We start from the raw sequence: 139,937 nt of genomic DNA on the forward strand, positions 1-139,937 counted from the left end.
CCTAGGAGATGCTGGCTGAGTCTGTTCTCAGATGTGGTCCAGAGCCACAGCCCTGGCAGAGATACCGAGAGGTTAAAATATACCCCAAAAGGATGGAAGAGCTGTTAGGACGTGGCACACATCTGTGGTACAGCCACGTTTGGAATTCTGCTTGCACCATCTTCTAAGGGGCAGAAAATGTGCAACAAGGCAAGTGAGGGGCTGGTGCCCCTTCCAGAGGCGGCTAGGCTAAGGAATTTGGGGGGGTTGAGTTTATTTACTTATTTATTATATTAGGTTTTTAGTCCGCCCTTGCAACCAGGCGGGCTCAGGGCGGAGTACAACATTTCAAATTACATAAATACAGTTAAAAACAGATAAAACAGTATACAAATAACATTAAAACAACTTTATACAATACAGCCTTTCTTCAGATGGCGATGATAAAATACTGCTTTTCAAGCCCTGGCTCATATGTGGGGTGGTGGACAGATCTTTAGTGTGGCCAGTGGGGGCCCAGCCTAGCCTCCACCACATGCCTGGCGGAACATCTCTGCCTTACAGGCCCGGCCCATCGTTTAGGAAAAACGATGACTAAATGGGGGCATGAGGTTTATATAACCATGAACAAGGCAAAGAAAGGGAAACATTTTCTCTCTGTCATAATAGTAGACTTTAACTGTCACCCAGTAATTGGTGTGTGTGTGGGGGGGGGGGGAGTTCATCACATGGCACTGAACTTCATTTTGAGAATTCAGTTCCACAAGATACGGCCCAGCCACTAGCTCACAGGGCTTTTCAAAAGAGTTAGACGAATTCATGGAAGAATGTGGCCTTGATAGATAAGCAGAACCTGCTTGTTCAGAAGCAGTGTACCTTGTAATTACCAGGGTTTTTGGGGGGCGGGGGGACAACGGATGGCTCACCCCTCCTCACCAGCCTTATGAGCGTCCTGGAAGCACCTGACTGGCTGTAGAAGAAAGGGCAAGGTGGAGCTTTCTCTGATCCGACAAAGAAATCCATCGGTTGCATTTATCTGGCTCCTTTATTTTCTACTGGAATCTGTTCTGAGCATCAAGACTTGAACCTAGATCATTCTTAAGGTGCAGCAGCCTCTGAACATGTGCAGAGTGCCATCCTGACTGCCGGTGAGCATTGAACCACTGCCAGCCCCTAAATGACAGTCCGGGTGGGCTTGTTTGGAAATTCTTGGAGATTTGAAAGGAGGGACTTGGAGAAGGCAGGGTTTGGGGAGGGACCACAAGTGGAGCATAATACCATGCAGCCCTTCGTCCAAAGCTACCGCTTCAGCTAGGGGCACTGATCTCTGTCGTCTGGAGATGGGTTGTAATTCCAGGAGATCTCCAGACCCCACCTGGAGGCTGGCAACCCTAACAGGGAGGGCTGATCCATAGGCCTGCTTTCACCTATAGGGAGTTGCCAGGCTGGTCTGGCAGGCTTGTGCGGGAAAGAAGCACTGTGCTCATTCTCTGGCAGGCAAGGCGCATACATGCGCCTCGCCCCCGAGCATCTCCTATCATCAGCCATCTCCCTGGTTCCCACATTCAGTGGGTCCCCCGGCTCTCCTGTGATAACTTTGCAGAATGGGACTAGGCCAAGGGGCAAGAGCCTGCGTTGTCCTGGAGTGGGGAAGAGAGACATGTGAACATGAGGTCACCCGTCATGTGGGAGGGCTCTGGCTGTTCCCAGCGGCAGGTTATGTAACTGGGAGCTGTCCTGCCTCTTCCAGGAACTACCTGCCTGGCTTCATCCCCACCACCGCCCCTGCCTGCGTCAGCCAGGGTTACTCCTTGATAGATTTTCCTTTTCCAAGAGTCTCTTCAGTCAGCCACAGAATAATTTTTATCCTCCGGCCTGCTTCTTACACACACCAGCTGTAAAAGCAAAGTTGCATCTGAATGGTTAACCGGGCCAAGAGGGAGAGTGCTGCCTGGCGGAACGCTCCCCTTGCAGCTCTGAGAAGTATTCCCCCTGCATCTTAAAAATCAGCCTGGCAAGCGGAGAAGTGAGTTTTCTCCATGCGAAGGAATTCGTTTTGTCGCACAGGGAGCATTCCATCACAGGGGCCTCCCCCTGCAGTCCAAGCGCAGGTGCAGGTTCGCCTCACCGGCTGTTCCCGTGGCTCTGCAGTTCAGCGGGAACCATTCACTGTTCTGAATCTGGTACCTCTTATGCTGAAAAGGAAGTGCAGCTAGAGACGCATGCTGAGAAGCGAGGGCAGGAGCGGGGGCTAAACCTCTTGGAAGGTGACAGTCTCAGACCAAAAAACGTCTCCATAATCTGAGCAGCGTGGTGGGTGAGACTGGCTGTGGTTCTTCAGTGACGAAGGACCATCGATCTCACATGCTCAGACGCATTCTTGTCCTAAAGGGGCCAGTAGCACCTTTAAGACTAATGAACTTTATTGTAGCATAAGCTTTCCAGAACCACAGCTCTCTTCGTCAGATGCCACTTTATTGTAGCATAAGCTTTCCAGAACCACAGCTCTCTTTGTCAGATGCCACTTTATTGTAGCATAAGCTTTTGAGAACCACAGCTCTCTTCGTCAGATGCAACTTTATTGTAGCATAAGCTTTCGGGAACCACAGCTCTCTTCGTCAGATGCAACTTTATTGTAGCATAAGCTTTCGAGAACCACAGCACTTTTTGTCAGATGCAACCTGACGGTTGCATCTGACGAAGAGAGCTGTGGTTCTCAAAAGCTTCTGCTACAATAAAGTTGGTTAGTCTTAAAGGTGCTACTGGATTCTTTAGTATCTTGCGACTACAGACTAACACGGCTAACTGGATCTTTGTCCTAAAGGGGCTCTTCGTCAGCCTTGCCTCACTTTCAGCCTTGGCCATTTCCCTAAACGTACCACAGTTTGGGCCCCTGAAGGTAACTGTCTCTTGCCAAGACCAGAGTCATAGAAAACAAGCCAGGGAACTTCAGAAATATGTTTTTCTTTTATAACGTGTGAAAAAGTGCAGTAGTGCAAAAGTGCAACAATCCAATTATAATAACTTTACAATATAATTTTACAATACAAGAATACACAAACACACAGTACAGTCATTACAAAAAGTCTTCTATAGTCCGTAGAAATTATCCTCTGCGTTAAAGTGCAAAGTGCCTATTACAATAAGAAGCCGGAGGTGGAGAGTGGCAATGGGCTTGTATATCCTTTCACAGTCCAAAAATAAAATTAATTCCAAAAACGCCGACGGGAGTATGCTGGCAGATTTCAATTAACCCGTTTCGTGAGTAAACAACTCACTTCATCTTGGGCATGAACATTTCGGACCGGACTCAAGTGTGGTGCAAGCTCCGTCTACCCTCTCCGGCAGCAAATGAATCAGGTGGTGCTAACGGACTCCAAAGATGAGGAGTCATAGACCAGAGTCATAGCAAGAGGCGCCTGCCTCCCTTTCACGCCCTGCCACGAAGGGGCAGCCACAGGGCGATGAGCCCCCACGTTGTGCCCCCTCAGACTCCCCAAGATCCAGTGTTGGGGCTGCTTTTCATTCCCAAGCGCCACGGGGGAGGAGGAGGTGTGCTGTGGGCTGCCTAAAACTTTGCTGCTGTCGTTATCCCTGCGGCTTCTCTGAGCCCAGCCAGAGCCGCCGCTTCCGAACCCACCCCAGTGCACTGGGCAATTGCAGCAGTCCCAGCAAAACAGCAGAGAGGCCCAGAAAGGCATCCAGGGGGGTGGGAGATTTGGTTCCCCCCACCCTGGGCTTGAGGACTCGCTGGCCTGGCTGCTTGGAGGAGGGCCACAAGGCAGAGTGTGCTGCTGCCCCAGGGACGGAGAATTAACGTTCAACTCCAGGGTTAAAAATTACACTGCTGTGCTGGGGCCAGCCCCATGAGTGAGCTCATGGGCTCCGCCGAGGGTTTTACAGGTCCAGGAGAAAGAGTGAGGTCATTGCACCTCCAGTCTCAGGTGAGCCACGCAGTTGTCAGGTTGGCTCCTTTGAGCTGCAGCGGTGGGAGGGAGAGGAGGCGGCTGGATCCCTGAGCAGGCAGGTGACGTCTTTCTTCCAGTGCTGTCAGCAGAGCCAGGCATTTCATCTCTTTTCACCAGCTGCAGGCTTTTGCAGAGTTCTTCTCTTTCTCTCTCCATCAACTGATGAATAGTTTGCTAGCACTCTAAAGTGTATGTGCCGAGAGGCGTGAGAGATGCAGAAGTGAAGAGAAAGTCATGAATGACAAGAGCCTGGAGGACGCAGAACGGGTTGGTGGGGGCTGGACTCATGAACTGCCTTGGGGGGCTGTGATCTACTTTTCTGTGCTTCTGTTGATGCGCATTTAAGGACACCCTCTAGACTACTGGCCATTTTGCTGAAATTAAATAGTAGGGAGGAGGCACCTGATCATTTTGAGCTTTAACCCTTCGTAATAGATAAGGTAACTGATTTTTTATAGATCCAGAGGAATTAGCTCTGTTAGTCTGCAGTAGCAAAATAGTGAAGAGTCCAGTAACACCTTTAAGACTAACCAACTTTAAGCATAAGCTTTTGAGAGCTACAGCTCTCTACATCAGATGCATCTGACAAAGAGAGCTGTGGTTCTCTAAAGCTTACGTTACAATAAAGTTGGTTAGTCTTAAAGGTGCTACTGGACTCTTTGCTATTTTGATTTTTTTATGGAATCCAATTTTAAGCACTCCAAATGCAGGAAGTAGCTTATACTTTTACCAGGAGGTGTAAAGAAGACAGAGGTTGTTCATGTGCTATGTGAAATGAAAGCACTACTTAACTAAAGATTCTAGTGATCCCATAAATCACCCAGGAGTCTGCCCCTGCCTGTTGCCTCTCTGCATGACTCTGGCTCAGTTCTTTCCAACCAGGCTTTGCTGGGAGCCAACAGTTCTTCCTTGTCTCTGCATTAGGTGGGATTGTTTTGTTCCATTACCTCCACTGCAAAGACACACAACAGAACCCCCCTGTAGAAAAGGATGCCTGTTGTATCTCTGTACGAGCACCAGCTGTGGGCTTGCTGGCAGTCAGGAAGCAAAGCCAGAACTGTGACTGACACAGAAGTGTAGAGGGTGGGCTTCTCCAAGGGCCAATCATTCCTTCTTGAATGCACACACGAAACGTCCCCTCTTCTACTGAGACTGACCCCCCCCTCCCCCTGGGAATTTAATTTAGCCCAAATGAAACCTTGGCTATCAGATGACAATCCCACGAGATGCACAAACATGTCTTCGTGTTTTCACGGGATCTTGGAGTTTACAGAACCAATGGCAAAAATGTGCCAGAGGTGGGCTAGCCCCAGTGGAGAACAACGTGGAGGGACGGCCACCTCCGAGACTGTAATCTCAGCGCTGTCTAGTGAAGCCAGCCAAGGAGGCCTCACCGGGTTGACAGGGGAAGACGGTCTTGGCCAATGACAACGAACTCTCCCGCTTCCTGCTACCCCCCCCCCCGCTAGCTTGGGAGTGACATGAGAGATCCAAGGCAAAATGGCAAGGATAAGAGCTCCAAATCTTGCCCTCCCGAGTTTGGAGCTGAAAGTCTTGGATGGTTCATTTCAAAAAGGAGAGGGTGCTCCAGGCCGCCTAAAACTCACGGGAAGTCCGACATCTCCTGCCGGCATGGAGGTGACTGAGTTTGGTTACTGGGGAAAGGAGCGCTCTGCACATGCTCACAGCACTCTACACAGGCTCATGAATGCCCCCTTTGCACGTGTGGCAGGATGAGGGCTGGCTGAGACCTACAGGCAGCCCAGAGGGTTAGATGGAAGAACAAGATATTTTAGGAGGCATCCCCCATGAGGCAGCCTGGGAGCAGAGATTTGTTCTCCAGTGCTGCATGGCACAGCCAGTTCGTGTGGCACCAGGGCTTAGACTCCGGGACTGACTCACAGAGGGCTGGAAACTTGGGTTGAAAACAAAACGAAAACAAGACAAAGTTTTCAAGGATCCACATTTGGAACCGATCGATTGTGTGTGGCTGCAAAAAACATCATTTCAGCCAATAGTAGGCAGCCATAGCACATTTCTGGTGCAAGAGGACAGCCGAGGGGGAAGAAGAGATGCAAGCCCCAGATGCGGCCATCCGTTTGAGTCACGGCCGGGGGAGGTCGACAGGAAAGGACACTCCTGTCTGCCGCACGACACAATGGCTGCCTTATTGCAACAACAGTCGGTTTGGGCACGCCACACCTGGGTCTGTCTGTCCACATGGCCTGTTCCTAGTTGCCAGGCTGCTAGAAGCTTGTGGCCAGCATGCGCTCATTCGCTCTGACGGGTTTGTCTAGAGCGAGGAAAATCCCTGGAGCAGAGTCAGTATTGACGATGCAGAAAGCTGCTTAGCCAGCAACCAGCTGGCCTTCGAGTGCAGAATCACAGACCACACAATGGACAGCCCTGATGGGTCCAGACAGGTTTGCCCTACGAGGCATTTCATTGCAGGAATGTCCCAGCCCACAAACGCCTGTGAACCTACTGATACCATAAGCATCATCACTTGGCCCAGATCTCAGCGCTCCCCTCCTCCATTTTTATTCCTACAACCCTGTAAGGTAGACAAAATTGGGAGAAAGAAACTGTCCCAAGGGATCGAGCCGGGAACGGAAATTTGCTCTTCCAGTCCTAGTCCAACCATCACAGTACACCAGCTCTCTCAGATCTCAGCTTCTGTTTTTGTTTGTAGTCAAACTTTGCGGATCCCTGTTGGGCTGGAAGGAGCCCTCGGGGCCATTTAATCTGAAGAATGGCTCACCAGCAACCTTGTCAGAAACCAGGCAGAGAGGAGGCCACTGCAGAGGAGTGTGGGAAATTAAATAGCTCTAGGTGGCTTGGCCAAGTGAGTCAAGCTGCAAGCAAAACTCACACCACAAATCTCCCCACAAATAACACCCCCTCCACCCCACTCAGTCACTAGTCAAACTGACCTCAGGGAGAACCAGAAGATAAGATGTTTCAAATGAATGGTATTTTTAAGTTCTTAGGAATGAGGCAGGCTGAAGCAGGCCTGACACTCCCCCCCGTGCATGTCCAGAGAGAGCTGGAGGTTGTGCGCACCGGTCTGGACCTCAGACCCTCATGGCAGCAGCCAGAGGGGCGCACATGGCCCAATGCTCAACGCCCACACAAGGGACCGGAAACATGCTCCCTTGCTTGCATAGACAACATTCGGTTCCCTGAAGGCGGGCTCCATCAGTGAAGACAGGCAAACCCCCACGTCTCTCGCTTGTTGCTGCCAAGATCTGTTTCCCTTCTGAGGCTCCCTGTGACCCCTCATGCCCCCCAATGGGCCAGAAGCTGGTGAGTCACTGCCCAAGCCAGACAGAGGCCTTCTTGGGCACTTGCCATCCCCCAAGCTCCCTGCTGAGCAAAGCAGAGACTCTGCAAAATGCCCCCTTCTCCTTCCCATTGTAGATTATCTCCTTGGCAGTTCAGCACCCAGGATTTTTTGTTTCAAGTCCAGATTAAATACCCAGAGCCATTCCCACTAAAGCTAGCTGGATCCAGTCAATACACACTGGTCAACTTGACCAGTCCCAAACGACCTGTAATCCAGCTATCATCGCAACAGAGTCATTGGCAATGTGACTCTCCTTCTAACTCAAGCCAGAAATCCTTGCAAAAGCTCTTTGGCCAGTCAGGATAAGCACTGCAAGAGGTCAGCTGCAGCAAACGAGGTACAAAGCTCTGAGTGCCTCAAGAGAAAGCAGGCTTTCGAGAGACATTAGTTTGGGGATCCAGGCAGTTATGCTACCTGCCAGGACAGGAAAAATGAGCTAGCATCTCCCCCTCAGATTGGTGAAGCCGGCTGAAAGGAAGCTGTGCAGACAGCAGCTACAGCCTGTTTAGGGCAGACCTGGGCCGTTTCCACACTACTCACCTTCATCCAGAACGGGGCGCAGAAGATAGCGTCTTCTCGCACGAGTTTTGCGCGACGTCACGCAAAATTCACGCAAGAAGATGCTATCTTCCACGGTTTTTTTGCGATGTCGCGCCCCATTCCCGATGAAGGTGAGTAGTGTGGAAATGGCCCAGGTCTGCACGGGAAGGACGTTGTTAGTCTTTGATTTCTACCGCTTGCCTGCTGAGACTGGGACAACAATGGGGGGTGGGTGGGTTTTGGCACACACCTAAGACGCTGGCTGGTGGGCAGCATTTCTCTTGGCACTCTGGGCAGAGCAGGGTTTTGTCCTGACTCTTCTTTTCTCTTTCAGGGACATGTGAAATAACTAGAAGAGGAGTCCCTTGGCGCATGTGCAGAGTGCCTTTCTAGCTGGCCAACACGTATCCACAAGTAGCCTTTAGACACCTGGGGACACAAGGAAGGGAATCTGGGCAGGTTGGTACACTGACCCTTCCGAGGGAAAGAACAGAATGGTCATTCTGCAAACTCCCCTCACTCCATCCCTCCGCCTCCCCAGACCAACACACAAGCTGTAACGCCTCTGCAGATTTTCTCAGGAGTAATTCCTGCTGTGCTTAATTGGGCTTGGAAGGGGCAAACTGCTCCCCACTCCCCCATGCTGAACCCTGGCCTCTTGGTGCTGGGGGCACCCTCGTGTCCGGATGAGCAGGTAGAAGGCTCGGAGCCATTCCCCAGAAACAAAGCCTGGAGAACAGAGCTGGTTTCTGGGAAAGCGACGGGGAGGTGTGTGGGGATGGAGGGAAGCGAAAGGAGGCAGCCTGGCCAGCTCCTGGTGAGTTTTGCCAGATAGTTTTGGCCTTCCAGCCAAAGAGGGTGTTGTTATTTCCCGGATCTGATCTTTTGCCAGGAATCAGTGCCGGGGAAGGGAAAGGCACTGCTGAAGGAGCAGGCGGTTTCTGCAGCTTCTGGGGAAATCCCCTGGCAGGGAAGGCTGTGCTGAGAGAGAGGCAGGGCCTGGCGGTGGAAATACCCCTGGGAAGGAGGCAGGACCGGCGGAAGGAGGTGCCTCATCTGGCGTCAGGGGAGCGGGGATCTTTGGAAGGGGATTGCCTCCTCTGGTTGGCCGCAATGAGTTGCTTAGGGCAGAAACGCAGAGGGGAAGGTCCCTTCCCGCCGGATCCCCAGTCCAGCTGTTGATCAGTTCTGCGGTTCAGCAGTAGAAAGTTGCCAGGCTGGTCCTCAAGGATGAGATAGAAGAGGCTGGATGGGAATTTGTCCGGGATGCTTTAGGCTCATCCTGCATTGGGCAGAGGGTTGGACTAGAAGGTCTGTATGGCCCCTTCCAACTCTGTGATATGCTAAGATGCATCAAGCAGGGAAAGGGAAAGATCGGGCACTGGGGGGGTGGGGGAGGTGGACTGGCACCCCGGTGGAGGAGTTTCTGCTGATTAATCGGTTTGCTTGCAATTGGCCATCTGCTTAAATTTAAAATACATCTGCATATCACCCGCCAAGCCTCCGTAGAGGTGCCCTCTGAGATGTTCCCCTAGAGGAGGAAATGCTTGCCGAGTAAGAGGGGAAGGCTGTTCCTTGATTAAAGGATTATTTAGCAGCTTCATCACCTGCTTTGAGTTGATTCACTGAATGCAAATAAATCCACATGTTATTAAGACATCAGCTGGGGCACCTTTAGTTACATAGTTAAGAAAGTACAATATGTTCCTGTTGATGACACACTAAGTTACCAGCCTTGGGAAAGGAAGAAGAAGCGGCTTTCAAAATGTTCTTTTCCAGCGCTGAATTTTAAAGCGGAATTGAAATTGCCTTGGGCAATAAAAACCTTTAGAATTCACTCACAGATAAAATCGGCCCTGCACCAATTAGTGCTTTTGTCAGACTTGTAGCCTTGCTTCTTGGAATTCTTTCAGTTGGTCTAGAAGAATGCCACATTCTGAGCTTCACAGAACACTTCATCACAAGGTTCTATGAAGCTCTAAGGTTTGCACACTTCTAGACCTTTTAACCAAGTTTTATAATTACATATGTCACTTCGGCTTTGCAAAGAATTCTGTAAACCTTAATTGCATGCTCCTGTGCACGGGCCCTATGAGGTAGGGCACTGCTTTTCTTCCCCATTTAAAGACTGGGAACTGCTCATTAAATCTGAATTTGGCCACTACTTGGTAAACATTTTGTCAGGCGGCAGCTGTTTTTCTGCTAAGTCTAAGACCCTTAGATCTGATAACATTGATAGCTGAGGAAATAAAAATTGGGTTTGAAGAATACAAAAGTAAATGCAAGTTTGCAAGTGAAGCCCGGAGAATTAGCTTGAAGACATTCTTCTGATCCAGTTCAGCTTCAAGAACTTCACAGCTAAGAAAACCCCCCAGCAAATCATGCTGTATTTTCAGGGTCACCAAACAGCCTGTATTGATACTCTTGAAGCTTACAGCATTTCCCAGCACTGTGATTTAGCAAGAGGCATGCGACTTTTCAAGCCTTAGCCAGTTGCTGTTTCATCTCAAGGACTCAGGAGGAAACTGAGCACAAAGATAAAGTTGGAAATCGCATCTGGTTATTTCTTTGCACTTTCTGTGTTTTGCAGATCGTTTTTTGGTAAGCCTTTTACTAGTCCAGCACAAGAGCTCTCTTCACTATGCAACAGGCACCTTGGGGTGGCATTCTTGGGGACATTGCTTCTCTTGGTTCCCGGGTGAGACCCGACAGGAGGCTTGCAACCCCAAATGGCCGTGAGTGCGCTTGCGGAACTGAGAGGAATGAACCTGCTGTGTGCCCCTGGCGGCAGGTTGTTGTTCTAAAGATAGGACTGGGTGTTTGCTAAGGGCTTACACATTTACAGAACCCCCAGCCTGCGACACAACCCGCTGTAAAATTGTGAGTAAGAGTTACGGTATCCGAAAGGCTCATGACCACCTGGGTTATTCACTGTCTGGTCTTGCCTGGTTGCCAGCAGTAACTCACCCCCCCTCCCCTCTGCCTTCGGCCAATTTATTGGTGGCTGGAGGACTGGTGAGGACTGGGAAGGGGGGAAGCGCAGGAGGAAGGTTTAATTGGACTGCATCGTGACAAATGTCCCAGTATGCACCTCAAGGCCTCAATCAGGCCAAGATGGGCGACTTCTTCAAAGAAATACACAACCTCGAGGTTTGCTTGGCAGTGCCTGGAGGATTCTGGGAAGGGAAAGCTCGAAGCACCAGGTTAAATCCCAGGGTCAAGGGTGCGTGCTGAGCAGCCCCCGAAGGATTCTGGGAATGGAATGGGCCGGCTGACGGGATGGGAAATGGGCTTTTTCGGTTCCTCTGCTCACCCCGGCCAACTTCTCATTTCTGGTGGTTGAAATATCAGCGCCACACATCCAGCGAGCAGGCAGGGGCCGAGCACGAGGAGGGAATCTCCCATCAAAGGATTGTTGACTTCCTCTCGCAACCAGTGAGGAAATTGCTCATACACACAGGAAATTGCGTTTGCACCAGCATGTGCGCACCAGCGTCCTGTGATAGGCACGCAAGCATCAGCATCCAAGGAAGGCTTCTCCGTTCTCAAGAGATGCAAAACAAAACAAACACACTCAATCTCTAAGGGGGCTGAGGAGGCACTCCGGCTAAGAGGGGGAGCTGTGGAAATCTTTGGTTCAAGTCTCACCGAGACCACAGGTATACCAGGAGGCCATAGGGCACACTGGCCTGCGCACAGGGGGGCCCATTACCCCACACGAGCTTGGATATGGGTCTCCAAATTGGGGCACAGCTCTTTTTATTTTTTAGCTGATTTCCTGTGTCATGGTTTCTGAGGCTGTTCAAGAAGCTAAGCCGTAATACATAACAGACTGCCTTTGAGCACGTGCTGAGCATGGCTGCAGACTGTAACAGCATGCTAGCGGAGAGCAGTGTCTAACTCATCCTGCTCTGCTTCCCACAGTCACCAGCAGATGACTCCAGGAAGCAGGGCAGAACGGTGGACCCCTGCACCTTGTGCTCAAAGGTACACTGTTTCCAAACATGGAGGTTCCATTTTATGGCTCTTGTCATGGATATCCACTGTGAATTTAACCCTTTTTGAGAATATGAGAAACCAGAACATGGAACCACTGGGTTGACCTGAGGTGGGGTACCTGCCCCGCTCTCTTTTTAGTAAAGTCAGCTGCAGAGATGAACTGTGGGGATTCAGCCCACAATGCAGTTGTGATGGTGGCCCGCGAAATAATGCTCAAGAAGGTGCAGGGACATTTGCCGAAGGCCACGTGCCAGGGAGACGGCTCTGAAGCAGAGACTCGAACGGGGTCCTCAGCTGTCTTCTCTTCTCACCCATCTTTGCATCATCATCATCATCATCATCATCATCATCATCATCATCATCGGAATCTGCTCCCCCGCCCCCACCTCCTGCCTCCGCCACGCTGGGAAAATACTACAAGCTGTTTATTGTGCAGACAAGCATCTGGTCTGGGCCTCTTTGAGACGAGACTGACTCATCCCGTCCTATTTTGCTGGTGCAAGTTGGTGGCGGGCTGCTTGGGGAACGGTGACAGGGGCTCTTCTGGCGACATGTTTTGATGGAAACAAAACTGAGCAGTAGGAGGCAAAGGGGAGGGAGCCCTTTCGCTGGTGATGAAGGCGCTTTTGCAAACATGCTCTCATTCCCAGGAGAGTCCAGTAGCACCTTTAAGACTAACCCACTTTATTGTAGCATAAGCTGACGATGCATCTGATGAAGAGAGCTGTGGTTCTCAAAAGCTTATGCTACTATAAAGTGGGTTAGTCTTAAAGGTGCTACTGGACTCTTTACTATTTTGTGACTATAGACTAACACGGCCGACTCCTCTGGATCTATTCCCAGGAGAAAAAGAGAGCGAGAGACCAAGACAGTCCCAGTAAGAAACTGAAGATACTTGCTGCTGCTCCCAACTCACCACTCACCTGAAGGAGAGTTGCTCTCTCTTTTTGGATCATGACCCACAGTTTGAAAATGACTGCTGTGAAGCCATTAAAGCAAGGAGGCATCATCGAGATTCACCCCTGTAAAGTCACAAAGAAGGCGGGAGTGGAATTCTCGGGCTGCAATGAGATAGGACGATCGCTAAATGGAACCTCCATGTTCAGAGGCAGTATACCTTTGAATATCAGTCGCTGGAAGACTCTCACCTTCATACCCTCCTTGGAAACGTCCTAGCGGCATCTGTACTGGTGGACTTTTGACACCCCTCCCCCCCCAAACAGCAGGATCTTTCTTTGGTTCTTTTATACATGGCCTTTTGTCCTTGATGACCCACCCCACTGAAATCTGAGTTTAATATCTTGTTTGAGCCAATCAGATCAGCAACATCCTCAGTAAATTCTGAGCATAGTTTGCAAAGTCTCATTGCAAGATCTGAGGTGCAAGCTCTCTAGCAGCTAAAATTGAGCAACATGATCTAGAAGCTCAGTCTTTGCTCCTTTTACGAAGGCGCTGGCTGCCACAGTGTGGCTCGGGCATGTCAACAGAAGCTAACGTGCGCCCCCACTTTCAGTCTATGCACCTTCCCTAACCAACCGCATTTACTCACACCTGTCTCATGTATCCTTCGCCTCTCCAGACCTGCCCTCCCCTTCCTTGTCGTCACTCCTCCACTAATGATCTATATATAAACTGCAGCCTCCTAGGGGCAGAGACCCGCCTGGTCCATTTATTCTGAAAAGCCCGCTACACCCATCCTGCAGTACAGAAAACAAGGGGCTGCCAGGTCACAGAGAGGCCTGAGCCTCTCTCCGTTCAGACGCTGCTCATGTGTCGTCCCACCCCCTGAAAGAAGTGCCAGGAATGGGCCAAGCAGCATCCTTGGTGCCAGGTCCAAATTTTTCACTCTCCTTTGCAGGCTGCTCCTCTCCTGGATCTCTTCTTTTCCTCACTAGTTCTACCACGCATTGTTCTGGCAACATAACTTTGGAAGCAGCCCCAAGAGCCTGTTGTTGAGAGGTGGGGTGGAAAGAAAGCAGCCAAATAAATAGAGCTGGGGGCACACAGGCCTGCTTGCGCTGGAGTTTTTAAAATGTTGGGAAGTCACGTTCTTGATGAGACAGCCCGTGTGTATGTGTGTGTGTGCTTAGCGGGATGTGTTGACTCATCCTGACTGGTATCAAGAAACAAACAGAGCCCAGCGAACCTGGTGAACGTGCTCCGAGAGGGGCAGGGGTGACTCGGCAGAAGAGGCCCCGACCCACACAGAAGAGGCCTGCAAAAAGGGGTGGGTGAGTCGGAAAGGAAGCTGTTGCTTGCACCTTTTGTCCAGTATTGACATTTTTGCTTTCGGGTTGTTTTCCTGTTTTTAAAGCAAGTTGCTAATTTCCAAAGTAAGTCTTGCAGAGGGGCTCCTGGTGCCTTCCTGGAAGTCGAGCCCAGAGGGCTGCACGTAGTTCTGGCTCCTCCCTCACTCAGGAGGGAAAGGCCCTGTGCACAGGCCAGGGGGCTGCCCCTTTTCTTGAGACAGCTTTGCCGGTTTTCAAACTGAGCCCTGTAAAAGAAAATGGGGCCTGGGGCTCTGCCCTGAGGAGTTTGGGCATGTGGTCCCTCTTGGGGGGCAAATTAGATTTCTCGGGAAGGGGCAGGAGATGCTCCCCCGCTAGAAACTTGTGTTTGAAGCTCAGCCCTCGAGCCCCACTTCCCCCAACCGCCCCTGTGCAAAGTGTGCTTTGGAGGCACAAAGCAGGTGGCCACAGCATAACCACGCTTCTCCATTTTATTCCTCTCAACAACAGCCCTGTGAGGTAGGTTAGGCTAAGAGAAAGTAGGCCACCCAGCAAGCTTCTGTGGCAGAGTGGGGATTTGAACCTGGGTCGCCCAGAGGGAAACTACACAGTACAAGAGAACCCGAGTTTATTCTAGAGTTTGTATCATGTGGTTTTCCCCACCCCCTCACAGAATCTGTGGCCTTCCAGGGCTTCCCCGTATGCAGAAGGATCATCTCGCATCTTGCAGCCCCCACGAATCTCAGACACCCGTGCCTCCCACTGGTAGGTGACCTCTTTTTTTCCTGCCAGGTCTCTTGGGCTAGGCACAGGACAAGAAGGCACGGCACCTGTCCGGATGTGCCCATCCCTGCCGGAACACTCTGCACCCCTCAAGTCCAAGGACCACTGGCCCCCTACCTCACATATTCCTCCCCTGCCAAGCTGATATCCAAGCTTGAAGCCCATATTACTAATATTTAGGGTTAGACCGGATCCAGCACTTCTGCTAGAAACGCAACTTAATCCACAAAAGCAAGAGGCGTGCCCAAAAAAACCCAATCTGGTATAACCAACACAACACACATGGGGATAAATATACTTATCACAATTTAACGCTTATCATAAAATATTTTTATATTCAAAGTGCAGTGAAGGATTATATCAATGAATAACTATATACAACAATTCAAAAGTCCATCATGGACGGTGAACATAAGATACAGTATGATACTTTCATAAGACCAGACCTCCAGAAGGTCATTTGGTGCTGGACGTAGTCTCTTAAATAATTGTTCGTAAATTCATTCCTTTCTATGTAGTCCAAACATCCAAGGCTCCAACTTGGCCGTCAGTTCGTAAGATGAAATAAACATATAGGTAAGTAGATAAAGGTGATACAGCTTTAATCTCTTGTGTTTGTTCTTTTTGCAGGTGGATGAAGACAGGTGGAACTGGGGGCCCACGGGACCCCCAATTTGGCCCTACAAGCGTCCAGCAATATCAATAAGCTTGTTTCATCCTGTCAGAACTTCCTCAGGGGCCGCAAAAGACTCCACCACAATCTTTCTAAAAATAATTATATCATAGAAATTGTCATTTCTCATCTTTTAACCTCCCCCATTCTTAATATACAAGGCTTGTGATTTAAAAACATACACTCACCAGCCTATGACGGCAAACAAACTCTTATGTGCAAAGTATTCACAGCACTGCAAGGTCGGTCTAGGTAATACTACATTGCACTTTGAATAGAAAAATATTTTATGATAAGTGTTAAATTGTGATAAGTATATTTATCCCCATATTTGTTGTGTTGGTTATGCCAGAAACGCAACTTAAGGCAACTGCAAAAAACGCTTTCTACAACCTCGACCCGGCTGACCTGGCCACCTGGATCCATGCTGTGGTAACACCAAGACTTGACTATTGTAATGCACTATACGTAGGTCTCCCGTCTAAGTCAACTAGGAGACTTCAGAGGGTGCAGAACGCTGTAGCTCGGTTGTTACTGGGAGCTAGGAGGAGCATGAATATTATTCTGCAGGTCCCCCTTTGGCTACCTATCAGCTACTGGGCTCAGTTCAAGGTATTGGCTGTCACATACAAAGCTCTTCACGGCCTTGGTCCAGCATACCTATAGGACCGCCTCCCTCCCTATGCTCCTCCACGGCAGCTTCACTCATCTGAACAGGGCCTTCTGCAGGTGCCAGGCTGCACACATGAGCTAAATCAACAGCCGCCCGTGCACGAGCATTCTCTGGGGTCACGCCCATCTTATTAAATGGCTTACTTGAAGAAGTCAGGAAAGTTCCCATTCTCCTGGATTTCCGAAAATGCTGCAAAACCGAATTATTCAAGGGGTTTTTTTTACTCAGATAGGAAGCTGTACTGCAGGGAGCTGGGCCATTTCCACACGGCTTACCTTTGCTTGTAACGACCCGTAAGATCGCGCAAAAACCACGGAAGATCACGTTTTCTCACGCGAGATTTGCGCGACATCGCACAAATCTCGTGCGAGAAAACGTGATCTTCCGTGTTTTTTGTGCGATCTTACGGGTCGTTACGAGCAAAGGTAAGCCGAGTGGAAACGGCCCTGGTCTCAAAGAGATACTTCACTAAAGAAAGGGGGACCGTAGACTTCATTACTATGTACTATCTGCTACCTCATGTAAGTCTTGCTGTAAGTATGACCCTACTGGGTAGTTCTATGTTGTTTAATATGTCAGTCTTAGAATTGCTGATGCTCTGTGTCAGCATTTCTTCAATTCTGTTTTGGATTTCTGCCAATTATATGTCTTTGCAAATTCGCATTTATATCCCCTATTGCATTGCGGAAATGTCCTTGAGATTGACTGTACTACTCTCACACCGTGGAAGTCGCCTTGAGTCTCAGTGAGAAAGGCAGACTATAAATGACATACACAAACCAACAAATAAATAAAATATTATGCCTGCAGGGTTCCCAGTGTTTCCCATTCACTGGATTCCTTACAACAATCCTGCAGGGTAGGCAAGTATTAAAACCCCCCATACTGCAGATGGGGATCTGAAGGCACAAGAGAGTGGCAGAGGGAAGATTTGAACCCGGGGCTGCCTGACTCAGCACAGGCTGTATGCTGCAATCTCTCTGAAAGAGGGCTGTCCCTGACTCCCCTTAGCCCCTCCCCTCCCACCATTGGCTGAACTGCTTCGAGGTCATGCAGTGACCTGGATAGCCCAGGAGAGCCTGATCTCGCCAGATTCCCAGAAGCTAAGCAGGGTCAGACTTGGTTAGCAATTGGATGGGAGGCCTCCAAGGAAGACCAGGGTTGCAAAGGCAGGCAATGGCAAACCACCGCTGTTAATCTCTTGCCATGAAAACCCCACCAGGGGCGGCCATAAGTCAGCCATGACTTGAGGGCAGGCGTTCGCTTCAGTGCTCAGGCCAGCCTCCTAAGGCGGAAGGTGTCAGTGCTGGAGTGTTGCCAAGCTGGGCAATTCCTGCAAGGGGAACAGAACGTTTGGGTTCCAAGCGCTAAGGAGAGAACGGGCTGTGTGCTATTGGCAGGGAAAGGGGATCAGCCATTAAGCCAGGGCCCAGAGGGCTGAAGAAGATCCCGTGGGATGGCTTCCGCTAATCGTTTGGCTGCTGCAACTTCTGCGGGTTGCAGGCAAAGCACGTTGCTTCTTGTCAAGAGCCCTTTGCTTGAATCCCCACCCTTCCAGAGGAAGGTGCTCTAAACCCACTCCAAATATGTGGCTGTCTCCCGTTCCCAGAGCCGTGGCCGGAGCCCAGGAGCCAGCTAGGCCAAGACCCAGGCCCAGAAGTTTCCGCTACCAGGCAGTCTGGGATGAACCACGGCATCCTTGCTTCCATTCCCGGCTTGGAAGCAGAAGCCCGAGACGGCTCCTGGTCCCCAGGCACAAAACCCAATCTCGTTTTCAGCGTGAGTGTTGGGATGCCTGCCAAGGTGAGAGCAGCCCCTGTGCATGTCCAAAGGGCCTTTCTCACAGCATGTGATGCATCTAGGGCATCTGCCCGACTCAGCGCGGTTAACCCAGGCAGCTGACCCACTTTGCAGGCACTAACCGCCGAGTTATTGCCGTCTTCCTGGAAACGAGCACTGCAGACTGATTTATGTTATTAGCTTTTGTTATTACTAATGGTTTGTTATTAAATTACTAATTATTATTGTAATTGTGGCTGTGGTTACGTAACAGGGGCACTGAGTTTATATTCATAACAACCTGTCCCCATTTCTCCCACGCTGACGCATCGTGCCAGTGGATTGCCACTGATTCGTCAGAACAAATGCCTTCCTTTGCTAATGAGGAAACGCTCAGGGAAAGAACCAAGTGCCCTCAAGGGCCTGGGCAGGGGGGCGGGCGGGGGGGGGGGGCGGCTACTCTGCGCTTACTGGAAGAACCCCTTACTACAAAACAAAGGCAACTTGGGGGAAAGATGCAGACTGCCTCTGGCTGTGTGCAAAACACATTTTCTTTGCCATAGCTGTTCCAATACCGGCCATTGGCTTCGTTCTCCCACCCAGAGCAGGGAAGTCTTCATGCTGTCAATCTCTGCAAGTCACTCAGTGAGTTTTAGGGGGATTTGAAGCCGGGTCTGCTACTCTAACCACTACATCACACTGCCTCTCATTTTCATCCAACCTTTCTTTCAAGGAGCATGGGTTGTTTTATCATTTTATCTGCACAAACCTGCGCGGTTAGCGAGGCTGAAAAAGAATGTCTGGCTCAAGGGCACCCAGCAAACTTCGGGAGGCGGAAGTTTGAAGCCGGGACTCCTTGAGCCTCTCACAACACTAACCAATGCGCAACACTGCTTTTCAGAAGGAAATGGGGGCACCAGCTTGGGGTTGGGTAGGGGCTGCAGTGAGTGGGAGCATAAATATTTGTATTTCTTCATTGAATGTCCCAGTTCTCGTCCAGATTGACTTGTGCTGTAATCCGCCTTGGGTCAGTGAAGAAGGTGCACTCTGAAAAATAAATAAAAGGAGGAGCGCGCTGGAAAGGGGATTCGGAGGACACCTTGGGACTGGCAGCTGCTTGGCTCCCCCCCCCCCCGCACATTATCCCAGCAGGGTAACTGGTGGTATTCACCAGACAAAACGAGCTCTGCTCCTCCGATTGGAGTATCCCATAAGAGGTGCTGGCGCTCTGCAAAGTAAAGGGCCTGATCCTCGGCAGAACTGGAACTAGCTCATTTTCAAGAGAGGGAAGGGGCTTAGTGGGGGGGGGGACCAATCCAGGACTTGTGGGGTGAAAGCAGAGGGCAGCTGGGAACGGAGGGTCCCAGGCTGGAGATGGCAATTGGCGGGAGTCGAAGGGGAGCATCTAGTGGCCAGCAAGACGAGCCCGCTTCTCCACCAGTAGTTCCAACCCCAAGAGCGGCTTCCCGCACAGATTCGGGGTGCCTTGCAGAAAAGTTGCACGGGGCTCTGGCTGGCGGGAGAGGGCCCGTGTGGCCCCAAAGCAGGAGACGGGCGACCTTAGGGATCCGCGTGTAGCCGCAGCGCGAGCGTTGGTGGTTCCCATGCCGCCTCCTGGCGGCAGAGAGGGGGAAAGCACTCTGAAACACGAGAGAGACTTTCAGGCACCTGAAGGCTCATGTGGCCCATTTATTTTGAAGTCATTTTGGTTGGTCCTAGTAATGCGTCTTAGGGGTGTGTGTGTGGCTGAGTCCAGGACAGCGAGCCTTCTCTAAAGCCACTCAGGTGTCGGAAATAAAACTTGAACCACAGCCCAAGTCTTCAGTTAATCTACTCCAGCTTGGCATAACATGGGTATATATCAAGACAGGTATACATTCATGCATGCGCACCTGTGCATAATGCACCATGTATCATTGCCAGCTACTGTACTGGCCCCTGGGCCTTCATCTGCCGTAGCAGCAAGATGTGCGAACGCACCAGCCGCTCAGGGGAAAAGCTGCACGAGTTGCTTGCTCCATCTCGAATCTGGAGCTTGAGGCACGGGAGCAGGGGCATACTGCGTCTTTCCTGAGTCACTTGTGTGTTTATTTCTACACTACAGAATTTAAAGTAACGTGTGAGCCAGCCTGTAAACCACAGACCCATATAAAACAAGCTTAAAGAAACAGAAACAGGATCTCGGAGGAGGGCAGCCGCTGGGGAAATTCTCCCCGCACCTGGAAGTTTGTTTTGCCCTGTTCTTGCTGGCCGTCCGTTGGAGGTGTCAGGTTTGTTTGTTTTTAATCAAGGCTTTTGATGGTTCTGTTTCCATGTCACGGTTTGGGCTCGTTTCTGTGTCTTATCGTGCTTTTAACTGATGCCTCTTTTAATTTGCTCGTGTGTTTTAAGGTGTTGCTTTTAGAGGACAATTAAGGTGCATTCACTGACTGCTGTCTTTGTTTTGGCTCCAGCTGCCATTTTAATATATATATATATATATATATATATATATATATATATATATATATATATATATATATATATATATATATATATATATATATATATATTAAAGCTCGTCCAAACCTGCCCTGAGGAGAAGAAAGAACTTTAATCAATAAAATACGATGTCGGTGCCACGGGAGAAAAAGCCTTAAAGGTCCAGGATTGCTCTCCCCTTTTGCTTCTGGTCAGCTCCTGGAAACCCCCGAGAGGAAGAGAGGGAGGGCAGTGAAATGAAGGCACCACAAGTTTGCCAGCCCACGCGGAGATGCCCCCGAGAGCAGCGACTCTGAGGTCAGAGGGACTCAGTCCCCACACCCCCGTTTGCTGTGCTGGAACTGAAAGGTTCTTAAGGTGGTGATCTTAACTGGCAGTCGCTTCACGGTTGGAGTGGAGGAAAAGACTGGTAGGTGGGGGAAGAAAAACGCAACCCACCCTCTTCCCCTAAGCTTTTGAGTTGGTTGGTAGGTAAATGGCACAAAGCTTGCAAAGCATTTCCTCGAGACACAGCAAAACAAACAAAAATGTTTTTCAAGTACCTAAAATGCAACTGGGTGACGGTGGCAGCTTCTCTTGTTGCAAAATCAACTGCCCTGAGATGCCTGCTTATTGATTGGTTTGTTGTTAACTGCAAAGGGCAGATACCACCCAATTCTTTCCCCCAACACACACACCAAAGCAGCCATCTCCAAGTCCAGGCTGGACGCCTTTCTTGATAACGAATTCTGCTGCAGTAGAGTGGTTAGAGGGCCAGCTTGGGAGACCTCAGGCCAGTCATTGACCCTCTCTCAACCTAACCTACCTTACAGGGTTGTTGTGAGCTTAAAAAGGGAGAGAAGTCAACTCTGGATGTTCCTTGAAAGAACAAGATAAAAACTCCTCGGATCCCTTCTTGGCTTACCTGAGAGGCAGTGGCTAATGTCCAAAGTTGCCCTGAAGGCCCAAGTGCAGCCCAGCAAGACCCATGCCCCCCTAAACACGTATGTCTGTGGGACTAGTGTGAGAAAGGCCCCCTCTGCACATGCCCTGTGGCACGACTATGTTCCAGCACCAGCATTTCACACACCTCCATGGAGACACAGCCGGGCCCCACCTCAGCTCTAGACCTTTGTTCTCCTTCGCCTACATGACTAACTGCAGGGGGTGACTGCAGAGATTATTACTGGTATGTCAAGAGGACATGCACTCCCCACCACACCCTGTCCTAGCAGAAGTGAGGGGGTCACTCACTGAAGTTGATTGGCAGGCCGCTTGGGGCGAACAAAAGGAAGCTGCTGTCACCCAGGACAGAACTCGAGTGCGGGATGCCCTACCACAAGCTGGGGCAAGAACCACTGGCTTAGATGTCTGTTTGAAAAAAGGGTTAGACAAACGCACAGAAAAGCAGTCAAGAGCCGTGAGTCAAGAGGGTTAGAGAGAGCCTCCAGGGCCAGAGGCAATCTTCCACCCCTACGAGGTGCTGTGGGTGCCGGGGAATGGCTACCTTCATCTCACTGGGCCTAGGGAGGGTGCCACGAGGAAGGGTCAGCTAGCCAGATCCTCAGCCTCAGCCAGCACTGGCAACGCTGCTGTCCTTTGGTGCACGGTGCTCAATTAACCGCTCCCGAGAAAGCAGTTGATGCTTGCATGCTCCAATCTCAGGGCACGCCAGCTGCAAAACAGAAGCCAAGCACCTGGGGAACCTCAGGCCTTGCAGGCTCAGGAGTCAGGGGATCTCTGGCCACTCTCCTCCTGAGGAGAGAGCAGCCGGGAAGCCAAAAGAGATCCTTTCCCTCTATGCCATGCTGACACAGCTTTAGGCCTGCGGTTTGGCAGGAGCCTCTTTTTTCCAGCTTCTCATCGCCTTTCCCTGGTTCCCGGGCCAAGGCTTTGGGAAGGGAGCACATGGCAGCCAAAACAGGCCTGGGACAGGCTGTTCTGCTGCTGCGGCTTCCTCTGCGTGCACCCCCCCCCCCAGCAGGAAGGGGGTGGGGGGAGAGAAATGAGACATGACAGGTCCAGAGGAAGAGGAGCTTGGCCGGGGAGCTCTTTGCATGGGGCCAATTTCACAGGCAGGAGCAGGAGGGGGAAGGGGAGGGAGAGGGGGAAAGAAGCCGCCGCACATTGATGCAACTGGTGCTTTTCCAGCCGCAGGTCCTGGAGAGAACTGCATGTCCCCTTCTTCCCTTCCACGCCTGGAAAAACTATTGCAACAGCTCCCGCAGAGACATCCCGTGTGGCGGGTGGGACAGCTCCGGGCAGAACACAGGGCTGCCTTGTCCTCGCCGGCTTTTGGAGCAGCCCTGGGCCATTGAAACGGCGAACCAGAGGCGGCCCAGGGCTCCTCTCGCACAGGTCAGCATGCAGCCAGCCCCTTTTGTGGATCCTAGACCAAGAATGGTACCCCACAACTGGGAGATATAGTAACAGAACGTAATAATTTAATCAGTGAAAAAGTGCAAAGTGCTACTAGTAATATATCACATTCTAAGAAATAGTAAAATAAATATCTAAGACATATACAAAACTACAATAGTCCCCAAGTGGGTTAAGATGGCCAAAAATACACTAAGTAGTAATACATTCAATTCATTCACCTGGAAATTCAACAGGTTAGAGCAAGAAATGTATAAGCAATCTTCAAAGCGGCGAGTATCCAAATGTATGACAAAAAGCCAAAGTCCAAGCTGGTATCTCTGTATTCTCTCCATAAGTGGAGACAAAACAACAGAAGAAAATTCCAAAGACTCTCTGGCAGGTAAATCTCTCTCAAGGTATCAATAATCATACATATCTTGATTATATTTCTTTTTTCATTGCAGGTGAAGCGGGGGTATAAGAAAGGAGGCGTCACATTCCAAGAAGAAGCCGGCTAATCAATCTCGTTTCATCTATTTAAACTTCATCAGGGAATACACACAAGCCACCACGCTCCCACTGGCACACACACACCCTCTTGTGTGGCAGTGTAATGCACAACCTATGCTTTGACCATGCACCAAAAGTCAGCTTGGACTTTATTGCTTTTTGTCATACATTTGGATACTCGCCGCTTTGAAGATTGCTTATACGTTTCTTCCTCTAACCTGTTGAATTTCCAGGTGAATTAATTGAATGTATTCCTACTTAGTGTATTTTGGGCCGTCTTACCCATTTTGGGACTATTGTAGTTTTGTATGTGTCTTAGGTATTTATTATACTATTTCTTAGAATTTGATATATTACTAGGAGCACTTTGCACTTTTTCACAGATTAAATTATTGCATTCTATCACTCTATCTCCCAGTTGTGGGAGATTCTTGGTTTAGGTTTGTTTGTCTGGGAGACATGCTCTTTTTTTTTGTTTTTACTTTTGTGGATCCTGGCTGGGCGGAAGAGCAGCTGGGGTTGGGCTCAAGCCCGCCCCCCTCCTCATTCAGCTCAGCTCCTCTCCGTGGCCTTTTCTCTCTTGCCTCCATGAACGGGCAAGCCCTTGGGGGGGGGGGCAGAGGGGCTTGCCAGGCAGGAAGCTGCCAGTGCTTGACAGTGGGACCTGCTTCTAAGCTTACTCCCTTTCCAAGGCCCCCTTGCAGGCTCATTCCCCGCTGCCTTCCCCCCGTCCCGCCCACCAAGCGAATCAAGTTTATAATTCACCTTTCATTTTCAGAATTTCTAAACAGATTAAACAAACATGGTATTTCTTAATGTTTCGCACCTTCTGCAGAGGGCAACCCACATGGGCTCCCAAGGCCCCCACAGCCTCCTCTCCCGGCTCATTCTCCTCGTCTTCCCTCCTGTCCTCACGACCCAATGGTGAGAAAGTCACGGCTAGGCCCACCGTCTGAGGACCACAGCTTCACAGCAGAAGGTCGAGATGCTAAAGCAACCTTGGATCTGCTCAAGCCGCAGCCTCTTCTTTGCACCCAGGGATGCGCCTGCCTGCCTGCCTGCCTTGTAAGGGTCTTGCAAGAGACAGCAAGCTCACTCCCAACGCGCTTACAAAGCTGCCACCAAACCCCGTCTCGATTTGCCTCTCCCCAGCTTGTGGCCTCCTGGGCCCTGTTCATCGAGACCACAACAGTCAGCAGGCCTGGATCTTGCCTCGGCTCTCTCTTCCGCACAGCACCAAGTCTTCTTAAGAGGTGTTGCGCAGGGGGAGGGGCAGAGGTCACTTTCTGCATACCAGGACCCTTGGGACTTAGGTGCTTCTGAGCCGTTGCACGTCTTACCAACTCAGGCACTTAAGGGCTATCTATATTCAGATTCCTGTAGGCACCTCTGTGCAAGTCTTCTCAAACACACACACTTCCACAGCAAGCCCTTGAGCTCAGATTTAAAAGTGGCTGGCCAGGGGAATTCAGGGGAGGTTAGGCCTACCAATAACTCCACCATGGCTAAATGGAACCTCCATGCTCAAGGGCAGCATATCTCCAAGTAGCAGACACAGGTCCTCATGCCAACGTCTTTCTTGTGAGTTCTAGGAGTTCCCCTGGTTGCAAGGATGGAAATATAGTGCTAGACCCCAGGTTGGTCCAGGAGGGAATTCATGTTCTGATGCAACAGAATTGTGGATGGCGAGAGGCAGAACAAGGGTTTTTAAAATTTTATTTGGGAGAGAGGGAGTAGAAAACAAAGCAACACTCTCTTTCCTGTTCACTGAAACCACGTACAAGGCCCACAGACCTTCACAGCCTGCGGACCAAAGAGACCAGCAACAGACTTCCAGCTCTTAAAAGTAAAAGGCAGACAACAGACAGACACCCTGCGAAAGGAAGCAAAGCCCGTCACTACTGCGAAGACTTGCACAACAGGAGAAGCAAACAACGGGGGCTGTGTCAGAGTGCTTGCGCCGTGACACACTTCCTTCCGGGGGCTCCCTGCCGGGCCAGACCTCCAACTCAGGGGCTCACACAAAATGAAACCGACACGTAATGCAGAGTCACACACCCACACCCACACCCACACCCACACCCACAGCACCACCTGAAGGAGAAATGAAGATGGTGTGCTATACAAACGAACCCCCCCCCCCCCCCGCCAACAAATTTCTATTTTGTGGGTTGACGCTGCAACCTGCTTTGAGCTCTTAAAAACAGTTGCTTCGATTTTGTTTCTTGCGCCAAGCGAGAAGCATCTCCTACAATCTCTGAACAGGAGAGGAAACTTGACAGTAGCAAGGAAGGAGGCGGGGCCGAAGCCCAGGAACAGATTTAATTAACCTTGGGATAATTTCTACTTAATGCCTTGCAATGGTTCAGAAAGATCCAAAGTCAGGAATCTGCATTTGATAATCAAAACATGCAGGCTATTGTGCTCTCTCACCCACCCTGGGAAAAGAAAAAGCGACCGTGCAAGGAAGCCCTGCTCCCCACACCCTGGCTGGAGCAAGCTGCACAGTTTGGAAGTCGGTACGTGTCTTCCTCCTGAACATGGGCAGAGGCTGAGGTTTTGGGCTCATGGCACGGGACTGCCCTCAAACGCTGTTCCCTTTAAGAGGTGCCCGTGCAGCAGAGGGGATGAGCCATCTGGCTCCAGGAGAAACTCATGAGCTGCAGTTCACACAATTATTATGGATCGAATGGAGCCAGATGTGCAAGTCCATTCGGCAAGCCAGGAACGTCTGAGCAAGCCGCAGGCTACAAGACGCCCTGGGAGGGCACCTTGCCAGTGATCTTGTTGGAGCACTCCAGGAGGGCATTGTGGATGTCCTTGGCGCAAGAGATTTGGGACTTGATCATGCTGAGGTACTGGGTGTAGGGCAGGCTCTCCGCCTGGACAGCATCTGGCTTGGTGGCCGTCGGCACGAGCGTCGGGGAGTGCTTGGCGCTGTCGAAACTCTGCGAGAGGCATTCGTAGGCCAGGCGCTGAGGAAGAGGAGAAAGAGCAAAAGGTGAGAGCTGAGCGACCGCCTCGCTGGATCAGACTCTTTCACCCAACAGGCAGGAGCTAAGCGGGTGCCTCCTGCACCTGAGGCCCAGAGGAAGCGGCCCCTCTCTAGGGAGGCTCCTATGGCTTTGCCAGGCCTTTCTTGCATGAGCTTGAGGGGTCCCCTTTGCTTAAAAAGCCACCTCTGAAAGCCACCATCAGTGCATCGCTTCGATGCATTCCCCATGTCTCACGGTAACGAAGGTCTCGCTCCTGTCAGTCCTCTGCCCCCTCCCTCACCAACGGGGAATTGCTGCATTTCCTGCCTAGAGATACTCACCAGGCACAGCTCCAGCTGGTCACACAAGGCATAGAACTCCTCCAGGGTCTTGTCTACTCGCTGCACTGGCCCATCCGTACTTTTCCTGAAAAGAGCAGGGAATCAGTTTCCCACGGGGAAGAGGGGCACACCTGAGCACACGCTTGGGAGGAAAGCAACACCCCACGGCAGAAACTTACTGTCCACTGTCGATGTTTGTGTTCTGAACGAAGTTCTGAGCGGCCACTTTCATCAGGTTCTGGAAACAGAGAGAGACGGATCGTACTGACAATGCAGCAGTGCAAAGAGGGGCAGGCGCCAGGCTTAGCAGCCCAGCTCAAGGGGGGGGGGGCAAACTGGCTGCACTGACAGTTTCTTAAATCATGCAACGGAGCCTAAAATGAATACGGAAGCCTGTTTTCAAGATGGTCAGCTGAAGCACCAGAGACCAGCAGGGTCAGAGGCTCAGTGAGGGCAGGAGGCTAGGCAGAAAAACACAGCTTGGCCCTGTGCCTGCAGCCCAGCAGCAAGGGCCGAAGCAGTGCTAACCCTGGTTAAGCCCAGCAAAAGTGACACCTGCTTGGCATCTTACCTGAAGAGAACACTGGCAGCTACCCTAACCATGGCTGGCTTGAGGCAAATCTACCAATTTTAACATTGGTGAATACGAGCCAGGGTTTGCAAACCCTCTTCAAGCCATGGCTTCATCTTCTTGGTTTAAGGGCAATCCTTCACCATGGTTTATGTATGGAGCTCTATTGTGGTTAAGGAAAAACAAACCAACATGTATAGAGCAGAGATTGCAGAGGATCGAGCCTGCCTGAAAGGCCATGCTCCTCGTTCCGAAAGAACCGTCAACGCAGGCTGTAGTCAGACCTCACAAGCTAGAGTTTGTTTGCAGCAAACACAAGCCTGGTTTACTCCGAAGCCTGCGTGTTCCCTCCCTGAAGAGGCAGCTAAGCAGACCAGGGTGTGTGTCTTTTGGGATTCCAAGCCACGACAAAAACGTAGGAAGGAAATAAATGCTAATAGCTTTGGTATGGGAGACTGATGCAGGTCTTCTGAATGAGGGTCCTTTCAGCTACTGCCTGGCTGGGGTTACACAACTGCATGGACGAGGCATTCTGCATGTTCTCAGAGGCACTGCAGCAGAGCTGAATTCTTCCCCCCAAAGCAAGCATCAAACATCAATGCACTGAAACAGAAGGGCTGAGCAAGCCTTGTTTTGACATCCTTTGGTCAGGGGATCAGGCGGGGCATTCCAAAGGAGACTGGGTCCCCTGTGCCCCATTTCACACAGGGGCAAAACCAGAGGTCCAGGGTAGGCCAGTGAATAGGGTTGCCAGCCTCCAGGTAGTGGCTGGAGATCTCCCGGAATCACAACTGGTCTCCAGGCCACAGAGATTAGTTCATCTGGAGAAAATGGCTACTTTTGGGGGTGAACTCTATGGAATTACGCCATGCCCTTTCCCTCCCCAAACCCCACTTTCTCCAGGTTTCTCCCCCCCAGATCTCCAGGAATTTCCCAACTTGGAGCTGGCAACCCTACCAGTGAACTACCCTGAGGTCTCACCAATGAGCAAAGAGCTGCTGGAAGGGACGCTAAAACTCTGAAAGGCTCAGTTTCATTTCCAAGATTCCATAAGGTCAGGAAACAGAGGGCAAAACTAGTATTTTCGAACCAAATCAAACAAAACAGATCCTGGAAAACGAAAGCCTGCAGGTTCCTGGCAGCGTGGAAGCAAACGGAGCAGGGAAAGAGCAAAGTCCCGTCCCATTCCGTTTCATTTTCAAGCATTTAGGAGACATTGACCCCAGGATAGAAGTCCCCCCTCCCCCCATGAGTCATTTACCGGAAGCCTTGGCCCCATGGGAGAAGCCTCAACTCCACACCCAGCCCTGGGATCCTGGTTGGCTTTCTTTGCTCAACCCCACCACAAAAAAATGTGTATTTCAGCATTTTGTATATTTACGCCAAAGCCTGACACTTCATTCCTTTGGAAGGAGTCAAGCGCTTCCGTTTGGTTCTTGTGTTGTTAAAAATAAAACAGCTGGAGCTTGGAAACGGCTTTTAAAAAAAGCCACATGTTTGCACATGAGCAAGCAAGGGAAGGAACGGGGGCTGCGTTGTGAGCTAGAAGGGCTCTGCAGAGGTGAGCCTGCCGGCCAAATATGTCGCGTGTTTGTGAAGTGGATGCAGCACCTCAAGGGTCGTTTAATACCCACTCATGGTCCCAAAGCCAAGAAAGAAAGTGTGGACCAGCATATGCACAACCTAATCTTGAAGGCTTGGACCTGGTCCAGTCTCTGCTACGCCCCCCATTTTGGGCCTGGGGCAACTTCTTGGCCTTCAGCCTCTCTCTGTATCAAAGAGGGTCTCATTCTTATATAGATTTTGAGGAAGGCAACCATCAATGTAAATGCATTTTGTATTGAGCCAATTTGGTGTAGTGACTAAGAGCAATGGGACTCTGATCTGGAGAACGGGGTCAGAATCTGGGTGGCCTTGTGTCAGTCACAGCTCTCCAAAGCTCTCTCAGCCCCACCCACCTCAAAGGGTGATTGTTGTGGGGATGATAACAACATGCTTTGTAAATCGCTCTAAGTGGACGTTAAGTTATCCTGAAGGGCGGTATATAAATCGAATGTTATGATGTTATTTTTGCTGAACTTAATATATGGAGCTATGGAGTTGAATGTCATCAATATGCAGATGACACCCAACTCTGTATCTCGCTATCCAGGTCCCCACAGGATGCAGCAGAAATCTTAGATCGCTGCCTGACAGCTGTGGTGAAATGGCTGAAAAATAACAAACTGAAATTGAACCCAGACAAGACGGAAGTGATGCTTGTTGGGAAGGCAGAGATCTTGAAGGACATAGTACTCCCCACTTTCGATGGAGTTAGTTTCACCCTTGCAGACTCGGTTAAGAGCCGAGGGGTTATACTGGATCCAGCACGACTACTAGAAAAACAAGGCCACAAAAAATGCTTTCTGCCACCTCACTCTAGCCTGGCAGATGGCTTCTTACCGCAACACGGCCGACCTGGCTACCTGGATCTATGCTATGGTAACATCAAAATTTGACTACTGTCATGCACTATACATTGGTCTCCCATCCAAATTAACTAGGAGACTCCAATTGGTGCAAAACGCTGCAGCTTGACTGCTATCAGGAGCAAGCAGGAGCATGAACTTCACCCCCATTCTGCAGTCACTCCACTGGTTACCTATCAGCTACTACGCTCAGTTCAAGGTATTGGTTATCACATACAAAGCTCTTCACAGCCTTGGTCCGGCATACCTACGGGACCGCCTCCCTCCCTATGTTCCTCCACGGCAGCTTTGCTCATCTGATCAGGGTCTCCTGCAGGTGCTGTCTGCACATGGGCGAAATCAACAGCAGCCCATACACAGGTTTTCTCTGGGGTGGCCCCTGCCCTGTGGAACAACCTGCCTGAGGAGGTCAGGAGACCCCCCCCCCCCCCGCAACTCTCCTGGCTTTCTACAAATGATGCAAAACCCAATTATTCAAAAAGGCTTTTTACTCAGATAGGAGAGCTGTATTGTAGGGAGGGAGTCTCAGATGCTTCACTAATGAGTTAGGGACCATAGACTTCACACCACTATGTTGCCTTATGTACTATCCGTTGCTCTAAATATGTGCTCCTATGAGCTACCTGTGCTTCATGTTGTCTGATGTCAGCCCTAGAATTGCTTATGTTCTGTTTCAACATTTCTTCAACGATGTGTTGGATCCTTGCTAATGCTATGTCTTTGTAAACTTGTATTTCCTTACCCTATGGCATTGTTTATGGAAATGTCCTTGATACTGATTATACTAATCTTTGTTTGGGGTCAATTTTGATCACTTGTCATATTTAATACCCCCCTGCAGCTGAAGCTGATGCTGTTGGGGTGATTCTGTTATTTGAACCCGGGGTGGGAAACTGAGAACGAGAGGAGTTTATTCCTGTTGCAGTCTCTCCCCAGTCTGGGAGCCTGCTTGACCTTGAGCAGTCCACGAATCACCCAGCCTGTTTTCCTGTCTGTAGAGTTAGAGGACTGTTAGGATTCTCGGTCCTTCATCAGTCTTGGGATGGTGGCTGGGGTGGGGGTGCTCATTGAGTCTTTCTCCATCAGGCCACTCCCTGCACCAAAGATTTCTGGCACTGATCGTGTGGCCCTGACATGGGATGCTGAGGAGAGTATAGCTATCTGCCTGGTATACCGATTGCCCAGCGCACCAGCAGCTGCCTTGCCTGACCTGCTGGAAGTGGTAGCTAGCCGGGCTTTGGAACACTCTCGACTCCTGGTCTTAGGTGACTTCAATGTCCATGCTGATGATGCTGCCTCCTCGCGGGCCGTGGACCTAGTGTCATCCATGGTGGCACTGGGACTCTCCCAGTTTGTTTCGGCTCCCATGCATCGAGCAGGACACATGCTGGACTTGATCTTTGGGATGGGGATACAGATGGATCTGGATGTGCCAATAGCAGTGCAGTGGTCAGACCATTTCTTTCTGACGGTCTGGCTGGGCACCTCGCCCCCCCCCCATCTGGGCCACAAGCAGATTTATGCTCACCCATGGGCTCTAATGGATCTGATTGGTTTCCAGAACGCCCTGCGGGATCCAATGCCCCCTGGTGGCTCATTAAATGAGCTGGTAGAGGACTGGAATATCTGTCTCTCTGAAGCCATCGATGAGATCGCTCCCCGTCACCTTCTCCGTGCCCAAACCAAAGAAGCCCCCTGGGATACCGAGGAGCTGCCGTGGTTTAAACAGGAGCTGAGACGGCTAGAGTGAGTGTGGCAGTGGATTCATGATGAAGCGTCAAGAACATATTATAGGATGTTTATGAAAGCCTATGAGATAGCAGTAAAAGCTGCAAAAAGAGATTATTACATGGCTTCCATTGCGTCCGCAAGCTCCTGCCTGGCACAACTGTCTAGGGTAATTCTGTACCATGCATCTGACGAAGAGAACTTGATTCTCGAAAGCTTATGCTACAATAAAATTGGTTAGTCTTAAAGGTGCTACTGGACTCTTTTTGATTTTGCTACTACAGACTAACACGGCTAACTCCTCTGGATCTAGGGTAATTCGGTCATTAACGTCCCTCTCACAGGGGACAAGAAAAAAATGTTAATTAGACATTAAGCTGTTAGGTATTTGGAAGCTTTTTTGAGGACAAGATCTTGTCTCTCCGCCGGGATCTGCCTGCAACGCTTGAGACAGTACGTGAACTAGAGGCCCCTTGGCCGCCTTCAGGGTTGATATTGGGCCACTTCAGGCTACTCTCCCAGGATGAGGTGGGTAGGGTCCTGTGTTCTGTGAAGCCTGCCACATGCCCACTGGACCCGTGCCCGTCACGGCTGGTGAAAGCCAGCAGTGCTGGAATTTGGGCCCCTTCAGCTGGCATCATTAATCTGTCTTTGAGCTGCGGGGTTTTTCCTGGGCTCATTGAAGGAGGCAGCGGTGTGACCCTTATTTAAAAAAACCCCCATCATTAGATCCGGTTGATCCAGCCAATTACCGCCCAGTTTCGAACCTTCAGAAACCACTTTTCTAAGAAGTTGGCTTGAAAGCTTGGATTGTCATTTATTGCTACTCGGTCTGGTATTTTATTCATTACTATCATGTCACAGATTTTGTTTTTTCATTGTGATATAGTTGGTAATTTATTTGATTTCCACAACTGTGCTATTAAGAATTTTGCTGCCATCAACAGAAGTGCTGTTAGTTCTTTCCTGGGAGCTGGTACAGGTGAGTTATTCCAGAAGTTTAACAGAATTACTTCAGATATTGTTACTAATTACAGACTCTATTCTTTTCCTAGATCCAGAGGAGACAGCCATCTAAGTCTGTAGTTGCAAAATAGTAAAGAGTCCATTAGCACCTTTAAGACTAACCAATTTTATTGTAGCATAAGCTTTTGAGAACCAAAGCTCTCTTTGTCAGATGCATCTGACAAAGAGTTGTGGTTCTCAAAAGCTTATGCTACAATAAAGTTAGTTAGTCTTAAAGGTGCTAATGGACTCTTTACTATTATTTTCCTAACTGTATTTCAGAAGACTTGAATTTTTGGACATGACCACCAACAACGTAAAAAAATTCCACTCATGCCATATCCCTTCTACCATCTCAAGATTTAGTGGGGTGAGATACCATCTAGTGGTTAGTTTGAACGCCTGCAGCTTGACGTTCCTAATCCATGATAAGTACCTTTGGGTATCTTTTAAAATAGGTTTCTCTTCAAAAAACATTTTATTAAAAACTCAGATTCAAATTTAAAAACTCTGATTCAAACTTTTAAATCAATTCAAAATATTAAAATCAATTTAAAATATTGTGATTTAGAAGTGTTAAATCTGGCCTGGATCTCAACTGGGGAGTTGAGAAAAAAAAAGATGTTCCCGCTGTCGCTGCTTGTATGGATTTTCATAACAGCTGCCGCTCAGCTTCTGACCTCTGTTCCTGCCTAGAGACTCACCAAAGCCTGAGCCAGACCTGTTTTTGCAAGACCTTTTTGTTACATTTTGGTAGGCACGACTGCAGCAGGGTCATCAGCATGGCTGCAGCCTGGCAACTAGGAGCAAGCGAAGGGCAGAGGTCCCATGAGGTGGGCAGTGGCATAAGGTCTGCCCTCTGACACCCACCATCATGGCTACCACATCCCAGGACCCAGGCCTAAGCAGAGCAGGACCTGCTGGGGCCACTGGCCTCTGCTTACTCCAGGACTGCTGTAACGTCCCAACAGCACTGACAATAACACTAGCTTACTTTGCAAGGATGTTGTTAGAATTTCAAGATAATGTGCTAAGTGCTCTGAAAATGGCGAGTACCAAGTTCTTGATTGCGCCGATACCAAAACACATTTGCACTCAAGCTGCCAACCTCCAGGTGGGGCCTGGAGTTTATCTGGAATTACAACTGTTCTCCAGGCTACAGAGATCAGTTCCCTTGGACAAAAAAGCCAGCTCCAGAGGTCAGACTCTATGGTATACCATAGAGTCCCTGAGAAAAGGAAGCTCCAGGAATCCCCCAAGCCAGAGAAGGTTTGCACACACCGTGAGAGGATTTTCTGAACTGGGAATCCCTTACACATCCTTACCAAGATCCCCCTGAGCTTCAATGAAATAAAATTATTTTAAATTAATTTAATGATTTAATATCATTTTAATATTTAACACCAAGTGACATTAATATCAAAATGAAGATCATCTTAATATTCAGCATTAATTTTTTTAAGTGTTAAAATATAAATAATAGTAAAAACTTAAATGCCCATTTGCTGGCTTCACTTTTGCCCCGTCCAGGTGCCATAGCAACTGCCTAGGCCCCGTCTCCCTGGAAACCAGGCCCCGCCCTTCGAGCCGCTGGCCCCGCCCACCTCACCTGCAGGCTCTCCTTGAGCTGCGGCAGCAAGAGGCGGAATCGCTGGACCGGGTCGAAGTCCTGCGCCTGCGCGGCCACCTGGAGCCCGGATGAGGCCTGCAGTTGAGGGGCCCCAGCTGCTGCTGCGACTTGGGCCGGCGGCTGTTGCCCGGCAGGCACCCCAGGGGCGGCGGGAGGCGCCCCCTGAGCCGGAGCCTGAGCCAGTGGCTGTTGCTGCTGCTGAGGCGGTGCCGCCATTTTCCCTTCCCGCCTCCGGGAACTACCACTCCCAGCATGCAACGCGAGACGGCGCCTCTCAGAGTGCGCAGCGAACTGACTATACGGGAGCGTCTACCCGGCATGCAGTGCGCCTCGTCAGGACGTCTCCCAGTGTGCAAAGCGCGGTGGGCTGCGGGCCTTCCCAGTGTGCTTTGCAGGCCCCATCTCTGGCGAAAGTGGTGGTCCGTTCCGCCCCGAGACGCAACTTCTCCGCTTTGCCCGCAATAAAAGCCTGCTTTAAGTCCCCCGTCGTGCCGCCCCCGTACCAGTCGGCGTGAACCGGAAGTGCGCCTAGGGTGCCGAACTACGTTTCCCAGGAGGCTCATCAACGCGGCCGGAAGTGTCTCGTAGCCCCGCCCACGGGCGCCTGTCGGTGCTCGCCGATAGCCATGGCGCCCACCATCCAGACCCAGGCGCAGCGGGAGGAGCCGGGCCACAGGTACTGACGTCACGCCGTTCGGGTGCCCCGGGGGGGATGGGCTCCCGGACGCCTGGGTCCCCTGATGAGTGCTGCGGGGAGGATGAGAGGTCCGGGATGGAGGAGGGTGCCCTGGGCTTTCATTTCTGTCGAGACTTACGGAACTCACCAACACAAGATGTTACGATGACACTGGCCTAAGGGAGATGGTTAGCCATGGCTGCTGGGTGGCACCTCCATGATCAGAGGCAGTATACCTCCAGCCATCAAATACTGGGTACAAGCAGTAGGAGAGGGCCGCCGCTGCTGTGTGTTCCTTGCGGGCTTCCTGGGAATGCCTGAATACCCACGGAACTGCCTTCTAGTCAGGTCAGAACGCTGGTTTAGCTAGAGCAGGACGGCCTACTCTGACTGCTAGCAGCTGTTCGCCTCAACTGCTGTGCGACATTTTTAACTGGCGATGCCTAGGATTGAACCTGGGACCGCCTGCGTATAAGGCTGATGCTCTAATCCTGAGCCGCAGCCCCACCTGTCTTGGAAACAGGATACCGGATTAGACAGGCTTTGGGGTCTGACCTTGCAGGACTCGGCTTTTAAACGATTGGATACTTTGTGGGAAACAAGAAAGGGAGGTCTGTCGATGGTTATTGAGAGCTGCTGTAGCAGAGTGGTTACGTGGTTGGGTTGTAAACGAGCACTCTGCTGGTTCGACTTCCACTCCAGCCATGAGCTCAGCAGGCAGCCTTGAGTCAGCCACTCCTCTCAGCCCAGCTCCCCAGCTGGGATAATAACAACACTGACTTTGTTCACCGCTCTGGGTGGGCACTAATCTGTCCAGAAGGGATGTACATAAGCACGCTATTATCATTGGCCCTGATCCCTAGATGGAACCTCCATGTTCTTAAACAGTGTGTCTGAATATCAGAGAAGCACTGGATTGTCTTGTCATTCTGCGTGGTCTCCGGTTGATATAGTAGGGCTCTTTGGGGGAGGGGTCTCCTACTAGTAACTACTAATAATTCTAAGCATTTATGTAGGTCTCTCTAATAAGCACTTTTTGTATGTCGTAATTTTTACAACACCCATGTAAGATAATGTGGCATAATCACCCCCATATTGCGGGGGGCGGGCAGGGGAGATGGCTGCGAGAAAACAACATCTTTGCCCAGTGGGCAGTGGGCTCATAGTGGAAGCGTGACTCAAACTAGGGGCTCCGAGTCCTTGCCTGGTCTTTGCTGCAGTACTTTCTTGAAGCTGCCCCTTAACGTCTTCAGCAGTGGTATTTCTAGGACCCTTGGGAATTGCCAGCAAGGATAACAGGTCCTGTCTTACTTTCTGCAGGCCCAACTCCCACCGGACGCTCCCTGAGAGGTAAGAGCCCCCTCTCCGTCTCCTCGTTCCTGTCCCCTTCTTAGAGCGGAACTGCTGGGCTTACCTTTTCCTCCTCTCTTTGCAGGTCAGGGGTGGTGTGTCGAGTGAAGTATGGCAACAGCCTCCCTGACATTCCCTTTGACCCCAAGTTCATCACCTACCCCTTTGACCAGAACAGGTAAGGGGGCCTGCAGCCGAGGCCGCTTCACGGGGCCACTGTGATGATTAAGTTGGTGAATTGGGTGGGGGACGAAAAGGTCAATGAGGCATATTCTTTTACATTCTCCTTGTCCATGGACAGTGACCGCAGACTTTTCAACAGAAAGCAATACTGTGTCTATTTGAATGTTTTTTTATGTAGATTGAATCAGACAAGATTTGTGCGATTTAGCTGAGTGTCAAACTGAGCTTATTTGTTATTTTTGAATATGGCCCTCTGGTTATTGGTTGGGCATCTTCTGCGGACTGAAACGTCTTGTTCTTTCCCGCTGGCATCTAGGTTTGTCCAATACAAGGCCACCTCTCTAGAGAAGCAGCACAAACACGACTTGCTGACAGAGCCCGATTTGGGGGTCACCATAGACTTGATCAACCCTGACACGTACCGCATTGACCCCAATGGTGAGAGTCATGGAGTCTGGGGAAGTTGTCGGTGCACTCCAGTGACAGCCTCAGGGTTGTGCTTAACTGTGTGTGGCGGTGCTGCGTCTTTTGCACGGGGAACCCTCACTGCCAGTTTGGTGTAGCGGTTAAGAGCGTGGGACTCTGATCTGGAGAGCCGGGTTTGATTCTCCACTCCTCCACTTGAAGCCAGCTGGGTGACCTTGGGTCAGTCACAGCTTCTCGGAGCTCTCTCAGCCCCACCCACCTCACAGGGTGATTGTTGAGGCAGTAATAACAACATACTTTGTAAACCACTCTGAGTGGGCATCAAGTTGTCCTGAAGAGCGGTATATAAATTGAATGTTACTATATTATATATTATTTATTATTAAATTGTAGGCCTCTCAAAACTATGCAAGACTCATTTCTATACACAATCTGCCATGCTTAAGCTCAGTCAAAAACCAAACAAAAAATAATCCATAATAAGGATGTTTTCATAAGGCTGGCTATCTTGGGCTCCAAACTGAGCTGTTATTGAGATTTTTACTGCAAAAACCAGGCCCAGCTGTTGACAGCTGCAGACACCCCCTAGCACTTAGTCAGGGGGTGGGGTGGGGGAATGGCAGCCGTGCTGTCCCTTACTGTGGGCGCACTCTCTCTTGCTTCCTGTAGTCCTTCTAGATCCTGCTGATGAGAAGCTGTTGGAGGAGGAGATCCAAGCGCCAACCAGTTCCAAAAGGTACTGCTTCTCCCCTGCACAATGATGTCGACCCTGCTAGTCTCTGACTGTGGTCAGCCATGAGAAAGCACCTTTCGGGATCCCTGCTGGGCCCTTGAGACTCCTATCATGTGCTTTCTCCCTTTGTTTTCTTTCTGTAGCTGCCCCCATGGACTGGGCCGTTGCTGTTTTATTCCAAGCGTCTCCCTGTATAGGGAACAACCTTCCCCCTCTGATTGGTTCAACGCCTTCCCTACTCTGCTCTGCTAGACTTTTGCCTGTGTGGCTCCCCCTTTTCCACCTAGAGTTAGTTGCCAGCCTCTCTGCCTTCTGTCGGTGGAATGCAGACCGTTTTCCACTCTGAGCAGGGTCCAGCTTGCTACTGAGTTCTCCTGTCCAGCGCCTGACCCGCCAGCGCTACACAAGCTCTAAATGGCCCCAGATGGCAAAGGAGAGGGCAGGCGTCAGGGCTTGGATATACTTTACAAACGTAGAAGTTCTTAGTACAGAATGACAAATTATGTCAGTGAAGCCATTAAAGACTTTGCAAATCTCGCCTCTCTTAATCAGAGGAAGGAGGAAAACGTTCCAAGCCTCCCCACCCCAGAAGTTATATTTGATGTCCATTCTTATTAAGCCATAAGAGCTAGAGACAGCAAATCCTGGCAGCGGAATTTTTCTTGGCTTGCACTAGCCAGAAATGGTCTCTAGAGTGAGTTGAAGGTCCCACTGACCCATGCCCTGTTTATTTGCTCCCCCCGCCCCCCCAGATCCCAGCAGCATGCCAAGGTGGTGCCGTGGATGCGGAAAACCGAATACATCTCCACCGAGTTCAACCGCTATGGTGTCTCCAACGAGAAGCCAGAGGTTAAGTGAGTATAAATGTTCTGCACATGTGTGACGTTTCTGTTTATCTGTGAAGCTTCTTCAGTACTTTTCTAGTTGGCAGATACACAAAACCAGACACAGGGAGGGTCAGCAACCACAAAGTTGTGTGTGAACACGTGCCCCTGGAGAGCCGTGCCAGGGCCCTTGCAGGGCCACTTCCCAGCATGCACCATTGTCACTTACTCATGGAACAGTTTCTAGCAAGCTTATCTTCCCTAAAACGCTGGTCCAGGCAACCTGCAACCCAAAGCAGTCTTACGAACATTCAGGTACCCAAAATGTGGAACAGCCGACCAATGTCCCCAAATCTGAGACCAGGAACCAAAGCCCTCTGGCACCGGAGAGCTAATGGGGAAGGGACGGCTGAGCCTCCTGCGGCAGGTAGTCTCAAAGGATCCTCCCCCTCGTTTCTCCCAAATGGCTGAGGGTCCAAGTGGCTTTGTGTGCGTCTGTGTGCCCTCAAATAGCAACCGACTTACGGTAACCTCAGGAAGGGGCTTTCCAGGTAAGTTAGAAGCAGAGGTGGTTTGCCAGTGCCTTCCTCTGCACAATCTTCCTTGGTGGTCGCCCATCCAAGTCTTGACCTTGCTTAGCTTCCGAGATCTGATGAGACTGGGCTACACCGTGCCCGCCTTCTCTCCCCCAAGTTGCTTTATCCCCTCCCAAATTATTCTTTTTCTCTTTTCCGTCTCTCACTCAGGATTGGCGTGTCTGTCAAGCAGCAGTTTACAGAGGAGGAAATCTACAAGGACAGAGACAGTCAAATTGCAGCTATTGAGAAGACTTTTGAGGATGCTCAGAAATCGGTGAGCTAGCCTCTCAGGGAACTTGCAAGGGTGTCCAAGTGGGGCAGTCTTGAAAGAGAACTCCATGCAGGGGGGAAATGCTGCCCACAAACTCAGAAGGCTGGATCCTTGCAAGCCAAACGGGTTTCTTTGAACATTTCTCCTTGGGGGAGCCTCTTCTGGGTATGCAACCTGGCTGTTGCTTTGGTGGGGAGGGGAGAGATCTATAGGCTTGGGAGGGGCTGCCTGTGTCCATCTCCCTCTCCCCCCCTCCAGTTCCTCATAATGCTGAATTCCGTCTCCAGATTTCTCAGCACTACAGCAAGCCTCGGGTTACTCCGGTAGAGGTCATGCCCGTGTTCCCTGACTTCAAGGTAAGAGAAAATTGAGGAGAGTTAGAAAAGAATGGAAGTGAAACGGGGGGTGGAGATGTTAGGCCTCCAGGCAGCCGGAGGGTGGGGTCTTGGACTAGCACTCCAAAGCTCTCATTTCAGTGCTCATAAAGCAACCTCCTGTGCTGTTGCCACAAATCTCTCGTATGTGGTTTGCCCCCCACCCCCCGCTTTTTAATTCAGTGAGGCTTTGAGAAGAAACAGGGCAGATCGTAAAAGAACATAGAGAAAAGAGTAAGAGCTAATGGTTAAAGTTTGGCCTCAGGATCCCCGAGTCTCTCCTCCCTGGCCCTCATCCAAGAGCAGAATATGGTCAGGGCCCGTTTGGGTGGATCATGGAGAGGTTGGGGGTACGATGGGAGCAGGATTCCCCTCCCATCCGCTGGCCAGGCCAGCTGTGCTTCCTCACTCCACTGGAAACCTCACAGTTCTTCTCTCCTTTGTCCAGATGTGGATCAACCCCTGTGCTCAGGTCATCTTTGACTCTGACCCAGCGCCCAAGGACACCAGTGGGGCTGCTGCCCTTGAGATGATGTCCCAGGCCATGATCAGGTACCCCACCCACTCCCCACACTTCCAAGACCGATCAGCAATGAATGTGGCACTCCCAGCCTCTGGAGTGCTTCGCGTCCCCGTTACTATCTGGCCCTGAAAGGTCAGCCTGCATAATTAAGCCCCTCTTAAAGGTGGGGCACTGGGGCCCAGAGAGCGGGGCTCGCCCTAAAAGCCTCCTCATGAGCTTGCGGCAGGAGAGAGATTTGAACTGGCAGCATCCTAAACTGCGGCCTGTTTTCTTTTATTATTTTATTTTTTCAAAATATGACAACCCCATGCTTTTAGTAAAACTTAATTTGGCTGCAGATTACAGAAATGTGTTAAAACGATCCAGTGTTAACTGTAAAGCCAGCAGTGAAAAGTTAGTATGACCAGCCATTACAGCAGTACTTCAAGCTGGTGGAATAAAGTGGCTATTCAGCTAAAGAAGCATTTGGCTGTTTGCTGGGATGCTGAAAAGATGTTCAGTGGAAAATTCTATCCTTGTGTGTGTGTCAGTTTTGGTTGACTCACAACACACCCACCTGAAATCTTCTCCCTGGCCCCCAATTGACTAAATTGCGTGTACCTGATGACTTTTGGCCAATTAATCCCCCAAACCTTCCCCCACTTTCAGGGGCATGATGGACGAGGAAGGCAACCAGTTTGTGGCCTACTTCCTTCCGGTGGATGAGACGATGCGGAAGAGGAAACGCGACCAGGAGGAGGAAATGGATTACGCTCCTGAGGATGTGTATGTGGCTGGATTTTGGAGTTTGGTCAAGAAAGCAAGGATTGAAAAAATCCCCCCCCCCCCGGTTCCCAAGAAACCCTAATCTGGCCATTGGGAGGAGTCCCCTTCTGCTGGCTGTAGGGATACAAATCAGTTGGGCTTGAAAAGATACAAGCAAAGAGCAACACAAGCATGAAAATGAGAAACTTCTTTGAAAATTATTTGGGAAACGTGCGGGGGAGGTTTGTGGCTACCTTCTGGGTGGGCTTCCATTGCAGGGGGCTTTGGGCCACTAATTCTTCTCTCCCCAGGTATGAATATAAGATTGCCCGGGAGTATAACTGGAACGTGAAGAACAAGGCCAGCAAGGGCTACGAGGAGAACTACTTCTTCATCTTCCGCGAGGGTGACGGGGTCTACTACAATGAACTGGAGACCAGGTGAGGTGGTGGATCAGAGGCTTTGGCAACTAGGGAAGAGGTGCTGGACGAGGAAGGCAACCAGTTTGGAGCTGGCCTTTCGTGCCACAGCAGGCACTCGCAAGTCCAGCTGGCTAGTGGGCAGCACCTCCCACAGCCACCGGATTTTGATTCCCTGGAGGTGCTGGGTCCCAATTCCACCTTGTGTTGAGTGAAAGCAGGCTTTGCGTTGGTCCTAAGGGGTGGGAATCCTCCCGGGCAGTTGACTGACCTTGTCCTGGGGAAATGCTGCCACCTGTGTTGGAGAACCATGTAGTCAGCTGCCAAGGCATGCAGAACTCTGCATTGAAGAAACATGTTGATGCGAGCAGAGTGGTCCGTTACAGTCCAGGCCCTGTCCTGCGGGGGCGGGCAGAGAGAGCATTCATTTCACTCTGTCTAACCCTGCTGCTCTCTTTCCATCCCAGAGTGCGGCTGAGCAAGCGACGCGCCAAGGCCGGGGTTCAGTCGGGCACCAATGCTGTGCTGGTGGTGAAGCACAGAGACATGAACGAGAAAGAGCTCGAGGCTCAGGTAGGGCTTCAGTGGAACACCCCCCCCTTCCCCGAGTGCTTGAGTATCTCTGTTTAGAGACCTAGAAAAGGAGTCGGGGTGGGGGTGGGGAATACCACAGCCCTCGTTCGATGGGCAGGGGTTCAAAAATCAGGGAGCTACTGTGGCCTGGGAGCCAGCACCCTGCTAAATTGCGGATGCTTGAGGCAGAATCGAGTCCTGATGCCTCTCAGATAATCTCTGCCCAAAGGTAAGGCAGTCTGGGCAGCAGCTTGTGGGAGACAATGCCCTGGGAGGCCAGTGCTGAGGGATTTGGTTGCCATTTGGCCCCTTCATGTTCCGTATTTGATCCTTCTAGGAAGCCCGCAAAGCCCAGCTGGAGAACCACGAGCCAGAGGAGGAAGAGGAGGAAGAGATGGACATGGGCAAAGAGGCCCAAGGCTCAGGTACCGCTCAGGGCAGCCATGCTCTTGGGCTCCTCTCCTCCTCTATTGCCTTTCCTCTGCCCTTCTGTCTTTTTTTATCCCAGAAAACTTCACTTTTAGCCTCTTACTATCTCCCTGTCTCTGTTTCACTTTCCCAGACGAAGAGCAGGAGAAGGGCAGTGAGAGCGAGAAGGAAGCCAGCGAGGCGGAAGAAGAGGAGGAGGGCCGCTCGGCCAGCGAGAGTGAGCGCGAGGCCAGCGAGGTGGAGGGGGCAGGCGCGGAGGAGGAGAGCGAGGAGGATGAACGCGCAGCCCGAGACAAGGAGGAGATCTTCGGCAGTGACGATGACGACGAGGAGGACTCTGAGCAGGAAGGAGGCCGCCCTGAAGGGGACGAGGAGGAGGAGAGCGGCAGCGAGGAGGAGGAGGAGGAAGAGGAGGAAGGCCGGCGCCAGCAGCGCCGCGGCAGTCGCAGTCCTTTCCTCAGTGGCAGCGACCACTCCAACCACGAGGATGATGAAGAGGAGGAGGGGGAGGCCAGCGCCAGCGAAGCCGCCTCTGAGTCGAGCGAGGAGGGCAGCGAGAGTGACTGAGCCTGCCTTCATGCTGCCCGGCGCTTTGGTCTGGAGCGGGACCCTTGATGGGAGGGGGACATTCTTTTGCCCGGCAGTCTGGCTGCTTCCCTCGTCCCTTCTAGGCACGGAGGAGGAGGTGGCAGGGACAAGGACCCTCCTGGGCCGCTCTCCTCTGTTGTGGGGACTGAGTGTTGGAAAGGCTGGAGGGGAGGCGGGGGCGGCTGGGGCCCTTTGCTTCCCCCGCCTGGGCTTTCTGCTCTCGGCTGTACATAAGTGTCCTGTATGGAAATAAAGTGTTGGTTTTGCCCCTTTTCTCTCCCATGCCAAGGTTCTTGACATCTCAGAGTAACTTTCCTTTGTTTGCATCAGAGGGATGTACAGAGCACCTGGTGGGGGGGCGGGGTTGGCATGCCGCAGAGTGGGGCAACTTAACCACGTGGTGAAGGGGTGACTACATGTAGGCGACCACCGGGCGACGGCTATCGCCCACGGCCCTTTTTTAATGGGTTGCTTTCCATTCATAGAAGCTGCCCAGGAAAGAGATGGGTCTCCATGAACTCAGAGACTCATCTACACAGAAAAAGATGACTTTGTACCTTGACCGAAAGGGGTGGGGTGGAGGAAACAGAATGAAGGCTGGGCATGCTGGGGAGGGGGCGGGGGGGGATCCGTGCTTGTGGGCATAATTTGGAGATGGTTCCTTCTCTGTTGGAGCCTTCACGTATTCTCGGGCAACTTGACCAAGGGAGCTTCGACTCTGGAAAGCTCCTACCCGGGGAATCTAGATGGTCTTTAAGGTGCTCTTGGACCTGAATCTTGCTCTTGTCAATCAACGTATTGTACGGAGAGGGGTCTGGGAGGTCTCTTCCCCCTTGCCCTGGCTGAGCGTAGGTTCCTCCAGCTGCACACAGGACAAGAAAGGGGGCGTTGAGGGCCAGTGTAGACTAGCGGTTCGTGGGGGTCGAGGGTTCCAGTCCCCGCTGGGTCACCTTGGTCCAGGCACCGTCAGGGCGCAGCCTATCCCAGGGGCTGCCAAGGATGCAATGGAGAAGGGGGCGCCCGTTGCAGGAAGGGGGGTTCGGGGAGAAGGCAGCAACGCAGCCCAGAATGGTGTTTCTGGGCCGGGGCTGGGCAGGCTGCAGAGGGCTGCCAAAGGCTGGCTCTCGCTGGGGGCGCCCGCAGAAGGGCCCCCCTCCCCATTGCGGGCAAGGGGGCGGGAGCTCGGGGGCGCGGGGCTGGGCCGGGGCCCCGCAGAAGCGCCCCCTGCCCGGATGGGCTGGCGAGGGGCGCCCCGGCGAGCGCACGGCTCTTGGGCGCTGCCGCGCTCCGGAGGCCGGGGCCCTGGGCTGCCGGACGGCCGGCCGGCCTTCCTCCCTCTCGGCTGGCGGCGCTGCGCCGGGGAGGCTGGCCGAGGGGGCGGCTCTCTCGCCGCTCTCTCGCTTCCTCTCCTCGGCGCCGGTTCGCAGCCACCACCCAGGAAGCGGCCGCCCGCTCGGCTCGGCTCGGCCTCGGCTCCGGCTGGCAGCGGCGTCCGCGGCGCGATCGTGCGCCTGGCACGGGGCGCACGGCAGGTGGGGGCGGCGGCGGCCGGGGGCCGGGCCGGAGCCTGGGGGAGCGGAGGGGGCCAGGCCGGCCGGCCGAAGAGGCCTCCGGGGCTTGGCGGGAGAGGCCTCGGCCTCGGCCTCTCGAGGGCGCCCGCCCGCCCGCAGCCTCCGCCCGGGCCCCGATCTCCTGGGCCGGATCCAGCCGCCCGGCGCGTCAGACCACCCCGGCGTGAGTGTCGCTGAGCATGTGCAGAGAGCCAGCCGGCGGGCAGGTACGGGGGAGCCCGGCAGCTCTCGCTTCGCAAAGGGGGCCTGGCGCGGTCGGAGGCGCGGGAGAAGCGCTCGAGGGACGCCCGGGGCGGGGGGCGAGGGGCCCGGAGCGCCTGGGCAGCCCGGCCTGAGCGGGGGGCGGGGGGGGGGGGGGCGCCGCATACCTGCCGGCCTGGGCAGCGCTTGGAGCAGCAGACTAGAGCCGGGAGACCCAGGTTCGAGCCCGCCCGCCCCCTCCGCCGTGGGGACTTCGGGCCATCGGTCCCTCTCAGCCCAACCTACCTCGCAGGGTTGTGGCTGTGAGGCTGCAATCGGAAGAGCAGAGAGCAACGCTGCGAGCCTCTTTGGGTGCCCCTTTCAGGAGAAAAGTGTGTGTGTGTGTGGGGGGGTGAATTTCTGAATACATGCCCACGGTGCTGCTGACGTTGTGGGCCAAAAAGAAGGCTCAAGCAGGGGCGACAGAAGTCGCCGGTTTCCAGAAGGCCACTGATTCCCCCCGGGCTTCATTCGAGCGGGGCCTGCAGGGGCTGGCGCTTGACCTGACTGGACTCGGCTCCCTTTGCATCCTGCCCCTTCGCTACCAAGCCATTATTCGAAGTCGTGGCCTCTCCGGAGGCACCAGCAGAGGGCGGCTGCCTCTGCCGCGGCCCTCTCCCTCCCCAGCCCCGCAGCCCTGCGCGCAGGTGGCTTCGCCCCACCGCCTGGCCCCTGAGCCGAGCAGCCTTCCTCCGCGCCAGGCATTGCGCCGCTCCGGAGTGGAATGCGAAATCCTCGCCCGTGGAAGGAGCAGCCGAACCCTCATCTGGCTCCGTTTCAGGTTGAGGTTTGGAACTGAAACGGCCTCTGTGGCCTTGAAGGATGCCATCCTCCAGGGAGGCCACCCCTGCAGAGTTTTCCAGCTCGCTTGGCGGTTGATACCATCAGCCAGGGGCGCTCCTGGGCTGGTAGAAGGGGTGGCCCGTAGGTGCCGTAATGCTTGAACCGGAGGCATTTGTGCGGTGGGCTGTATCTTCTCCCCCGTGCTGTTTAACGTCTCCCCAAAACCCCTGGGCGAGATCAACTGGAGGCTTGGAGTAAGGTGGCTGTGCCGCCCAACTTCCTTCTTGGTCAGATTAAACCCAGTTTGCTGCTGCTGCTGCTGCTATCTGGAGTTTTAGTGGTATTTGGGGCTCTGCTGTTGCTGCGAATTCAACCTGCACCCTCCGATTATGGGGCTGCGCTTAGCTGCTCACCCACTTGCTATTAACCAATGCAAAAAAGGCTGCCCCCACCGTAAATTGCTATGGCTGGGGCACTGGATGGGTTGAGATACTGATCCTGCTTTTGTATTTTGTCATGTCATGAGCTACCCCAAGAACTTGGGGGCTAAGGGGAATGATTTGTAATCTTTAAAGAAGTGAAAATTTCAAAACCAAGGAAGCGAGAGAGGAGGGCAGGGATTGAGGGGTGCACATGTGAAATGCAGCAGGGACCCGGTGACCAGGGCAAGGGTTGCCTAGCGGGGCCCAGTTTGTTCCCGTGTTCTCTCATCCCGTTCACGTTACCCTTACCGTGTGGTGGCTGCTGCAGGCAAAGCAAGTCAGCAACAAACACCTGCTGAACTTTTCAAAACCAGGAAGCTCCGGAAAGGCCCAGGGCACCCTTCTGGGCCCTGCGGAGCATCCTTTGTACCTCCCTCTCCCCATCACCGGCAACTCAAGAGTGGCTGCTGGCCTTGCCTGCATTTGAGCCTCACAAGCCTGCGAGGCTGAGAGTGACTGTCGCAAGGTGACCCAGTGAGCTCCCGTGGTGGTGGAGGGATTGGAACCCGGTTCTCCCAGATCCGAGCCTGACACTCTACCCACTATACCATGGGGACTGCGACAAGCAGACTGCCTTGACAGAATTTTTTTTAAAAAATAAGATTTGTAACTTTGAATTTTTTATTTTTCTCTTGAAACAGCTTTGCGTTTTGGTTGGGGGTAGGGGTGGAGAAAAATGCAGTCAACGCATTTTAAATAAATAAAAAAGGGTGCTATAGCCCACATGAAGGTGCCTAGAAAGCGCTTTGTTTTCTACTCTGAGAGAACAGAAGTAGATCCTGGAAAAGTGAATTTAAGGCAATGAACCAAGCTGGGTCACTGAGGGAGGCTAACGTCGTGTTCTCTCTCGCTCTTACATCTGCACAGGTCGAAGTCTTCAGAGCCCCAGCCTCATGTCCTGCCGCTGGCACACCTGCGTTTCTCTAATGCTGCCAGGTGTGTTTTTCCTCTAGCTTCACCCTCAGTTGTAAAGCCATGTCTCAGGACAGAGGAGCGCGGCCTAAAGTGCGGCCAGACACAGGCACCGGAGGGCAGCACAGTGGCAGGCGGAAGGCCCGGCCCAGCCATTCCTCCGAGAGGCAAAGGCGTGCCTCCCTGGAGGTGGACTCAGTAGGGGGAGGCGCCTGTCCAGCAGAGCCCAGCAGAGGGGTGGGGCGCTCCTTGCGCCAGAAGCTGCAGGCAGCCGTGGGCCACTGCTTCCCCCTCAAGAGTGCACCCCGCTCGCCTGACCTTTCCTCCCAGCGCAAGATCCACCTTCGGGAGCTGATGTTGGATACCTGTCCTTTCCCACCAGGGTCGGAGCTGGCCCGCACCTGGAACCTTATCAAGCAGCACACCGCACCTGTCTCTGAACACGAGGCCTTGGGGCCGCCTGCCCCAGAAGACGAAGACGATCGCCTGAGAGCGCGGCGGCGCATCAGCATAGAGCAGGGGGTGGAGCCCCCGCCAGATGCTCTGATCCACACTTTTGAGGTCACAGCTCAAATCAATCCCCTCTACAAATTAGGGCCCAAGCTGGCCCATGGCATGAATGAACTGGCGGGGGCCAGCCGGGGCATGCTAACAGTGGCGGATGAAGGGGACGAGGAGGAGGAAGCGGAAGCCGTGTGTGCTGTGCTGCCAGACATGAGGGACGGCTTTCGGGTGCACACACAGATCGATTATATCCACTGCCTGGTGCCCGACTTGCTTCAGCTGACCCAGCTGCCCTGTTATTGGGGCGTCATGGATCGCTATGAGGCCGAGGCCCTGTTGGAAGGGAAGCCAGAGGGCACGTTTCTCCTGCGGGACTCTGCCCAGGAGGACTACCTCTTTTCTGTGAGCTTCCGGCGCTACGGGCGGTCCCTCCACGCCCGCATCGAGCAGTGGAACCACAACTTCAGCTTCGATGTGCATGACCCCAGTGTCTTTCACGCTCCCACTGTGACAGGACTGCTGGAGCACTACAAGGACCCCAGTGTGTGCATGTTCTTTGAGCCGCTGCTCTCCATCCCGGTGAACCGCACGTTCCCTTTCAGCTTGCAGCACCTCTGCCGGGCTGTGGTGACCTGCTGCACCACTTACGATGGGATCGGGCACCTGCCCATCCCCAGCGCCCTGAAGGAATACCTCAAGGAGTACCACTACAAGCAGAGAGTGAGGGTCCGCAGGCTGGACACTTGGTGGACCTGAGCAGGGAATCGGCCCGCCCGAATCATCAACACTTGTGGCCCCCACCCCACCCATGTTTTTTCCACGGTTGTGAAAATTGTGTTGTTTTTATGATCCCCACATTTGACATCTCTCCAAAACCCGTAAAGGAGCAAAAGCAAGAAGTCCAAGGCAGACCGCGCGCACGCGCGCACACAAACCCGAAGCATTCGGTGCACCCTCCCCCAAGATCTTCCAGCCCAGGACAGGGCCATTTAGCAGAGTCCTTGTGCCAGATCTGGGACAGCTTTGGTGGGGCTGTCCCAAAAGTTAGGCCAGCCCACGGTAGGTGCAGAGGACAAATTCATGGCAGAACTAGCTGCCTGGAAATTGAGAGGGTGCACAGGCAACCAGCCTCGTCCTTTCCCTTTCATTCCCACCTCGCCCCCAGCACCAAAAGCCTCGCACATCCATCACTTCTCGCTTCCCAAGGCCACCATCACAGGGGCTTATGGGAAACAGAGTGACAGAAAGCACAATGTGTGTGTGGCCTGATCCTCCCCCCCCCCAAACTTTTGCTGTTCTTGTATGGGTAGAGCTGCCCCAATCTGAGCTAGGGGGGCAGCTACCCAGAGGGCCACAGTGGAAAGGACAGCGAGCCTCTTGGTTACAGTTCAGGCCCAGCACAGCCGCCTGCTTCATCCAGTCCCCGCAAAGTCACACAGGTGTGCGGATCAGTCAAACGAGCGGTGGCAGGTAGGGCACCGTGTGCTTTGTGAAGGGCAGGTGGCATAGAGGACGCTGGGAACATGACACCCACACCTCTACGTGGCTGGCAGATGCTTCTCCCCACCTACTGTGCACATCTCTAAAGAAAATGGTGTCTTTAAGTGTGCATTGTGAACTCTTTGCTTCCAGTGCTGTTGAATTTCCCTCAGTAGAATGAAGTGAGAACCTAAGTGAGAAACTAGCTAAGAGAAGGCTGTACAGGCTTCCGTTAGCTTGCCTAAGGGCAACGGCAGCCCTAGCTGGCCTCTGCCCCCAGCTAGAAGCCCCCACTCTGCCCTGTTCTTTCCTGAGAAGCTGATCCTGGTGGTTTAGACGTCTGCTATGAGGGCAACAATCAAGCATGTTTGCCCTGCAAGAACAGCCACAGCGAGGGTTTGAATACAGTAAGATTCCTCCAGTCAGGGGAGGCCCAAGCTCTCTCATCCACCTCTCCTCTACTCCCATAAGAGACTTCTGACTACCAAGCAGTGCCACAGACTAGAGTTTGTCCCCCCCCCCCCCGCTTCCAAACCAGTGTTCCAAACTTCCCAGCTCAAAGGGGGAACAGGCTGTGGTAGGGCAGTCCACGCCCTGTTCCCCTCCTGCACATGGCCCATGGCAGCAGGGCAATGCCCATTAGGGACAAAGGGGCCAGCTTGCACTTTCCACCTCAGGCACCAAAATATCTCTTGCAAGGGGGGAGACACTGCTTGCAGCAGCAGGCAGCAGAACATTTTGTACCCAAAGAGCAAAGGCTCCCATGTTTGGGGGCCTGACTGGAAAAATTAATGCACAAGCCCACACTGAATCCAACCAGGTTTAAACCCCTGTTGTGCAGCTGAACAGAGCTCCAGCTTCCAGGTCAAAAGCCATCCCCCTCTTGCACACACTGCTCTCCACACAAGAGCCACCCCAAAATGCCATCTGCTGGCATCATGCTAAAGACTAGACAAGCAGGCAAAAAGGAAAGCATGGAACTTGCTTAGGAACCAGTTTTTAACGCCGATGCCTACCACCACCCCTGCCAAGGGCCCAGAAAATCCGCCACTGCAGACCTCTTCCATGGCGAGCCTGTATGAACAGGAACAAGCTAGAGCTTAACAAGAACAAAGCTGAGGAGAACCTGCCCCCCCCCCAGACCTTACGTGGAGAACTAGAGCTCCCTTTGGGGTAGGCAGGCATTGCCCTCCCAACCATGCAAGTGCCCTCTTTGGGCAGCTCCCTGGCCTTGGGAGGACGAGCAGAGACCAGGCATCAGCAACAGCAGCTGGAAGCTGCCAGGGAATTCCCCTCCCCCAAGAAGCTGGGCCATAGGCCTAAGGCACCAGTCGGGCTCTCTGGCCCTCCACATTTACTCATGTGAAGCAAGCGGGGGGGGGGGGCAACAGAATCCTTTTGACACTTGCCTGTGCCTGACTGCTACAGGGAAGAGCAGCTACAGTGGCAAAGCAGCCTGGGAGGGGAGGCTGGCTATCCTCCAGAAAAACCTGGGCTAATTTGAACAACCACTTGTGGTTCTCCCAGAGAACCGCTAAAATGCACCTGAAGGTTTCTGAAGAAGGGCGCTCTGACTTTCGAAAGATGGCACCCTGAAAATCTTGGTCTCTAAGCTGCACTGGACTCAAAGCCTGCTGCTGTAAAATGCACCTTAATGGTGACGGCTCTTCCTTGAATGTCATTTCTTCTCTGGGTGGAAATGCTCACGCAGGACACTCTACTCCCTCCATTAGCACATCTACCACAGAATGGGGAGGAGAGAGCGCCTGCTTCTTCCTTGTTAAAAAGGGTCTTTAAATAGAGAGAAATTCTTAAGCACTGAAAGGCCATGAGAGCGGACGACCAGGTGGTTGTGCCCGAGGCAGGATCACGGTTCGCCTTCCTCTGAGGAACCAAACTGGGGGTCCTGTGCCACTTTAGAGGAGGATTTAGCCATTCGAATGCCACGAGATCCTGATAAGGCCTGCATCACCAGGCAATCGAGGCCTGGCCCTTGTGGCAAATTTAAAATGGCTGACGGCGGCAACTCGACAGCACTTTCGCACACACAATTCTCAGTGGCTGATGAAATGCCCAGTGAGGCCCTGACACAGGGAAAATCACACTGGCCTGCTATCCCACCCATGCGCCAGTGAAATAAACGACCCCCAAGCCCAGCCTGGCTCAGGTCGGCCCTTCGCAACAGTGCCCTAAAGCTGCCCCCGTGGAGGACGGGCTGCTGCTGGCCACGAGCAGTCCTGCAGAGCAGGAAGGTGGCCTTGTTATCCTCCGTCCACGTGAGCGCAGAGGAGTTGCTGCAGCTGTACCACTTCCGGTATCTTATCTGGAAATGCATGTTTGCCTCTTCCCACCCACCCCCAGGAAAAAAATTCAGTTTTGCATTAGGATATACACCACCCAACCCTCAAAAAGAAAACCAAACATAAAAAAATAATACAAAATAAGCACAGCTTTATCATAGAGGTTAATAAAAAAGGGCTAATACTTAAATTCTGGATGCCTTTTACAAAGCAAAACTAGAAGGGGGAAGCAGCCAAGGAGTCCAACAAAGCAATCTAAAGTCAGAATGTGGAATTTTTTTGTAAAATGTTTTGTGTGTTTTTTTTTAAATAACGTATTCATGGTTACCAGCCATAGTCATAACAAAAGTTATTCATAATAAAATGTATCTAAAATAACATTTCTATCTGAAACAGGAACTGTGTCACTCTACTTATTCTTCTTTAGAAATAGTTCTCTCAGGTTTGCTTTTTTTGCACGCTACAGTTCAGTATAGACTTTGGAAAAAGGCCTTTATATTTAAAACAGTTCTTGAGGATGAGAGAGGAAGGGGGAGCGGAGAAGGGTTTCTCTGTACCTGGGGGCCCGCTGAGGTCTGCCTTCCGGGGGCAGGGGGGGGTTCACCCACCATGCAAAGACGTGGCTGGAAAGGTATGCTCTGGCTCAGAGGACATCAGCAACCGCCTCTCTGCTTTGCCCCCTCCCACCCCCAAGACCCAAAGCCGTTCCAAGCACTGCCGCGTCTGTGAACCTCAACAAATGGGCAGACGTGGTGATTCTGGGATGAACCCCAGGCTCAAGAAAGGGACAGCCCTTGGCCCACGGCAGCCCCGGGATCCTGCCTGCTTTTCCTCTTCTTTCTCCCTCTGTCAGGGAGCAAGGGTATGGGGCAGCTGCCCCAGATACACTGTGGCTAAGACTGCTCCTGCCCGCAAAGGCCTGTTCATGCCGCAAGGGATCCGCCCCCGCCCCCAAATGCTTGGAAGCCCAGTCCTGATTGCATCACACAGGCCTGTCCGGAAAACAAAAACGAGACAGCCAGCGTCTAGAGCCCTCCTGGGCTACCCTCCGTCTCCAAAGCCCAGAGGAGCTGCAATCATGGGGCTGGCGGCCATTTCACTCTCTCCGCTCCCCCCACCCTCAGTAAAGCTACGCATAAAAAACAGGAGAGACTCAGCAAGCAAATCCAAATGCCAATTCTGAGGTGTATAGAATTTCAGCCCCTTCCCCCTTTGTAGTGTTCATATGAATTAGAGTGTGCAGATGTGCTATCCCCCCTCTCCAATATTTCTTGTGCCATTTGGATTCATGCCCAGGAGTCTTTCCTTCCTCCCTCCCCCAGGCTGGAGGTGGCAGTCTCCAATCTTTGGACCACGTTGTCTCCAACTAGATCCTGCCCCCCTCAGTGCACCAGTTCATTAGCACCATAAACCCCACAGACGAGAGCCAAGCTGCCACCACCAGTCGTCAGTAAGTGATCAGCAACTAGTGTAAAGAATTGGGGAGGGGGACGGCTCCTACATTCCTCAGGGCAGCAGAGATTTGCTGTGGCCAATCTGCCGGAAGCTGCACTGCCCTCCCCATTTCAAGGAAGGCAGACAACTGTGCACCCTCCCAAACCACTAAAAGGATTATCGATCTGTGACTGAGCTTGTGAAAGAAAAAAAAAAGAGAACTGCTTCCCTTCCATCTGTCTTTTGACTCCCCATCCTACCATCACTGGGGAAAGAACGAAATCTTGCACCTGTACAAGGAACCCAAACCAGCTCCACTAAAAAGAGAACTCTGCTCCTGAACCTCAAACTGCTGAGCAATTTCCAAAAACTCATCTGAACTGCTTCAACAAAACTAGGTTGATCTCCCCCCCGTCAAATTACTCCAAGGAGGCAGCAATACTCAGGGTTACACAGCTCCACACTTAGGCCATACCATTCTCCTTTCCTGGGTGGGTGGGCGGAACCCCCATCAGCTCCTCCTGAATAATTCCCCTAAAAGGGCAGCACAGGCAGACACGAAGCCTCGCTCTGGACACCCGCAGACACTGGGCAACCCCTCCTCCCGCCCCACCTGTTTTTGCGAGGGATGTGTTAGAGGCACTTCTGTAAAAACTGAAGCTGAGAGTCATCTGCAGCACCCGCCCCCCCCCCTCCCTCCCATTGCCAGGTACAGAAAGTAGCAGCGGGGTTAGTCCAGACGGAGCCAGCTCGCTGGGTTAACCCCGCAGAGCCCTCACACGTCCCAGCGCTGGGAGGATGTTCAGCACCCACACGACGGCCAAGGCAAGAAAGGCCAGGCCTCTTCCGCATCTCACCTTCCTTCCCTTGACTTAAGCTCTCCCTTCATTTCATGGAGCTCCAGAGGGGGGAAAGGGGAGGGATGAAGAAAGAGAAACCGAAACACGAAAGGGAATAATATGGCCCAAATTCAGCCTCCTTATGCCTTCTGGCTTTGCAAGTTAAACTTCTGGGAGCCTCTTCCAACTCCCGTGTACATCAAAATATTAAACCAATAGCTGAAGTTATCATAATAATAAAAGGTAGAAAAAATATTAGAACACACTAAGATGGTAAGATTGTAGTGACAGCTTTTTGTCCCCCCCATCCCTCCAACTGCTGGGGAATGCTGGAGGTGGGTTGGGGAGAGGCAGGGGAGAAAGTGGTTCGCCTACCCCCACAGCAACACACCCCTGGAAGGAAGGGGGTAACACAAAAAGGAAGAAAAATAAAACAGCCCCCTTAAAGCTTCTCAGGAACACCAGCAGATCCAGCGCGTTTCAAATGGTAGAAGTCTTGTCGCTGCCATCTGCAGAAAGAGAAAGACCAAAATCAGGGCAGGGCGGGGCGGGGGGGGGGGGGGGCACGGGGAGAAGACCCAGTTCAGCTGCCAAGTGGTCTGGGCTTTACAGCCCAGGCAGAAGCAACCTACTCAAACCACTACAGCAGGTGTGAAGAACCTGAGTCCAGATGCCAACTGCCTTTGCGGAGTAAACACTCATCTAGTCCAACTCCCTGCACAATGCAGGAAATTCACAACTACACCCCCCCCCACACACACACACACCTCCCGTGCCCCCTGCTCCATGCCCAGAAGATGGCAACATACCGTCAGGATCCCTAGCCAAAATGGCCTGGGGAAAACTGCATCCTGAACCGAAGGTGGCGGTCAGCACTACCCTGGGCGTGTAAGAAAGGGCCACGAGAACTAAGCCCTGATGCAACCCCTTCTGCCCTCCCCCTCATGATCTGCCCAGGTTCACAGAGTCAGCATTGCTGTCAGGTGGCCATCCAGCCTCTGCTTAAAAACCTCCAAAGAAGGAGAGCCCACCTCCTCCCGAGGAAGCCTGTCCCACTGAGGGACCGCTCTAACTGTCCGGAAGTTCTTCCTTCAGGCAGAGGAACAGGGAGAACGCTCCCTTGCAGTTTCACTGCACTGAATTTCAGGTGTTCGGTCTGCTAAACCCAACCAGCTCCATGTGAGAGCTGCCTCCCTCTGGTCAGCAGCCCTTTGGCTGAGGAAGGTTATGAATGCAGAGCCCCTTGGTGAGGTGCTGTGCCACGCATTGGTGTTCTACTTCAGGGGATGCTTTTTAGTGGTCTCCACAGACAAGCTCATCTCTGTATTTATAGCCCATTTCCAAAACCTGATCTGAATGTCCACCCCAAGAAGTGTTCTTCACCCTCCCCCATCCCACAGTGAGCGCTCTGGAGCTTCAGTACGTGCTGCATGGTCAAAACACAGCTGTGCTGGAAGAAGGGAACTGGGACTCTCCAAAGTTTACACTCTTGAAAACCTTGCTGGTCTCCTAGGTGCCCTGGCCTCAAATCCTGCATAGTTACAAAACAGGTCAACTACCTGCGGCTGGCCCGTACTTCCCTTCTGAGGGACTGCACAGCTGACGCCACTCTGGAACGGTCTGGACAGGAGAACCCCCCAGCGGGCCCAACATCCCGGGCCAGAGAATGAAGGACTGGCGCCAGCAGCCTCCCAGCTTCTGCTTGTAAAACCCCTCAGCGCCTTTCAAGATAGATCTAATTTTTACCACTGCAGAGCTCACTTCGGCCCCTCACTCAGACTACCTGGCTTGCTCCCTGGTCAACACCTGGGTAACTTTCTGCTCCAAGAATGGGAGCTTGCAAGAGGGCATTCGGGCAGCTGACAGCCACGGCTAATTAGCGGTTTAGAGGCCTAGCCCTGGGCCAAGCAAAAGAGGCAGGAGTTCAGGCTGGCAAAATCTGTGCCTGCTCTTAGGATGCCACTCTCCAGGAGAGTCTGCAAGAGTGGGTCTTCACAGGGAGGCAGCGCCTGTTTGAAGTCGTTCCGTGCATTCATTCTTTGCGCTCCTGTTGCTTGCACAGTAACTGGCCTGGCAGGGCCTGCTGGCCTGTTTCTCCGCTGCCCACCCCTCCTTCTGAGGACTGGTTGCAGGGCCTGAGCGGAGGTACATTTATTCCTGACATATGGTTAGCAAGGGCTCTTTCACATCACCACATTTTCAACAAGCCTTCTGCCTTCCCTATTGTATTGTCTTTCTTCATTTATTATGTATTTAATCACTTTTGTGGCAAGTTCTTCGTCGTGCTTTAACCATTTGTTTCTTATCCGTTAAACACCAGAATGGCCGCCTTCCTATCAGCAAGCATCTTCACTTACTGGGTGACAAGAGGAGCCAGATTAATTCTCTCTGGCATCCTGTACCAGGCCTTCCTTTTCAACACCAGAATATCCTCATCCCTCGCGGGGTGTGTGTGTGTGTGTGTGTGTGTGTGTGTGTGTCTAAGTTAACAAGCAAAAGGTCCTCACCACCCAGCGCATGCTCCGTCATGCTGAGACACAGCGACTCCAGCGTGGGGTTGATCTCCAGATCTGTTCCAGGGAGCTGGCAATCTGAAAGGAGGGGGGGGAATACAATGGTAGATCACCTGTGCTCATTTTGTCCACTTTCTCTCCAACCCTCATCCCCTCAGGAAAAGAGCCAGGTGAGAGGATGCCTCTCTCCAATATGAAATTGCTTAAGCAAGATGCCGCAGCTCTCAGGTGCTCGGAACTCACATTCCCTACAAGCCTCCATCCCAGTCCCAGCCCAAGAAACAAGGGCAACCCTCCCCCCCCCCCTTCCCATCCTCCTCCTCGCCCCCACGCCTGCTTACTCACCCTGGGGGAACATGAGGATGGCCTGTGGGGACGTGTGGACGGGGAGCGAATGGGTTCGCTGGACCGAGCTGCGGCTCTGGCCGGGCATGCTGTTGCTGCCCCCGGGGTTGGCAAACCACAAATTCTTGGAAGCAGAAAAGAGAGAGAAAAATTTGTTGGCCAGGAGAATCTCTGAAGAGCTTACATTGTAATACTGCCCCTCTACCCTTCCCTGCTCGTCCCCCACCCTCCCAGTACCTTTTAGATGGGACTAAACTACAGAGCAGCTCACGACCTGAACTAAAAAGCTGCTATTGGCCATGACATTATAGACATACAAAGGAGCTGCTCTAGCACTGCATCTCTATGGTGAAAGTCCTCCATTCCTGGTATTGACAGTCACAGCAGCAGCCAGCTCAACTTAACAGCAGAAGGGCCAGCAAGGACTGGAATGGCAACCCCTGGACCAGAAGAGGGTGGCAGCTGCAGCAATTTTGCTCCATCTTATTTGACAGATGGATTACCTGGGCAGCTTCCCTGAAAGCTCTCGGGGTGAGACTGCCGCAGCCCCAACCCTCTTTGGACCACAACCACCAAAGCACTGGCACAGACACCCCTGAAATCTCCTCAACACAGTTTCCATGTTCTCATTCATTCCTAGGCCTTCTGGCCCCACACCAACCTCACACAACATGACCTTCCCCTCCCAATAATCTACAGTCCCAAGCTGCTCTGAACCTTAAACGAAACATGTTCAAGCTTCTCTCCCCTTAACAACCCATACTGTGATGCTCAGGAAACTAAACACCTCACTATAACAACTGTAACACACTGCAGACAAGTCTATGGCTGCTGCAGCGGTTATGCAGGGCCACGGCAGCCAAAGGGCCACATACCCCCATTTCCCCCCGCAGCTGGAGGGCGAGCAGCCAGTCTTTCATGGCATCTGATCTGCTGTTCAGACTGTCCTTATCAAGGAACCCCTGATAAGTTGCCAAACTATCAAAGGGTTCCCAAAGCACAGCTGAAAACTCACAACCTTCGCCCACTGTCGCTCTGTCCCCTCTTAAGCTGAACAAACTTTCCCTCACCCAGAATGAACTACATATGACAGCCAGACAAGTCAGCAAGCCAATCTTGCATCGCACTTCAGGAGACAGGAAAACATTCAGCTGTTTGAGGGACATGAGACAGCTGGAAGAACTTTCAGGGCTGTGCCTATCAGCTGCATTTGCACACTTGACACAAGGAATCTGTACTGGATTGTCGCTGAGTTCACAGGGGCTGCTTCAAAAGCAGCGCTCCTTCCCCTTTAAAAGGCACCTGCTGAACTGGTGCGAACTGCTCCCCTACCTGCCGTCCTTGGCTTCCCAGGTTAGGGCTGGCAAGAGCGTGCCGAGGAGAGACGCCACCAATCCCTGCAGGACTCAGGATCCCCATGCGACTTGGGGGGAGGGCACGCGGGGGCATCTGGAACTGCCGCTGTCCTCTGCGTGCCACCCCCACCCCCACAGATCCAGCTATGGGGAGAGAGTTGGAGCCAAAGGCCCATCTAGAAAGGGGAGGGGGGGGAGAGTGCGTTAGGTTCTATTTCAAATAATCACATATTAAGCACGAGTCAAGATTGTGTCTCAGAGCTGGGAAGCAGGAAGACAAGAGAGGCATCAGAAAGGACAGGCCTGACTACAACACAGCAGCGCCAGGTTTGCGGGCTGTTGTCTGTGCCCTCAAAGTCCTGCTGCTAGCTGGCCACCCAAGTGGAGCCTGCTTCTGCTGGTGTGCCATTTTAGACTGGCACACTGTGAGTCCAGTCAGATCTTGGACGTTTATGCCATCTTTCAGAAGCCAGAGGACACCCAATCCCTTCCCCGCACAGGAAGAAAAGTATGCCACCCAGGCCAAAAGGAGAGCCCAGCCCCTCCCAAAGGGGACCTCCATGCAGCTAAGCAGGGGCCGGCCGGCAGCAGCAAACACATCTCCATCAAAGACCCGCCCACACAACGCCTCTTCAGTTCTGAACAGGGCTGTCAACTGATCAGTGCTTTTTCTTTCTTAAAGAAGGAGAATTTGTCAAAGGCAGTAAAAGCCAGGAAGTAACATTTACATACTGCGATGCCACAACAGAGATGTTTCTGTAAGGATCGTGATAGAACTGACAGCTCCCTTTAAGTGGGAAAGAAACCATTTCGCAGAAGCTGCCACTCACTTGTAAGAGAGCAGAAAGCCATTAATATTATTTTCATTAAATTCATTAAGTAGGCAATAATGCGCTAACTCTCTCAAGGTTTTGTGTCTTTAAACAGGAGACTGCCGAGACGGCTGAGATGCTGGCAGCGCAATGGCTCTGCTCTTGCCTGCCAGGATGTGCAAACTGCCGCTTGAAAGGCGGAGGGAGGGGCACGTAGCCTGGCGATGCCAAGAAGAGGACCGTGTCTTTGGCGGCCACGTCACTGAGCCCTTTGGCCTTCACCAACGCAGGTGTGTAAGCATCCTTAGCCCAGCTCTCGCTTCAGGCCAGCTCTTTCAAGCAGCAGGCAAACCAGCCTTCTGCAGCACTGCAGACACGGAAAGCGGGATCTCTCAAGCCTGGTCTGCCAACGCCAGCACTTGCTTGCAAGCGTGAGCCCCCTCCTGCCCCCAGGGAAAAGCTCCTGGTGCCAGGAAAGCATGTTATCAGTGAGCCCGCGCAGGACAGTGGTGAGAATGTCACCGGGAGATGCAGGTTCGAATCCCTACTCTACCAGGGAAACTTGCTGGGCCACTCACACACATACAGCCTGATCTATCTTACATGGCTGTTGCAATGATAAATGGAGGAGAATGACGCAAACCTCTCTGGGGAGAAAGGAGGGGGCGTCAGTGAAGTCAAAGGAAATGAACAGAGGGGCAGAGATCCAGCCTAGAAACTAGCAGCCCTCCTTTTGCTCCATGCCATTTGTGGTCGGAGGCATACCAGGCCACACCCCCTGCCCACTTCTGCCCCGTAACTTCCTGCCCCCTGAGGACATACCCTTTTTGTGGGCGGTAGCCTTGCATGTCTAGCACGGCCTTCCTTGGAAATGTCCGGAGTAGCTTCAGCACCTGCTGCTTCCAAGACAACAGCCTCTTCTTCTGCGTCTCTGTGAACGCCTGGAGGGATGGGACAGAAGGGGGACCCGTAATGGTGTGTGTGGGAGGAGGCAAGGGGATGGGGGTGTCTCTGAGTGCTGGCTTGCTCCTCAGACCTACCTCATGCATCAGGCACTTCTCTATCAGCTGGAGGTAACTGGTGATGTTCTCCTCATCTGGCCGAGATACCAGCAATTGTGTGCACACTGTAGGGAAAAGGCAGAGGAAGGTTATATAGCTGTGCCCTGACCACAGGATGGGACTTCCAAGCTCGTCAGACAACGCAGAGCATATCACACTTTCCAGAGGCCGTGCCCTTAAGGTTCTTTGCTCACAGAACAAGAAACAGGACAAAAGTAACAGCCACAAGGGCAAGAGTTCTAGACGCCAGGCGTGCTCGCCACTGCTCCGGAAATCAATCTGCTCGGTCCTCTTGGGTGAGCAAAAGTTACCTCCTCCTGGCAACGAAAGCTTTGCAAAAGGAGGTGCTCCCTCCCCCGCCCATTTCAATCAGAGGTAAGGGTGAAGCTATGTGTGGCTTGGTCATCTGAGGGCAACTAAATCTGTGGACCGTTTGCAAGGATGGGCTGTGCTACCAAGCGTGAAGAGAACCTTTAAAACAAAATCTCTTTCTCTCTCTGGAAAGTCATATAAGCTGAACGTTTAAAGAAATGCCTGAAAGCCTACAAGCCATTTCTTCGGAAGCGTCAGGAAGCCTTGACAGGAACTTCAGAGAGGCTTTCGGTCTCCCGGCCGGCCTCCTTAGAATGTCCCACAATTTAAGGCAACATTCCCACTTCTCCCTCAAAGGCTCAGGGCAGGTTTGTGAGATCAGCTTCTTTCATCCAGGTCCCAATCGAAAACGAAGAGTTGCGTGTGAAATCTGGTAACTGCAGGGCCAAAGCCACTTAACGACAGGGAAGAGAGGGGACCTGAACCCATGTCCCACGAAGGACAAGCCTGGGGGTCTGGCTAGTGACCCTGTGCTGCGACCTCCACCCGGCCACTCCCACGCCTTCTCCACAGTTTGGATGGTTCTCACAACGAGCTATTGCACAGGGGATAACGCTGCTTAGCAATAAGAAGCTTTAGGATATCAATACACGGAAGGCACAAGGAGAGTCTTCCACTTACATACAATAGTTCATAAAAAATTCAAGCCGTGGGGAAAATGACACTTTCCCCAGCATTCCAAAGATGAGCTTCTTCTGCTGCCCCTATTAACTCTATAAATGCAACTATCCTGCTGCCAATAACACACACAGACAACCTTCTGCCACAATTAAGTCTGACAAGATCCCTTCTGGGGGCTGCTTTACTTCAACAACTCCAACTACTCCACCTCCAACAACCACCTTCGATTTATATATCGTCCTTCAGGACAACTTAACATCCTCTCAGAGCACTTTACAAAGTTATTAATATCCCCACGACAGTCACTCTGTGAGGAATGATTTAGCAGGTCTCTCAGGAGTTGGCACAGTTACCCAAAGCACCAATGTCTCTTCTCTAGGTTACCATCAACAGGGAAGAGGGAACTAGATGAAGAAGCAGCCACCTGAATGCAAGCCACAGGCCATGCCCCGAAGGCCTCACCTTTGCCCATCACCCGTGTGAACTGCCCTGCAATGTCTCCCTCGGCGATAGGTGCTGCTCCCGACTCCCCGTCACAAGGAGAGCCCGTAGGGGGCAGGAAGGCGTCGGCAGCAGGCTCCTTCTCCTCAGCCCCATTGCTGGTCTTGTCCAAGCCTAGCTTGGGAGCCCCACGTGGCTCCGCTGCCAGCTGCTGGCCCTCCTTAGAGGCTGCCATGGCCTGTAGGGTGTGGAAAGCCTTGATGGGGGTAGTGATGATCTGCTGCAGTTCCTGGAGAGCGTTCCACAAGTTGCCTCCTTCTAGGATGTCCTGTAGAAAAGGAGTGGGGCAGGGGGAGGAAGAGGAGAGAGACCCTCAAGAAAGCTGCAGCTTCAGGAGTACAAGGCTTTAAGCTCGTGCGCCTGGGACGCTGCCTTCCAACTATGTGCGCAGTATGGAAAACCTCTAAAAACCTCAACTGCAGGAAGGGTGGGGCTCTCCTTGACTCTGCTGAGAAGCCTTCTTATACTGTGGATGACAGAACTGGCTAACAAAAAACCCCTACTATTTCCTGTAGCTGCAAGAGGACAGAAGAAGTTGAAACCCTCCACTGTAAGGCAGGGCTGTTCACCGAGGAGGACTCCTCATGAAGAAGTCACGTCACTGTGTGGTTCAAGCCAGTGTGCTGCTCATGAGCAGCGCCCCACTACAGAAGGGGACATGTAGCGCACATCCCTTCTTTGGAATCAAGGCAAGTGACCACCAGAGGCAGGGCTTTGATCTGGGGTGGTGCCTCAGCTGTGATACTGGTTCTTACCTTTAAAGCCCTGAGCGGATTGGGACCGGCATATCTTTGGGACCGCCTCTCCCTGTACGTTCCCCAGAGATCGCTTCGATCAGCGGATAAATGTTTACTGGTGGTCCCCAGCCCTAAGGAAGCCCACCTCGCTTCAACCAGGGCCAGGGCCTTTTCAGTCCTGGCCCCAGCCTGGTGGAACGCTCTGTCAATGGAGACCCGGGCCCAGCGGGACATATTATTGTTCCGCCGGGCCTGTAAGACAGAGCTGTTCCGCCAGGCGTTCGGTGGTTGAAGGGGGCGGTGCCATGTTGGGGGGGGGGGCGTCTCCCCACCATTGCACTTGGTTAATTTATTTCATTATTGTTTTGTATATTGATTTTAGTATTGTTGTTTTCTTGTTTTTATTGATTTTAAACTGTTCACCACCCAGAGCCCCTGGGCGAGAGGGAGTGAGGTCCTGCAGAACTACAGCTCTTTCTCTACAGCAATTCCTTCATTTAAGGAGCTCAGCAAGATTCCTTTACCTTCTCCAGAGATTTCAGGACACTCTGTCTTTCTCGCAGCTTCTGGATACTCAAAGCTATTTTGTGCCTTGCTCCTTTGGTCACATTCTACAGAGGGAAAATTGAAGAAGCAGAAAGAGTCAGTCATGAGTGAATGTCCTCACAGGATCTGCAGGGCTTGCATATGCAAAGCGAGCCACGCTCTCTACCCCCTGCCCCACTCCAAAGAACAACTGGCACGCAACCACTGAGAACGCATCCTCATAGTTTTCTGAATGACAACTATGACTGTGCCAGGCTGCATAAAAGCCTAAGTGCCTTAGCTACCTTTTGATGGGCAAGTTTCTAGTCCTCAGGACTGTAAGAAAAAAATCATGAAGACATAGAAGTGTAATCTACCAGCTCCTGAGGAACCAGAAGAGGCCTAGCAAGGGGCCTTCCAAGTCAGGCAACACAAATATTTACACTACACATCTCCCCAGTCCACATGTTTCCTAACTGCCAGGCGATGCAAGCTAAAGCGGAACTCCCTGTAGCTGCAGAGAGGACTCTGTTTGATGCATATGTGCGGTACCTGTGATTCCAGATGCTGCTCTGTGAGTGTCATCATCTCTTCATAGGTCATTTGGGAAAAGAGGGCTGCATATTTGTGAAGGCGAAGGCTCTTCAGCCATGAGGGGACATCTGCAGAGAGGGGCCAAGAGCGAAGATGTAATCTGGGATGGCCAACTGCCCATCGAGAAAGACGGTTAAGCGGGCAGCCGCCTGAATCCTGAACACTCCACTCAAGCACAGAGGATTAAACAAAGGGCCCCGCATAGATCTCCAAATCCCAACCCTGTATTTTTCGCTGGCCACAGCATGGCTACGGTTTCTCTGTGGAGCCCCAGCAACGGAGTCTCCTGATTGGAGCTTCCACAAGGCAGAAGCGGAATTGCTTAGCGGGAGGATCTAATTTGATTTCTAGATTGAACTCAAGCAGCAGAAACAAGGCAAACCCACTTTGCCTGAGATTCCAGAATGCTGAATCTGAATTTAGAGCTGAACAAGGGAAACTTAGTAGAAGGTGGCTCGTATCACAGGGAAGGAAGGAGCTGCCCAAATCAGGACCAGAAAAGCTGCCTGGAACTGAAGCAATGAGGAACTGCAAACATTCTCCCGGCCTTGGTTGAAACCACTGTACTATGGTCACTACCGTAGGTCTGTTACCACTAACCCCTATGGTGTGCAATGCTGTTTGTCTTTTCAAAGAGAAGGAGGGGCAAACAGGTCCCATCAGCAGTCGTGGTGGAGGGCAGAGGCTGAGACATCACTGGAGTCACAGAATGGACTGCTATGGTGCCAGATGCCTCAGACTGGAGGAAATGGCATGTTGTGTGTGTGGTTTTAAGAGAGCTTGCACGTATCAGGCAGATATACCCAGTGAGGTTTCCAGGCATGCAAGCCTGTTGTTGCGAAGGGAGAAGAGGAGAGACAGTCTTAAGCGTGAGGAATCCAAAGGTGACCAAACCCAGGCAAAATACAGCTGCGTAAATGCTTTGGCTGCACCTCCAACCCCATCACCAGAATTATGCGATTTAGGCAGAACCGGGCTGCACACAACTTTGGAACCAGCATACGTTGCCCAGTGAAGAAAGCAACTCCAGTCCACCAGCCACCCAATGGCCCGGCAGTACCTTTCATGCCGCTGCCGTCCTCCTGGAAGGTGTTGCGGCTGCCAGACTGCTCCTCCGTCTGCTCGCTACCAGAGGAGGCCACACTGCTCTGGGGCGAGAGGGGTGCATGTTCTCCCCCGGGGATGAAGGCGGGCCGAGCGCCCATCTCCTCCACGTTCATCCACTCACTGGGAACCTGCTGGCTGGTGGGGATGAGGGACATGGAGCGCTTCAGTGGGCTGGGGTGCATTTGGCAGGGGAGAGCTGCAAACAGAGAGAGAACGTCAAGACCCGAAGAGGACAGTACATGAAACTGCATCACCCACGACCCCAAAGGAGGCAATGTAGACCCCAGCTCACAGACCCAGCCCTCTCCCAATCTTCCTGCACCTGTGTTTGTGTTGCTTCCGATACTGTTGATGGCTGATGGCACCGAGCCAGAAGAGTGGAAGGACATGTGCCCATTTTCTCGCGGTGGCTTCTCCTGCCAGCTGTGCCCCAGGTCCCCGAGGCCTGCATCCACTGGGCCTTGCCACTCATCTGAGCCCTGGCGTGAATGGTAGGCTGTGTCAGGTCGACCCCTGCCCTGGCCAGAGTAGCCACTTGAGAGGCGTTCCTCGAGATGGTTCAGCCAAAGAGCCAGAGAGTTGCGGTCATCCAGCGTGGTGGCGGGGTGGATGAGAGCGTAGGAGAGGAGCTGCCGGCTCTCCTCTATGAAAAGGTTGCTCTCGATAGAGTAAGCCAGCACCTTCTGCAAGAGCTTCATGTATTCCGACTTGGCATCTGCGTTGCCAGGCTGGAGAAGGGGCAGGTGGGAGAGGAGCAGGGAGACCACTTTGTCCTTTGGCTCTTGATGCCACTGGCTGATGATGGCTGTTGGAAGAAGGGAAAAAACACGGAAGTGCAAGAAATGCTCAACAACCAGGGATGGCTCAGGAGGAGCCTCTTCCGTCTATCCCCTTTGCACTGAAGCAGAGTCTCCTCCACACTAAGACATCCTTAGCAAATAAAAGATCCAGATCATCCCATCTCAGAGCAACAGCAACACAGACAGACAAAAGGAGGCAGATGCCCCTGCCCCAAACTGCCTGCAATCCAGGGCTTTTTTTCAGGGGGAACGCAGGGGAACGGAGTTCCGGAACCTCTTGAAAATGGTCACATGGCTGGTGGCCCCGCCCCCTGATCTCCAGACAGAGGGGCGTTGAGATTGCCCTCTGCGCTGCTGGAGCGGTGCGGAGGGCAATCTCGACTCCCCTCTGTCTGGAGATCAGGGGGCGGGGCCACCGGCCATGTGACCATTTTCTCCGAGGGCAACCCACTGAGTTCCACCACCTCTTTCCCCAGAAAAAAAGCCCTGCTGCAATCTAAATGTTGACAAAATGAGAGCCAAAGGCAGATCTTCTCCCCCCCACTGGAATGGCATGCTTACTACGTTCTTACTCTGCATCTCAACCTTGATGAGACCCGTTCAAAAGAGCGCATGCAGGATCATGAGGGCCACACCCCCAACAGTTCTTCAGCCAGAAAAAAACGGTACATACTTTCTGGGTCCTAGCCAAGTTAAGATGTATTCTGAGAAAGGAGTGTGGAGCTCACACATCTGAAAGTCACAGAGTTAAGCTGGGAAACAAGAATGCAGGTCAGGTCCATTAACCAGTCGTATGAATTTGCCTCGTTCTCTTGCCAATCTGTACTGAAACCAGACCCCCGACAGCAATATGGGTAGACAAGCAATGCTTCCTTCCTGACAACAAGGAACAATGAGTGGTTGTGCAGCAATGCCCAGTGCTAAACACAAGACCTTCAAGATCAAACTGAGAAGTGACTACAGGACATTTGTGCCCCGATCTCAGCCTCTAGGCTGCCTTTGAGAATCTGGAGCCGACTTGACTTCCTTGTCCTTACCTCAAGATGCTTTGGTAAAAGAGAACCGCAACAACGGCTTTTCCCATAATAAAGCAAGAGGCTGGACTTGCCAACTCCAGAGGCCAACAGCTTTAGACATGCCCTGCTAGGGGGACAGGGGCTAATGAAGGGGGGTGGCATTCGTGCAGCTCAGTGGAATCCAGCTGAACTTGTAGGGATGCTAGGCCCTGCTCAACTGCGGAGCACAATTCCTCAGTTTGCATGCAACTATGGGCTTCGTCATTGCTGGCTTCTTTGGCCATCAGTCAAGAATAAAACAAGGAGTGCTTCAAGACTACTTTTCAACATAGATCTGAACATGAATGCAGATAAAGGGATGCTCACAAACTCATCCATCACACAGAAGCTATCTGAACCAGGACTGGCAGAAGACGAGCATGTCCCTGCTAACAAGTCCAATTTTTCTGCCACATAATACGTGAAAGCCAATTGCCACGTGCGTTATGAACAGATACAGAGGATTTTTTTCTTCTTTCCTCTCCTAATACTAAGGATCACCAATGATGCTGACGGGCAGCTAGCAGAGGATTGGCACTTTTTAGCCAAGTGGAACCTTCATGTTCAGAGATAGTGTACCACCGAACAGTTAGTTACTGGGGAGGCAAGCAATGGATGAAGGGCTGCTGCTGGAAGTTTGGAAACAAGATGTTGGACTGGACAGACCTTGGGTATGAGCCAGGAAAAATCCTCTACATTTTCACGAAACAGCCTTAAGTGCAGTAGTTATAAACGAAACAACATCTTTCAAGTTCTAGAAACTGATTTGATTTTCACTGCAACACAATGTTATTTTACCCTCTAGATGTTAGTATGATGTGTTTATTTAATGATTATTTAATGGCCATGAGCCCACAGAACTTTCAGTGACGCCTACACCGTCCACCCTCACCTTCCTGCACCACAGACAAGACAGACCAGTCAATCAAGGGAGAGAAGTGGCAGGCAACTCATTCACTCAAACCAATCCTGAAGCTACGAGCTCCAGAGCCTCCTTGCAAGTTGAACAGAAGCTCACTCACCTGCGCTGTTGGCCTCAGACTCCAGTACGTGGATCTCGGTGCAGTCTGCCAGCGAGTGCTCCAGGCACAGCTGCAGGAAGCGGGCTTGGGTTCGAGAGATACGCTTGAGGAGCGACAGCAGGGCCACCGTCTGCTCACATTCATTCCAGCCTTTGAACCAGCCAGCAAGAATGCCCACCTGGTCTCGGAACATCATGGTGGCCGGCACCTTGGGCTTAGCAGCAACTCACCCGAGACGGGTCAAGGGAAGTAGGGGAAGGGCCCCTCACATGGTTTCAACTTCACGTCTGGGGGTTCAGCACAAGTGTGCAAAGCCCAGCACCAATTACTCCGTTAGCAAGAGGACAGGATGGCATGGAAAGAGAGGCTTTGCTGTTGCAAAGATCTGACTCTAGGCAGGTCCTCTGGGGTCTGCTTCCTCTACGCGGTACTTCAGATCCCCCTGGAACAAAGAGGGCAAAGTATGAGGATCTCTATGTCTCATTCCATGTCTGCACTTTGCAGAGCCTAGGCTACCACACTCAGAAAGAATATCTATCTGCCTGAGAGTCTGCGACTTCACCAAGGTCTGCCTGTGGGGCTCAGAAGTCTTACACAGCAAGCCACCCCCATCTCTAGCAACTGACCGCCCCAGCTTCTCAGCATCCCACCAAGCACCTGATCAGCTACTGGGGCTCTCCTGAGAAGCTGTTCATCTGCACTGTCCAGACTGAGACAGAGCTGCACTTCCATGGAAGAAGCTCTTTACTTCAGGCAGGGGCATCAGAGTGCCCAACAATCAGAAGCCACCATCAACCAGACGGAGAGGTGAGAGTGAAGGAACGCCATCTGGGAAGTAGTGCCTGCAACTGACAGCCGCAGTTTCAAAGTACTCTGCCAGGTCCAACAGATGCCAGGACACCGGCTGATGCTTCTTTCATTGCATACAAAAATGCAAGGCCAACAACTAATTAACTGAAAATACACAGAAAGAGCCTGGCCATTCAGGCAGCTACAAGAGCTACTAAAAATGCCGGGAAAAGAGAGGGTGGGGGGCAAAGATAGAAGAGTAAACAGTGAATGCCCCCTCTCTTTCTCACCAATTCAGGTGTATACCCACTACTTGAACGGTATATAGTGATGGATTTGTACTGTAAACTGCTCTGGGAGCCAATCCGGTTGAAAAGCAGAGCTTAACTACATTGCTAAATAAATATTAACAGCCCAAGTTGGGAAACAGACAGTTCAGGTATCAGCTAGAAAGAGAATGCTAGCCTTGGGTCTGGGAAGTCAGTGTTTAAACCCAAATCCAGATGAATCTCTGAAGTAGGAGTGCTGGGATAACCTCCTTGGCCAATCTACACCAGGCTCCATTTTTGATCTGCAAAAAACGAGCAGTAAAGGTGTACTGGGGAGCATGCAGTGCTTGACAACTAGTTCAGTTGCTTTCCTAGTTCAGAAATTTCAGTATGGGGCCATATCTACAGGGCAACTACTTCTGTTGAACAAGTGACTAGAATACTTTTCAGCCCAGTACTTTTTTTGAGAGAAAAGTTAGTTAAAAGTATCCACCAACACTCCAGAGATTGAAGCTGGCCCATAGGGGGATTACCCAGTCCCAGGTTCTTTTGAGGGCAACCTGGCACAGAGGAAAAACCTGGCACAGGCCACAGTGGCCCCTCGTACACGCAACGGTGCTTATCCTTATCCTTTCACTCTCTTTTAGTTTCCCTTGCGTGGTGGGTATATAGACTGTAGCCCCCTCTTCCTTGGTTCTCTTAGAATCCAGAACGTGACTGAAGGACAAGGAAGATGAAGAGGTGGGTGCTGTTGCATGGAATTCTCAGCTAGTCCCTCCTGGCCCATCAGTTCAGGGGGAAATTCAGTTCAGAAAAATACATTCAAGAGCATAGCCTTGCTGGGTCAGCCCTTCATACAATTCCACTCTTGGGATGAAGCCGCTCTTGAAAACCATGTTGCCGTTAGATCCTTAAATAGAGAGCAGGCGTCTGCCTCATAGGAAAAAAATAAGAGGCTGAGGAAGCGGCTGTCTGGGTGCCTGCATTCTCTGGACACTATCATTACAGCCAACCAAAGCAAGCATGTCCCCCAGAGAAAACAGCAAGGAAAGGTCCAGAGGAGCATCATCAACTAGGCAGCTGGCTCTAATTACACCTTAGAAAGAGAGGAGGATGAAATGCCGTCTCGAGCTGCGTGTGTGTGAAAGAGGGCTAGATGAGCTCTGCTTTGCAAGTATGGATCAGTAGAACACAGAACCACAGCGTTGGTGGCTAGAATAGAAAGCAATGGTGGAGATCAGTCACGCTTAGATGCTATTCACCCACAAGGCCTTCATTCAACCAAGGATGTCCCAGTTAAAAAAAATATATAACTATTTTACTATTATATTACTATTTTAGTACTTCTCACCCATTCCTGTGAGAAATAAGAGAACTCTTTTCAAAGGAGTCTTAACTTTGATCCACATGAACTGTTTACAAGAAGAAGAGCATAAACTTTCCTTTTCTCAGGTCAATCACATTTATTTTTACTATAGCAGACAGAAAAAAAACTCTGCAATATTGCTTGCGCTTGCCTCCCCTCTCCCCAACTCCATCATGCAGAATGCAACCCTCCCTGCAGCGCCCAAAATACACATAAGCCAACTTCTCTCTATGGCAGCACATGCTAAAACACACCTGCACAACCCAAGTTTGCCAGAGGACCTCAAAGCTCAACACATTCCTCTCACAGCTCACAAGGATGTGCCTGGGTTGCTCCTGTGGGTTAAAACAGGCCCTTCTGCTGACATCTTTGGCCATGAGCAAGACCCTGAAACAGGATCCAGAGTAGTGCCCCACAGACAGGAGTGAGGCCAAAGAGGCAGAACTAAAGGGCACTGTAGAAACCTGGCATCCCTCTAGTCTCTCTGAAGGGGTGGACGCAATGGTTTCGGTACTGTGCTTTCATATGAAGGGGATTCCTCAGCGGTGGAACCGCCAAGTACCTTGTTAGTCCCACAGAACCTTCACCCACATACAGGCTTCTGCCATGTCCTGACACAGCTTTACCTGTTATTGATGCAGGATATGGTTTGGCAATTTTTTAAAGATGAGACTAACAATATCTCCTTCCAGGTTTCCTGATCTGCTTCCACTTCCCCTAGTTTGCAGGCAGACAGTTTTGACAGCTCACTTGGTGTCAGAATCTCATGGTCCTGTACAAATCTAGCTGCAGTGTATTAACCACTGGCTCATAAGCCTGAACTGCACAAACAGGGCCATGAGGTTTGTTCTACAAATAAAACTGGGACCTTCTACCACACAGCTGCCAAATTATATCAAGGCCTCACTTAGCCCAAGTGGTTTGCACCATGCAGGAAAGCAATTTTCAAACTGACTTGGGCACAATAGTATGCCACAAGCAATTATGAAAGGCACCTAGTGAATCCTAGTTACCTTACTGCACATGAGATGCCCCACTGCAGAAAGGAAGCAAAGCCAGAACTGCCAAATCACCTTCTGATGTAGGGTAAGTATTTGTGAACAGTGTCTGCACCAGCCATGAATGTATGTGCCAAGCATTCCCAGTGCAGAAACACAGGAAAACTATGCCCTCAGAGACGATCTTGCCAAGAAGCATACAGGATAGATTCCTCCCAGGGACAGTAGTTCTTAATCCTCCTCCCTAGTTTACTTCTACAGTAAGCACAAGAACCAAGTAAGCTTCCAACATTAATTCAAGGGGAGAGGATTATGAACCTTGGCTACAAGAAGTTTGGGAAATACTGGCCCAGTTATTCAGTTCAACTCTTTGAAACATTAACACAAGCCCAAGAAAACAGGAGTGATTATTGAAGAACAAGAAAGAAACACATCCTGCACACAGCATCAAGTTAGAGGAAAGGAAAAATTACCAAAAGTGAATGTATTTTCTAACCTGTGTTCTGGGCATCAATTTACTTTCATGGGGCAGAACAAACTGGCTCTCTCACTCACTGGAGAGGCCGCAGTTTTCATTTCCTCATCTAGGAAGACAACCCAAGAATCCGGTTAACAGGGAGATTCTCTATTTGCAACAAAACTGAACATTCCCATGCGATGCTGATACTGTATTATTAGAACTAGATGGATCAGAGAAAGGAAACTCATGCACTGGACAAGGAAGTCCCATGCAGGAAAAAAGGTGTCTGAATAAAAGCCATGTTGTTCGTAACTTCATCTGATACAAGGAACAAGTACCCTGTAATCTACACAGACCTAAATATAGGCCATGTTCTCTGGTCCCAGAGGGACAGGAAGAGCCACACATGCAGCACCCATGTTTAGTACAGAGCAGCACTGAGTCTTCCGCATGCAAGGCTCAGCACCACCCCCACCCCCACCCCCACCCCGTTCATTTGTTCATCTCCTCTGGCAGGAGTGGAGTGCATTTCCTCACACCTGGTTGCTCCCCAGACCCAAGAAGAGCGGGGAAGGAGACTAGAATAAAGGCAGGCAACCATCCCTTCAGAATCTTATTGGCCTGGTTAGACAGGTGATGACAGAAAAAAGACCAGCAGACCCAAACTGAGGAGGTGAAACACAAGCAACATACTTCAAGTCTGGTGAGATATAAACTGTTAGCAACTATGCACAGTGGTACATTCCAGAAAGGGAGGGAGGACCCAGAACAGAACAGACAGTACTCGAAGTCGAGTTATAATGGCAGAAAAGTAATTAGCATGAGGTAGAGAAAAACAAAGGGAAGATGGGCCTTTCCAGCAAAGCGTAAGTGGGATTCTATAAACTATTGTGACCTGAGTAGAGGTACTTCAGCAGCAAACAAGGAAGGTATCCAAGAAGGGAAGTGCCCCTAGCAGCACTGCACCAGTAGCATACTGGCAGCAAGGGTGACACCCCTTTGGGTGTCAGAGGCCATCATGAGGCAGCTGCCTTCCTGCTTTGGTCTAGAGTGATCATCCTGGACCAATAACGCTGCTGCTCCATTTCCAACCAGCAGTTCAGTTATAGGCAAGGCAAGAAAAATATTCCCTGTTTCTATGACGGCCAAGATTTAAGAACCGGCACCAAGTTGAAGCATCAAGCTGATGTAAACTAGAAACTCGGTTGGAAGCAAGCAACATCCTGGAATACCAAAGTCAAATTCCTACGTGTTTGGGGGTTTTCCAAGCTACGGGGGCCACAAGTGTAGCCCAGAAAGAGGACTTCAATATTGGAGCACCAGGTAAGTTGCTGTCTTAGCTCTCCATGGAACAAGCGATATGAACAAGCATGTTGTCAAAACGTTCTAGACTTTGGGCTGCTAACAGGGATTTCTTAACGCCTTTCAAAATGAACAGGAACACATTAACTAGGAAGTGGGATCCGAGTCAGATCTCAAGCAGGAGAAAGCCACATGAGCTAGCTGTGGGGGTGGGAAAAACACCTTTGTGAATATGGAAAGTTCCGGGAGTAGGACTGAGTTAAGCAGCTAGATAAGAGTATCCTTGCTTGCCTAAACAATTGGGTTAATAGTTAATGCTGAAAACAGAGCGACTAGGAGATGACATCCACTTAGATTCTTGACTGGGGGGGGGGGGGAGAAAAGTACAGGCTAACACTTGACCATGGCAATAGAATGGCTGGAAGCCAAAAAGAAGCAGCTTAATCCTGAGAGGTGGAAGTTGCAGGCCTCACCAAGACCAGACCCAATACAAAGTTGCTCCTGGGCTTGCCGAGTGTCAGAAATCCCCTCCCCACATCCTAAACTCAAAGATGAAGGGGAAACTCCTTGTTTATATGGTTCTTCCCCTCTTCTGTATCATCACACAACAATCCTGTGAAGTGGGTTAAGCTGAGAGAGAGAGTAATTCGCCCACAATCACCCAGTTAATTTCATGACTGAGTGGGGATTTCAACCCAGGTCAGCCCAGTCACAGTCTAACACTGCATCTATACTGGTTATAAAACTATAACAAGACAAGAATGTCCAAGACAAGACAGAGATCTTAAAACATTGGTGGAACTATCCAACAAAAGGCATCACTGGAGAAAGCAGGATGAGAAAGAAGAGATCAGTGATGAAGCCTAGAGAAAGAACATTCAAGTTTTGGTTAAGGAAGAGAATTTGCAGGCACAGGGCATGTGAATGGGGGGCGGGTCTGTGTGTGAACAGGCTAGAAGATTCAGGAACGTCATCAAAACGAAAAAAGCACTAACATTTGAACCCTCTTATAGGCAGCAAGAAGAAAAAGTAGTTATGGAGTAACGGAAACAGGCAAGAACCCACCAATATTGTTAGCCGGCAGGATCTGAGTCCAGTGGCACCTTCAAAACCAACAAGATTTTCAGGGTGTAAGCTTTCAAGAGTCAGAACTCCCTTCTTCAGATACTTTCAAAACCATACACCATGAAAATCTTGTTTGTCTTGAAGGTGCCACTGGACACAAATCCTGCTGTTCTACTGCAGACCAACATGGCTACCCACCTAAAAATATTGTTAGCCAGTAAGCAACAGGAAACTTCTGTAGGAATAATAATAAAAAATTCCTGTACTTGGAGAGAGAATGAAAAAGAGAAAGCAAGAAAGACCATAGACTAAGGGCTGGGAAAAGAGGGCAGACTTGTTGCCCAAGGGTCTTATTGACAGCAAACATCTTTTTTTGGGGGGGGGGTGAGAAAAACAGAGCCAGCATCTTTCATACTAAATAATACTTAAAATAATAGTAACAGCACTCTGTTGTGTTATTTATTTATAGTTCACCTTTCTCACTGAGATCCAAGACAGATTACTCAGTGCAAGTGAAAATACAATACAGTCAACAGTTAGGACATCCACAGAGCAAAGTACAACAATGAACCACAGTTAGGATAGCAGGCTTTGAGCCCAGTGGCACCTCAGAAAACAAGATCTTCAGCGTGTAGGCTTTTAAGAGTCAGAACTTCAGACAGCAACTCTGAACAATCTGGTGTCTGAAGAAGGTAGCTCGGACTGTTGAAAGCTTATACTCTGAACATCGTGTTGGTCTCGAAGGTGCCACTGGACTCAAATCCTGCCATTCTATGAGGCTTTAGCTGGGATATAAAGATTCAAGAAGGGAGATCTGACTCTCAAAAGTTTATACCCTGAAAATCTTGTTAGTTTCTAAGGGGCCACTAGACTCAAAACCTGCCATTCTATGAAGCTTTAGCTGGGATATAAAGACTCAGGGATCTCCATTCCTACTTGTGTCTGAAGAAGAGACCTTTAACTCTCAAAAGTTTATACCCTGAAAATCTTGTTCGTCTCTAAGGTGCCACTGGACTCAAAACCTGCTGTTCTACTGCAGACCAACACAGCTATCCACTTAAACTATCCAGAGTTGGGACATTCAGCGAACAGATAAAGCGACCCCCCCCCCCCCGCGCGTTTTCTTTTTAAGTTACTGGGATTTGCTGGCCACCAGTGCCACTATCTGCAGCCTCCAGTTAGGTTCGGGAGGAAAGGGGTGCTCTTGGGTATCTTGGGTAAAAGGAAACGAGAGAATGGCGGGGGGGGGGGGAGGCCAGGTTGAGAGGGCTGGAGAACCCGCAAGTGAGGGCCTGGGGAGGGGGGAGCTGATGATGGGGGGGGAGAATCCGACCCCTTAGCTGGAGGAGGAGGCCGGGCACAGCCCCTCCCCACTGGGAGACCTCACAGGTTATAGAGGGGGGAGAGGAGGAGAGAGCCTGGGAGGGGCGTGCCCCCTCCCCAGCCTGCCCTCCGCAGCCTCCCCGAGGGGCGGGGCCTCCTTCACCTACAGAGGACCACCGCGGTGGGGGGAGGGCGGGGGTGGGGGAGGCCCAGGCCTCGCCTCAGGCGCTGCCCCCGGCGCCCGGCCTCGCACTCACCGTCACTGCGGCCCGCTCCAGCCCGGCCGGAGAGGGGGAGCGAGAGGCAGACCCACACACAGCTCCAGCCACCACACACTCCAGAGGGCGGCGCGCGACGTCACAACGCACAACGTCAGCGCGCACCCTAACGACGCATGTCGCAGGCCCCTCCTCCGCCCTCTGGACCCTTCCCCCTTTTTCCATTGGTCGAGTAGGGTTGAGGAGGGTTCGATGGGCGTCTCCCCGTGGCCAATGAGAAGTCGTCTTTTTCCCTCGGGGCCAGGGAGGGAAATTAACCCTGCCTCCTCCGTGGGGAGTCTCTCCTCTCAACCCCGCCTCTCTCTATGCCCCTCCTCCCTCCGCTTCTTCCTCAGACGCGCCAATGAGATGGCTCTGGGGGTGGGGCGATGCGAATAATTGAAGAGCGCGAGGCGCCTCCCCAAACCGCCAATCAGCTGACGGGACTGTCGGGTTGTAGGTGTGGGGAGGAGGTGTGGCTTCACGAACCATGGCTCCGCCCTTTTCCCTTTTCCCGCTCAAAATGTCTCTTCAGCCGACTAAACGGTCGCTTGCCTTCAATACAGTTTCAATTCAAATTTTATAATTTTAATCACCTTTCCCTCCCACTAAATCTTGATAATGCATTGAGAGCGAGCGCTGTAAGACCGGTATGTAGTAAACGAATATTATATACATATACGCACGCACATACATATATTCATATGGTACATTTCGTAACTCAGGTACAAATTATTTTAAAGAATTTGGGCCCTCAGGAAAATATTGTCCATTTTTTAACTATGAAGTTTTCTCAAACATATTTGGAAATTTTGCTATTTTAGTGTCAGAAATTCCCATAAATAAAAAACTGGGTCCCTCAGGAAATTTTAATGTAAAAAAGAATATAAAAATTTTTAAAATCCACGTAGATGCAGAATATAGATCAAATATCACCTCCTGTTTTCACAGCTTTACAACAATCTTGAGAGGTGTCTGTTGTTTCTTCAGTGTATTAACCAACACACAAATGTTTCAAACACTGACTTGCTATTTATTCTCATTTTATACAGCAAGCAACTGAAGCGGAGGCTTTCCCTCCCACCCCCTAAAATAGTGAGTCTGTGACTAAAAATGATTATTTCCAGCCTTCTGTAAAATTATCAAGCTTCTTCACCAGAGGTGTTTTAATAGCATTGTTTCCCTCATGGAATTTGCATGAAAGATACCCCTTTTTATTCCCATTTCACAAATGGGAAAACTGAAGCAGAGTAAGCGTCCTGTTGCTCAGCTGGTACTTTTTTTAAAAAAACGCCCTCGCTTTCAGGTTGTGGTGGGGGAAGGAATTGGGTAAGGTGCATTTTGTTTGGCCTCAGTACTGGTCAGTCTGAAACTTCAGGTCTCCACACACTGGAAACAGCTTTTCATTTGCAAAGGAACACTAAACAACCTTATTCTCCCCCTTCCCTGCCTCTCTTTCCCTCATGGGAGAAACAGCAGTCTCCATTTCTTGCGCCCAGGGCCAACTGAAGCCTATGGCCAAGCCAGCAGCGGTGTGTGGCAAACTGGTCAAATGCTGCATCTCATTAGGTCATACAAAAATAAAGAGGCTGCACCCGTGGAGCAGAGTGGTAAGCCGCAGTACTGCAGCCCAAGCTCTGCTCACAACCTGAGTTCGATCCTGGCAGAATGAGGCGCTGGGTTCAGGTAGGTTCAGGTAGAGTTCAGGTAGACTCAAGGTTGACTCAGCCTTCCATCCTTCTGAGGTCAGTAAAATGAGTACCCAGGTTCCTGGGAGTAAAGTGTAGATGACTGGGGAAGGCAATGGCAAACCACGGCCGTTTCCACACAGCTTACCTTATTCTGCAAAATAGAGAAATCTCGTGAGAAGACGCTGTTATCATGTCTTCTCGTGTGATAACAGTGTCTTCTTGCGTGATAATAGCGTCTTCTCGCGAGATTTTGCTATTTTGCTGAATAAGGTAAGCCGTGTGGAAACGGCCCACCCCGTAAAAAAGTCTGCCAAGAAAATGTCAGCGTCCCCCATGGGTCAGTAATGACTCGGTGCTTGCTGCCGGCCATGTGACCATTTTTGCCAAGGGCAATTTAAACTTTAAAAAATCCCCCCCCTTGTTCCAGCTGACCCAAAGTGACGTCATTGTGCGGTCTTGAGTTCCACCACTGAGTTCCACCATCTCGTTCCCCAGAAAAAAAGCCCTGAGTATTATTATTGTGACCAGAACTACAATCCAAGCAGGAATGTGTGTGTGGAAAAGTCTGGCATAGCAGTGACTGGTTACCTAGCAATATCTTATGTCTTCATGACTGTAACTACTTCTTTTTTACACCTTAGTTGTCATCACTATATGCCAACTTGAAAGTCCGGCAAATGACTACGACAAAGTAATCATATTCAAAATAATCATACACAGTTTTTGAAAAAAATATTGCCTCATATTAAAGAAAAAGGGGCTTGCCTTGACGTTCCCTGTGGTGTCATTCCTGTAGGAAGTCAAGCATTTTCATCTTTTTGTTAAAAAAAAAAGTTAATTCTGTGACCTCCTTCTTTAACTGGAAAATAACATTATTGTACCCTGAACTACTAAATCTCACAATTTGGATAACATTTCTTTCAAAATGGGTACTTTCTTACCTTCCCAATATTTAGCATAAACCAATCTGGCAGCTATTCAGATACGAAATAACAGTATCATCCCTTGAAATTGTTCTTTTCAGGTAAGGCAGAAGATGTAGTTTAGAAGCTCCTGTAAGATGGGTTTTTTGATAATGGTTAATCATAATATATCTGTATCCAAAACTGCTTCAGTTCTGAAACCAAAATCACATGTGCATTGTAAAGCACTGGAAGGTTGGAAGCAATTGTAAATCAGCCCTTTCCTCCATTGCCATCGGAAATGTAGCAAAAATGCATTTAATACTGCCTTTCTGTTTTCCACGTGTCACTGGCCAGCAGTGTAGAAAGTTTCCTTTTCCTTGCCCACAATTCCAGAATTTATAATTGTTGGTATAAGTTTGATGTCCAAGAGTCATCTCATACCCACTGCAGGCTGTTTCTGATCGCACAGCTATACAGCATCTTCAGTTTCTTTCCCTTCTTCTTTAGACAAAGTGTAGTTCCTCCCTATCCATTTTTCCAAAGACCACTGAGATGTTGCAGTGCTGACTGGACTAAATAGACCTTGGCCCAAATCAGCAAGGTTTTTCTGAAGCATAGGGCTAGTTTCCACATTGGAACAGCAATTCTTAAAATAGCCTCCTAAAAAAACTTGCTAGTGAACATGCTGTGGTAAAGTTCTGTCTTCCCTTAAACATGTATGTTGGCTTGCTTACTTGAGCCACCTGGATTGCTTTGTTGGCTATTCGTTGAATAAGGTTGGCACTTGAAGCGCCTCATTTGGGCCTACTCTCCTCCTCTGAGGACTGCCATAGGGTGGATGCCATTGTTGGTTTGTGTCCTCTAACCTATCAACTATATTGTTTTCAACAGTGCTTCCGTTTTTGCAGTTGTGTAGGAAAACCTTTTGCATCTCTCTACGCCCCACCCGCTCAACAGCAAGGACTTCCTCTAGCGCTGCCTTTCCTTTGCAGCCGTCAGAGTGTCCTGAGCAAAGGAGCTGAGCTGTGCACATCCTGTCAGAAGCAAGAGTGCTGAATCCAGAGCTACAGAAGTCCAGCTGACGAGGAGATCGGACTTGGGAAGACAGAATGGTGAGGTTAAACGTTTCCTGACTTAGGTCAAGAATGGGCATGGAGGGGGGATGGTCAAATTTTGTTCCGAACCCCGTGGCTGCGCCTTTGAAACAGTCTTTTTTAAATCAGATCAGTGTCTTTGCCACTTTCTCATGTATGACTGTTACCATGAAAACATTCAGGCCGGGATGATGTCCCTAGCTGCCGAGTCAGCCTCTGTTTTGGAGAGGCAGCTGTGGGGTTGGGCCAAGATGGAAGCCACATGCCGACAGTTGGCAAAGAGGTACTTCCTGTGTGGTATGGAAGTAGTGTTGCCAGATCAACATTTCAAAACGAAGGGACGCTCTGGATGGAGCGGTGTGGTATTGAAAACAAGGAGCAGTGGGTTTTAAATGATGGGAAGAAGGATTTAGGTTATGCACTCAGAGAAGAGATAGTAATGACACCATTCAGCAATGGACTAAACTTCATAAGGAGGACACAGAGTCGTTTTCTTTTGCAGGAGTATTCCAGAAAAGATTGGCCAACTGTTCAGTCTTGGGTGGTCTGTAAGTATAAGGCCGCCCGACTTAAGTCATGGGATTTTTCCAAGCAGATGACTGCATGGCAAGCAAGCTGTTGGGAGGGAATTTTGACATGTGGGTCAGAGGGCCCTGGGGTCCCTGAATATTGTTCAACAGTAGCAACACTACATTTTAGTCTGGTGCCTGCCGACCAAGACCAATCTGAACCTGACACTGTAAATATTTACTAACCCATGCTCCCTGATAAAAAAATATTCAGAAAAGTTTTTTAATGACCCTGACTAAACAGCAAGGCCTATAAATACCTGTCTAGTTATTTTCCAGAAACAATATTTCATGTGGGCAAGCATTTTGCAGCTGAAGCTTAAAAATCCAAGCAAAGCAACAAAATATAAATTCTAGAAGAGATTATACTTTTCCGTGGTCTTAATGACAATAAAATGGTCAGGGGCATGACATCCCTAAAGAGGAGAGGAAGAGGGTAAGACCCACATTCCTATTTTCATTGCAGTCCGATTCTCTGGTTGTATGTGATGTGGACCCAGAGCTGAAGGAGAAACTGAAGAAATTTCGGTTTCGGAAGGAGACGAACAATGCAGCTATAATGAGTGAGTTACCAACCTGCATAGCACCTTCCCCAGGTCCCCAGTTTTTCACGGGATGAAGCTAGACTTAGCCTGGCTTATGGCTCCTGTTACTGAAAGCCAAATGAACGGGTCCATGTATCAGAAGTGACAGCGTGAATTCAGTAAATGCAGATATCAAAAATAGTTAAGCACAAGGTGGAAACAAATCCTGATGCATTTTGAGCTGAAGCAGTCACTCTTCATCAGGTGATATTTTAAAAAGAAAAAGAAACGTAAGTACGGTAACAGAGTCTCTTTGAATTTGAGACGCCTAAGATGCATTCGCGAGAATCACCTTGGGGTCTGGGTACCTTCTAGTAGAGTGGATTTGATACTGATAGAACTTCTGTGGCTACTGATGCAGGCCAATGTGGGCTCCAGTTAAACATCACCAGGCCAATAAATGTGAAGTAGATGTGAAAAAATGTGGTTGCAACTCTTCTGACAATTAAGTGGCTTAGATCTCTCTGAAGTCAAGGTTGAGCCCTGAAACCTCTGGTCCCACCCTTTTCTAGCAATGGGGTGCTAGATGAGCTAAGGCAGAAGAAATCTGGGTTTCTAGGGTTCCAAATTTTCCTTAAAGATCAAGGTGAAAAAGCATTAACAGATTTTTGCCTTCTTTATCCTCAGTGAAAGTTGACAAAGACAAGCAACTGGTAGTGCTGGAGGAAGAATTTCAGGTAGGCAAAACTTTTGCTTCTATGTCACTCAACTTAAAATAGGGATAGATTTCAGGGTTTAAAAATACCCACGATTCAAATCCTCAGACTCATAAAATGTATGTTCACACTGGGGATAGTTGGGGATGTTGAAACAGCTCTGGAGTAACTGCAGCAGTGGCAGCTCCAAAGGGGCCGCTCAGCTCAGATCTGGGCTGTGCCAATGATGATGGCAGGAATAGATGCGCCCATCACCTCTTCTAGCTGCCGGTGGTGCAGGAAGAGATTACAGGTGGACTTATAACCCTCTTTGCCGAGAGAGGTCTGAGCTGCAGTGTGCCTAGTACTGCTGGGGTTCGGTTCAACTTACTCCTGGCTACCAAATGCCCAGGGGGCGCTTTCCTGATAAACTGAAGGGCTGGGCCAGTCCACCCTGATTCATACTGTTGAACTAACCTCAGGTTGCAGCAACACTGAGCCACATGAGGACCAAAAGTATTGCTCTGTGCACGGCTTTTTTTCTAGGAAAAGAGGTGGTGGAACTCTCAAGAGGGAAATGAGGGAGAAACACATGGAAGAAAAGTGCTGCTGCTTTCAAATGCCCCGCTGTTTTTTTCAGCTGAGGGAGTTCCTCCTCCCCCTCCCCTCAGCTGAAAAAAGCAAGTGGGCATTTGAAAGCGGTGTTGCTGTTTTCAAGGCCCGCAGGTTTTTTTTCGGCAGATGGAAGATCCCCCTCCCATCAGCTGAAAAGCGGCTGGCTTTGAAAGCAACACTTTTCTTGCCACTTGCAAGCAGAAAGAAAAGTGTTGCTCTTTGCCCAAAGCTAAAGAACTGGATGCCTTGGGCTGCGCACAGGAGGAAACAAGATCAGGGGGTGGGGACATCAGACATGTGATTACTTTCAAGAGGTGCCGGAACTCCATTCCACTGCATTCCTGCTGAAAAAAAGCCCTGGCTCTGTATATTCATTACAGAGTGCATGCAACAGCAAAGAGCTGGTGCACTGCAGAATGGTGCTTGTGGTACAAATGGCTATGGATGACTCACACAAATGACCTGGAGGGGAAACGAAGAAGCTCCAAGGTCAAGAAACACTCTCCTAGGATTCTGATGTGTTCATCAGTTAGATTCTAAGCACGAGAACCCTTGACACTTAACGATGGTCCTCTCTTCATTCATTTAGGCCATTGATAAGTTGCTTCTTCAGAGTATTCCACTGGGGTAACTGTGTCTGGCTGTTGTAGAAAAACAAAACAGAAGTCCAGCACACCTTAAAGACTAAGAACATTTATTCCAGTATGAACGTTCATGGGTCAGAGGACTGCTCGAAGCAGCTCACAAGTGAAAAGTCCGCCATAAAATCGTTAAAAACCCAACAAATAATCAATATGGAAAGCAGGCCTTTAAGAAACAAGCCAGGGCATAAAAACAGCATAAAACAAACATTGAGCAGTGCTGAGGCTATAGAAGCAGGCCATAAAGAAGCAGGCCATAAAGAACCTAACAGAAGTTAAAACATTATGTTAGAAGTCTGATTAAAAACAAATAATTTGGCCTGCTACCTAGAAGTCTGTAAATTAGGCACCAGATGAATTTCATGGGGAGTGCACAGTAAAAAGGAAGCTGAACCGTGTGGGAGGCAGCAGTCCTTCAGAGATCCAGCCTCCAGACTGTTAAGGATAAGAACCAGCGCTTTGAATTGTGCTCAGGAACAGATGGGAAGCCAGTGTAGACCCTTCAGCACAAGGGTAATGCGATCTCTGTCCCCAGTCTCTGACAAGTGTCTGTCCCCCTGCATTTGGGACTAATCTCTTTACACACAGTGGTTGAGATATCCATGAAGAATTCTGCAAAGCCAAAACCCACAAACGTTCTCATGAATGCAAATTGGGGACGTTACAGAGAACTGATGAAGTATTTCAAGAGAAAAAAATAATGGTCTGCACTAGAGACAAATGTAGCGTATGAACAACCTTCTCTGCCCACAGCCTTGTTGTAGTGGAAGAGTGGCTAAAATGCTAAGGACACACACACACACACACACAGAACAAGATACTGTCTTTTTCACAGGAGGAGGGACTGTTTCTTCAGCTTTCTCTTTCCTTCATGCTCTCTCTCTCTCTCTCTCTCTCACACACACACACACACAGAAAGAGAGAGTGTGTGTTTCTATCTCTCTTCACTTCTCCTAAGCACATGCCAAAGAATGAATTCCCAGTGCTCTGAGCAATTGCCTGGATCTGACATAAAGCGACATCACCTTTCCCCAAAAGAAATCACATCAACTCTTCCATTCCACATTCCTGCATTCTTGACATAAATTTTGCCAGTACGTTGGAAATTACGAGGCTGGGCTAAAAGCAAATTGAATTCCAGATCAAATTTAATATCTCAGGGGAGCAATGTGCTGATGGCGTCATTTGCTTTCATATTTAATTCAATACGTTATACAACCCCTTGTGCACATTTGTGAAATGTTAATCAAATAGCAATGTGGAATCTCTGGTTTGCTGCTCTTTAGCCCAGTAGAGACTGGGGTTGGGGGGGGGGGGAGGCTATGATGGAAGACCCCCTCCTCCCGCTTTCTTAAAATATCAGATGAGCTACTGGCAAGTTATACTCATCCAAATTGATGCTCATGCATTATCTTGCTGGTCTTTGGAGGGAGGGGGGCCATAAAGGAAGCCGAGTTTAATAATATTCTGGGCAGATCTGAGATGAGGCAGGGAACTGAAGCTTCTAAATGTTTATTTATTTTCATTATTTATGTGTTGCCTCAGAGCCATAATGCTGTTGAGGCAGTATACGAAGATAAAACTAATCAATCAACTGATATGGCCAGCTAGTTAAGTGACCCAGAGTGGTACTTGGCTAAAAACAGGTCATTTTGGACCACCGGGCCAAAACGTTCCTTGGCGCAGAATCCATAGTTCCTGGGGAGGGCTTCTTGTCATTCTGGGCCTATCAGGTTCTGGCGAGGAGCCCCCCCTTCACACTCCTACCCTAGCTTACCTTTTCTCTCCTGCCCATCTGCTGTTCTTACAACAGGGAAATGTTGGTCGGTGCATCGTGCCCATAGAGTTTGTGGTAATGTCACCCCTTGCCTCAGGTCAGCGCATCACCTGTGCCTCTGCTTGGCCCAGCCCACCCTTCCTGCCATTTAGAGAGCATCTGGAAACCTTGCTGTTTTCAGCAGCCTTCACCCTTCACCTGTTTCCTGCATGGATCTGTTGCACAGTGCCCTCAACTCAGCTGCAGCCAAGGAGGAGCACATGGCCTTGTGCGGGGAGGCTGTTGATCCTTTTCAGCCATCTTGTTTTGTCTGAAGTGGTTGCAAACTCTGTGTAATTCTTTGCATTTGCCAGTTCATTACATGGTGGCTGGCGCCTCCTCAGCTGCATCAAAGAGGATTAGATAATAAGCTAGTTCAGAGGGAAAGAACACACAGCCCCTCCTTTAGTGACACAGACATGGCAGCCCGAATAAGAGACACACACCCCCTCCTTCCTCTTCATATGCCCAGTTTCATACATAAGCTCATGCCGTTGTGGGCACCTCAAAGGTCCGACACAGGACACAGGACATAGCCAGCCTGCAGGGAGGAATAAAGCCACTGTATTCTCCCTCACTGCATTGTCAAGAGTGACAGACACACGCAGCATCTGGTTGCAGCTGCCTGGAATTAAAGAACCAGGTTTCCTAGAGCTGTGCAGAGTACCAGTCTTAAAAGGCAGAAACTGAAAGGATGCTCGTCTCCCTCCCTCACCTCCCAAGCGGTGCATGGCCGAAGAAGTTGAATCCCACAGTCAGCAGAAGAGAAACCAGGGGGGCGGGGCTGCAGCCAGTGGACAGAGAGTTGGACTTGGACAGGGGAAACTTGAGTTCAGATCCCTGGAGCTCCTGAGGTGGCCTCAGTCAAGCCATTATCTCTTAATTTACCTCACAGGATTGTGGTGGTTATAAGAATAAAACTGACAACTCTTTTTAGGCATCCCTAAATTCTTTGGAGGAAGATGGATAAAATGTTATGAATAAAGTAATAAAACAATGGAGGGGTTTAAAATTATGCATTTAAAAAAAATAAATATGGATATAAAACATTTGCTTCTAGAATCCAGTGTTCAGAAAGCAAATAATTCCTCATGCAAGACACTCAGCTTTTGCAAGCAAAATCAAGTCGGAGCACTATGCAAACTTCTTTGTTCAGCATACCTTTAACTACAGACAATATATTCCCTTTTTCAGGTTTCCCAGTTCTTACAATATAAGCTAGGGCCTGTTTCCTCTCCCCTATCCCACCCCAAATTTCAGTTCAATGTTTTCAAAGTTCTTTGTTATGTGTGTGTGTGTTGCATAGCAGGACAGTGAAATCATCGCCCCTTTCCTTATCCAGACCCTAAACGATCTCTCCCAGTGGTTCCCAAACTTTTTGAGAAAGAGAACCCATTTTTAACATCAAAACAATTTTGTGGACCTCTCCACACGACAGTAGTTGTACTATCCATATCTGTTGATTGAGAAAATACGTAATGACAAAAAGGTCAAAGTGACAGTGCTTAGTATTACTAGGAATACCTGGACCCCTTGCAGTAATTCTGCAGCCCCCCGCCCCCTCCCCCCCAGGTTGGGAACCACTGGCCTGTTCTTCTGATCTTCTCCCACAGGACATCTCTCCAGAGGAGCTGAGAAGTGAGCTACCGGAACGCCAGCCTCGATATCCTTATGCTGATGGGAGAGGAAATGTATCTATTAGCCCCAAATTTAATTTCCATACCTATAGCCACAGCCATCCCGTTATCCCAACTGCTGCCTTGGTTTTAAGTTTAAGCAACTCTTGATTAGTAACAAGAGTTGCCAGCTCTGGGTTTGGAAATTTCTGGAGATTTTGGTGTGGAGTTTGGGGGATGCGGGGAGTTTAGCAGGGAAGTGACGCCGTTTTCTCCGGAGGAACTGTTCTGGGTGGTCTGGAGGTCACTTGTCATTCCTGCAGAACTCCAGGCCCCACCTGGAAGTTGGCAACCCTGTTGGCAGCTAAGGAGTCATCTTTTGAACTGAGTCAAGGCTGAAAGTCCAGTCTTGGTGGTCCCACCCCCCCAGTTTACAAACACAGGAGACTCTCTCACCTCTGGGATCCTTTGCACGTGTGTGTCTCCCCAACAGAGCCCTGGATCTCTTTCAGCTGGGGAAATGGCACAGGGCGGAAAGCTGACACCCCTTCTGCAGAGGCACTGTCGTTCTGAGCTTAGGTGGGCACTGCACATTCAGGAGCCGAGGAGAACCCACCCACCACCCACATGAGACATTCATTGGACCAGAGGTGACCCAGATACAACCTGTGTACTCCCTAATGTGTGAAGAGGTGACTTCTCTCATTCATGTCTTACGGTTTTAGGTTTCCTCTGAAGAAACAAAAAAATCCCCAAGTAATATAACCTAAGCATTCACCTAAACACCTAACGTGAGTGTTGGCCCACCATCGACTGGCAGCTCTTTGTACCCCATATATACACATACCTTCTGCCCAGCTCCGCAGCTTGTGGTGCTTCCTTGACTGGGGGTCTTACATTTGTGGTCTACAGCTATAAATACCTCCATGATGATGGTCGGATCTCCTACCCTCTCTGCTTCATCTTCTCCAGCCCAGTCGGTGAGAACCATTGAATTTCTAATCAGAGTTTGATCCAGAATGCCTCAATGCTGATCCCAGATTTGGGGGTGGGGTCATCTTTGGTGCATGGGGAGGACAGATGTGATGCTTTGAAGGAGCCTGCAGTGCTGGACCAGGGCACATTTTGCCCTGAAAATCTCAACACTACATGATTTGGGCCTGACACAAGCTTGATGCTTGCTGAGGAAAAGACGTTCAGCCATGCTACTTTGCATTTGAACCTGGCTGCTACTCATGAAAGCAGCTACTCGGCATGTGGAGCAGCTTTGCGCAGGCAGCAGCCCCCTTTGAACAAGATACCGTGTGAGTGCCAAGTCCCTCAGGGGAGCGCCTTCCCCTCCTCAGCCTCAGGACCTTATCAGACTGTCAGTTGATATAGCAATTCAGAAATAATTGCTAGGAGTGTGAGCTGAAAATTCCCCATTCAGACCTCACCTCTGCCATGAACTCAATAAGTGCCCTTAGAGGCAGGCCTCCGCGTTTCAGCCTCCCCTCCAGAACGTGGGGGTCATAATACCAGTGTAACCTACTGAGCTGTTCTGATGATTCTAAGGAGACAGTGGCTATAAAGCACTTTGAATGATTTGAAGTGCTCTGTAAATGCTCAGCATTAAATGCTCCTCATTTATTGTGGCGCTTTCCCTCAAGGAAGTGGCTGTTCTTGTGCAGGTAATGCATTCTCCCACCATTCAGAAAGCAATATAGATCTAGGGTCTGGATGAGCTAGGTCCCAAGCCCCACCCTTGTTGCTTGGCCTTAAGAAAAAATCATTTTCTCTCCATCTCGGTTCTCTGGAAACGACACCACCCATTGCCAAGCACTTTGAACTGAGCGCTGTCAAGATTATGAATGTGAATAGTAAATAAGGCAGCAACTCTCCTCTCCTTTTTTCCAGGATGCAAGCCAGAACAGCAGATGATGTATGCTGGGAGCAAGAATCGGCTGGTGCAGGTGGCTGAGCTCACCAAGGTATTCCAGATCCGCCTTTGCACCTGTGGTCCTGCCCTTAGTCCCTCTCCAAGTGTCATATAACTGCCGAGACTCTTTGTCTCACTTCCGCTGCTTCTCTCCTGTACCTAGTTTGCCAGATTGCCACCCAGAGCAATGCATTCCTTCAAACTCTGCAGATGAGGTAGTTACGGCTTCTCTCACTCATTTCTTCTTCCATCATCTCCCTCCATTTGTCATCAGTCAGGGAAGCACAAAGTCTTACAGTGCAGTTGGGGAGGGGAGCTGATGAAAGATGGGACACACAGGGAGAAGAGGCAGTGATCTTGATTCCAGCTTGCTTGCCGTGTTTAAGTGTCCATACCCATTTGCTGGGTGGCTAGCTCGCAATGCTGAATGTACTTCTCTTCACTGTCACCTCTGCATCTGTACCCTGGGGTCAACGGACACCCCAGCTTTCCTTCCATATTTTTTTCTCAACCCCATTTGTTTGCAGTCTTCAAAAGCCACTCCCCAGGGGTCCTTTCTAAAGGGCCACCATACGTTTCTTAGCTCAAGAGAAATGCTGCATTTCCAGAACACGCACACACATTCTTCTAGCAGCTGCACAGCTGTCCTGGAATGGGCACTAATGATCCCAATACTTCCCTTACTCGCGATGTTTTGAACCAGCAATTCTATTGCTGCATGAGGCACGCAGCAGCATCTGGCCCTCTCTCGCCCGTCAGCTCGGTCTTTTCAGCCCTCCTCCTCAGCCAGCAGTTTCTGGCAGCCTCTGTCCCTCTGAAGCTTCTCCTTGTTTCTAGAAATCAGTATCAACATAATGTGAACCACACAGCCTAGGGAAGAGGAGAGCTAATGGATGGGAGTAAACACATCCCAGTTCCCTGTTAACATGATGTCTACATCCCCCATCCCTCTTCCTCTGCTCCCTGGAAAAAGTAGGGCTGGATGACTGTCTCTGTTAGCAGCCTGGGTAACTGTCTCCACCTTATTCCTGTTTCCCTTCTTCCAGGTCTTTGAGATCCGGACCACAGAAGATCTGACAGAGCAGTGGCTGAGGGAGCACCTGGCCTTTTTTCGCTAACGGGGGGAGATAATGCTGGGCCTTCAGCTGCATTCCTGAGCTGAGATTCCATCTCCCCTCCTCCTCACCGTGGAGGCTGCACCAAAGGGTGGGTGTACTTGGGACATGCAGAAATGTCCTGCACGCCCCACCAACACTGCTGGAGTTTGCTGAGTGAATTAAAAATGAAATAAAGCTTTTGCACCCAGACCCTCCTTCCCTATTGCTAAGGGTAGTGTAATTGTGTCTATTTTCTCTTCCTCATGTCTTGTTTGTGAGATTCCCTGTAGGCCATCCTTCCTCACTAGGTGGGGCCCACTGTATTTACAGGTGGAGTTTCAACTACATGAATGGGAAATCAATTATTTCTGCATAACCAACAAGAACATTTATAATCCCTTGCTTTAAGTCACTTCTGTGTATTTTAGCTTCTGCAAATGGTTAGCACCAGAAGTGTTTACATTGAATAAATACCGTTATTTTTAACTGCACTCCAAAGTGGCTTTTATCCACTTATAACAATCCACTATTTTAAAATAAACAGTCAAGTTACCCCATCACCACAATGAAGTACCCTGCCAAGATTATTAAGACTCCTACCCCCCACAATCACTTATGCCTGACGAGGGTCATAACTAGAGATGGGCACGAACCGAAATACGAACCAAAATTAAGCACCAACCGGACCAGTTTGTGGTTCGCGAACCACGGTTTGTCAGATCCCATTTCTAATGAACTGCCACGAACTTTTAGGCTGGTTCGCTTGGTTCAGATTTTGGTTCATCACTGCAGACAGCCTGGTGCCAATCAATCAGTTTCCTAGGCAACAGGGGATGGACTTCCTGCAGACCTTATGCTGACCTGGAAGTGACCTTCTGCTGGCCCGGATGTGACTGTTTTCAGACCCAGAAGTGACGTTTTCATGAAACAAACAAATCGGTTCGCGAACCAGGGGCAGGTTCATGAAAGTTCGTGGTTCTTTCCGGTTCGTGCCCATCTCTAGTCATAACAGCCTTGGAAAATCTGCGAACGAGAGGGGAATCTTGGCTGTGCAAAACAGGGTTGATAAGATGGAGGGAGCTTGGAAACAAGACTTTTTGAAGGAGGGAACACCAGTTGCCAGGCTTTTAAAAAAAACAGAGCTGTTCCTATTGTAAAAAAACAATCTTCAGTTTTTTAAATGGAAATGCCACCAATTAAAAAGGTTTTTTTTAAAAAAACCTGGCTTGTACTGGAGACCTTTGATCTGATCCCTCAAGTGTTTGCAAATGCATACTTTCACCACCAGATGGCACATTCTGCTCATTAGATTGGTGTTGGGTTAACAAGGAAGGTTGGAAGAGATAGATGGTTCCTGTCAAGTCCTGTGACTTCTGGGGCAGACAAGCCTTTCAATACCTCTTGAATCCTTTGGAAGGGAAAGGAATTTTGGCCGAGGCAGTTTTTCAGACCATGACGTTGCTCTAACGTGACAGGCTACACCTGCTGAGATTCTCACAGCAGACTTGTAGAGGATCATAATAAGAACGGCACAGACAGACAGTCTTTATTTTATTTCTTTATTTAAAACTTTTATTAGCAGCCTTTTTACCTTACGGCACTCAAGGCAGCTTGCAACAGACATAAAAATACATTAAAAACTCATTTTAAAATCAAAATCTAAAACTACCAATAAATAGCAAACTAATCGAATGCAGTTCTAAATATAACTGTCTTCAGCTATGTTTCCTAAAAATGGAAAGTGAGGGGCTAGGCACACCTCCCCAGGGAGGCTCTTCCGTGATTGAGGGGCTGTTACCCAAAAGGGCCTTTCTTGTGTACCCACCAGAGGAAAAGAGGAGGAAAATGAGGATCTGTGGGATTTGGTCTCGGAACTACTGGCGACACCCGCGAGGACGACTAAAGAAGAGGTTAAAAGCGCCATTTTGGAGGTCCGTCGGGCTTCTTCAAAATATGCAACAAAGCGACAGTTGCCTCGTGAGATCATTATTGACTTTTCAACTAAAAAGATTCGGGACACCATCCTATATAACTCATACAATGCAGATTTGGACTTTATGGGTTTGAAAGTCAAGATTTTGAAGGACGTTCCATTTCTAGTCCGGAAACGGCGTTTTAAATATAAAAAGTTTGCAGCTCTTCTGAGGGACCATGGAATAAAGTACAAATGGTTATTCCCGGAAGGAATATGGTTCAGATATAAAGATCAGGCCTATAAGATATTATCAGAAGATCAACTAAAGGATTTTGAGAATAAAAACCCAGAACTCTGCTGCACCAAGAACGAAGAAAAGGAGGAGCCGGAGGGGGGGGGGGAGGAGGAGAGCATCGCAACAGCAGTTGCACAGAGAGAATTGCGTCCGGGACCTAGAAGGGGGAGGAAAGTTTAATCAGAATTTGAAATGTTTATTTTCTGTATGATTAACCACTCCATCATTATTCTATGGAGCTATTTTTGTATTATGACAGTATGAAGGGAAACATTGAAGTGTAGTGTTTAGTGTTTGTAGTTCATTCCCTCCCCTTTTTCTTTTTCCACCCCCCTTTGTCCCTTCCCTCTCCCCTTTCCTTGTGATAGTCTGGTGTAGTGTTTTGTAGTTATGAAAAATAAAAAAATTTATAAAAAAAAAAAGGAAGGTTGGAAGAGATAGATGGTTCCTGTCAAGTCCTGTGACTTCTGGGGCAGACAAGCCTTTCAATACCTCTTGAATCCTTTGGAAGGGAAAGGAATTTTGGCCGAGGCAGTTTTTCAGACCATGACGTTGCTCTAACGTGACAGGCTACACCTGCTGAGATTCTCACAGCAGACTTGTAGAGGATCATAATAAGAACGGCACAGACAGACAGTCTTTATTTTATTTCTTTATTTAAAACTTTTATTAGCAGCCTTTTTACCTTACGGCACTCAAGGCAGCTTGCAACAGACATAAAAATACATTAAAAACTCATTTTAAAATCAAAATCTAAAACTACCAATAAATAGCAAACTAATCGAATGCAGTTCTAAATATAACTGTCTTCAGCTATGTTTCCTAAAAATGGAAAGTGAGGGGCTAGGCACACCTCCCCAGGGAGGCTCTTCCGTGATTGAGGGGCTGTTACCCAAAAGGGCCTTTCTTGTGTACCCACCAGTAGCATCAGGCCAGCTGGGAAGTATCTCTTGATTGGAGTCACTCCAGTTCAAGAGGAATTAGCCGTGTTAGTCTGTAGTAGTTCGGATCATGCATCTGACGAAGAGAACTTGATTCTCGAAAGCTTATGCTACAATAAAATTGGTTAGTCTTAAAGGTGCTACTGGACTCCAGTTCAAGTCTCTGTACCGGCATTGCAGCGGCTGGAAACAGTACTTTCCAGAAGACCTTGCTAAAGGAACACTCTTAGTATTTTCTTTGCCATTTATATACCATTTCTGAGAAAATGTTCTGGTGCAAGGTGGCTTCCCCAGCACAGGATTCAGCTCCCTGTGACTGCATGATGGAAGCAGGCCCAGGAGGGACAGAAATGGGTGTTGTGCAGAATGGTCCTGAGTGTGTTTACGGGGAAGGAAGGCCACTGTGTTCAGTGGGACCAACTCCCTAGTAAGTGTTTTTGGGACTGCTGCTTGAAATGGCTAAAGATGCTGCAATATTGGGTTTATCACCGTTGCTCTGGCCAGATATCTCTATAGCTGAGGAGTAAGCAAGGACGTTGTCAGGATTAACCCAGCATGTCAGCACTCTCACATTACATAAAACCACTCTTATTTATTTATTTATTTATTTATTTATTTATTTATTTATTTATGTCATTTATAGTCTGTCTTTCTCACTGAGACTCAAGGTGGATTACACAGTATGAGGTTAATACAATCAGTATCAAGTACATTTCAATACAATACCATAAGGTAAACAGATACAAGTTTAAAAGACATAGCATTAGCAAACATCCAAGACAGAGTAGAAAAAATACTGGAGCAAAACATAATCAGTTCTAGGACTAACATCACACAACACTCTTAACTGCTGAACTAACCAACTTCATGGTTTCAGCTCTGGGTTTTATGGACTCTAGCTAACTGTAGTTTGTGGAATGGCCTACATTCCAAAAACTATAGCTAGTATAATGTACCCATGGTTTTGTTATGTCTGACAGAGCTTCAGTGCAATTGGGAGTAAACCCACTTGAATAGACCTGAGACTTTTTTCAGATTCTGCTTAGATTGCTGGAACACTTTTGGTTTGCTGCTCTGCACAGGGAACCACTTTAAGGCAGCTAAGCAAATTCTTTGGGTTACCCTGTCCTCCAGAGTGACTTTACCTACCCAGGCAGCCTATTGATTTTGCCTGACCTAACAGAATTATGTGGCTTCCTGGTCAGGATTGGTATTTGGCAGTACATTGGCAAGCTTTGATGGTGGCTCTAGACCTAATCTATTGTCTGCAGCTTTCAATCCCACCTTCCCCTCTCAGCCTACCAAGTTGTTGGCTGGCTTACATCCTGGGGACTCGTGTCTTCAGCTCCCCCCTTGCTTCTTTATCTAATTCTGCCTAAGTCCCAGCATCATGACATTACAACTAGGTCATTAAGCTCAAGCCAGCTACAAAGGCCTGTATCCTACCACTCCACTAAGCAAATTTTGTAGCCTGCCTCCAACCTAAAGAAGAGCAAGTTAAGTTGGAGGAAGAATCCTTAGGTAGGATACCACCCAGAGGAATGCTTTCTGTCCTTGATGCATAATTCACTTATAGAATTCATTGCCACAAGATGTCATGCAGGCAAATAGCTGGGTTTTTAAACCATTTCTTAGAGGAAGGAAACTGAGAGAACCCTGCTTGTTGAGAGCTCTCTAGAGAACATCTGATTGACCCCACTGGAGGCCATGCTGGACTGGGTCATTTCATATAAGAAGGAGGAAAGGAAGAACAGCTACACAAAATGAAGAGAGTGGAAAGAGAAGGATTTTGAGATGAAAGATGAGATTGGTGAGGGTTGTTAAACTATTACACTGCCATTACAGCCCCCCAAAAGAGGAGAGACGGATTGTCCCTGGCAGGAAAACTTTGCACTGTAGAGATCTATCATTCCCCAGAGACCTCAGTGAGGGAGTGCAGTTGCACTCAGAGGGATTCATATCCTTTGGAGACTAGGGCTAATTATTGCTTCGTTTATAGAGATGGAGTGAACATCCCTCCGTCTATCCGCTAGATTAATCTGCAATGCGATTAAGCTGTCCGCCATGGATAGTGCGTCAGTTGAGTGGTTTGCTCTTGAAAAGACAAAAGATGGTGAGTGGGGGTGGGGGGCGGGGGAGGTAAATCAAGTTGATCTGTGGTCTGGAGGACCAGACACTGGGTGTGAGCAGTTGATTCGCTGCAGGAAATTGGGTCTCAAAATTGGTACAGAATCCACCATTGTACCATATTGAAGTTTTTGGTCCTCATAGGAATGGAGAAAAGTTACCACAAGCGCTCCTTGGCTCTTAAAGGTGGAGAGACCGACTGTCAGAAGGTTCTCTGTACATCACCAGTTACAGGCAATACTCCTCCCTTAAACTAATACCAGTGCTTGATGGTGTCCCCAACTTCTCCATCCAGCCTGCTGAGTAGTAGTGGAGCTCCAGAAAGAACAAAGGAGTCCCTGCCTATTTTCTCCTTCTTGCTCACACGCATGCATAGGGCTGCATGCACACTGCGGGCCGAGGGTGAATAATCAGAGTCTCTGGAATCCAATATAGCTCACAGGGCGTGCTATTTAGCCCTTCAGTTGCCAAGGTAAAGGCAAAATGGTGGAGGTGGTTAGCAGCCAAAACATTTCTCTTCCAGCTACCCACTGAAATCTGTATGCCTCTGGAAGTTTTCAAATGTTGCGGGAGGGCCCTCTATCCTATCAGCTCAGATGGCACCTATGGAACACTTTCCAAAGTGGCCTTGGGGCACAAGTGCAGAGTCCTCCAAGAGGCCATAAAGAGCTTTAATGCAATTTTGCAAGACAAGATGCCTCCCTCTTCTAAATCCTTCGCAGTGACTCCTAATAATCCACCCCATCGTTTGCTGCAGCAGATTCTTCAGACTCTGCTCACTACCTAAAATTGTTGTCAGTGCTTTTTTTTTTTTTGGCAATGCAAACAGTGCTCAAAATGTCACACCATGGAAATGATGCTCAGTAAAACAAATGCTCTAATTCTCTGAACTATTCCTTATGACAGTTCACATGATTTAACATAACAAGAGAGATTCCACAAGCAAGCCTCATTCCAAACACGTGCTTTATTCTACCTCCCATGCACACGCAGATAAGGAAGTGCGTGTCTTGAATGTGACTGGGGGCCCTGCTTGCACCTGAAATAATTGCTCATGTGGATGTTCAAAGCAAATAAATGATGTGACATCTGGAACTGCTGTCCACAGGAGCTGGCTGGTTTAACCTTCACGAGTGATCGAGACCTGAGAATTACTGGCCAGATGTCAGATTGTCTTCTGGAGCAATTCTGGACTGCTAAAACAATGCACCTGATGTTGAATGAAGGTTTTTGGTGATTCTGCACAGTTTATGTGTTGTTCTACAATTACTTTTGGGGGCTGCTCTTTTTCTTTAAAAGAACACAACAGATTGCAGCCGTAGGAACTGCAGTTTAAAGAGGCAGACCAGTATGGGGGTCCTATTAAACTCTTTCCCACCCCAAAAAAGAAAATCACAACCTTCCCCCAAGCTGTTTTGTACCCCTGCTGGGGAAAGCTTACAGGTACCTGTAAATTTTCTCCAGCATGGATAACAGCAGATTGGAGGTGGAGATTTTGGCAGGGAAAAGGCACAACAGTGAAGCATTTAATAGCACCCCCCACCCGATTCCACACTAGTTGTGCCCCTTTGCACCTCAGCCTCTCTCTGGCTGCAATCTGTTAAAAATATCTTCAGAGCAAATAATCACAGAGCTATTGCTAATGTAGTCCTGCTCCCCCCCCTTCCTGTCTAGATAAGGTTTGTCTGCATTCATTTACATTTCTTATGGCACTATCAGAAAGATGCTATGAACTTTGAATAAATATAGGGCCAAGGCTTGCTCCCTGGATTTGGGGTATCCCAGTGGCCCACTAAGAATATGGAGTGCTTGAACATTGGCTGATTTGGCTCATGTCCTTTTTGCCAGTTGTAAACAGCAAGCCGGTTTTTCAACAGACGATTCATCTGTCGGTGGACCTGTTCGTGGCTGCTCAGCAGGCAGCTTCACTGCCTAATAGCGCAGTATAGCATAATTGGCTTTTTGCACATGTACATTCACGCACTGCCCGATTGAGTCCTGCTCCTTCTGTTGCTTCACCACTGCTTAACTTGGCAATTGTTTAAATAGTTAAAGCAGTCAAAATCATATAAATCAGGCATAAATAAATGCTACGCATTTTTTAAAAATGCTCCCACTCCGTGTTTGTCTAAGTAGACCCTAGTGATGCCAATGGCTGCCAGTTTGTTTGGATCAGCAATATTTTGGTGCATTTGCAGTTTGGGGTGGGGGGAAAATGGGTGTCAACCTGTCCTGGAGCCTTCAAATCATTCAGAGCTGAAATGAACAGTGCTGCTGATCGGCTCGTATCTGATCATCACAGTTGATAGTGTCAAAAGATGTACAGAAGAGTCACACTGAGCTCCTACTCCCCAACCCCACTCTGCAGCAAATGGAAATCACCCCCATTGCACTCTCCCATTCCTGGCAGCTTGGCCTGTATCTGAAGAAGGGAGCTCTGACTCTTGAAAGCTTACACCTTGAAAATCTTGTTGGTCTCTAATGGGCCACTGGACCCAAATCCTGCTGTCCCACTCCTGGTAACAGCTGTTAGGGCCCTGATCTCTAGCCGATGGGAGAACTATGCATACGGTGGGCCACCTTGAATTCCTTGGAAGAAAGATGGCATAGGGTTGCCAGCTCCAGGCTGAGAAACTCCTGGAAATTTGGGGGGGGGTACAACCTTAAGAGGGTGGGGTTTGTGGAGGGGAAAGGTCTCAGCAGGGTATAATGCCATAAAGTCTTCCCTCCAAAGCAGCCATTTTCTCCAGGGGAACTGATCTCTATGGCCCGGAGATCAATTGTACTTCTGGGAGATCTCCAGCCACCACCTGGAGGTTGGCAGCCATAGACAGAATGCATGATACAGAGAGTGGGGGTGGGGGCTCTGCTGGGTGGTTGAAGGGTCTTGGCAGACCCTTGACACCAGCCCAGCATGGGGCATCTTGTGGACAGAGATGTTGGGAAGCCAGACCCTTCTTGGAAAGCAGTATTCTGGAAAGACATCCATGTGCCTGGAAAGGCAGGTGTGGTGCCCCATGCTGGGAGGGAATGGAAGAAGAGATGCAGGTCAATCACACCAACAGAAAGGTGTGTCTGTACCGTGTGGAAAGGGGCGGGTGCAGAAATGGGCACCTATGCCACCTGCATTTTGCCGTGGTTTGGAATCTCCAAGACCCCCAACCGCGTGGAAGTCACACAGCCACAGAATCCAGTCTTTTGAAAATCCCTTTCTGGAGGCTATTCTTTGGAGCAAGCCAGGCGTGTATTGGTACCTCATGCACGGAGGCTGACGCAGAGCTGATGCTGTTGGTCTTCTCTCGAGTTTACCTTCTGCTTGCGGGTACAGAATGCCCCCTTCTCTGTCATTTGGCTGCTGAATTGCTTTCTTCACTAGAAGCTGGGGGAAATTCATCTTTATTATTATTGACTAGGAAGGAGTTTCAACTCGTTTATCCATCATGTCATGTCAGATCATATGAAATTATTGGCTCAGTTTAGGCTTAACACAAAATCGTGGTTTATTTTAACTCCAGTCAGTTTGTGAAACCAGGATTCAGCTTGCAGATAATCGTTCTGATCTTTGTTTGCCTCAACAAATGCGAGATTCATTGCCTCTGTTCTGTAGACAGGGAGGGCAGTGCTGGGGAACAAGCCAGGAGGGATCTCTGTGTTCACTCGTCATGCAAAACCATAATCAAAGCTAGAGGTGGTAAATAAGACAATTTCAGATCCTGGTTTGAATGGCCCTAACTAATTGCAATAAACGGAGTGGCCTGTTAAGGTAAATCATGATTTGCATGGTCTCTAAATGTCAGATGAGCCTAAAGCACACATGCAGGTGGTGTGATGTAGTGGTTAGAGTTTTGGACTTGGAGACCTGAGTTCAGACTGCTGGGTGGACTTGGTAGGGTTGCCAGTGCTGCAATAGCAAATGCCTGGAGATTTTGAGGACAGTGCCTGGGAAAGGTGGGGTTTGGGGAGGCAGCGACATCAATTCCTGGTGACGCTCTAGGAATTCTCCCAATTTCTATGGTCAATACCATAGAGACACAGGGAAATTCCTAGAGTGGCACTATAGAGGCTGTTTGCTAGCATTTTTTGTCCTGCTCCTTAATTTCTTGAGGTGGAGAATTGGGACTGAGAATGGGATGGAGGAGGTTATTTGCTGCAAGGAGACAAATGGTACTCCAAACCTTGGGCTGCTCATTCTGTTTTCACCTTAACTACCTCCCAGAGATGACTGGGGAAACAAGGAGTGTGTGCATGTGAAAAGTACTATTGAGGTTTTCTGACTTTGACTTCTGCACTGCATTCTGGGGCTGTTAGGTCCTTCCATGCTTGAATGGGTGTCTCCCAAGCTTCCCCAGACATTCAGTCCCCACCCCCAACAACTGACTGGAAGAGAATTTTTTTTATACAAAGTTCCTATCCCAAACAGAGGTTGTGGGATAGCAGCTAAGTGTCATGATCTAGGAAGTTGTCAGCTCAAATCTCTGCCACAGATGTACTAGGTGGTCTTAGGCAAGACATTCTCAGTCCACCCCACCCTTGGGGATGATACTATTGGCCTACCTTACAGGGCTTTTGTAGGGATTGCTATGAAGCTTATTAAAATGTTTGTGAAGTGCCTTGATCACTGAAAGTATGATATAAATGCAAAAACAGTTTTATTACTAAAGAGGCGAGGAGAAAGCCACAGTTGCAGGAAGAGAAAGAGTAGGCACGGCCACATCAAGAAGTGAGGGCTGGGCCGCTGGGCCACTACTCTCTTCTCAAAGTGGCCATCTAAGCAGCCGCATCGCTGACCAGTCCTGCAGGCCATCTTTGGGTGATGCCTCGAGAACTGAGTCAGACTGGATGCTGCAGGGAAAGCAGCTCAGACCTTCCTTCCAGTTCCACTTGCAGAGCTGCTGCATATAAGCAGACAAAGCCCCATGGCCTGGAGCAGACCCCAGGTTGATATAAAGCTCCAAAGGAAACAGAGGAGGCAAGTGGAGCCTTGAGGTGGCAAGGTGGCAGGTTTACCAGCCTTCAGGTGCTGGCTGGCGATCTCCCAGCATTACAGCTGACATCCAGACAAAAGAGATCCCTTCCCCTGGAGAAAATGGCTGCTTTGGAGAGCGGACATCTCTCCACAGCTGATCTCTTTCACCTGTATGCTCAAGTGTAGGTAGACGCCATGTTAGCTGGGAAGCGAAGTTTAAAAAGACAGAGGTGAAGACTCTGCCAATTTCACCTCTCTACAGGTGGGTAGTTTTAAAAGATGGGGGGGGCAGAGATTGCTCTTGAGAGGGTTTGTTAATGTCTTCTTCATGTCCGGGAAGAAGAGGTGACATTAACGGAGCTTTCCTGGAGGTGAAGATAAAATTAACAAACCCTCCTGTAGAGAGGCGAAATTGACAGAGCTCTTGGCTCTGTCTTTTTAAACTGTGCTTCCCGGCTAACATTGTGCCTCTCTACACTTGAGCGTCCACCTGTCAGAGGCCTTGTGAAGAGAGACTGTGGCGTGACAAGCTGCTGAGCTCTTGCCCACCCTTCCCAGGGTCCACCTCTGAAATTTCCCGGCAGTTTTAGGTGGGCGGAACAGCAGGATTGGAGCGGCACCCTAGAGACCAAGAAGGTTTTCAGGGTATGAGCTTTGGAGAGTCTGACTCTCCAAAGCTCATACCCTGAAAATCTTCTGGGTGTCTAAAACCTCCAGGTATTTCCCACCGGGAGATGGCAACGCGAGGCGCCCTCGAGGGAGCTGGCGCTCTCTGCGGGGGAGGCTAAGGAGCAAGGCAAGGGGGCGCCTGGAGAGACCCGCGCAGCAGGGAGCCGGGGGCTGGCGGGGGGCTGCGCGGGCAGCAGGGGGCGCGGTGGCGCCGCGCTCCGGCTGGCGGGGGGAGGGGCGCGCGGCGCGTTCCTGCTCCTCCTCCTCCTCTTTCGCGAGCCGAGCGGGAGGCGAGCAGTTCCCGGCGCGCCTCTTTGCCGAGGTGTGGCGCAGCGGCCTTGACTCGCTTTGGCAAAGAGAGGCGCCGGGGCTCGGGCCTGCCTGGCGGGGCTCTGACGAGGCGCTTCCCACTGCAGATGGCGAAGGGGCTGCCAGGGGGCAGCTTGCACGTTTCAGCTGCACTTTTGGGAACTGGGGCAGGGGTGCAAAGCCGCGAACCGCCACGAGTGCCTCCGAGGCGCGTGGCGCTTTGCAGAGGCTGGCAGCGCGCATGGCTCGGAGGGGACGCGCCGGGGTCTCCCTCCAGCTTTAGCGCTGCATCGCTGGGGCGGCTGGCCTGCTCCCCAGGGCGCTCGGATATCTCCGGTGCCGCAGGCCGGAAAGCGCTCCCGTGGCTCCTTTCTCGGCCAGTGATGGAAATGGCCAGTGGGCGGGAGTTCCGCTTGGCCGCAGAAAGCAGTAATTCCTGACCTGGGGAAGCTCTGGGAGTTCGAGACCAGCTAGATGCTGTTGGACTAGTAGCGCCCAATGACATGTGCGGCTGAGCCAAATCACAAAAAATAGATGCCTCTTAGGGTTGCTACACGCCCGGTGGGGGCTGGATTTCTCTCTCCAGCCGATGGAGGTCAGTCCCCCGGGAGGAAATGGCAGCTTTGGAGAGCAAAGCTTTTGGCATTACATCCCCGCTGAGTTCCCCCACTTCTTCAGACTCCACCCACTCCCTGCACTGTCCCCAAATCTCCAGGCATTTCCCAAGCCAGAGATGGCAACAACAACAGTGCTTATATACTGCTTTTTTAGATTAGCGCCCCACTCAAACAGTGAACAAAGCCAGCATTATCATCCCCCAATGCAGCTGGGGAGCTGGGCTGAGAGGAGGGCTTACCCAGAGCTGCCTGCTGAGCTCATGGCAGGAGTGGAATTCGCACCAGCAGAGTGCTGATTCTCATCCCAACCACTTAACCACTATGCTACAGCCGCTCTCATAATAACTGCACTTATCCTGCTCTTCTAGGTAGATTAGTGCCCTACTCAGACCAGTGAACATAGTATTATTATTATCTCCATAATCCATCCAGGGCTGAGAGGAATGGCTCAACCAAGGCCACCTGCTGAGCTCATGGCAGGAGTGGAATTCACACCAGCAGAATGCTGACTCTCAGCCCAACCACTTAACTGCTATCCTTCTCTAACACATGCCTTTCCTGGTGTATGCATGCACAGATCCATGCACGCTAACATGTCCACTCTCATTTTAGTGCTCCTGTTCAGAGGCAAGGATGTACAGGCAGTCCTAAGCATCCATCTGAGGCCCACGAATATCAGAGATCTCAAAGGTTTCTCTTTGGTTTCTGGGTGTTGTAGACAGTTGGGCGGGGGGAGAGTTAGCGCTGGCCAGCAAATGCTGCAGAACGAGGCAGTCGTGAGGTGGCAGACCACTTCGGACAGCAGGGGAGGGATTACATTTGTCCGAGTTCCCTTACTTTACTGCAAGTGGAAATCTAGCACAGCCCTTGACTAGGCCACAGCCTTTCGTCCTGATGTGCTAATTTCTTATTTGCAGGGAGGTTGTACGGAGGAAGAACGTTTTAAAAGTACGACTCTTCCCATCTGCAGTCTGAAGCGCAACCGTCATTGCATCCCCTCTCAATCCCACCAGCTGGATCGGTTGCATGTACAGAGCAGGGCTTGAGTTTATGATGCTCTGCACATGCTCGGTCGTCTCTTCCAACTGGACTGCTCCCCCCCCCCATGCATGGCAGGAGCGTGGCACGCCTCTCGCTTTTGCAGGGGAGCAACACCGGGGCCATGTACAAAGGGCTGCTCCTGTCCCAGTGTGGGCAATTCAGGTCCGATGCTGGCGGAGGTTTTGGGCTATGGGGCCAGGCTGGAACTCGGAGAACCTTGGCTTTGGTGGGTGCCTGTACTGCCCTCCACAGAGAGATGCAGCCCCCTCCACTCCACCCCACTGCATTTCCCCCAAACACTAAGTGGTGTCAAGAAAAGGGGCATCTATTTCTGCACGGACAGCAGTAGAGAGGAGGTGGGCGGTGGAAGGAGGGAAATGCAAGTGGCAGGAAAATGCCCTCCTTGTCTGCTTTCTTCCCTCCATCTGGTAATCTCCCCCCCCCCGCCCCCGACCACGGCCTGGGAATCCCCCTGTCCAAGCTCCTCCAGCTCCTGAACCCAGCCATGCTGCATTCCCCCAGCCACGCAGGGTGGCTACGGCTGGAGCATCTCCATGGAAACTGGCTGGCTCCTGAGGGTGGCCCGAGCTGCAGCAGACACCTTTGTCCCTCTTCGGTAGCCAGGTGCCCTCCGCCTCTCTGGCCCTGATTCCCATCCCACCTGCTGCAGACTTGGGGAGGGCAGGGGCTTCTCCACTTCCAGAGAGAGAGCGGCTCACAGCCCAGAGTGGGTGGGTGTTTCCAAATCGGTTTTGTGCAATTTGTTTCCCCCAGCCAGGCTGTCCTTTCTGCTTCCCTTGGCCTGCAGCCCTGCAGCTCCCGGGACCCCCTTCCTTTCCCACCCTCCCTCTTTTAGTCCCTTTCAAGCCCCTCCCCCCCACCACCTAGGTCAAGGGCAACATCCGCCCCTCCTTCCTCCACTAGCTCTTGCGTGAGGCTCCTCCTCCCAGTCCCTTCCCTGCATTTTGGCATAATCCTATTGGGGGTGTGAAGCAGCCTGGCCTGGGGACCCTGGCCTTTAATCCTTTGGGTGGAAGCACTCCGCATGTGCTCACTGCCTCACTCTGCCAGCGGCAAGCATGTAACTTTGCGCTCTGCACTTGCTCAAAAGCCATCCTGTCATCTGACCAAGGGATCTCTGACTCTGGAAGCTCTCACCCTGGAAATCGAGTTGGTCTTTCAGGTGTTCCTGGCCCTGGATCTTAGCTTCTACTACAGACCAACATGAAACCATCTCATCACCATTTTACTCTGTTCACTGACGCCCCCCCACCCCCATATTGAACCCTGGGCTGATTCAGTGGGAATTTCTAAGCCTCTCGAGATGGGGACTCACAGCTGTGGCCCTGATCCAAGACAAGTGAGCTGGTTTCCTCAAGAGGCAGTTTGGATCTTGCCTGCTCAAACTCGTTTTCCATTCCCTGGCAGCCTTCAGCCCCAGGCAGGTTGGCCCTTTGGCATCTTAGCAGGGGGATTCTGCCTCCTCGCTACCCACACCAGGCCCAGTTTCCTGGGAGCGTGTCACCCCCCTCTCTAAACGTAGAATCCCAAAGTGCCCCTTCCTCAAACTCGCATACTTCCCCCCCCCCCATAGAACAATGCTGCCACCATCAGTTTCCATGGCAACCAACTGACAGTCCAGAAACCGCTCCTGCTCATCTGTCCATCCCTTCATCTATTTCTCCTGCTCGATGGTCTTGTCCCCTGAGGTTGCCCCATGGAAGTGCTTGCAGGGGGCTGAATGCCCAGGGCTGGAGGGGAGGAGGGGGAGGAGGGAGAGCAGAGATGGGTGTTTTCACAAAGGACTTGCTGTCCCCAGGAGCCGTCAGGACCAGAGGCCAAAGACATGTCTCCAGGGGAAAAGAGGTGCTGGGGAATACAGCCTCCCTTCTATTGGTCACCCATCTCTCTGAATACCCATCTGCATGAGCAGCTGTCATTCACACAAATGGTGCATTTCTGTCCCAGAGCTTTTGAAAGAAGATGGCAGGAAAAAATGGGTAGTGTACAAATGCATCCAGCTGTCAGAGCGGTTTTTGAAAACCCAACACATTTTGGCATTGCCACAGACCACGAATCCCCCACCTCTCGAGTCTGACCCTTATCCAGTCACTGTTCACATAACACAAGGCCTTGTGTGGGAGAAAGTGGCAGGAGTGCCCGATAAGGAGGAGGGGTCCCTAGGACTGGAGGCACTGTTGGGTGGCAGCTATGAAGACCCCTCCTGAACCACAGATTGCTTACCCTGGAATTGAAGAGGGATGCCCCCAATAGCAGTTTGTGGACTTGTCAATATATTACAGGCAAAGTCCTAAGTGATTAAATGACACACACACAAACCCCAGTATTCACCTATTTGCTGTGAGGCTTGTCCCTACTCCTTGTAGGGTGGGAGTTCAGAAGCAGATGACGGCTTTCCATCTAGCAGAAGCTTTGCTGCCATTCCCTCTGGAATGCTTGAAAGAGATGTTGCAGGTGGTTCTGGGTTAGAGCTGAATGGTTTTGGTCCTCCTGGGCAGAAAAAACTGGCTAAAATGTGCATTTCATAAGGGGTCTTCTCCATCCTTCCTCCAGGGGAAATCTGGAAGCCCCACAGTGTAAAGCCAAGAGCGGCTCTCGCAGTTCAGTCTCCACTACAAACCAAGCTGTACAAATGGGAAGCCCTTTTTACGGCTAAAGCCAATATGGGAGCAAACTGCCATTTTTTAAAAAGGCGTGAGAACCAGGGCTTTTTTTCAGCGGGAACACGGCTGAGCAGAGTTCCGGCACCTCTTGAAAGTGGTCACATGGCCAGTGGCCCCGCCCCCTGATCTCCAGACAGAGGGGAGTTTAGATCGCCCTCCGCATGTGGAGGGCAATCAAAACTCCCCTCTGTCTGGAGATCAGGGGGCGGGGCCACCCGCCATGTGACCATTTTCGCCAAGGGCAATTTAAACTTTAAAAAACTCCCCCCTTGTTCCAGCTGACCCAAAGTGACGTCATTGTGCGGTCTTGAGTTCCACCACTGAGTTCCACCACCTCTTTTCCCAGAAAAAAAGCCCTGGTGAGAACACTGCTGTGTCCGGGTGTTTTTTCCTCTGGAAGGGATCACAGGCCCCCCTCAGCAAAGGCCCAGGTAGCTCCCCTGGGGACATCACACCGTTGTGTAGAGACTATGCTGCATGCCCATAGAGCGTGAGATTTATCAGCAACACTCTGGAGCATCTGTCAGGGCTGTTCAGGGTGGGAGGCCAGGGGATCGGCTGTCATTGTGCCTTAAAGAAAGGACGGGTTGGAGGCAGGAAGGCTGCTTTGAGGAGGGGAATGCAGGGGGGGTTGGCTGAGCTCTGGCCCAGCCTGGTGGGAAACTTTACTCAGGCCAGAAACCTTTGTAGAACCCTCAGGAAACGGTGATTATAGCAGTATGAGTAAATCTGAGGAAGGAATCTGCAAAGCTTTGCCAAGGGGTTTTAGTAGTGGGCAAATAAATGATTGCGTGTATGCAACATCGAAGAGAGCATGGCTTAATAATAATAATAATAACATTCAATTTATAAACCTCCCTTCAGGACTACTTAACACCCACTCAGAGCGGTTTACAAAGTATGTCATTATTATCCCCACAACAACAAACACCCAGTGAGGCGGGTGGGGCTGAGAGAGCTCCTAGAAGCTGTGACTCATCCAAGGTCACCCAGCTGGCTTCAAGTGGGGGAGGGGGGAATCAAGCCTGGCTCTCAGGATTAGAGTCCCACCGCTCTTAACCACTACACCAAACTGGGTCTCACACCAAACTGGCTTGAGTAGACTGAAGGGTTGAATCCAACCGGTGGCTAACGGCCACAATCCTAGGGGGACCAAGTGTCAGGCACTTGGTCCACCTAGCTGGGCGCGGTCCCCTCCGATGGGCGGAAAAACATCTGTCTGAAGTCCTCCTCCCAGCGACCCTTGAATTGGAGAAGTTTCCAGGGGACTGAACCTGGGCCCTTCTGGACTCCAGCACCTTCCCAGATCTTCCCCAAATAGGGAAACGTGAGTGCTTTGCAACAATAGAAGGGATACCTAGAAGCAGCAAAACAGGAAGTAATTGGGCGCACCTGGAAGGAGAGGGCAAGGCACCGGGTATCAGAAACTCAAGGAATCCGGGCAGAGGAGACCTGCACCACCAAGACACAGTAAGGGCATTCAATAAAGGCATGGAGGGGGGAGATCAAATTGCACCCGCTGACCCCATCCTTGACCATGTGTTGGTCAGGCTATGAGCAGAGTCTCTGTGTATCCAGTTGGAGGTCTGGGCCTTTGTCCCATGCTCACAGGTTGGCCGTAGGCCCAAGTCAACTCTCTCGTCCATGCATTGACTGTATACATATTTGAAAAATAGAAAAGAGTCCAGTAGCACCTTTAAGACTAACCAACTTTATTGTAGCATAAGCTTTCAAGAACCACAGCTCTCTTCATCAGGTACATCATCAGCTTTTGAGAACCACAGCTCTCTTCGTTAGATGCACTGTCACCTTTCGAGAACCACAGCTCTCTTCTTCAGATGCATTGTCAGCTTTCGAGAACCACAGCTTTCTTCTTCAGATGCATCTGACGATGCCACAATGAAGTTGGTTAGTCTTAAAGGTGCTACTGGACTCTTTTCTATTTTGCAACTACAGACTAACACAGCGAACTCCTCAGGGTACGTATTTGAAGTGTGCGCAAGACTCCGCAGCTCCCCCAGAGTTGGCATGCAAGGAACCCAGTGATTCTGCCTTCTCAGAGCCTTCTGAACTGGACTGTGCGGGTCAGAGAATGTGGCAGTTGCCAGTCCCAGGTTGTGGACTACTGAGGTGGAAAACAAAGAGCTTTTGTACACGCTCAGAGTCGCCATGGTTGAGCTACGGCCCCGGGAGCTGTGTCTCAGAGGGAGGCCTTGTTCCAAGCGAGGCGGGCAGTGTGAAAGTGCTGCTTTGATTTTCTTCTTCCAGAGACCCTGACCCAGAAAACTGTGAATTGGAGAGTCCTTCACCTGACTTTGCAACGTGGGAGGCGCATGACTCACAGCAAATCCTCCCGGGGCCTGACTGGAGTGTTTGTGACAGGCAGGCCCAAGAGGCTGGTCCTGACAGAACCCCGCCTGACAGCGTGGGGCGAGGGCTCAGACCTCCCTCTGTGAGTGGCACATCTGCAAACTCGCCACGGCTCCCCGGCAAGATCTCTCCTGCCTCGGTGCAGCAGGCCTCGGTCTGTTCGCCTCGGCATCCAGCTCGTAGCCTGGAGACATGTGTAAAGTCACACTAAGCCAAGTAGGTCAGGTGTTCTTGGGAGAGGCAGAGCTCAGCTTGAAGAGAGCTCGCCAGTGTTTAGCCTTTCTGACACAGCCACCCCCCCCCCCAAGGCCCCAACAAGAATTTACCCCCAGGGCATCTTTGGCCCTTCGATCTGCCTGTGATAGAACCAGACCAAGAGTTCTATGAGGAGGACCCGTTGTTCAAGCCCAGAGATCAGCAACTCCAACGTGAAGCCCGAATCTCCCCCAGCCCCCAAAGCGGCTCACCCTCTGGCAGTCTTCCCTGGAGGAGGCCACAGATGCATCGAGACCCTTCCATGGCATCTCAGTGCCCACCTGCAGGCCAACGGGCCACCTTTTGCAATCCACTGTAAGTAGCAGGGGGTTGAAACGGAGAGGGGGTTTGTGAGCATTTTCAGTCCCACCTCGTGAAAACTGTCAGCAATGTCTGCCCCTTTTGGGGGAAGGGTGAGAAGCTATTTGCAAGAGAGTGGTGCAGGCGGGAAGAAGGGACGTGGCCCCACTGCTAGCGCCACTGGGTGGGCTTGATGTCCCTGGCATTGGCAATGCTGGCCACGGCCTTCCGTTGCATTGGTGCCTGATGTGCTTGGACCTGGAATGCTCAGCCCGAGAGCCCTCCCAATAGCTGACCCCCCCCCTCTCTAGCAAATTGTATGTACACGGGGGGGGGGTGCTTTTGCCCTCACCTCCTCCTTTAATGATAGAAGCAGAGAGAGAAAAAACAGGGAAACCCATTGCTGATTCATCTACTTTCTCTGGCTGTCCTTTCTGTGAGGCGTGGCCATAGCAGGCTGGTGCAAAAGGCAAGGAAGGCTCTCGGTGCTTTGCATGCCAGAAAAGGTCAGCAGCAACAGCCTCAGCAGCTGAGGACAGGCAGTGATGCATGGGCTCTGCTAAGCACACGCTGGCATTCAGCAAAACAGCCGAGAGGGGCTGCAGGTAAAGAGAGAAGCGGGGAGGGGCCACAGAGAAGGGAGCTGGCAGGGAAAGGTGAGGCTCCAAATCCTCCTGCTGAGCAGCTTTTCCTCCCCCAGTTGCTCAACTGACCCGCTAGTTCCCTGTCTGTAAAACGGAAATATCTGTGGCCCACTCCACAGCGTTGTTAAGGGGATGCACGAGACACGGGAAGCCGCCTTACACAGAATCAAGGCAGCAGCCCATCTAGGCTCCTACTGCCTTTTTACTGATTGCGACGATTTTTTTTAAACCCCCCTCTTCCCATCCTTTAGGTCTTCAAGAGGCTTTACAGCTTTACCCACCGGCACAGGATGGAATTGCCCACCTTCCTCAACAACGGTTCTGGGGGTATGAGATCAACATGGCATAGAGCAAGCCCTTCCCAGTCCAGGAGCGGAAGGATGGATAGTCTCAGGGGGAAGGACCGGAGCTGCTGCTTTCACAGGCTTCTTATACAGAGACTCCAGATTCTCAGAGTTATCCCTTGAAGGGGGAGATGCCAGCCATTGACCCACACTGGTGCCTTGAGCACACAAAAGATGTTCTCATCCTGGACCATCTACCCAGAAAAGTGGCAGCTCTCCAAGGTTTTCCACCTGGGATCCTCTAATAACAGCAGCAGCATCAACGACAGCAACAGCGGTGTGCGTATCTACCGCTCTTCTAGACAAATCAGAGCAGAGAACAAAGCTGGGTAGCTGGGCTGAGAGGAGTGGCTGACTCACGACCACCTGCAGAGCTCATGGCGGTTGCGAGAGTCGAACCAGCAGAGTGCTGATTCACAATTCAATCACTCAGTCGCTTTGCTACAGCAGCTCCATTACAATAATAACTGCACTTATATGCCGCTCTTCTAGACAGATCAATGCCCCCTTCAGAGCGGAGAACAAAGTCAGCGTTATTATTATCCCCACAATACAGCTGGAGAGCTGGGCTGGGAGGCGTGGCTTACCCAAGGCCGCCTGCTGAGCTCCTGGTAATAGAGGGATTCAGACCCTCAGAGTGCCGATTCATAGCCCAAGCTACAGCAGCTCGCTAACCGGATATGCCGGGGACTGAGCAGCTTATTGTAGGGCGATGGCAAGGTGGGCTAGATACGTGTATTAATAGATAATAAGTGGGAACGGCAGTCTACATGCCTAACGTGTGCTCTGCCTCTGCATGGCAGGTTTAGAGGACCCCGCCTTCTTCAGAGCTGGTGTGGGGCCGCGGTGAGAGGTCCAGGGAGGCCGAGGTTCAAATCCACCCTCTGCCATGGAAACTTACTAGGAGATTGGGGGCGAATTACATTTTCCTCTCAGCCTAATCTTCCTCACAGGATTGTCAAGAGAATAAAAAGCTGTAATAAATCGTTCCGTGAAAGGTCTGAGGACCTCTAAGGATGGATCCCTCGGGCCCACGCCGAACTACAATTCCCAGGATGCTCTGAGGGGAACCATGGCAGAGAGCCCAGCATCAAATGTGCGGTGCAGATGCTCGTTGCCTCCGGTCGGATCAGGATCCTGGCTGCTCCGCCATTCTTGCCTGGGCTAGGAACGAGACTCGGCAGCCGTCTTGTTTCCCATGTAATAAAGCTGACCCTGATTTATGCAGCACTCTCTGGGGATCTGGTGGAATCCATTCTGCCACCTCCTTCCTTGATGACCTACTTTGGCTGATATTGACAACAAGCAGCCAGAGAGAAAAACCAGCTGTGCATTTTGATGCTCAGCAGAATGTCAGCCTCGGAGGGGGAAAAGAGACAATGAAATGGAAATGGACGGTGCAGAGATGCTGAGCCCCCGCCCCCAACCAAGCCAGATTTCCAGTTGGATCTGCTGGGACATATTGGCCTGTTTTGAAGAGAGGGTTTCTGGTCATGTGCAGTGTGTTTTTGTCGTCCACACTGATTAACCAGAGCTAGCCTACCAATCACCCAGGTTTAGAACTTCTGGGTCAGAAGTGGGGAGGGAGGTCTTCCAGGCAGGTCCAGACCCAACCACCTCAAATCACAGGAAGTTAATAACCGTCCTCCTATAAGTGCTTGCCTGCCCTCTGAGGTCTTTTACGGAAGCCCTGCTGCAGAAGCCCTCAGAAGGGACCTGCAAACAGGCCTTCTTGGTAGCTGCCTTAAATCTTTGGAACTCCCTTCCACTGGACTTTTTTCTGGGAAAAGAGGTGGTGGAACTCAGGACCGCACTTTGGGTCAGCTGGAACATGGGAGGAGTTTTTAAAAGTTTAAATCACCCTCCGCAAAAATGGTCACATGGCCGGTGGCCCCACCCCCAATCTCCAGACAGAGAGGAGTTTAGATCACCCTCCACGCTGTTCCAGCAGCAGGGGGTGGGGCCACTAGCCATGTGACCATTTTCAGGAGGTGCTGGAACTCCGTTCCGCCGCGTTCCAGCTGAAAAAAAGCCCTGCCCTTCCACATGAATTATGCAAACCTAAAAAACCTTTCCAAAGGCAGTTAAAAGCACTTGCGTTTCAGAAAGCCTTTGAAAACGAAATGCCACACCAGTTCTCAATGGTGGGTTTGTTGCTATTAGTTTTTAATCTCATTTTTATAGTTTTACAATTGTAATTATATTGTGTGGAATATAAGCTGCCCTGGGCAGCTCTTGAACCAGGCTTATTAATAGCCTAAACAAATAAATATCAAAATAAACTGTTACACTGACTTATCTGATCATGGCCAAGAGCCAGGATACCTTCCCCAAAGGGCTGGTGGCCCTGGAAGCCACCAGAATGGCAACTCCCCAAAGATCTCTATGGGAAGCAGGGCAAGGAGTCGCCAGACTCACCAAGCGCAGAGACCTTTGGGGCAAGGAGTCTGAAACGGCCTCCCATTGCCCAAGGCTGTTTCTTCCTGTAGGGTCCCCCGCCAGAGAAGCTGAGGGCACAATCCAATCCGAAGCAGCTCCGTGATCTCCCAGGGCACAGCTGTAAGCCAGATGGGTGCTTCAGTACATTCCCTGCAACATTACTTGAAGAGCAAGGCGTTGGCAGTCACAAAGCATTGTTTGGAGATAAAAGGGCTCAGTCGAGCTTTGGACTCTCACAACCACATCTGCCTTCCTGGAAGCTCTCCCAGGTTCTGAATGCAGTGACTGTGCTACCAAAAACCCGCTTCCCATTGTTTGGTGACTGAAGGTCAATCCTCTCTAGTCCTTGCTTATCATCAGATGGACTTCTGAGCCAGCATGAAAAGGCTGCCGCCGCCATCACTTGCTGTCAGTGGCCTTGGATCAAGGACAGGTCGCTGTGCCAAGAAGGGATTTTGTTCTCACTGCACAGTTCAGTGAAAGCGGCCACCCTTTTGCACCCCATCAGAGCCTGCTTTTCCTTGCTGCTTTGTCCTGAAGGAGCAAGAGGTGAGGTAGACTGGGGGGGGGGGTGAGGAGAAGCATGGGAAGTCCCGGCACGGGCAAAGGGGAATCGTGGGTGAAGAAGATAACTGTCAGCCCAGGAACCAAATTCCTGTAGATGCAAATTCAGAAAGCTGTCAAAAGGCAGACAGGGCTTAAAGAGGACGTCAGTGAACTGGGTAGAATTCTGAGAAGAGCTGTAAAGATGCTGGCAGTGTCTTGACAACAAATTGGAAGGGTGCAGGCAGAAGGAATTTGGTATGTTTCGCTGAGAGAAAAGGAGCTTATGGAGTGGATCTGTGGGAAGTCTTTGAATATTTAAAAAGATGTTAGGAAGATGGGAGGGGGGGCATGCTCCATCTGGTCCACTGAAGACCAGAAAGGCATTAACAGGTGAATGCAGCGCAGTTTGGTGGTGGAAAGGGCTGCGATGGAAGGCTGTGGCCTCTCCTGCCTTGGAGGCTTTCATACGGGCAATGTCTGGCGGCAGAGATATCCAGTATTGGAAGAGTGACCATCTGAGCTCTTTCACAGCTCTGTGGAAACTCAGACAAGGGAAACAGTAGCGTCCAGTAGCACCTTTATTGTAGAATAAGCTTTCAAGAACCACAGCTCTCTTCATCAGATGCATCATTAGATCTGATGAAGAGAGCTGTGGTTCTCAAAAGCTGATGATGCATCTGAAAAAGAGATCTGTGGTTCTCGAAAGCTGATGATACATTTGACAAAGAGAGCTGTGGTTCTCGAAAGCTGATGCTACAGTAAAGTGGGTTAGTCTTAAAGATGCTACTGGACTCTGCTATCTTGCAACTACAGACTAACATGGCTAATTCCTCTGGGTCTCAGGCAAGGGAGGAGCGCAAGTGCTCTGCCCTGACTTGTGTGCTCAAAGAGAGTGCAGAGTGCCTTTAAGAGCAGAAGGCGCTGATGTCTGCTGTTTTCGGCTGGGCGCTACAAACTCAAACTAGCATGTCTAATGTACGGGAATAAGTGAGAACTACTGTAATGTGGTCTCTTTAGGATGTAGCCTGCTGAATTATTCAGGCGTGATGTTGTATGCCACTTCTGAATCCCCATTAGCATGGGTAGGACACAGCAGTATTAAATGCTGAGACGGGATCCAAAGAGACGCCCCTGCCCCCCTCCCACCTGAACAAGACGCAGGGACGTATTTTGCTGCCTCCTCCCTTACGCAGAAACGCTCAAAGGGCTGGTAGAGTCGCCCAGAGCTGTCGCCTTAGTTCTCTGTCTCCACATGCAAGGATCCCCACGTGGCACGGAAACACCTTGTCTCTCGCGCTCCGCAGAAATGCCACTCCGCTGCGATGATTAATGCACTCCAGCCTCCAGCACACTGACTGCACCAGGCAGAAAACCCGAAGCATGATTGATGAGGCCCGGTTGTGCTGCCACAGGAAAGAGTGAGGGGAGCCACATGGCCAGAGGGGGTGGGCTGGCGGACTGACCACAGCTGCAGCCCTGCTGGGAGCCTGTCTGTGAATGTGCACGCAGAGCCTGGCTCAAACGCAGGTCTCGCTCTCACACACCTCACCTCCACCTGCCTCAGGCAACAGCTCCCTTCCTGGCCTGGTCCTTTCCACACCTGTTAGAGCAGGAGAAGGAATTCAGGGCAGGCGTGGGCGGGCCCACACCTGAGCTCACCTACTTATTCATTGTTCTGAGTAAGTAACCTTGAGTTTTGCTTTCAAAAACAATAGAAATAGTCAGAAAATTAAATGACAACTAAAGGGTTATACATGAGGACAAACACAGATGGTTGTGTAGACTGCAGCGTTACTGGCACTGAACACTTCTGGTTCTGGTTTCGGACTTGTGGCACACTGTACTTGTCCGTGTTATGGCAGCGGGGTAGCAGCGACCCGAGCGCCTCAGGGAAGGGCGCTGGCCTTGGTGAGTTAGAATCCAACCCCTGCTTTATAGTATCCGCTTCCCGTGCTTGAGACACGAGTAGCTGCAACTTGGTGAGTCAGAGTAGGGGCGACAATCTCTGGCCCAGTGCAGAGGGCTTACTAAGAGCAAGACGGGCTTCCCTGCAATAGTCCCCAGTGAGTGATTAAAATGTGGGATTCGCTGCCAGAGGATGCAGAGATGGCTACAGGTGTGGAGGGCTTTCAAAGGGGATGCGTGGAGGAGAGGGCCTATCAGTGGCTACGAGCCATGGCGACTGAAGAGAACCTCCACATCCAGAGGCAGTCCACCTCGGAAGGCAGCGTAGGAGGGGGCAGCCATGGGGAGGGAGGGGGATGCTCTCCGTTCTCTGAGACCAAGAGCTGCACCCGACAGGCAATTCCAAAGAGCCTCCCTGGGCCCGGGCTTGCGCTTGCCTCCCTTAAAGGACAAGCCTTCTTGGGGAGTAATGGGGGATGTCGTGGAGGTGAGATTTATTAGCGCCTGGTAATAACTTGTTTCCAGGTGACCTTTCAGGCGATGAAGGGAAGAGATTCGAATGGAGAAAAAGCCGGTTCCTTCCCCAAGCTGGAGTTCATTTCCACCTGGTTTGCTCCCACCTCTCCTGTGTTTGCGTGGCATTTTGCAAGCTTGAGAAGCGTGCAGGGATCTTCATTATCCTTGCCATCTTCACAAGGATTCTGTCAGGTCTGTTACCCACCGCACTGCCCTGTTGCTTTCTCACTACTGTTCGGCTGTAATTTCCCAGTGTTGTTTTGTGTGCAGATTCACAGGAACAGATGTGGTTCCCAAGACAGCCTCATCGGAAGAGGCTCGCCGCAGAAGCCTCGAAGCCGTAACTTTCACAGTCCCCAGCTCCTATACTAACTGGGCAGAAAGCGGGGGGGGGGGGGATGGAAGGGTTTGATATACTGTTGCAAGAAACTAACGCGTCATTCTCAGCAAAGTCCTTGTGTTCAGCCAGAAGCGTCTATAGCCTTTGGATTATCTATGGACACTTGGACCTTGAATATATACTCTTCCAATAAAAACCTTTGACTCAAGAGATTTGGATTTCTTGCTGCAAGGGGTGGGAGATGAAATCAAAGTAACTTGAACTCCATAGACTGACATCTAGAGGGTGGCTGATCTGATGTTCTCATTTCCCAGGATGGGGACTGAGGCTGAGAGAGAGGCTTGCCCCAGGCCGGGCAGGGAATCCAGGCCTCCTCTCTCCAGCCCTGTGGCAAAATTCAGAGGTGTGGCTGTGAGAACCTGCTGCAGCCGAAACGTTTGTGGGGGCAGAGGCCTTTGTGGGCCAGACCCTCCCCCACACACACACACACCTGGGCGCAGCCAGAAGGGGAGAGGTTACTGCAGAAGGGTTTGGCTGTCCCAAAGCTCCCAGCATCCAGCTCCCACCACAGGTAATGGCCAGGCTCTCTGGACCTTCCTTTGCCCATCTCCCAGATTTTTCTTTTTTGGCCTGCCTAAGGAGTCCTAGAGGATGCAGAGACCTGACCTCAGAGGTGCTTTGCTGCTTGGCTGACAGGCACAAGATTAGCACCTTTGCTGTTAGAAGGAACAATTGAGACCCTGTGAAGACACATGGGTGGGGGGAGCAAATCGTTGAGAAATTTCCTTCTCTCAGATCCCCCTTGCACTATCGTGTAAGTTTTTAGGGACTTGAACAAGCCAATTTCCATTCCTCCCTCTGGTTTCCTCCCCCCACCCTGCCAACCCCACAAGTGATGCTCAGCTGCCTTTAAGTCATATGAAGGGGGGGCAATATATTTCCGCATGGCAGGGGCGCCTCCTGAGCATTATCAGAAACTCACCATTTGCTGCCCCCCTCGAAGGGCAGTCAACCATTCCTTATGTCACTTGAATGAGTGATGATTTTCTCAAATTGCAGAATTGTCCTTTTCATGCAACAGAATCTGGGCCGCCTTACTCTGTATACTGGACCATGCGGTGCAGACCGCACAACTTTGGTTTTCGCAATGAATTCCCCACCAATTCCGGGCATGTCTTGTGGCTTCTCTTTCCCAGGCCCCCTTTATGCACATTTCACTCGGGATCACCTGAAAGGGGGGGGACTTTTAGCTCCCCTGAATTGCTTCCACCCCCAACCATCAATTCCTTTCCACTTGAGCACATTGGTGGATCTGAGGCGCATTGCAAGCAAACGCCTCCAGCAAAGCCGCCTCGAGCCCAGCTTAGGCCAACAGCCTGTAATTATGGAGATAACGAGGGAGCAATTATTGTTTGAGCACAAACACCTCTCACTTAATAGAGGATTTCTTTTTTACCTAAAAACATCTGTAGGGAACGTAGGTGGGGAAATAGAGCGTGAGAGATAGAGGAACAATGGAAGGTGCAGCTCCAGCGGGACGATGGGGCTCCGTGGACCACTTCGCCGTGGGGAGGGAGTGGCATTGGGTATGGAAACCAGGAGGTTGGCGGGCCTGAGGCTCCGAGGTGGAGAGCCTCCTTGGCACGCAGTAGGGCACCAGTTCGGTCCCTAGTGCCCCCGGGCGCAAGACCAGGAAGAGGGGCCGTGTGAGAAACCTCTCCCGCTCTCTGCCCAGCCCTGGATAGCTTCAGCCGGCCACAGCAGTCAAGATCAGGCTGGGTGGGCCCCAGGGGTCTGGCTCAGAACCCAGCAGGACCCTCACGCAAGGGGTGGGGCAGCTTGGTGGCTGACGCCGGAGTCTCATGCAGAAGGCCCCGGGGAACAGCAGCGAAGATGGCGAAACCTTCCTGCACCCAGACTCCAGGAGCACCGCGGGCGGCTAGTCAGACAGGAGGATGCTGAGCATCATGCGCCAGTGGCCTGACTAGGCAGGAGGTGGTTTCCTGCATTTTGTTGGGGAACATGTCCAACCTAGAGCCAGTTTGGTGTCGTGGTTAAGAGCGCGGAACTTTAATCTGGAGAGCGGGGTTTGATTCCCCTCTCCTCCGCTTGAAGCCAGCTGGGGGACCTTGGGTCAGTCGTAGCCCTCTCTGAGTTCTCTCAGCCCCACCCACCTCACAGGGTGTTTGTTGTTGTGGGGATAATAATGACATACTTTGTAAACCGCTCTGAGTGGGCATTCAGTTGTCCTGAAGGGCGGTATATAAATCGAATGTTGTTGTTGTTGTTGTTATTATTGACCTGGAGAGGCCTGGAGGTCTTGCTCCGCCCTCTCCATTTTACTCCCCTCCCCCAGTAATGTGAGATGTGGGGGGGGGGATAGGGATCTAAGCTGGAGTTTGCTGGTGAGAGTGATTGCAAAACATTTTGCAAATTAAAAGTGTGATGGAAACAAAGCTTAGAATAATTAGGACTGTCAAACACCTAAACAGCTCCCTGTTGATTAATCACCTGCCCTTTTTACTGATTAATTAATCTATTAAATGTAAATACATTTGCAGAGTACCAAAACTTCATCTTAGGTACTTTTGGGAGACTGTGAAGGAAGTCAGATAATTTAGAAGGTAATCAACAGAAGCAAAGCCACCCATTGTTAGAAGAAACGGACTTCCTTGAGGGTCGAGTTTTATTTCCTCCGGGAATAACGCCCCAGGATCAAACCAGATTCATATTCATTGTGGGCTGATCTGAGGGATCTGCCCCACGAAAAGTGATGTTTCCGCCACAGAGCCCGTTGTGTCCAGGGCAGGCTCCTAGTCTCACCTGATTAGAATTGGCCCCCATTGATTAATCAGTGAGAGCATTAATTGATTGACCTAATCTGCTGATTAAGCCAATTAAAGCTTGCAGCCCTTATAATAATACCTATTAATGTGAGCCCTAATTGAGCTGAAGGGCATTTGGATTCTGCTGCAAGGGCTTTGCTTCTCAAATAAATTGCCAGGCACCACTCGATGGTTCTCCTCCCCTCTGGAGACGTGAAACACGATGTGGAGAGCAACGTGCCTGGGAGTAGCAGAATTGGGACCTCACGTGAAGGGGGTTTCTGGGAAGAATGGAGTAACTACTGATTGGGGCGAGGAAGGAAATGCAATTCGTTCTTGGTTGGGAGATAGTACGGGAGCTGGAGGGGCGGGGAGGCTGCTGTTCCTCGGACCCAGCATCGCTGGCACATGCAGCGGTTTGGCACTGCCAGCCGCGTGCTTTCCCCCTCAATTAGCCTGCAATGGAAACTCACATGCCAGAAACTTCATAAAAGAAGTCAATTATCCACGCATGTCTGTCACTCTCCCCTTTCAAAGGGTAATTTAGACTGCTGAGAAGGGATGCTGGAGTAGGGCGTCTGGCTTGGCCTGCCGCTGGCCTGTGAAGACTCCAGGAAATACCGTCTGCAGCCTTTTCGGAGATGCCCTTTGGAGATGCCCAGAAGACACGCCTGGCTCAGCCAAGAAGCATGCAGAAGGCACATATGCAGGGCCAGCTGGAGCTCCGTGATCACCTCTGGTACCAAATTTTGAATGGTGCATGAAAGCAAGGGAGCCTCTCTGTCACACCCCAGACACCCACATTTTAGGTCCAAGCCCTCTGGAGGTAGCAGCCTAGTTAAAGAACAAAAGGAAGAGCCACGTGGGTCTGCCCGGTGCTCGTTCACTGTGCAGTGAAGGTCTTTTGGGGAGAAAGCCTTTCTTAGGAGAAGCTGGGGCTGAGATTGGCCGGGGGAAGGGTGATCAACAGCCTCTCCCTGTGTCCAAGTTGCACTGCCCATGTCCCAGCTGAGCAGACCATGCGTCGAGGCCGCAACCACCAGGGCCACTCGGCTGAGCTTGCGTCCCTGCCTGGTCCTGCTGAGGCCCACAGAGGAGCAACAAACAGATCATTCCCCAGGGACAGGCAGTGTACAGAAAAAATGTTATGTTTAAGAGTATAGGAAGCCCTTTTGAGAGCTGGGTTGGAGGCTTCCTTGGCTGGAGAAATTCCCTCCCCCCTTTTTGGAGAGGCTTTTCACTTCTGCTAGCAGTAAGTTATGTATGCTCTGTCTTGAGTCAAGATAAGCTGTTCTTGCGAGCTAATTGGTAATTAACTTCACACCTGTAGTTTGGGGTCGTGTGCCAAGAGCTGCAGACCTTCCACACGTCCCTTTGCGCACTTGTCAGGTGATGTGGTCAGGCTGGGAGTGGGTGTGGTTAGGCCTGCCTCACTTTGGTTCCAGCTTGAACCAATATAAACCGGCTGTTAACCAACATGGAGAAGCTTATGTTGAGTGTCTCTACCTTAGACCTCTGCCCATGCTCTTTTGCTTTGTTTCTGGCTCTATTTGTTGAGAAGGACTGAAGCTCCATCTTTTGCCTTGCTGTTTTGTGGGACTTTTGCTTGCTACAACTGAGAAACCAACTTGCTTTGCCTCCTAAGAATTTACTGTGGTATGTAGAGCTTACTGCGGTAGGTTTTTGTTTGTTTGTACTCACTTTTTGTCTCGTGTGTGATAACCCTGCACCTGGAATTAATAAACCTTTAAATTTTTATCTTGTGTGGGTTATTAAGACTCTGAAGCCTCATTGCTATAAAACCTTTGTTGAACTCACCCTATGTATGCTTGAGATCCACCTACCAAACAACTAATCTTTGGCTGTGAACTCTGCCTGCAAGGTAGACTTTGCTTTGGCTAAATTCCCTGATAGGCTCTGGAGCTTTGCTCCCTAACTCCTTAGCCTAGGGATAGACTGGGGAGCTGGTGGCAGCTTACTTGGTTTGCTATTTGCAACAGGACCTTCCAGGCAGCCTGTGTCCCTTCCCCTGAGCTGGGCTGGGCCCCAGGGGTCTGGAACTCCTTGACAGGCAGTGTACAGAAGCAACCTCCTCCACGTTGCCGGTGACTCTCTCAAACCGCCCCCCGCCTCAGTGAGTCCACAGGGACTGCACATCTCCAAGAGGTTAAGGAAATGGCTGAGTCACAGTAGGTCACCCGGATGAGTCGGCACAAGCCAGAAACAGGGTGGGCAGGCCACTGCTTCGGAGCCAAGGAATGAGTGAATGAAGCTGGAGTCAGACGGAAACGCCTGGGAGAGCGAATGTGGAAGCAGAAGAAAAGGAGGAAGGCTGACTGGATCATCCCTTGACATTTGCACCATGCCCTGCCTCCCAGAAGGTGCTCTGAGCTGCATCTGGGTCTTTGCCAGCCCCAGCGGCATTTCCTCCAGACCCAGAAAGACATGGGGAGAGCCGGCAGGCCTTTACATTATTTCTCAGCCCCTCTTACACTGGATGCCAATCTGGGCTCAGAGAAGAAGATCGCGGGGCGAACACGTCAGGCCTACTTTAGCTGCTGCAAGACTCGAATAGGGCTGTCTCCCAGCTCTGCCCTTTGGATAAGACAAAGCACACAGAGAGAAGACTTTGACTCGTACTCCAATTACTGTCAGTTTGCCAGATTGCCAGCTTTTGCACAAATTCCGGCCTTCGGCTCGGGAGGCAATCCCTTTCCATCCTGTGCAATGTTTCTTTTTTTGGCTGGTTGGTCACCCTCTTCACATAATATGGCTCCATCTCCTTGCTAGCAGGGGGAATTATTTGGCGATAGTGGGGACAAAGTCCCTGGATTTTATCCCTCCCTCCTTCATGGAATCCCAGAGCATCCATATAGGAGTCTTCATGTCATGAGACCCTTTTTTGCTTAATCCCATAACAGCATTTAGCACGTTTATAATTCCTTCTGTGTGCAAAGCATTGTCTTGCACCTCTTACAACAGCCCTGTAAGGTCGGCCAGTGTTGCCCCCTTTTTGTAGATGGAGGGGAGGGGCCTGAGACCGAGAGAGAAAAAGCAGCTTGCCAAAGCCCTTAGTGGGAACCCCTGGTGGAAGTAAGATTCCAGCTGAGGTGCTCCCAGGTTGCAATGTTTTCTCTTAACCGTTAAATTGCACCAGCTCACATCCAATAAAATGGGCTTTATGTTCTGAGTGTGCTCCTCGGAGCCAGAAATCCTTTGGCTTATAAAAAGTCTGACCCGCATTGCTAACCTGGCTATAATCATTATGGGCTATACAAACAGGGTCAGGTTTAAAGTATTTAAAAAGATAACCCTGCTCTTCTTGGTGTGTGAAATCTAATCATGAATCACTCCAAAAGAGGCTTTTTTTGAGAAGGCTGGGCAGCCTCCCCTTGGCAGAGGCGCTCTGCTTTGCAAGACCTCCCCTTGGACAATGAACCTACCTCACAGGGTTGGTGTGAGGATAAAATGGAAGAGAGGAGAATGGTGTAACCCCTTCTGGGGAGAAGTATGGGGCTTCTTGCAAGCCCCTGCCTAGCCCCTGACCTTGCTGGACTTCTGTTCTGGTCCAGCAGAGAAGTCCTCACGTTCTTATTATTTATTCATTTTATTTCACTGCCTTCTGATCAGTTGGCAGGGCAGCTCACAGCTCCAAAGACGCGACCCTCGTTGTGGATTAAAATCACGCATGAAAGATGGCTATGGATGAAGCTGGGCTCCCGTCTCGGCGAAGAGAGAAAACGCTGGAGATGCACAGCCTTAAAACTGCCCCCAACTCTCTGGTGTTCCTGTGGTCTCTTTATATGGCTGCAGTGAGACCAGGGGAAGAACCTCTTGTGGAACAGAGAAAGTATGGAGAAGAGATCCTTTTGTGCCTGGGGGGCAGGGGACCGGAAGGTTGGGGTCTTTTTTGCCAAAGCAAAATGGGCTGGTTCCTGGTCATATCAATGGACAATGAGGCATAGGATCAAAACATTTCAGTCTTGCTCCAACCACTATACACCACTTCCCTTTCTGAAGCTAAGCGAGTCTGTGGAGTCCTGATCCACATGATCTAAGGATTTCATCCCACCTCCCCCCCCCAGAGCCCCAGTGGCTCCTGGCTCTAAGTGCTGTGCTGGAGTCCCTCCCCTCAGAGAATCCGGGTGTCCCGAATCCAGACCATTCTGCCTTCGTTTTTCTTTCCAGGGTAGATTTCAGGAGAGGTGGGAACCATGCAAGGAAGAGTGCCAAGAAAGCAAGCTCAGATTCGGGGCAGGAGGGGGTGGGCGTCGTACCTCTGCTCAGGTACTCCCCCTGTTCCAGAGACAAAAGCGGTTCACGCTCCAGCAGGCGCAAAATGGATGGGATTAAAGTGGTGGGTGGGAAGAGAAAGCAAATCCTGCTAAGTGAGAAGAATGGAGCTAAAAATGAGGGTGGGGGGAGGTGTGAGGAGGCAGTGCTAGTGAATGGGGAGAAGAGGGGAGGGGGGAAACTGAGGCAAGCGCCCCCAGAAGGCCACGCCCCCTGCATCTGGAGAGGAGGCATTAAGCGGGATTACTTCTGGCCCCCTGTTCTGAGTTCACAATGACAAGTGCTGATTAACCTTGAATCAAGTGCGGTGTGTGTGTGTGTGTGCAATATTTGAACTGATTTCTTATTAAAATCTCAGGATGAGTAACAAAGTAAACAAAATCTTAGTAAAATTGTTTAAAAGGTTTTGGTTAATATCTTCTTTTCCAGAAACGAGACCCGTGTATTTTCATGCTGGAAAACGTCCAGGGGTGGGGTGGGGGGGTCCATGGGTGTGCCCCTGGGCTCCTTAGAAAAGGGCAGGTGTTTATGGACCGGATGTTAACCAGGGTGCCTTAGATGAGGCCCATAAAGCTGAGGCGCAAGACAGGCCCAAGCAAGCTGAGCCCTCTTTTAAGCTTTTTTTTTTTTTGTGGATGAAATCCCATAACAATAAAACAGTTGTCAGCATCTCTGCTGTAGCAAGGACTGCGCAAACATTTTTTTTAGGGTCTTTGGCTGGATTTCCCTTCAACCGCTCAATTTGACTTGAATTTACACTGGCCAAGAAATATCTTCAACACCGCCCCCCCCCCAATTAAAGAGCTCTGAATATTGAAGGTTTCGGAACCACGGAGAACTCCTGTGGATTTCAATTTATTGTGCAAATAGATTTAATGAGCGCCTCCAGCTTCTATAAGCATAAATATATGCCAACCCCCACCTCCTTCTCTGCAGCCTCGTGCACAGAAATGAATTAACCCCATAGATAATAGGGCAAATTTGGGAAGATCTCCCTCCAGGACCTCTTATTAAGTAAATTATTTTCCTTTTCCGCGTGCACGTTTTTCATCGTGTGTAGGAGGGGAGTTTCTTTTGCTGGTTTTCTTCCTGCAATTGCACACAGGTGAGTAGAGCACGCTGAAGTTGCTGAGGCTGGAGTGTATGAACCCAGCACCAAACGTGCACTTCAAGGGTTCACCGGGGAGAATTTAGGAACATTATGCAAAAGAGCAGAAATGGACGTAATTTGCATACATTCTTCCAACTGCAATCCTTCGTATTCTCTTTCCCGCTTCTAGTTTTTTCAAAAAGAGAAGGCATTTGTCCATGGGGGGCCTGCTGCCTTATTTCAAATGAACAAATGGACTTTTGTCTTCCTAGCCTCTACAATTACGGGTTCTGTTTACCCCCTGGGGCAGAGGGGTATGTTGAAACAGCCCTGCAGTGCTGGCAGAAGCACAGGGCTTGCGACGCTTGGATCTGGAGAATCCAAAATAGATGGGAACAACATAGCCTACAAATCACTGCCTTCCTTTCCCTAGGTTTTGCCTTCAGCTACTCATGCAGTGGAGATCCTTTCCCACCCCCCACCCCCGCCCCACCCTTGCCTGGGATTTGCTGTGTGGGCGGCACAATGTCTGAAACTTTTGCCCATACTGGATGGAAAAAGAAAGCCAGGGATCTTTGCAGTTTTGTTTATTTGTTTATTTGTTTATTTATTTATTTGGCTTGGTTTGGTTTGGTTTGGCTTGGTTTGGCTTGGTTTGGTTTGGTTTGGTTTGGTTTGGTTTATATGCCGCCCTCCCCACAAATGGGCTCAGGGCGGCTAACCCATTGAAACCAATGGGTGCAAAGATGCATACCATAATGAGAATGAACGAGACTTTTGAAATTAATCCATAGTAAATAAAGAAAATGCATTTTCCTAAATGGTAATGTTTGCCTTCTCTGCTCTTCTGTGACATCAGGGCAGCTTAGCCAATCAATGCTCTCTGTCACTACCCAGTCCCTGGGAGCACTGACAGCATCCATTTATTCTTGCAGAATCTGCATCAAGGACTTCCTATCTTTCCAGGCAGCCCATCCTTGGAATCAACCAGTTTTTATCCCTCACCATCATCATTTCATTCTTGGGATGGCAAGCTGGGGACAGACTAGCTGGAGCTCATTCCTGCATGGAAGTCTTACCCATTGACCAGGAGGCAGTCTGTGGCCAGGAACGAGCACTTCACACATGCTCAGTGGCACTCTTTACTTCACATGCTCAGGATGGATCCCCCAGCCCTTGAAACCCCAGTCTGGAATTGTGCAATGGGGTATCCACACTCTGGTTTTGCCCTGTTCGTTTCCCCCAGGCACTGGATTGAAGTGTAGGCACCTGATGGGTGGGGTGTGCTGAGCTCCTTTGTCTCTGTGGTTAATCTCCCTGTTGGAAATGGACTGCAGCCCTTGGCCAAAGCAAGTCGAGAGAGATATTCTGGGGGGCGGGGGCGGGGGGTAGGGTTAGGGGGGGTCTTGTGCATGCTTCTGACCAAAACACAGTAAATCTGCAGGGCTTGCCTTCAGTCTTTGGAATTACTCTGCAAGCTCGCCCAGCCAATAAAAAGTCTTACTGAAAAATCTCTTTCCTAACAGGGCGAAGGGCCGTATCGACTCAGCCAGGCTGACATTTTGCATGGATCGTTAGCTGGAGGATAGAGTTGTCTTTGCGGCAGTAACCCAGACGAAGGTGCGGGTGGTTAAAACTCTTGAAAACAAACAGACATTTGGGAGAAGAGAGAAGCCAGCTAGCTGCCCCTTCGGACTGTGCTGCTTTCATATTCCCCAGATGTACCCATAAGCATATGCAAAAACTCCAGCCAGCACACACTGGCTGAGAACTGGGGCGGAAGGGGGGTGATAATGCTCTCTGAGGACCAAACTGGATGTTACCTCTGCTTGAGCGGCTGCACTTGAGCCTCTCAAACAGTGGTGCAGGATGAGGCCAAAGGTCAACCTAGTCCAGCCTCTTATTTCCCGTAATGTCCAAAGAGTTGCCTCTAGGAATCTCCGAAGCTCTTTTGCTCTTTCCTCCAAGAGTTGCTATGAAAGAAGAACCCTGCCTCGGAACATGAAGGCTCCACTGACCCAGCATTGCTCGTAGCTGTCAATAGACACCCCCTCCCCGGCAGTCATAGAGGGGAGGAGCGATTTGGGGGGGAAACTTCAAAGGGGATATTTGCTGGGGGAAATTGGCAAGCAAGTAAAGGTTTAGCGTCCCTGTCCCTTGATTCTCACCAAGGCAGCTCTCCCTGTTTCCCCAGACACCATAATAGGTCAGTCAGATATGCCTCTCCCCAACCTTGGACAATGAAGAAAAGGTCCCTGTTTATTCAATGTACGTCTGTGTGCTGCCTTTCAGCCATGGCCTCCCAGGCAATGTACAGTTCGAAAGACGAGCTGCCTACGGTGGAAGGGCCCCGCGTGAGTTTCGGCCTTTCACCTCCCCTGTCAACAACTTTTTCATTTCTTCTGGCCTTACCTCAGCGATCCCAACGGCCTTCCTGCCCTATAGTTTAATTGCTGGCATTTGTGTTTTTACATACCTATAGAAGTTTCCGTTTTAATTGGTTTGATGATTTTTTAAAATATAATTTTAATTGTTAGCAGCGTTGTTGGCCCTGTTTCGGCAGAAAGGCGGTATCTACATTCCGGAAATCAGTCAATCAATGGGAGTTGTGAAGCGCCCGTGTTGCTGTGACCCACCACCGAAAGGGCCCTGCTCCAAAGCCCCTGTTGAAATGGCATCTGTGCTGCTCCCTCTCTCAGCTTCATGCGCCCCCCTGTGCCTAGAACCTTTGGCGGGGTACGGGGGAGCCGAGACAGCGGCAGCGGTAGGAGCCTGCCGAAAGGACGGGTGAGATTTCAGGCTGCTTTGAAAGAAGCAAAATATCCAAGGCGCGAGAAACCATTGCTGCCCTCTGCTCCGTGCGAGCAGGACCTCTCCGAGAGTCTTGTGTTCAGTTCTGGGTGGGATACCCTGCAAAAGAGTTGGGCAAATTGGAGCAGGTGCAGAAGGACGGTGGACGGGGGGAGCCTGGAAAACGCATTCCACGGGGAAAGGTTGGAAGAACTGGTTATTATGTGAGGCCTGGGAGGAAGTGATGGAGAGGGGTCAGAATCATACTCTTCAGGCCCTTTGAGAACCATCCGATAGAGGAGGGCCCCGACTTCTTCTGTCTCGCTCCTGAAGGTAAGAGCAAACCTAATGGATTTAAGTCTCAGGAAGGAGGATTTCCATTGAACATTAAAGGGGCCATCTTACCTGTTCCTGTGGTCTGACAGTGGAAGTAATTGCCTGTCGCAAGGATGCCTCTCTCTTGCTGGAGAGCTTCACGCGTAGACTGGACAGCCCTCTCTTGGGAATGCTTTTGTCCTGCAGGGACTGGGGTTGGACTAGATGACCTCGAGGCCACCTTTCAACTCGAGCATTTTATTTCGTTTGGCAACTAAGTTCAGAATAGATACTGAGAGAGAATCCTTTCTGCACACGTTTCTCCCACACAGAAAGATGATTTCTGGGAGGGGAAAACGTCACGTGTGAAGTGGGGTCTTCCCTGGGGCCAGGAGTGCTTTTGCTAAGCATGGGTGTTGGACGTGAGCTGAAATCCGCTGAGGGCAGCTCATTTACAAATGACACCTGCGGACAAAAGCACTGCAGGCCGAGCGGCATCTCCCAATCGGTGCCAAGCTGTTCTAGCCCCACTGAGTTGCCATGGGATCAAGTTCCACTTCCACCTGCAGACAGCTTGGAATTTTACTGGGGGGGGGGGGGCGGGGTGGAATCAAGTTGCCCAACAAGTGTGCACCACGTGTGCCCAGAACTGGGCAGTGACGCCAGAAAGATGTCAAACTGTGCCGGCGTGCTGCTGAGCCCGACTCCCTCCTTCCTCTCCCCAAAGCTGTTGCCAATGACACTCAGTGTGGTGCAGTGGTAGAGCGTCAGCTGGGCTTGAGGAGACCTCCATGCAAATCCACGCTGTTCCGCAAAGCTTACTGAGCGACTCTCTCGCGACCTAACCTACCTTGCAGGGTTGCAGCATGGATACGGTAGGGGGGAGAGGAGAACCACGCATGCTGCCCTGAATTCTGGGGAGGAAAAGTGGGGTCCAAATGCAATGGAGAAATGCGGGGAAGGTGCAGGAAGAGCTATGGAGTTGCCTGCAGTGAGGAGGCAAAGGATCCAGCAGCAGCCTGTGCTGATTCCGCACACGTTGGATAATGCACTTCCAATCCACTTCTAAACAATGGCTAAAGTGCATTGAAAGTACATTATCCAACGTGTGTGGAATCAGCACACGTCATAACTGGACTAGACTAAAGGGATGCAGTCCTTATAGGCACTTCTGGCCATCCGTTTGGCCATGGCTCATTGGCAGAGCATCTGCTTGGCATGCAGAAGGTCCCCGGTTCAATCCTCAGCATCTCCAGTTAAAAGGACCAAGCAATAGGTATGTGAAAGACCTCCACCAAGCTGGGGCCAGCCTGAGTACATACTGACCTTGGTGGACAAAGGCTCCAGCTCAGACTGAGGGGGCTTCCTTTGGTCACCAACTGATATGACCCCTGTACTTCCATAGAGCGTCATGCTCCTGGTTGCTCCTACCAGAAAGATATAATGCAACTTCTGGAATTTTACTTTGGGCCAAGACAATGTACTGCAATCCCAGACTCTGTGAGAGTATCTCTACACAAGACATCTGACGCGTGTTCTTCACATATTGGGAGAGACAGTGTTATCTGGGAAGCCTAGTTTTAAATGACAGAGCCGGAAGAGATCATTCCAGAGGGGACGATTATCTCACAGCCCTCTGGCATCTCCCCTTCCGGAGCCTTTGCCCTGTCGAGGCTCAGTTAATTCAAAGTTTTAAGCCACAAGTGTGGCAGGGTAAAAGCTCCAGAAGGGGAGATGGCAGAGGGCTGTGAGGTAATCTGTCCCCTCCAGAGCGATCTCTGCCAACTTTGTCTTTCAAAACAACACTTCCAGCTAAGATTGCATCTCTTGATACTTGATGGACACGTGCTGTGATGTCTCATGTAGAAAGACTCTGATCAGGGCTACAATCCAGGTATGATCTGGGCACATGCCTGGGGGCTGTTTGTGGTACTACACCTCCACTAATCCATTCATTCCAGAACTCTTCACCAGGGCCGTTTCCATACGGCTTACCTTGTTCCGGAAAACAGCGAAATCTCACATGAAATCACACAAGAAGATGCTGTTATCGTGTGAGAAGACATGATAACAGCATCTTCTCATGAGATTTCGCGCGAGATTTCACTGTTTTCTGGAACAAGGTAAGCCGTGTGGAAACGCCCCAGGCTGGCTGTTCGATAGAAAACAGGAGAAAAAGGTTATTACTTTCATTACAATAGATAAAAGTTAAGACTTTGGGGATTTTTCTGTAGACCAACATGGCTTTCCACAAACTTTGCTTTCATTTTCCCCTGGACTCATCCACAAATTACCACCCGTCCTCCTAACCACAGGCTCACGGTCATCTCAGCCCCTTGCCCTTTCTTTCCCCCCTCCCTCACGTGTAGCTTCACTGGCCCATAAGGGCTGTGCCCCCACTTTGACTGATGGAGACAGGCCAATGCCTAATGCCAGCCACTCCAAATTTCTCTCTGTCAATTCCTGTCAAATACGAAATACCATTCTGCAGACCCACTCTCAAACATAGTCAAAAATCAAATACTGAAATCAAATATTTAGTATTTGACTTAAATTTTATTGGGAGCCAGATACAGACATCAAACGCTCTGGGAATATCTGGCAAATATTCAGAGAATATCCGGTGGATACAGGAAAATTGTGAAGCCAGTTCAGGGGGAGAAAACCTGTTTCAGCTACCCAAAGAGCTGCACAGTGCATGAAAGGGGGGAAGTGCTTTCACTCACGCCTGTTGCTTCATCCTGAGCAAAATTCTTTCCATTAATAAATGGTAAGAGGAGGCGAATCCAGACGTGGATCTGGGGGGGGGGGGAGTCTCTTGCAAGTCTACTCAGGGAGGGAGGGAGGGGGGGAGGCAGTGTCCCTCGTGCTGACTTGTCTGTCACTCGGCTGTTCTTCATTGGAGAGGAAGGCAGACCTACGGCCACCACCCAGAGTGCAACAACAGGCGGAGATCATGGAGTGCAACAACACCCAGAGTGCAACAACAGGCGGAGATCATAGAAGCTGCCCAGCAGTGAGTCCTCCAGGGGCCCAAGAGGCCCCATAATGCCAACGGTTGGTACTGGCCCTGGAGCAAGGGCTCTCTTCTTTCCCAGGTTCACAAAGGAACGCTGGCAACGATAAAGGGCAGCTCTAGGAAATGCTGTACAGTAAATCCAGAAGTTTTGAGTAGCTCTAGGAACCACCAGAACTCTGTGATAAGATCTTCCCGTAAGTAGACGAGGCCTTGTTTTTATTTTTAATTTTCCTCTTGGGGTGCTGCCTTCCCCACACAAGCCGCCTGACAGTTGCCTTGATGTTGGCTTTGATTTTCTGGGGCACCAACCGAGAGAGCTCAGCGGTGCTCCCTGGGCTTCATGGGCCATGACAGCAGCAGTGTGGAGATCAGCTGAGACCCGGTCAGGAACTTCCTCTCATCTACAGGTCTCTTCTTGGACTGGAGTCCAGTGGCACCCTAGAGACCAACTAGGTTTTCAGGGCGTGAGCTTTTGAGAGTCAGAGTGGCCTTCTTCAGACACACTGTCTGAAGAAGGGAGTTTTGACTCTCAAAAGTGTACACCTTCGGAAAATCTTGTTGGTCTCCAAAGAGCCAGCCATTGGATTTAAGCCCATCTCCCTATCCAGAATGGAGAGAAGCCCAAAACTCTTTGGTGGAAACTCGTTGATGGAGTGGAGGTTTTGTAGGCAGAAGGTTCCCAGCTGGGATCGCCAGCGCAAGGCTTGCCATGTTGGACTGGATGGGCCACTGGCCTGATCCAACATGGCTTTGCTTATGTTCTTATGTTCTTATGTTCTTATGTTCCTGACACTGGGGAAGGGCCTTCCGGTGCCCCGGAGAGCTGATGGCCATCAAAGGAGACCATCGTGATCTAGGCGGGCCAAGGATGCGGGCCTGATTCTGCAGATTCCTGTGGGTGGAGGAATAGGGTTGCCAGATGGGGTATGGAATAATACTGGGCCCGGCGGGGGGCGGGCCGCACTCACCTTTCTTTTTAACATTCTCGCGAGTGCAGCGTATACAAGCTCCCACCCTGCCACGATGACGTCACTGCAGGAAACGACCCTTTTTTGCCAACCTGACTTCCGAGTGCTGGGGGTGGCTGGCCAATCGGGGTGTCACAGCGCAGCCACAGGAGGCCGGATGGGCGCTCAAGCTGGGTGGGTGGTGGCTGGAGATCTTCTGGAATTACAACTGAACTCCAGGTCATAGAGACCAGCTCCTCTAGAGAAAATGGCTGCTTTGGAGTGTGGCCTGTATGGCATTGTACCCTGCTGAGGCCCCTCCCCTCCCCAAAACCGGCCCTCTCCAAGCTCCACTCCCCAAACCTCCAGGAATTTTACCAATCTGGAGCGGGCAACCCTACGCACTCCCTGACTGGCTCCAACGATGTGTGTGTATCTGTGTTGGGTCTAGTTTTTTCACCTGGGCAACAGTTTTTATGAGGCCTCCCCTCTCCAGATCTCCTGTTTGCGCTGCCTTGCTTATCTACTCCCCCCTCCTCACAATGATATCTCAACTTTGACACTGGCCGGTTAATGCTGCCCCCTAATCTTCCAGGTCCTCTCTCTTGAGCACTGACAGTTCAATGCTAGCAGACAAAGCCTTGGACCTTTTCATTGTACAAGGAACGCACAATGCGCTCTTTGAAAAACATCTCTCTAATTAGGTTTTGAGATATTTAATCATAAGAGGCAGCAGAGAAGGCATTTCTTTAGCTTCAGGCAGCTCTCTGACCGTTCCTCCCCCTTCCTCACTCAAGAAGAATGGAAGCTCAAATACAGCCATGACCTTCTGGGTCAGCAGTCTTTGCAAAAGAATGCCACAAAAGCATAATTGTTTGTCTACAAAGAGGGGAAACCATTCTAGAGGTTACCTTAAGCCCTGTCTGGGGCTAAGCCCCTGAACCCCTTTTCAGCGCCAGGGGCTCATTCCTCGTCCTCTTCCTTCCATCCTCTGTTGTTTCCTTAACTGTCCCCTTTCTCTCTTTTCCTGCCTTCCGATGTTCGTTCTTCCTGCAGATGTTCCTTTCTTCCTTTGAAGTGCCAGTAAACATGTTTCTGAGCATGCACCATGTGATTTCTCTCTCTTGAGGAATGCACTTTATGTCACACAGACCAAGGGTCACCAATGAAACATGTCACACATGCATACAGGAATTAGGAAGATTTCCAGATCGGAGGGCGTGGATGCCCCGAACCCTGAGCCCCCGTCTCTCTGATTTTAGGAAGTCAAGTCTGGTACTCAGGCTGGTTTCTCCTGACGGTGAACGTGGACTTGGTTTTACTCAGAGGGATGACCGAGCATAGAGTGTAAACCTCCATTAGCTTTACAAATGGGATTTAAAATAAAATAAAATAAAAATGAAGCCAAGCAAATTGCAGCCTTGGAGAAAATGTTTCTGGAGGGAATGGTTGCTTGTTAATTAGAGAAAACGACTCAGCGGATTTCAGGACACGCTGCGGTGGCCAAGACCTCCTTCCTATTCCTCAGCCTGCCTGGGAGTCGCCCCCCCCCCAGGGTTTGGAGCCACCCTGCCTTCTTATGGGCACTGAGGCGGAGGATGGAAATGCTGTCCCGAGCAGACTAGGAAGGCTTAATCTGAGCCAGATCTCAGCCCAACAACCTTTATCTAGCGTTTAGTCCTGGAGCACAGAAACTTAGCGTTATGAGGGGGGGGGGGAAATGATCTCCACCACGTACTCTTCTGTAGAAATGTTTACCTAAACCAACACCCACCCCCACCTCCTTTAGCCAGAGTTGGGGACAGCTGAGCATGTGCTAAGAGCCTTGCATGCACAACCGATGAATTACACCCAGCCACGTCCAGCTGGAAAGAAAGAGACAGGCTCTGGCGTCCCCTCACCTGCCCCCCCCCCGTCTACCAAGCTCCCTACACAGGTCTACCAAGACCCACCATGGAGCCCCAGACAAAGCTTCCATCTCCCCCTCCCACATGACCCTGATCCAAACCAAAAGAACAAAAAATCTCTTTGCTTGCTGTTTATTCATCTGTATGCCTAATAATTCTGCCTTTGATCACAATTACCACTAATTTGCCTGGAGCAGATGCTAACTGGCCTGTAAATTCCTGCTTCCCCTGTAGACCCCTTTATTAAATAAAAAAAAAACTGGAGCAGCATTTATCATTTTCTGATCATCCGACATGGAGGCTGATTGTAGCAACAAGTTACATAAGCCAGTTAGTAGATCAACAATTTCACATTTGAGTTTTTAAAGAACCCTCGGGAGTATGCCGTAGCCATTTGGATCTGCAAACTGATTCGTTTCCAATGTGCCTTGTGTTGTAGCCCAGAATTTCGTCTCTCTACACCTCTGTTTGACTCAGTTCTTCAGTTCGTCCTGAAAATGGTGGCTCTGGCCTGGGAACATGACCCACATATTCCACAGTGAATACAGATACACAGGGCTTTTTTCTGGGAAAAGAGGTGGTGGAACTCAGTGGGTTGCCCTTGGAGAAAATGGTCACATGGCTGGTGGCCCCGCCCCCTGATCGCCAGACAGAGGGGAGTTGAGATTGCCCTCCATGCCAGCGGTGCGGAGGGCAATCTCAACTCCCCTCTGTCTGGAGATCAGGGGGCGGGGCCACCAGCCATGTGACCATTTCCAAGAGGTGCCGGAACTCTGTTCCACTGCGTTCCAGCTGAAAAAAAGCCCTGCAGATACAAACAATTCATTTAGTGGAGGTGCCTACACAAAAACAAAGTGCCAATTTATATTTATTTACATCCTGCTTTTCTCTCCAGCGGGAACCCAAAGTGGCTGACAGCGCCCCTCTCCCCGCTGCCATTTTAGCCTCACAACTACCACCCTGTGAGGTCAGTTGGGCTGTGCAAAAGCACGCTGCTATGGTAGAGCGGGCATTTGGTTTCCTAAAAGTCAAAAGGGAAAAAATGCAAGTAATTATCAGAACAAAGCTGGACTGTCGGGCCTCTGTGTGCACCTCTTTGTGGCTGTTCTGAAGTATCTGATGAGGATGATGCCCGGTCGGCATGGTGGCACGCGACTCTGGCCGCCAGCACTAAGCCGCAGGTCCCTGGCTCTTTGTCACCACTCTTTGTCCACGCTTGCTCTCCCACTACAGCATGTGCCATCAGCTCCTTGCAGGGCTAAAGGAAGCTGACAGGCCTATAACTGTGATCACAGTGACGCGGCTGCTCCAGCCACCATAGCAGAGGAGGTGCCGGCAGCCCATGATGCCCTTGGTGCCCTTTGTGCCTGGCAGGGCTTGTTGTTCCACCCTGACTGACAGTCAAGGTCAGAAGGCAAAAGCCTACAAGTCTCACTTCTTTCATTGGGGGGGGGGTCTGCTTTCAACCCCCCCTGCAATCCTTGAAAGCTTTCTCTTGGCCTCCTTTTCTCTTTTCCTCCACTGTATCCCTCTCCTACATAGGGCAGAGCCAGTGTGGTATAGTAGTTAGAGGGTCAGAATGCAGGGACTTGGGTTCAAACCTTCCTTTGGCTGTAAAGCTTGCTGGATGACTTTAGGCCAGTTAGCCTACCTCACAGGGTTGCTGTGAAGATCGAACTGAAAAGCGGAGAACCATGCACGCTGCCCCCAGACTCAAAGGTAGGATAGAGATGTCATCCATGGATGCCCTATCTAACACTTGTACACCCATCTTGCGAACCACCGCCTCTCCCTGTCCTTCTACACAGTGGCAAAGAGCCCTCTGCAAGCTGCCTGATTTTTGCAGCCTGCCTGAGCTTGCAGCCACAGAGCCACTACAGCTGGGGAGTGGGCTGCTTTTGCCTTGCTAGGCAGCAAGTGGGGCAGGCCTGCACTACCCCACAGCATGCTTGGTTTCGCTCCCCCCGCCCCCGCCCCCAAAGCTTCCTCGGTCATTCTTCCCCCCTCCCATTGCCTGCTCAGCTCAGCCTCTGTAACTCTGCCTTTGAGCTCCTCCATCCAGGCTCCATTTATCATGTTTATGTGGAAGTGGAAGGGGAGAGATTAGCTCTCTCTCTCCCAATTTCCCACCTTCCACTCCTCCAGCTCCAGGGACTCAGAGACAGGAGCGTCATGGGCAGATGGCGAAGTGCGCTCCACTCTCTTTCCACTCCGGAGCCACTAATGGGCCTCACACCTCAAGCACATCAGGCCCAAACGCCAGGTGGCTCTTAGGAGCTGGAGACGATGGCTCTGCTCCGGGGATCACTTGGCCAGGAAGCTACAGAGAAGGATACAAATTGCATTTCAGGCATCTTCCTTGACATTGGATCCTGTTCTCTCTCTCTCTCTCTCTCTCTCTCTCTCTCTCTCTCTCTTCTGGGGCCATAGATAAGCATCTTGCCTTCTTTGTCTTCTCTCATCTCCTTCCAGTTTTTCTGCCATCCTCTTGGAATCAAAGGGATCACGGCAGCTACCCATTACTTTAGATTAGTGAAATACCTAACAAAATGCCATGTGGGCTGCCTGAGGAGGAAAGGCATTTTATGGATGCTGACTGCAAAAGGCAGGAGGTTGGGCATCACCCCTCACCCCGCCGTAGGCATATTCTTCCTTGTGTTCGAAGCGTTTGTGGGTGTGCACATTTATTAATGAATGAAAAAACAACAAAGAAGTTTCATTTATTTTCATGGTTATAATTTATTTATTTATTTATTTCATGGCATTTATGGCCTGCCTTTCTCACTGAGATTCAAGGCGGATTACACAGTGTGAGATTAATACAGTCAATAAATATCCAGGACATTTCCATAAACAATGCCAGAGTGTGAATAAATACAAGTTTACAAAAGACAGAGCATTAGCAAGAATCCAATACAGAGTTGAAGAAATGCTGGAACAGAGCATCGGCAATTCTTGGGCTTACATGAGACAACATGAAGCACAGGTAGCTCATAGGAGCACAGATTTAAAGTAAATGGGTAGTCCATAAGGCAACATAGTGGTGAAGTCTATGGTCCCTAACTCATTAGCGGACCAACTGAGACCCCCTCCCTACAGTACAGTCCTCCTATCTGAGCAGAAAGCCTTTTTGAATAATTTGGGTTTGAATTGTTTGCGGAAAGCCGGGAGAACGGGGGCTCTCCTGACTTCTTCAGGCAGGCCATTTCATGGGGTAGGGGTCAACACAGAGAAAGCCTGTGTACGAGCTGCTGTTGACAGCAAGTGGTAAAACGAATGGTAATAGTTGGCATTTGTTATTCAGATGCTTGGCTGTCCAGCTCAGAGAGTTCAGACTAGTTCAGATTTGGTCAGAGAAGAGAGAAAGTCAGGAGATAATGAACTGACAGGGGTGCTCACCAGCTAGCAGAGTAAACCATCTTACAGCAGAACAGCTTTTTGCCTGCTAGACTTTTCTTCCAACAGTATTTTCACCCATTGCTGCAGACGTGCAAACAGGTTTTCCTGGCTTTGGGCAAACAGGCATCCCCACCCCACCCCACCCCACCCCAGCCCGTGCCCGTATCTCTTTGCCTGACTACCGTTCTCTTTGAGACGGAATACTTGCAGTTTCTTTCTGGCATTTTGCATATTGCATAGCCACTGTGCAGCCAACCTGTGTGTGCGTGATAGCATATTTACTTAGTGAGTGTGAGGTTTTCCTCTGCCTCCTTTCTTTGTGGTGTCAGTTCCAGTGTGAGTCTGAGAGTTAATTCTGTACTTTCTTCTTGAAGTGAATTAGGGTCACTGTCTTGTGTGTTCCTGTGGTTATTTATTTAGTCTGAATATTTGTATCCCCGCCCCTCAGCCAAAAAACTGGATCCTGGAGTGGCTGACACATATGAAAGGAATTAACATCAAACAAACACACCATTAACATTAACTTTGTGAAACAGAGAAACAGCAGACAGATAAATAAGGTTTATAGCATCAAGAGAAAAATTAGAATTAGTAAGCAATTAAAACCTGCACGCAATCAGTAGCATTTGAATGGTGTAATTAAAATCCAGATTAAAACTAGAAAAAAAATCCAGCGGCACTAGATAGATAAAAATAATAATTTTGAGGCCCCATAGAGGGGGGAGATAAAAAGAGAGATCTCACCTAAAAGTCTGGGAGAAGAGTGGTGCAGTCCTAAGCAATGAGCTTAGAGGGGTATAACTGAGTTTAGAGTGAAACTATCAATGTCTTTCCTGGAAAGGACCCAGGTGCCCATCTAAGGAGAGGCCTTTCCAGAGCTTGGGTGCCCCACCTGAAAAGGCCCTGCTCCTAGTTGCTTCCCACAGTTACTTCTGAAAAAAGAGGGAGGCACAGCCAAGACTCAGCTAATGCCCCCTACAGACAGGAAACGACATGTGGGAGGAGTTGACCCTTTAGCTATTATTTGCAGATATTATTTGTAAGGCACACAAATGCTCAGATTTTCTGTGTTGCATACCAGACATGCACACCCATTGATAGACTATTCGTCTGCAGACCTGTGCTTGTCTTCAGCCTTTCCAGTGATTTCCACCAAGTATTCATACCCACTGTCTCAACAATGAGCCTAGATACAGCCCAAGCAGGGTATTCGTGTGAGCTGATTTGGAAGCTTCTGGAACGACGGAGAACAGATGAACAGCAGCTGTTCGCCTCTGCTTGTGCAATGGCATGCACGCAAAGGCACTGTCGGAGGGTGAGAGAGTGAGCCGAAGGTCCCCCGGCCGAGCGTCAGCCTGCTCCCCTTTGCCTTGGGCCTGGGGGTTTGTGGTTTGGCCATGCTAAACTTCGGTGAATTACTGAAGTTGGAAACTGGCTAACATATCATGAGAGGGAGATTAGTTGGCAGGTTCATGCTAACTTGGAAAGGTTAGCATTTGCTTCATCTTAGTCAGGGGCTTGCCCTGATTGGCCTGTAGCTCTGCCGGGTCACAGGCAGGGATCCAACTTCAGCTTCATTGCTGTGCTTGAGTTGGAGGTGCCTGGAAATGAACCTGGAGGGGGCAGCCAAAGTGCCTTCCCTACACTGAGCCAGAACTCCGTCTCAATAGCCGCAGACCCCTGGCCCCTTTGGCTCGGCGCTGGGTCCTCTGCCTGTCCCGGAAGGGCTTTCCCCAGTCCTTGCCAGTTGAGATCCTCCGACTGGAGATTATCCCAGGGATGCAAAGCAAGCGCTCTGCCTTGAGCCACAGCCTGACCCCCAGGTGTGCAACAGAAAGGTGCTCAGGCCTCTCATTTGGTGCACAGTGCAGGGATGCCTAGCCAATGGCACAGAGGAACTAGCACTGCATGAACTAACAAGTCCCCAGTTCAAATCTCACTTCAGCACCCAGGTAGAAGCTGTTCTTCCCCCAGCCCTCTTCATGTACGTTATGGGGATAACTATATCCTCCTGCCCCCTCCTCCCAGACCTATATGGGTCACTAAGGATCTCCGTGCCCTGCAAACCTGGGATGTGGTTTGGAAATGCCGGTGTTATTAGGAGAGATTCAGTCCCCTGGCGGCTTCCCTTGCTCGGTGGCATTTAGCAGCTCTTGTGGTCAGATCCAGACACTTGCCTCGTCAGTCAAAGCTAATTTCATGCAGGGGATGCAAGCCCAGGTTGCCCAACACCTTTTTGCAGTCATTTGTATTCCCCTGGCCTTGATGTATAAGGAGACACTTCCCATTAGCCACCTTCTCTCTCCTAACAGGCACAGCTTCCCAGGTTTCGTGCCTGGGTGTCTTTCCCGCTCCAATCCACTTTCGATAGATCTAGGTGCTCCCCCCGCCCCCCTCCTGGCAGTCTCCCTCGTCTTCAATATTTAAACAGTGCACAGATCCTCATAAAATCTGCCAGAAGTCCTCTGAACCCAGGTAAAACATGCTTTGCCCTGGATAAGGGTGGGTGGGTCTGGCCCTTTTGCAATATCAAGCCTCCGTGATGTTTAGAGCACCCCCACAAAATTGTAATCCTACAAGCCTTCTTACAGGAAGAAAAAAGAAAAGAGCAGCTCTCTTGCATTAGGATGCAAACCCAGTCCTGTCTACAGTCATCTTCTCTTCAGGGTTCCTCCGCTACTAAAGGGAAGAGAAAGGTTTCTGAGATGGACCGCTCCCCGCCCCTCTCTGGCTCACGCATTATTCTCCAGTGGTTTGGCAGGGAATTGGTGACTTCTTGTCAGCTCTGGCTGCCAGCAAGGAGGCTTACCAAGAGGTGAAGTGAGTGGGGGGAGGGCTTGGCTGCCACTGAGAGTGGCAGAAGAACAGCCAGAGAAGCCCCAGTGAAAGGAATAGGAGCCCCCGTCTTAACCCCACCCCCTCAATGAACATGCAGCAAAATCCAAGGAGAGGTACTCTTGCACAAGCCCCTTCGAACGATCGGGGGGCTGCTCGAAAGGAAGGCCTGTGGCTCAGCACATTGTCTGCAGATGGTCCTGGGTGAGAACTCTGCCAGCGTCTCCACTGCGGGCCTTTGGGAAGGCCTGACTTTGCCTGAGATCCCTGAGAGCCAGCCAGGATAGATATGCAGAGATGGACAGGAGGCCCGCCTCAGTCGGAGGGTCGTTCGTACAGCAATGTTCTTGCACAACTCCTGTTCGTTTCAAGGGGGATTTTTTTTTCTTTGCAGGAGCACTTCCAGGTGGTTCGTGGCCCTTGGGCAAGATAGGTGAGTCTGCCCATTATTCATGCCCCGAATCTGGACTGCTGTCCAGGGTGCTGAAATAACTGGAAGACATAACTGGCACCTACGCACAGGCACAGATATACACACATACACACGCTCAGTTGTGAAGGGAAACAACTACAGACAGCAGGGTCAAAGGGTGCAGAACTGCAGGAAATACAGCATGCGATGTTACTACATAGACTTCAGTTGTAACCAAGAAAAGAACCAAGATTTCAATTGTAACCAAGAAAAGAACAGTGTTCACCAAGCATCTGCACACACATGTTGTTGTCATCCACAGATGGAATTTGCACATGCGGACAGTCCCCATCCATCACAAAGCTGAATGCATCTTTCCTTCTGGGATTAAAATATTGAACGTGGGGGAAGACTATGCTCCCCCCTCCTGCTGACGCTGAGCCAAGTTTGTGTCCACAATCTAATAAATCTCTGAAATAAATGTGATTGATGTACTGGGTCAAATAAGCCAATAACATTTGCATAACTGCAGCAAAATCTGCACCCATTTTTCTGCTGGAGGAGATCCTACAACATTCGACTTCCCTTCTTTTGAAATGTCGGATTCGTACGTGCAGAGAGCCAGCTTGTGTCGAAGTCCATATGAGGCCACTGGTTCCCCCTTCTCTATTCACCGTCTGACCACCCCCCCCCATATATTTATACGGGCTTTCCACACAAATCCCGGCTGCTGCTTATGCGCTGGATTCTGCTTTAAACTGAGGAAGCGAGATCTGAGGGAGACAATCTCCATAATGAAGTGTGGATAATCCTATTAAGCAGTGCGCCCTGCCCCTTTTTGCCAGAGAAGACGGGAACCAAGAGCCATCCGAGGGCGCACCCAAGGCAGAGTTTTGTGATATTAATTTTTAGCCAAAAGAGACGGAGGCTTGGAGTTGCCAGCAAGAGTCCGGCTTCTTTGATCCAGCACGAATTCACAAGTGCTCGTCCCTCCCAGCTTTCTGATCTGGCAACACTAAGCTAAGTGGACCCCGGGGGTCTCCTTCACCCTAGAGGGACACAGGAACAGCAGGGCAGACAGAGAGTAAGTATGGAATTCAGGAGGAAATAGGCATGAAACTCTGCATCCAGGAGAGAAAAATGAATACGGCGGAAGGCGCACTGTGCAGCTCTAAAGGTCCTGGTGCACCTGGAAATCTGGGTTGGAAGTATTTAAGCCTAAGTGCCAATAGTGCACAAGGCAGACCCTGGAAGAAGGTATGAAGCTGCCTTACACCGTCTTTCTCCTCCCACCCCACCCAAATCTGCCCTCCTGTTGCTTAAGCCCATTAGATCTCATCTTTGCTCTCTTCCACAGGGCAGCTCTTTGGGCATTTGAAGGGGCAATTGGGTGTCTCCTCAGACCTCTTCTCCAAGCTACATGCATATAATTTCTCCGATTGTTCTTTGTTCTCCAGACCCCCAACTATCTTCAGCAGCCTCTTCTGAACCCATTTCAATTGGTTACATACATTCTTCTCAAAGGGCAGCACCCCCGACCCAGTTCTCCAGGTCAAGTCGGTCTCTCAGTGGAGATGTAGCATGACGAGAATGGTGTATGTTTGTCAAGTAAAAAACCCCACCCAACTCCCTCCTTAGAATTTTACATAACTTGATGCTTGCTTGATGAGCATGGATGTCCTTTGATGGCTGGTGGCTGCCAGCTATTTGAAATGCTCACCTGGCTTGTATTCCCCTGGCCTTGAGCTGGGGAGGGCAGAAGGCTATGATCTGGCTAGGCTTTGAATGGGGCCCATGCAGTTGCCCTGGCGGGAAGCAACTCTGTTTTAAAGACACCCCTGCCTGCATGGGTGCATGTCAGTTCTCCCTTTATCATATGACATAAATAAATAAATCATATGGATAAAGAAAGAGAAACCCTGACCTGGACAGCCTAGGGAAGCCTGATTTCATCTGATCTCAGAAGCTAAGCAGGGTCAGCCTTGATTAGTAATTGGAAGGGAGACCTCCAAGGAAGACCAGCGTTGCTACATAAAGGCAGGCAATGGCAAACTTCCTCAGTTAGTCTCTTGCCTTGAAAACCCCAACAGGGGCAGCTGTAAGTCAGCTATGACTTCACGGCACTTCCCACCACCACCAGAGAAGGAGAAAGGCACCAGGAGTCTCCAGTTCTCCAAAGGAAATGGGAATTGTGAGAAACATTCCTTTGTACTTCCTGTCCCTTAAGGAACTGGGATTGCCAAGCAATAGAAGATCAATATATCAGTACGGAGATAAAAGGCCAAGTTCACAGGGGGGGGCGGGGGTGGACTGTGCTCTGTGTGAGGGAGTGATTGTGTTTGCTGGCATCTATGTGGTCCTGCCTTGCCTTGCCTTGCTGTGGTGTGTGTGTGCTAGCAATGGAGGGAAGAGAGGCAGAATATAGGAGTCTGCGTGGCGTGTGCGCTTCAGGGCCCCTTTGCACATGTCCCTTCAATGCAGCCCTGGGAATGTGGCAGAGGCCTCTGGGAGCAATCCTCCCGACAAAGCCAGCGCTTCAGTTTGCCTCCCCATTCCTGCCTGGAGACTTGCGGGGTCAGCAACCTCTCGAGAAGAGCGAAGAGCCTGCTGATGCCCAGACCATCTGCGCCTCTCCCCTGCAGCACCAGAGCCTTGTCACTGTGCAGGCTCGGCGCTGCAGCTGCGCACTGCTGCAGGCATGGTCTATGAACCACTTCCTGGGGTGCAGGGGGGAGTTTTTCGGGGGGGGGGCTATGGAATAGGAGCAGCTGGCTGGGCCGCTGCAACTGCCAAGCATCTTGATCCCAGAGTGCAATGCCAGGAAGTGCCTGGAAGGGTGAAGCTGCCTCAGGCAGGTCTTGCTTCTGCTTTGGCTGTGTTGTGAGCTTGGTGCTGGGCAAGGCAGAAGGGGCACCTCCCTGCCCAGAAGAAGGGCACACACCTCTCAAAAATGTTGGCCCAGAGACACACTACCCTGTAGAGAGGGATGGCAGGAGACTGATTCCAGGCTGTTTTCATCTTCCAGGCAGATATTATCATGGTTCTTAGGCCTGATATTTGGCAGAGCACCTTCACATGCTGCCACTAGAGGTGCAGCTGTCACTGGGTGCTCCTTGGAGGACGGTAGTGCCACGCAGCCCTGAACTCTTCTTCCTGCCAATATATGGCCCATTAGATCAGTCCCAGGGTGGGCTGGGAAT

The 139,937-nt window shown here is 50.6% G+C and overlaps 6 protein-coding genes across 7 annotated transcripts; 3 read left to right on the forward strand and 3 right to left on the reverse strand.

The window, feature by feature from the left end:
* Positions 1-24,998: 24,998 nt before the first annotated feature.
* Positions 24,999-34,307, reverse strand: MED29 (mediator complex subunit 29). Its single transcript, XM_054999641.1, has 4 exons — positions 33,997-34,307; positions 26,795-26,853; positions 26,616-26,700; positions 24,999-26,274 (listed from the first exon to the last, which is right to left on the reverse strand). Exons 1-4 carry the CDS (start codon positions 34,231-34,233, stop codon positions 26,047-26,049), a joined length of 609 nt encoding a protein of 202 aa, XP_054855616.1. The 5' UTR covers positions 34,234-34,307; the 3' UTR covers positions 24,999-26,046.
* A 246-nt stretch (positions 34,308-34,553) lies between these two features.
* On the forward strand, positions 34,554-42,980 carry PAF1 (PAF1 homolog, Paf1/RNA polymerase II complex component). The gene is made up of 14 exons (XM_054999640.1): positions 34,554-34,693; positions 36,014-36,043; positions 36,129-36,221; positions 36,543-36,664; positions 37,322-37,388; positions 38,138-38,239; positions 38,956-39,061; positions 39,346-39,414; positions 39,881-39,984; positions 40,604-40,720; positions 41,011-41,139; positions 41,586-41,691; positions 42,029-42,116; positions 42,254-42,980. Exons 1-14 carry the CDS (start codon positions 34,644-34,646, stop codon positions 42,685-42,687), a joined length of 1,617 nt encoding a protein of 538 aa, XP_054855615.1. The 5' UTR covers positions 34,554-34,643; the 3' UTR covers positions 42,688-42,980.
* A 633-nt stretch (positions 42,981-43,613) lies between these two features.
* LOC129343006 (translation initiation factor IF-2-like) lies at positions 43,614-44,645 on the reverse strand. Its single transcript, XM_054998966.1, has one exon. The coding sequence runs from the start codon at positions 44,643-44,645 to the stop codon at positions 43,614-43,616; it is 1,032 nt and encodes a 343-aa protein (XP_054854941.1).
* Positions 44,338-51,031, forward strand: LOC129343123 (suppressor of cytokine signaling 5-like). Its single transcript, XM_054999143.1, has 2 exons — positions 44,338-44,485; positions 46,652-51,031. The coding sequence occupies exon 2, from the start codon at positions 46,760-46,762 to the stop codon at positions 47,954-47,956; it is 1,197 nt and encodes a 398-aa protein (XP_054855118.1). The 5' UTR covers positions 44,338-44,485; positions 46,652-46,759; the 3' UTR covers positions 47,957-51,031.
* An 84-nt stretch (positions 51,032-51,115) lies between these two features.
* Positions 51,116-74,587, reverse strand: SAMD4B (sterile alpha motif domain containing 4B). 2 transcript variants are annotated; one of them, XM_054999142.1, is made up of 14 exons: positions 74,502-74,585; positions 70,591-70,678; positions 66,673-67,114; positions 64,118-64,600; positions 63,749-63,991; positions 62,647-62,756; positions 62,094-62,180; positions 60,794-61,100; positions 59,318-59,403; positions 59,100-59,218; positions 57,443-57,641; positions 56,111-56,234; positions 55,760-55,843; positions 51,116-53,761 (listed from the first exon to the last, which is right to left on the reverse strand). In XM_054999142.1, the coding sequence occupies exons 3-14, from the start codon at positions 66,866-66,868 to the stop codon at positions 53,733-53,735; spliced, it is 2,067 nt and encodes a 688-aa protein (XP_054855117.1). In that variant the 5' UTR covers positions 66,869-67,114; positions 70,591-70,678; positions 74,502-74,585; the 3' UTR covers positions 51,116-53,732. The 2 variants fall into 2 exon arrangements, with proteins under 2 accessions (XP_054855117.1, XP_054855116.1); XM_054999141.1 differs by lacking the exon at positions 70,591-70,678 and having other exon boundaries at positions 74,502-74,587.
* Positions 74,588-78,071: 3,484 nt separating this feature from the next.
* GMFG (glia maturation factor gamma) lies at positions 78,072-87,892 on the forward strand. Its single transcript, XM_054999425.1, has 7 exons — positions 78,072-78,209; positions 79,227-79,323; positions 79,972-80,021; positions 84,665-84,714; positions 85,565-85,647; positions 86,564-86,637; positions 87,632-87,892. The coding sequence occupies exons 1-7, from the start codon at positions 78,207-78,209 to the stop codon at positions 87,701-87,703; spliced, it is 429 nt and encodes a 142-aa protein (XP_054855400.1). The 5' UTR covers positions 78,072-78,206; the 3' UTR covers positions 87,704-87,892.
* Positions 87,893-139,937: the final 52,045 nt, after the last annotated feature.

Source organism: Eublepharis macularius, chromosome 15, assembly GCF_028583425.1.
Source record: "Eublepharis macularius isolate TG4126 chromosome 15, MPM_Emac_v1.0, whole genome shotgun sequence".
Classification (NCBI taxonomy): domain Eukaryota; kingdom Metazoa; phylum Chordata; class Lepidosauria; order Squamata; family Eublepharidae; genus Eublepharis; species Eublepharis macularius.

Coding starts and splice junctions, on each gene's coding strand:
- MED29 (XM_054999641.1), bottom strand. CDS start 34,233: ATGGCGGCACCGCCTCAGCAGCAGCAACAGCCACTGGCTCAGGCTCCG. Junction 26,854..33,996: donor AGCTCAAGGAGAGCCTGCAG/GTGAGGTGGGCG, acceptor CTCTGTTTCCAG/AACCTGATGAAAGTGGCCGC. Junction 26,701..26,794: donor ACAAACATCGACAGTGGACA/GTAAGTTTCTGC, acceptor TGCTCTTTTCAG/GAAAAGTACGGATGGGCCAG.
- SAMD4B (XM_054999141.1), bottom strand. CDS start 66,868: ATGATGTTCCGAGACCAGGTGGGCATTCTTGCTGGCTGGTTCAAAGGC. Junction 63,992..64,117: donor CGGAAGCAACACAAACACAG/GTGCAGGAAGAT, acceptor CTCTGTTTGCAG/CTCTCCCCTGCCAAATGCAC. Junction 56,235..57,442: donor TGGGAAGCCAAGGACGGCAG/GTAGGGGAGCAG, acceptor TCTGCTTCCAAG/AATTTGTGGTTTGCCAACCC.
- GMFG (XM_054999425.1), top strand. Junction 84,715..85,564: donor CTACCGGAACGCCAGCCTCG/ATATCCTTATGC, acceptor TGGGGGTCTTAC/ATTTGTGGTCTACAGCTATA. Junction 85,648..86,563: donor CATCTTCTCCAGCCCAGTCG/GTGAGAACCATT, acceptor CCTTTTTTCCAG/GATGCAAGCCAGAACAGCAG.
- LOC129343123 (XM_054999143.1), top strand. CDS start 46,760: ATGTCTCAGGACAGAGGAGCGCGGCCTAAAGTGCGGCCAGACACAGGC.
- LOC129343006 (XM_054998966.1), bottom strand. CDS start 44,645: ATGCGGCGCCCCCCCCCCCCCCGCCCCCCGCTCAGGCCGGGCTGCCCA.
- PAF1 (XM_054999640.1), top strand. CDS start 34,644: ATGGCGCCCACCATCCAGACCCAGGCGCAGCGGGAGGAGCCGGGCCAC. Junction 34,694..36,013: donor CGGGAGGAGCCGGGCCACAG/GTACTGACGTCA, acceptor TACTTTCTGCAG/GCCCAACTCCCACCGGACGC. Junction 38,240..38,955: donor AACGAGAAGCCAGAGGTTAA/GTGAGTATAAAT, acceptor TCTCTCACTCAG/GATTGGCGTGTCTGTCAAGC.